At 45.9% G+C, this 144,179-nt stretch overlaps 1 protein-coding gene and 2 long non-coding RNA genes across 6 annotated transcripts; 2 read left to right on the plus strand and 1 right to left on the minus strand.

Moving 5' to 3' along the window:
- Nucleotides 1–9,702: 9,702 nt before the first annotated feature.
- Nucleotides 9,703–13,477, plus strand: LOC119374326 (uncharacterized). The gene is made up of 3 exons (XR_005180136.2): nucleotides 9,703–9,829; nucleotides 12,570–12,719; nucleotides 13,387–13,477. It is a non-coding gene; the product is annotated as an uncharacterized LOC119374326 (long non-coding RNA).
- A 7,140-nt stretch (nucleotides 13,478–20,617) lies between these two features.
- Nucleotides 20,618–85,568, minus strand: LOC119373315 (uncharacterized). Of its 3 annotated transcripts, XM_037643340.2 has the most exons (7): nucleotides 84,460–85,430; nucleotides 49,924–50,047; nucleotides 48,699–48,751; nucleotides 42,444–42,528; nucleotides 34,086–34,199; nucleotides 28,129–28,227; nucleotides 20,618–20,759 (listed from the first exon to the last, which is right to left on the minus strand). In XM_037643340.2, exons 1-7 carry the CDS (start codon nucleotides 84,742–84,744, stop codon nucleotides 20,680–20,682), a joined length of 840 nt encoding a protein of 279 aa, XP_037499268.1. In that variant the 5' UTR covers nucleotides 84,745–85,430; the 3' UTR covers nucleotides 20,618–20,679. The 3 variants fall into 3 exon arrangements, with proteins under 3 accessions (XP_037499268.1, XP_037499269.1, XP_037499270.1); XM_037643341.2 differs by lacking the exon at nucleotides 28,129–28,227 and having other exon boundaries at nucleotides 84,460–85,568; XM_037643342.2 differs by lacking the exons at nucleotides 20,618–20,759; nucleotides 28,129–28,227 and adding an exon at nucleotides 28,505–28,824 and having other exon boundaries at nucleotides 84,460–85,568.
- LOC119373316 (uncharacterized) lies at nucleotides 80,232–89,805 on the plus strand. 2 transcript variants are annotated; one of them, XR_007417947.1, is made up of 4 exons: nucleotides 80,232–80,479; nucleotides 82,854–82,992; nucleotides 87,373–87,493; nucleotides 89,560–89,805. It is a non-coding gene; the product is annotated as an uncharacterized LOC119373316 (long non-coding RNA). The 2 variants fall into 2 exon arrangements; XR_005179811.2 differs by having other exon boundaries at nucleotides 80,238–80,446; nucleotides 82,895–82,992.
- The last annotated feature ends 54,374 nt before the right edge of the window (nucleotides 89,806–144,179 follow it).

Consider the following 144,179-nt stretch of genomic DNA (forward strand, 5'->3'; position numbering starts at 1 on the left):
GGGCTGTGCGTCCCCTGTATGTAGCCACCGTATAGTGGAATGTACCCACTACACGTGATAACGATGGCGATGGCGCTGACTTTCTGCCATGAATGAAAACGATCGTGAAAGCGCTCTCGCCCTCGAAGGCAAATCGGCAACGCCGAAAACAAACATTCCCCTGAGCTTAACGTCATATATGACGAAAACAAAATCGAACCCTGATTCTGTTTATCCCTTTATCGTACAATAGAGGGCGCTGTCCCTTAGAGATGCATGCAAACTGCAGTTGGGTCACGATATACTAGGTGGCGCTGGACACATTCCATTTCTCGTCTCGTTTCCGAGAGGGCGCTGTCTCATAGTCATGCGTACAATATGGCGGTTTGGTGAAGGCACGCTAGATGGCGTTGGCGGTGCAGCTGCTCTCCGATTTTAGGGGCGCCCTCACCCTCTGCTCTCCTAAGTTTCCCCCTCTCTCCTACGCCCCCCCCCCCTCTCTCTCGCTTCGCGACGCTGACGCATGCAGCGTCTGCTAGCGAGTTTCTTGATTGAAAAAAAAAACCGACTGCTCGCGCTGCACAACCGTTCACTGACCACCCCGTATATATAGGCACTGGATTTTGACCTTCAAGGTAGCGCCTGTGTGAGATTTCTCCTGTGCGTGATTAAACAATAAAAATTCACAGCGTACATGTGAAATTAAAGTGAGCTGCATGTCGCCATGACTCTCATCGACCCTTTAGTATAAACGCGCCCGATCTCACGTCGTTGATGATGTATTGGGCAGAATTCACGGAGGATTCCTGGTTTACCGATGAACCTCCGGAGCTTCGCCCACTCATCATCATTCACTCCGTAGATATGCTGTGATTTTTTCGTTGGTCCCGGCCAAGGCCCATTGGCCTGCAGTGTAATGGAGTATGGTTGTTTCGAACAGATTTTCACCCCGCGACGTTTGATACGAACGAACGCCCTCGTGCATGTACGAAGAGGTGCTGTCCGCGCTGTCGCGGAAGACGCGCCAAGCACGTGATGACCCAGAAACTCGAGCGCGGGCTAAAGTTACTGTATATGCTACCTTTAGGTAGCAGAGTTGCGCATCTGTCTTCCAAACGCCGCTAGCAACCATGCATTGCGGGGAAGTTTACGCTCAGGCCAATTTCTGTATTTTTCGATGCCACCGCTCAGCGAACTGAATTAACACTAGTCATCGACAGTCAGTGTTTATTGCCGGTATTCGATACACCAGACATGTTAATCGGCGACACGGTAAGCGTGTCGCTAGGAAAAACGGACTGCGACTTCACCGCATAGCTGTGGTTGCTAGCCAGACCTATGCGCAACTCTGCTACCTAAAGGTAGCATATACAGTAACTCTAGCGCGGGCGTGCGTGCCGCGCCGCCAATTGGTCACGGTGTAAGAAAAATACGTTTCTTACACAGTGATCAGAATAAACCTTCAGCGACACGTCGTAGCCTCCGAGATTGCGTGCGCGAACCTTGGGGGCCTTAATGCGCCTCCGCGTGCCTTCGCGTTTAGATTACTAGCCAAGGCCTCTATGCAAGCGATGGCGTCGTGCATCAGACACCCCATCAAAGGTGAACGATGGACCGAAAGAAGACAAGGACGGTCTTGGAGAAGGAGCTAAGCCTCACAACGTCAACATGCACGACTCTTGAGGACGCACTTGTGCGGGCACGGCCGTAAATCTCTCGAAAAACATCCCCAACAACTGCGATAAGAAAATAATAATGTAGGACCGCGGTTGTGAAATTTCTGGCCTTCATCTATCGCTTCAAAGCGCTCGTTATGTCACTTTCGCCGCAGTACTTTTTTGTCATGCGGAAAAGCATATTAAGATTTGGAAGGAGTTACTAGCTTGTCCGGGTCACAACACACCTGGTTCAGTAATTACACACGCGCACGGGCCCGATATTTACGAGTGCAGGTATGATCGCTGACGGCTAAAAACTTCACTGGCAATCATTTAGACCTGTTTGTGACTTTTCTGCGGCCCTGAAAAATAATAAATGAAAATGTACGCCAGCATTCTTTTGTCGCATGCTAATTTTTCATAGTTTCTGGTGATACGAATTTCGGATGATACCAATATTTTTTATAAGAGATTTTCGTATAATAAGTAGTAATACAAGTATACCTCGTGCTGTAATCCCCACTTTAAAATTTTAGTAAAATATATAATGTATAACAAATAATGTATAAAAGCAAGCAGTACTCTCGAAGAACATTTCAAAGCCTTCTTTACAGGAAACATGTGCAGTTCTTCAGATGCAGTTATCACGACTTACGTAAGTGATGAGGCTTTATCACAGACGTCAAGCATACCCTAATAAAAGCAGATCGTCTGCATTTATTCCATCTTGGTTTTCTTCACATAGAGAAGAATTGTGGTTAGAAGCCACTATGTTATTCGACATGCATATGCAGATAAAATGACTCAGAACGGTAAATGGGGGTCGGTGGCGGCTGTACTGCGAGTAAATGAGAAGTCCATCACGTAAAAAGTCTCTGCTCTTTATAACCTGCGTTCCAACGTGTCCCAATCCGTTAAACGTAAACAAAGCAGGTGAAAGTTGACGGCCTAGCCAGAATTAGTCAGGTAGAGGCATTTCGACGCACTTATGCTTAGCTTCAAAAAACTATGCGCGTTGCCAAAAAATACCAGCGAGGTGCGGATACGAACAATTGGTGCACTCTGATCAAAAAGAATGCGATCGCGTCTAGAATAAAACTACCCAAAAAGTCCTCGCTTTCAGGGAAACGTAATGGAAAACGTAGAAAAAAAATGAAACGCAAGCATACAACCAGGAAGCTGTGTGATGTGTGTTGACAATTGGCTTCCGCTGACATAGTCCTCGGCACGTCACCCGCCGCAGTAGTCTAGTGGTTTTGGGGCTCGACTGCTGACCCGCAGGTCGCGGGAACGGATCGTGGCCGCGGCGGCCTCATTTTCGATGGAGGCGAGAATGCTTAAACCCCGTGTACTTAGAATTAGGTGAACGTGAAAGAAACCCAAGTGGTCGATATTGTCGGGGCCCTCTGTTGCGGCGTCTCTAACCCGAACAGTTATTATTATTGCGATAGCAATTACATGGACAGTCTCGACGGGTTTTTGCCATCGCTATTGCCGTCGCCGTCATGTCCTTCTGGTATGAAGTCCAATTTGATAAGATGCCCTCGCGCATTGTTGTTCTACCGCTGGTAAAAGCGCGCGGGCGCGGGCGAGAATGCGACCGAAGCAGAGATCAAACTAGCCGGCCCGTTTCCGTCGCTCGGAAGGTGCATGCGATAACATCACCCGCTCGGGAGGCCTGCCGTCGAAGCAGGCAGGAAACGCCCCGCCTGTCTTTAACGACCATGAAAAAAGACGCGAGGTGGGTAGCGGGGGTGGGGTTGTCACGCGAGCAGCCACTACTTTGAAGGTTCGATCTGTGGGCGCGGTTGCGATCGCTGGCGCGCGCGCTATCTCGAAAGCCATCAGAGCGGGCGGCTCGTATACCCTTATACGTGCTGCGCTCTGAACGCGAAGCGACCATGCGGAGAGCATCTCTCCCTGGAGCGGCCGTATTCTCTTACACCAGCGTTTTCTACAAAACAGTTAACTGCCATCCTCACTTCGTGTAACACTACAATTTGTTGTAATCGCAATCATTGCTGCGCCCTTGCGGTGAAACTGCGACTTTTTTATATCCCCGGCACGTCCTCGCAAATTGCGCTTAACACAGAGACACTACCATTTGCCAACGGTAAAAAAAAGCACATGAGTGTATCAACACCTCAAGGCTAAATATCTGGGCTTACTTATAAGCGTGGTAGAACGCCAAAGTGGAGGCGAAGAATGATTATAAACTACAATGAAGCATTGATGGTGGCTTTGAACCCGCGGTAGCTGGCCAATGTGACAATTTCAGGAGTACTGTTGCGCCGTTGTTCGGATAAAGTGAGCGAAATAAAGAACGCTACAGGAAGCGCAAACCGAGCGGCACAACCACGAAAGGACAAATTGTTCAAGATGGCGAAACACCTACTTGCATGAAGCGTTACGAAGAATCGATGTTTAGACAGTAAATGCACTCGTATGCGTAAGGTGCGCTTGATAACGGACCATATGAAATATTTATGCCCAAGAAACAATCTTATACACGACGAGTGTTCGCAAATGCGTCGCCTGAGGGTGTCTAGTGTTTCTATATGTTTAGCTGAGTAAAACCATTCTTGCTTCATGATGACCACAGTGCCATATTTTGTCCTCAATGATCAGTGTCAAAAGAAATAAAATAGCATTACGGTGACTCTAAGACACTGCATCAGTGCAGTGAGAACACACCAAGCGTCTCGCCGCTCTGGCTTGCCGAGGAACCACCACCACTGCGTAAAATATTAAAAAAGCGTGTGCCCTTTCCGCAGCAAGTGGAGCATTCTAAGAGGCGTTCTATTCAACCCGATGAGGCACGGGCATATAGGGCGTGGAAGTTAAGGCGTCGGTAATTGGCACCGCAGGTGCAGAGTTCAAGTCAAAGGATGTTGTACTTACTACGTGTGCAGTGCTTGACGTCAATCGCGCTCGCGAACGTGTCTGCAGCGTCACCGCCGATGTGCATCGCACATTTGAAATGCGTCAGGCTAGCTTAGAGGGACACTAAAGAGCAAAACGATTTTTCTCATGTTAGTAAAGTACCATTTTACGATCCCAAAAACACCACGCTTGCTGCGAGAAGACGCTTAGTAAGCGAGAAAACCCGCATAAGGAAATAAAAGTGAAGTGAAGTGAAAAACAAAATGTGGGTGGCGACGCCACCTTGAAGTTTCCACACCATTCGCCGTGACGTCACATGTTTCGACGGCGCCTACTAGGGACTACGTAGTTCCTAATCGGTAAAAATGAAGTATCTACATTGTCTTCTGAGGGTGCCATAGACTTAACATACCAAGTTTGTGGTAATCTTGGTAAGCCACCGGCGCCAATATACGATAAATACACTTTGAAAGCCGTGACGTCACGCGGGGAGATTTTTGGCTCAAAATTTTACAATGAAACTTTGAACTTGATTTACTCCTCTATAATATACCTATGATAGCAAAATTCACGACATTAGAGTTGTCAGAGCACAATTTATCGATAGAAACCGATTCATTGTTTCCCTTTGGTGTCCGTTTAAGAAATATTCAACTGGTGTTGGACTAGAACAAAGAAGAAACACAAACAAAGAGCCAACCATGAACTGACGACTTGATGGGAACAACGTATATTCATATAAATGGCGAGGTTATCACGTGCTGGACACGTAGTCATGAATATACAAAGATTACCTCAGTGACGCGCAGTGACCGGGGGTCAGGGGGCGTCGCTCGAGCAGAAACTGTGAACATTGATTCTAAGGGCGTGGTCGTGATCGCTGTCGCGCGCTATCTTGGCAGGGACCAGCGTACGACTGGTATACCCTTCTACGTGCTCAGATCTCAACACGAGCAGACTGCGCGATCTGCATCTCTCCCTGAAGCGGCCGTATTCTCTAACACCATAGCCTTGCAGAGCTACCCGAGACTAGATCGAAAAGAGTTTGCTGCCCGCCTTACTTTGTATAACATTACAATTTGTCTTTGGCAATTGCAATGGTTTTCGCTGTTGATGTGCAGCGTGGTAATCATACACGAACTCTGAGTGCCTGGCCCTGGGCGTTTTCGATTGTGCGTATACTGCTTTTGCGAGCGTTCGTCAGAACCGGCAAGCAATTGGTGCTGGAAATAAGACGACTGTGCCATCAACTAATAGACGAAGGGTATGCTGTAACTTTTTATTGTTTGCCAGGCCACTGCGGCATCATCGGTAACGAGCATGCCGACGATGCAGCTAAGAATGCTCACGAAAATGGCGCTATGGAACCTATTCCACTATCAAGAAGCAACGCAGCAGCAAAGATTAATACACTCGCGCATGATGTCGCAATGTCTATGTGGAACACGCCCGGTTTTCTCGACACCCGTTTTCCCCGCCTGGATCCGCGCCTACGACTCACTATTCCATCTGACCTACCTCGATCCGAGACGACCCTTCTCTGCCGCATGTGGCTTGAGGTGTCTTTTACGAACGTCTTTGCTTGCCGCGTCGGAATGACAGACAGCGCTGCATGTGACCATTGCGGCAATGACGAAACCATTTAACATATGTTATGTCAATGCTCTCAGTACAGCTCGAAGCAGTATTTGCTCGCCTCGACGACCAGCCGCTTTCTGAGCAGTCAAGTGTGTGTGTGTGTGTGTGTGTGTGTGTGTGTGTGTGTGTGTGTGTGTGTGTGTGTGTGTGTGTGTGTGTGTGCTTCCCTCCCTCCCTATTCCATTCCTCTCTTCCTTACTTCTCTGTCTCCCATTACCCCTTCCCCAGTGCAGGGTAGCAAACCAGATATGTTTTCTTGTTAACTTCCCTCCCTGTTCGCAATACAATTCTCTCTCTCTCTACAATTTGTAGCTATCGCATTCACTGCTTCGCCATCTCGGCGAAACTGTGATTTTTACTATGTGCAGATTAAGCAAATCACACTAAGTATAAAACTCGCGTTCATATTTCGATCAAAAGATTCCTCTCCATAACAGCAATCACTATATGCGATATGTCGCAATATTTATTATCTTTCTAACATTCCTGGAACTTCCTTATGAAGTGATAAGACTTACATCGCGATGTAATCTGATGCTCCATTCGCTTATCGCGGTCGATAATAAGTTACATTTCTGTATCGCAATTTCTCTTGCAAAACACACTGTGTAATCTATTGACCCCATAACGATTATACTTCTGTGTTATATACATGAAAGTGTTCATCACGGCACCCACCACTTCTCAATAAATGATTACGACACCACTAGCTGCAAAGAACCCCAGGTGGTCGAAATTTCCGGAGCTCTCCACTACGGCGTCTCATAATCATATCGTGGTTTCGGGACGTTAAACCCCAATAAGTATTATTTTTATATTCTTTCTTTCTTTCTTTCTTTCTTTCTTTCTTTCTTTCTTTCTTTCTTTCTTTCTTTCTTTCTTTCTTTCTTTCTTTCTTTCTTTCTTTCTTTTCATCATATTGCGCAACGCCCTCTCCTAACTGTTTCCTTCCTCTATGTCGGGAATTGGACCCTAATTCAGGTGTTTTGCAGAGTGTTGCCACTTAGTTGCTACAGACAACAACGGCCATGCATTCACATAGAGGCAACAACGAAATGTAGAAACGGAAAATGCCAAGACGCCGCGATAAAAGATCAGGCTGCGATATCAGACACGGCAGATTGCTGACATTTGAAAACGGCGCATTCAAGTACGCGTGTGATCGGCGTATCTTCGATGACCGCATGCTCGCCGGCGCAAGATTTCTCGCGAACAACGTCACCGAAATCTGTGCTTTTTGAACAACTTAGCTTGAAAAAGGAAGAAACACGTAAAAAAAGAAAGACATCACATATTTATTCGCAGTTATCGTTAGCTTGAAAAGAAAATGTAGAAGGCCTCAAAAGACGAAAAAAATAGGATTAAAACAGTATCACGCGGAAAATTCCTACGTTTCAATTCTCGTTCTTACTAAGTGTATAGTTACTAGTTTATGCCACTAGAAATTTTATTTAGGAGAAAGATCACATATATAAAATTTAAACATATCTGTTTCGTAAAATCTGACATTAAATATGCCAGTTTTAAAAACAATGTACTTTCAAGCGATGTTCACTTTAAAGTCACTAAATAGTGTCTCGTGTTCACCACGTTTGCAGTTACCGAAGCCCGGCACTCCAATAAGACTCACCTGATACTATACAATGATTTGCTGAACTAGAGCCTGGATCAGGGCTTGTTGGTGGGGTAACAGAGCAAGACAGGTCAAACGCAAAATACGCGGACGATGAAGAGACTGAGACAAAGAAAGCGCTACATCTAAGTGGCTTTGATATGCAAGCAAACCTTCCTATAAGCATCCCCCCTCATTGCCACTGCGCTATCTAAATGGCTGACTAATGCCATGGCCTTTCGAGGGCAAGACATAGCCGTATTCCTGATACAAACACCCCTACCTAAGAAGCAACAGAAGCAACAACATAACAGCGAGCAGGCAAGCGTAGGGGAAGGGCGTACAGGACGGCCAAAGGCAAGGGCATCCTTGATAAATGACGCCGTTCACGAAGGGCGAAGATGTCGCCTGCTGCTTAGGTTAATAAAGGGCACCGTAACTGCTATTTTTATGTCCATCTTTTTCAGAACCTCCTAATAAAATAGGTATGCGCAAAAGCCCTGTGTTCCTTCACCTCATCTGCGACGCTACTAACGGTTTCACACGAATAGTAAACTCATCAAGATAATGCGTGCGGTATTATTGTATGTAAAATACTGTCGTATTCAAAGCTATCCCTGTATTTCGACTCATGATATAGATATAACTAAGCTTTTAGACAAAAACACTTCACTCGTTGCGGTGAGTTTAAGGGACCAGCAAACAATCCTACTGTCGGAAACTTGTGACGATGAGGTAACTGCGCACTTGTACAATGTGAACATGCTGCCGCAAGAATTTAGCGAATAAGTCCTGTAATAAGGAAGTTACAGAGCAGAGTTGTACGTAACACGTTACAAGCAATCGATTACTTGTAATCAATTAGATGGTCTTGTAATTTTGTAAAACAATGAAATACATTTTCGAAACTGTAACCTTCTGGGTAAATAATTTGCGTTTTCTTCTAAATGATTACTGGTAACCAATTGCTTCTTTTTTTTCCAAAATCTAATTTGGGTTTAGAGTGAACAGTCGTGTCCGTGTCCTCAGGTCAGTATTCTGAATCACCCCCAACAATGCGGCGTATGTGGCCCAGGAGAGTTCTTCAGTGAGAGGTCTTTTCATAAGTTGGATCAGTTGAGGTGTGCCGTGTGAGCACCTTCGAAAGTGAGCGGATCTGAGGTGTATGGACTATGGCTCACTTGGCAATGAGGCGAATAGATGAAGCTGGTTGAATTTTGTGTAGCGCATTTCATGTGGTTAGCATTTAGAATACACCAAACTAACCGACATTTCCTGAATTCCTTAAATTTTAATAACAATTATTGCACTATATTAATATCGTGCAAACATATTCTCAATATCCAATGACGATACTCGAGTACCGGGGCAGTTTAACATATTTGAGAGGATCTTCTAAGAACACGTTCCTGTGGAACATATTTTTATAGCTACCAGAAGGCTGAAGAACAGGTGTTGTCGACGCGAGGGTTTCCAGAACGTCACATAGGTTAAAGATGGCTTTAATGTCACTAACCGAGCCATCCAGCTATGACTAAATACACAAAGAATTCCAAATGCTCCAGTCATCAACGTCATAAACGTTTCTGCACTAAGCTTTCGGTTATCCTTTCTTGATACACCTCCCCCCGTATATATATATATATATATATATATATATATATATATATATATATATATATATATATATATATATATATATATATATATATATATTTGTATATCCGCCCAAACCCCGTGGATGTCTATACATACATACATACATACATACATACATACATACATACATACATACATACACCAGGTCCATAGTCATGCTCATGACGCCACGAGCCTAGCCAGACGTTCATAGCCCCGCCTCTACCCCTGGCGCCATGAATGACGACGTTAACCTTCAAAGCGTTTTCAAAACCACCAATGAACTTGTGACATTCAATCTTCATACTAATGGAACGGTATAAAAACGTGTAGCCTTCAGTCAAGATCTGTAGCAGCAGTATCCTACTTACGGAAAGCACGATGAAATATTTGCTGGTTCTAATGCTTTTTGCAACTGTTCGTAAGTAATACGTTTATACAATAATCGTGTAGGTTTCCGAATATGCCTAACCCACTGTTGAGGCTTGGTGGCCAAAGTATTGTGCAGCCTACTTTGAGGACGCGGGTTGCATTCCACTCCACAGCTGTCGCATTTCGATTCGTGCGAATGTGATCACACCTAAGTGTTCTCGTTACACACTTCGAGTTTGAATGGCAAGCTCATGCTATGAACTTAAGCTACACTTTTTATTGAATGACCCGCTATAGGTATCACTCCTAAATTGCCGTGTGGTGCACCAAATCTTGGAGATGTGATCATATGAAAGCTTTCATATTTGGTCCAGACGAAGCCGACCCCGCTCATTGTAGGTTCAAACACTGTTAGTTTCCCGATAGCTTACTTTTTAATAGAAGTACCGAGCAAGCATACAGCCACTTGTGTGCAATTCTAACAGTTTAGGGGTAGCCAATTGCGCGTTGGCATGGAGAAACTGGTCCGATTATATGAGAACGTAATGCTGAGAAAAAATAGTACTTTACTCCTAAATGGCTGTCTTGAGTTATGAGTACTTTTCTGCGCAATATAATAACGTAGTTTTAACGATAAGAGTACACATACAAGCATACATGCTCTGTTATGGCTCTCAATATGCAAATAGCCTCTTGCTAAGCAACATGTCAATATGCAAATAGCCTCTTGCTAAGCAACGGTGGAGAGTTGTCTTTTCGTCCACTTTGCTTTATTCGCAACTATCTCACAATCGCTACAATGCACTTAAAACAGTCCAATTAATGTCTTCTTTTCTTTCCTTAGCTAATTTATCACCTGGTTTTATTACTTTTGTGTCGAACAAAGAAAGAAGCCCTTGAAATTTTCCTACTTCGTTCATTTGAATATTCATGTTCTATATCAGATCTGGTGGCCTACTATCTGCTTCAAATAGTTCAAGTTGACATTTAGGAGTCGTGGCTGATTCATATATGTTTGTGACTTAGAGTGAAGCGCTGACGTCCAAACCGAATATTTTAGGCGATGCGGCTACGAACGCAAAAGCTGTTAAGTGCATTGATACGGCCCTCCCTCCCCCGCTAACAAAAATACTCGCATCAATTCAATCAATTAAAATATGAATAATTAGAGCTTTACAACATCAGTATTTATGGTGTAGTAGACATCTGCGAACTGAAGTATTTTCTGGAATAAAAGCGATTCCTGTAGCGACTGAAAAGTCAATAATTAGAAAAAAAAGGGAAGAAACCCACATGTAATACTATAACCTCAGTCCTTAGGAAAATGCGCGCTGTTTTGAAATGAAGAATTTCAAAATTATGTGCACGCGAACTCGCACATGTAATACCACACCAGAAAACGGATTAACTGATTGTCTATGTACAGGTACAAGCATTCCCGCCCGACCCACAGGTCGCGGGATCGAATCCTGGCTGCCGCGGTTGCGTTTTCGATGGAGGCGAAAATTCTTGAGACCCGTATACTTCGATTTAGGTGCACGCACGTTAAAAATCCCCGGGTGGTTGAAATTTCCGAAGCCCTTCACTACAGCATCTTTCATAATCATATCGTCGTTTTGGGACGTTAAACCCCAGCAATTATTATTGCTAGGCAATACAGTAAAAAGCAGAGTAGACAGGTAGTGTTTTATGTGGATATAAATCTTACTGCAATCACTGCATATCCTAATTTAGGTTTTTTCAATCAATACTTTTAAAAAGTAAAATCACTTAGCTTTACATTTGTATATCATATTACACCGTATCTATAATATTATTCATAACGAAAAATAATTATTAAAACTTCCAAAATGTGATCAATTTTCCCACTGTAACGAAAGAGTTAACCTAATGCCAAATTATAAAAGGTACCCAGAAAACAACAAGCAAATATCTGTTACATGAATACACTTTCATTTTCTTGATGAAGACATAAATCCTGAACTTCTTTTGCATAACAGCAGTGTAAAAAAAACCACAATTTCTTGATCCTGCCACTTCATTCTCAATGCGACGATTGTGCCAGACTGCCGTGTTTAATTAGTCCGAAATGGGCTCTGTAGCCCTAGCTTATTACGTACCGCCACCACCATCACGCTCACGTGACGATAGTATTTTCGCAGGTAAAGTGACCGGCACCGATGTCCATCCCGATGTAGCAATCGAGTTTCATGCCAGCATATCGACCGCGGCTGAGAGCTCTTTATCTTCAACAGCTTCCGCATAGTTTGGGTTTTGTGACATTGGGCGCGCATTGCATGAAGCTGTAACGAAGCTGCACAATGCCGGATCTGCATGTGGACAAAACCCTGGTCCCTAACTGATGAAGATGGCGATGCTGACCGCGCCTCATCGTTCCGGTTGTCTGCGAACGCTGTTGTCGCTCTTTTGCGCCGCATATTTGCGGCACATTGCGCTCGGCGCGCTCCGGTGACCGTCGGGATCAATTAAACGGGTTGCGGCCAAATGTGTCCGAATTAACGAGCGTTTGACGTCAATAAACAATGCATATGGTGGCCGGGACCAGCGAACACGACCGAATTATCGGATTTTCTGTTGACAAGGGTCGAATTAACGAGATTTTGCTCTATAGTATACATAGTATACGCACAGTGCGAAATAAAATAATTCGGATCCCTTATATTGGGAATTGCATACAACCATACTGATTATGAAAATCAGATTGACAAGTTCCCTTTGCCAGAGCGGAATTCTTATTGTAGAAAATATTTCCTGTTTCGTATTGGCAGTTCAAGCACGGAGTGAAGCTGTGTATGATGACGACTCTGGTGAGAATAGCACCAGCACAGAGCCAAGCAACCACACCGTGTATACAGCGGCCCCGAAGCTTATCAAGTCTCCCTCAAACGGGACCGGTGAATTTGAGAAGATCGAATATGGTAAGCACTTTTTACACATACGTAAAATAAACGCAACTGGATTGATATAAGAATCTCTGTGGGCAAATGCATTAATAGTATAACAGATCACAGCGCAAGAAAAAATTCACAATTTGAAATCAGCCCCATCGTATCTTTCTTGGTTATGGTGCTCGACTGCTGACCAGGAAGTCGTGGGATTGAATCCCGGCGGCGGTGGCCTCATTTCGATGGTGGCGAATGCTTGAGGCCCGTGTACTTAGATTTAGGTGCACGTTAAATAACCCCTGATAGTCGAAATTTCAGGAGCCGTGCAGTGCGAATCGACTTGAGCACTTGGGTTTCAAATTTGTTCCAACGAACGCATACAGTAAATTGCTCTGTTTTGCTTTGTTCACAAATATGTTATAGCGGAGAACCTCTGCTTCGAGGATGACTTTTGAAGCAACAGATATATGACGCTGCGTGCAATTCAAATAATTCGTTCAAATAAATATACGCGGTCAACACAGGTTATTTCCGGCACAGATGCGTGAAACCGCTTACTATAGACGTGTTCAATTTTGTTGAGTTTTATGCAAGATAGGATAAAAACATTAGTGTCATCAGCATTTTGAACACACAAGTTATCGTGTACAAGACAATAACAGGAATTTAATTTCTCCTCTATGTTTTCTTTTTTTTGCAGAGTGATGTACAGGGAAGGAAGACGTCCGTTTTTTATTATATCTTCATGAATTGAAGCGAAATAAAACATAGGTAGACTCCATGTAACACAAGTGCATCTTTATATATTATGAAATCAGAAAAACGCGTATACTGCATTTCCCTGAAACCTTTCTAGAAGATCTTTTGCCAACTACACGATCTCCTGTTGTTCTAAATTTTCATTGCACAGAATTTTCCCGCGACTTGTTCACTAGGTAATGACGGGTGAACATTCAGGAGCGTGTTTGGTCAGCAGGGCCATAATTTAAAATGAATGAAGGCGAATGTTATCCGCTCTTCGTGCATATTGAGAGCAGCTGCTCCTAATACAGAACATAAACAAACGCTCCAAAACAGCGCATTGTCACGTCACACTGGATGATCAGGTGATGCTACAGTGCAGGGTTTTAAAAACGCAACAAACGTTGGAGGGCTTGTAAGTGAGGTAAAAAGCAGGGGATGCGGCACAACGTTCTGTGCTGTACAGTCATTTACGTCGGAACTTCGCTCGAGGTGCATACGCGGCTTCAGAGCCTTTGCAGGCACAGATTAGTCGCTACTTGAGTTTAATTAGTGCTCCAAACCAGTAATTCTAGATCTCAGTGAAGAGAACACCAAAGGGCACGTACAGTTGCTCTGGCGGACGTATAGCATAAATTAGCACAATATCTTATAAATATGTATGGAATGCATATAACTGAAAATTTTATTCAACTGTTTTACTTGGCATATTCCAAATGAAATCTGTAATACAAATCGTGAGAGATTTCACTGTGAAGTAAATAATTTTTCATAATAATGACATGCGCGTGCTTTATGCTTGCTATGACCGCAACAATCGCGGTATTACGACTGCCTTGACACCGTGAATGTGTCTGGCACAGTTCGGAAATAATCATTGTTATTGAAACCTCATGAAAAATACGGACACATGTACGTATATGCGTTCTCTTTGGTCACTATTTTATTTTTCACCGTCCAAGAAACGTTACGCCGTTTTAGCTCAGCGAAATACGTGGCTTGATGTGGTGGAAACTCCTCGAATGTTCTCAAAAATTCGCAAGGTCACTTAGGCGTTCGCCTGACGACTCGTAGGAGAAGGCTATCTTCTTATTTTTCTTCTCAGTTGATGTTTTGATCCTGCCTGGCCTCTTAAAAAACCTTTCTTCACCTGGCATGGTTTATCACTGTCACCAGAATCGGAGCCATGCCATGCTCCCGACACCTCACCAGGTTTTGTACTGCCTCCGTGATCGGTCCACCTTTGAGAAAGCGACAAAATCATGTGATGACGTCTTCATGTGGCGTCACGTTATGCGCCATCATATAACGCCCCAAATTTTGTGAAGGAATGATGACGTCACATGATGAGGCCATCGCGTAATTATGATGTTTGCGTGTAGACGCTGACGTCCGGGGACGCCGACGGTCAATTTTGGTGTTTCATGAGGCAGGTGTTTCAAGGCGTTCGCCTTGAAATTCGGTGCACTGTCTGCTCTGTGATGGTGGGTGACTAGCGGAGCTGACGGGCGCAAAATCTCCTTTGGGAGTTGTCTAATGGGTGCTTAAATGTATAGTTTTATCGAATACGTCAGAACTAAGCGAAGTGCAAAGGATGCTGTTCCAGATGCTATATACGACAATAATTACGCCGATTACTTTAAAGGAAATGATGAACAGCTGAGTCACTATTTAGAATTTGCATTTTTATACAGTGAAATATCCAAGCAAGTGGCAGGCAAACTCTTAAGAATTTTTCAAAAAGAGGGAAATATCCTTTTCCGAACAGGGAATAAAAACACTACAGCATAAAGAGAATGTGAAATCAGCCCCCAGTCCCGATTACACATCAAATTTAGGAGAATAGGGATTTGGGCAAGTTGGTTGGTATTCATCTGGAAAATAGCGCAGCAACACGAGGACGAAGAAAGAAATAACGGGACAGCACCCGTACCGTTGTTTCTTTCTTCGTCCTTGTGTTGCTGCGCTGTTTTCACGAGGAGTACATTTCAAATTATGCAATAAAGAACTGTGCTACGTCATTGGCCCCTTTCCTGATAATTTTCAAAAGTAATTTGTTTCCGGTAATGTGGTTAACCATTGCAGTGTAAAGAAAAAGTCTGGTCAATTGCCTTTGTCTGCGATCGCTGATCTGAGTTTGAGGGCTATGCCTAACTTGTCGTTTCCATGGCCGCAAGGCCTAACCTTTCAGGTAGCAGTGGCGTCGGCGACCTTTTTTTGTGCTCCTGCCGCTAGCTAAAGATTATAGGATCCTAATGAAATGCTTGGCAAAGGTTCAACTGGCTCTCGCTAATCGATCACCGCAAAAGTTGTACTAAAGCAGCTCAATAGAATTGATTCTGCTCGACGCCTTCACATTCCGATGTATGTTTGCTGGCCGGCGCACCCTCTCCCCAAACTTCGCCACCGAAGTAAAGCATGGTGCTGCATGTTTGGAAAAAGGTTCGTTGAAAGTTAAGGCGCGAAAGATAAGAAAAAAAAAGAATTCTGTCACTGTAAACCTCCGTTTGGCCGCACAGAAACTACCAGTTAAATGAGAGTTAAAGGCCGCAGTAAGTTCATCATGTCCCACCTTTACACAGCAAGCCCGCTCCGTGAGTGAATTCATGTGCCCGGCGCTTCTACACGATTTAAAAAAAAAAGGCAACACGTCGTAGGTAAAACGTCGTACATAACACGCACACGTATAGTGGAGACCGGTGCCGTGGAGGGGCGTGACGGCGCCGGGCGCTGTCGCTTAATGTAGAGTAGAAAAAAATCCCGCCATATCCACGAAGTGAACGATGATGAGTGGGCGAATTTCCGGACGATGACTCCATGTCGCTTCGGCTGCGCGAGCCCTCGCCGTCTCTGGATCGGTGGTGGCTCGTTGTTGCTGACGGCGAGCCCGTGCCGCTTCAGCTTCGCGAGATCTCACCTCCGGGTCTTGACGGCGAGCCCGCGCTCCAGCCGCTTTGCGAGCCCTCCGCTCCGCTGTTAACCAAGCATGCTACGAATTTATAGGCACTAATTGTCCTAGCGCTCTATACCTTCAAGGACCGCGAGACAATTCAGGGACTGCGACAGCCGGGAGGCCACAGAAACTCAAATCCAACCGAGTAATGAAATAGAGACTGTATTTATTACAAAGACACACATTCTGTATGCTACTATGCTTGTCAATAATCAAAGAGTGTCAGTAATTATTGATACGGGAGCATCTCTAAGCATGATAAATGAAAGAATTGTGTGTCACCTTGATATCCTCACGGGAAAGTCCATTCAGGTGCACGGCTACGACGGCACACGCAGGGATTTCTCCAGATGGACAAACGCTAAACTTCAGTTCAGCAGCCAAGAGGTCTCAGTCAAATGTTTGGTACTATCCGCAGTTGACTTGGACTTTCTCTCTCGCCCGGATATGAAGGACCTAAAGATGAACATACTGTGGGACGATGTAATAACAACGGATGAAGGCAAAATTATGAACTATGTGATAGAACCCAAGAATAATGCTTTGACCAAGACAAGTTGAATAGCTATGTGCCCTGACGACATCGAAGCCAAGTTCCCAGAACTAATATGCGTTGGAACATATCCACCACCGACAACAGCAATTGAGGTACCGTTTGAGCTGAACGATACAATAGTCCGGAGAAAGCCTTACGCCTTGAGTCATGAAAAGAAAGTTTGGCTGAAATAAGAACTCCAAGGTATGCTCGACTACGGCATCATCACGCCGTCTACATCGGCATTCACGTCACCAATTACTATTGTACCCAAGGAAGGTGGTTCCCTTCGATTGCGCACGGATTATCGACTAATGAACAGTTAGACTGAATTGTTCCTTTTCCCAAAGCGCCGGATAGATGAAATCATCGATGAAACTGGCGGATGTCAATGGTTTTCAAGAATTGATTTGTGCAAGGGATACGGCAAGTGCCACTAAAAGAAGAAACAAAGAAATTTACAGCATTTGTCACACCATTTGATATCTATGAGTATAAGCGTCTCCCGTTCAGATGGAAGAACTCCGGGGCGTGGTTTCAAAAGCTGATGAATAGTGTCCTGAAAGATTACATAGGCAAATTGTGCAACGTGTATGTCAATGACATTATTGTTTACTCAGGGACGAAGGAGGACCACAGTCAGCTTATCTGATGTACTAGAGGCCTTGAGCCGAGCAAGACTCAAGATAAACGTGAAGAAAAGTGAATGTTTTTGTCAAACTGTGGTGTTCCTCGGTAGACTCTTCAATAAGAAAACGAAAAGCACAAAAGAAGAAAGTGTGCAGAGAATTTCAAGCCTTGTCAAGCCATATCATCTGCATTCCTTGCGAGTTTTCGGCGGTCTGGCGGGTCATTTCAGGATATTTATCAAGAATTACGCAAGGAAAACGAGGTGCTTAACCGCACTGACACGAAAAGAAGTTCCGTTTATATGGACCGAACAGTGGGAACGGTGCTACTTGGAACTTGTCAAGATTATTTTGTCTTACCCTGTGCTGACATTACTGGGTTTTTCACTACCTTTCGAACTATGTACCGATGCTTCTCACTACGGAACAGGAGCCGTACTCTATCAACACGACGTTCGGAAGCCCACTGGAAGGCAACAACAAGTAATTAGATATTACTCATACACATTTTCCAAGGCAGGTGTTAACTATGCAAATACTGAAAACGAGGTACTTGGTGATGTGATGGCATTAAAGGAGTCCTGACACAAAAATGTTCGCCTCGCGTTTTTTGCTGCAATGTGTTGCTGGGGGCATGTTAGTCGTAACACGGCACATCGTTTGCTGCAGCGCGCGACAGATAATTAATTACAAGCTCCTCATTACCGATACAGCCCCAGTTTCGGTTTGACAGAGCTCCAAAATCGACAAGCCGCCGGGTACAACTATCACCACCTAGCGAGTGAAACGCTCGGTCACTTGAGCACACAGAACAGTGACGCATTTCCGCGCGGTCTGTCGTCGTCGGGCTATTCGTCGTCTGATGGCGACGATTTTCTTGTGGCGGGGATGGAAGGAATTTTCGACGTGGCGAATCACTTCAGGTTTGACCCGCTGGCGAGGAGCGATTCGTCGGGAAGGGCGTCAAAACAGAAATGGCGGCTACGACGTTATCATAACTTGTACCGGCGGCAACGGTTACGTGGGGGAAGTAGGGGGGTCACCTCGGGTCCCCTCCGAGGGTGTCAATGCACCAGGTGCGGCCTATAATGCTGGATCGCGCTCGCGAACTTCAAAATTCATATAAAATACCTTCCAAGCTTTATTCGCTGTCTATATTTTGCAGATGGTACACGCACGTACACGGAAATCGATCCAGCAGGCTATCTCGGCCGCGAAGTTTTGTGTCCGTACCCCTTTAAGATACAAGAGTTACCTAAAAGGCCGAAATTTCAAGCTTTTCGCTGATAATCAAGCTCTTACGCACCTCCTTAAGCTGGCGCAGCCTAAAGGAAGGCTGGCTCGGTGGATAAGTGAAATCCAGTAGTACATTTTCGAAGTTTCGCATCGCCCAGGACTCAAGCATCGAGACGCTGATGCGCTTTCCAGATTGCACGTGCCAAGGGAACCCAACTGCGAGAGCGTAAACATGGCAACGCTTTGGGGAGGCACGCATGACTTACAATTTAAGAATGGTCGCATACACGTACGTGAAACAAGTGTGCCAGTAATTCTTAGACTGTATCACGATAGCCCGGAATCAGATCGTCATTATGGTTTTTGGAGGACATTCCGGAAGCTTACGCAAAGATTCACATGGAAAAACGTGAAAGCGGATGTTGCACGCTACATCAAAACATGCCACGAATGTCAGATGCACAAAGCCAATTGGTTCAAGCCAAGAGGGAATCAGATGGTCATACTCAGACGTTCTATTGGAAGTGTTGCGCCTCGACTTCATCGAGATAAAAAAGGAGGGTGAGGGCGTCAAAAAAACTCAAGCTTTTCTTGTAGCAGTGAATGAATGTACGCGGTTCGTTGCTGCCAAGCCCGGAAAAGTGGACGTGAACTCCATTATTTAGCTTCTTGAAAGAGGCATCTTCAAAAACGTGAAGGTTGTCGTGGCTGACAACGGACCAGCTTTCTGAAGTGACAAGTTCCTAGTTTGGGCACAGCAAAAAGGTGTCGAGCTTCGTTTCCCTGCTCCTCATCACCCCGAAGCCAATTCTATCGCTGAAAGGGTAATTCGTGACCAGAAGACATTCATCGCACTCTACCCACAATTTAAGGCAAGTTGGAAATGCTCACTGACGGCAGCAGTCTCACATCGCAATCGCTTCTACACAGCGGGAATAGGATGCAGTCCACATTTTGCGGCTTTTGGAACAAGCGCATGGCTTTCGGCTGATAAAGAGCTGGACATCGTTTGTAAAGTGTCACTCCGAGAAACACCATTGTCAGCACAACCGCGGAAGAAGTACCGGTGTAACATGAAGAAAAACTTTGATAAACAACACATGGCAAAGATGCCGGATATTATGCCTGGAGACATGATTCTGGTGCGCAAAGGTCTCGATGCAAAATTTCCGTTCATTGGCCTTTCACTGTGCTTAAAACGGTGAAACAAGAAACAGTATTGAAGGCTGTTTACTACCAAGGCTTGAGAGGAAACATTTCACAGTCTCCCACTGAAGGGAACGATGTGCGGATGCGAAGCAGCGCATGGTTTGACTTAAAGTTCCCTTCATCACGGGCACCTTGCCCGATGTTAACGCGTCCTTGCAAGTGGAGCAGACCATGAATTCAGTGTAGTTGCTGTTGCTGTTACTCGTCCCGAACTCTTGTTGGAGCACACCACGCGGGTTCATCGCACGTCTGCAGAATCTCGTTCCCCGACGCCATCACGTGATTGCTGAGAGAGTTTAAGGGGGAGAGGCCACAACGTCTTACCCAGTCCCTTACACAGGCCCGAACGGGCTAGCGCGTGCCAGCACACATGGTTTTGTCTGCGTTACGCCAAGCTAGGACATAAACAAGATTTACATAAACAAGCGCTTTCTTTGATTGAAGAATCGGTAGGGTCGTTCTTTTTGAGTTTATTAATTTGTGCACCTGCCTGTCACTTTGCCTTACCGTTTGTGAACTTCATGCGGTCACGTTACTTCCGCTGTTTAAACAGGTGGTGCCAAGGCGATTTGATTGCTGCATAAGTTTGTTCGTATGATTTTAGGCAGCTCAAACAATAATCCAATAATTTACTAAGAAACGAGCACACTCAATCTCTTTATTGTGTTAATTGGCAGCTGTGACAAGGTATTACTGGAATCTTGGAAGCTTTTGTGTGATTTCTCCCAACTTCGCCTTCAGTCTGTCAAGTAAGCTTTGTTCTGTTCCTCCTAAAATGGAAATAAAACGTGTATCAGAAGGGCTTCATGCTATACCATAATGCTTGTAAAATTCTACGTTGGTTCACAGTTCATTCTAATCATAACAAACCTCCTCTACAGCAAGTTAAAAATATTTCTTGTGAAAAACTGCTTACTTCTGGAAACATCTAGGCGAAAGAAGACAAAGACTTGGATGGGTGCCGCCTACCAACTAGTTTTATTCGCTTCCAAACAGGACCACATATACAAAACCACACCTCATATCAGGCAACCGCGCCAGAAATGTACCGTCAAGCACTTATAAGATTACTAGATAAAGAAGGGTATTTTTCGGCAGGCCATTATTTTCTATAGACATAGTAAATTGGTTTATACTGGCTTACAGAAGATCCTGCCTATGCACAAGTACGAGCTTTTGCTGTTTTTTTATAAAGTACTCGTGCGCATGTCTCGATAGTGTGAATGTATATATGCGCCTGCTCGGAAAGGAATGAAATGCTGGTAGTTGGCGCGCATCCCATCTAAAGGTGATGATGATAATTTCTCTCTTGTATGGCTCGCACTCACACTGGGAGATTGACCAACAATTTTTCATATAAAATTTGACAGAATATTTGGAATAATAAATAATGATTAAAAAGAAAACAAAACAAAAGAAAGCATATGAAGGAGAGAATGCAATAATTATGTACTTATACAATCAGTCCAGACCGCTTAATGGTTAGACTGAACAGAAATTAAAATAGTGATATTAAAGTGTAAGCTAATGTTTTTTTTTTCTTTTCAATTATCTTTTCATTATTATTGTAAAAATGCTTATAAAATTGGGAATGAAACACCGTATTTGTCTTGTTGAGTGAAAGAAACCACGAATACAATTAAAGAGATCCGTGTGGCTATAGCCCAGAACTGACGAGGGTTGTCCGTAAAATAAGGTGCCCAAAGAGCTGCAGACACGAGGGGCCCTGTTACGCGGGACCCGGGGACAATGCTGTGTCTCTCGTTTCCCCCTCTTCCAGTCCCCGTCCCAGCAAGCTGTCTGCGATGCTTAGTCTTGGCTTAGTAGCCGCTACAGACGGAGGTCCCAATTCTGTTGCCAGGTGCGAATTACGCCGGTGAACATTCATTCGCAGCAACGGGATGTCTACGAAGAAACGTTATGAGCGTTGAACACGCGCGCAAATGTTGCAGATCATTCAAAATCGGACGTACAGGCGTCCATTACGACATCGTTCTGGAAGCCCATCGGTTTTGGGCGAAACGACTGCAAATGTGGAAGAAACAGTGCTGAAAGATCAAAGGATGGTAGTTCGGGAGTTCTACGACATGATCTCTGGTGTCAGCAAGACTTGCTGTGACAAAGTTTTGACTAGCCATTTAGAGTATGCCAAGGATTGTGCAAGGTTGGTCACAGAATGCTTACGGAAGACCGCAAACGGCAGCCTGCGAATTTGTTTACGCCTCCGAAACCGATGACGAGGGATCATTGGGCTCTAATATAGTAGCTGGATACGAGGCTCGGATCCACTACATGACACGGCAACGAAACAACAATCCCGTCCGTGGAAACATAGACGTCACACTCTGCCCAGGCGGCGCTGTGAAAAACACCGCCACCAGCGCCCTCATGGCAGCCCTGGCTCAAACTGGGTAGAAAAAATAGAGCCGTCGGCAAGCGAATGTCCATATGCCACAATCGAACTTCCCTCTTTCATTAGTGTCGACGCGCAGTTTCCTGAAAACGAAGGATCTGGAAAGCTTCTTCCGCAATCTACGCTTCAAAAAAGTAGGAACCTTATGAATGCGAACTGCGGGTACAATGCAAAGGAAGCTTCACTTATTCCGGTGAGCTGCAACTCGCAAGTACAAGCGGGCATCGCATGACATGGAGTTCGAGGCAAGCCCTCCGACGTCCGTTCTGTAGCGCCTAAATGCGTTAAAATCGGGTATATGCGCAATGCCAAAGTGGTGAAGTACTATCGGCGTCAAATGAAACCCGAACAGAGGCAAACATTCGCAGTGTAATAGTGCACGCCCTCCAGTCATCACCACTGACATTCGCACGCATCTGGTTCGGCAGCACTGTGCATATATGCACGCCTGTTCATGGTGATAAATGAATGGCGCGCACTACACCACTGCGAATGCTTTCCACAGTTCGGGTTTCATTTGACGCCGATAGTACATACACGACCGATTCGAATAGCTATATATCTTAGGATCAGTGGTACAAAGCTCGCTATTTCAGGGACAAATGACCCCGGTGATTTTCGCCTTTTCTGTTGCATTCTCCCTTTATATCTCGCTTCCTGTGCATTGCACTGCTCTATTACTCATCCTCAAATGGTATCTTGATGGATATCTTCTGTTTGTATATACAGCAAATGGGGACACGTGCGTGTCCACTTTCGCGGGGTACAACCAAAGGGAAAACCGGGACCTCTAAGATAGCTACGGCAATCGTGGAATCCACGGGCAAAACAAACCTGAAGGTGGTTACCACGAACACTTTGCTAGTTACTTGTATGACGCACGTGTTAGCTAGATATAACCGGAACTCTGAGTCTTCAAAACGTATGTGCGCAATGCTTTGTGGTGACGGCCAACTCGGATTATAGGATGTCGCGGCGTGCGTACCACGCGTCTTCAGTCTGCCTCAAGCTGCTCACTCCGTGCTACACGACACGCACCACGGTCAGAGCCTCTGTTGAGCTTCATAATCAAGGTTACCATGGTTCTCCGTCAGGGTTCCGCAAAACAACAGCAGAGCCACATTATCACACTTTCTCGTGCGACCAGCTGTGAAGAACGCGGGTACTTCGCTTACCCCACACGCTCGCAACGGCCCGTATCCAGCGCTCTCGCCTTTCTGCGTCGTACAACCATGGAAATCGGTAAAACTAAACGTTGTTATTCAGTCCTTTACGTCCGTGACAATTCAGAACACAATAGTAGTGTCTAGTGCGGCGTTCTTTCGTAGCGTACGGAGCGGTCTCGTCTGCTGCTGTTCACACCGTCGTTGGTGGCGAGTGATCCAGCAAGCACCTCATGGCGGTACGATGGCCAGTCCGACTAGCGGAGAAAAATTCACAGCTCTCGTTCTGAGTGTAAATTCGCCAACACACGCAATATTAAGCTCAATCGTTGTTTGCACTCGCTAGTTGGACATGGTCCCACAGTCAACTGTGCGAAGGAGTCGGTCTTTGTTCTACCCAACACTGATCCGACAGGTGACGCCACCCGTCTTGCGAAACTCCAGATTCTGAAGTCTATCCAGAGTCGCCGAAGCCGCGGAAGTTTAAACAAGCACTGTCTGCCTGCAAAGGGATGGCGAGTGGGTTCTGGGACAGGAAGGGGATATTTTTGTGCTATTTCTTGCCCGTCGGTACAGCAAACAATGCGAACCGCTGCTGTAAGACATTGAAGAACCTTCGCCTCGCGATGGGAATCAAAACGAGAGGAGCAGCATGCTCACGAAGGGAATGCGTTTCGATCAGGACAATGCTTGTGCGCACATTCTCCAAGCAGCAAGCGACCTCATAAACCAATTTGCATAGAATACTGTCAGACACGCGCCCTGCAGCCCAGAAATAGCACCAAGGGACTGCCATCTCTTCCCTGAATTGAACAAACACATAGGTGGGACGCATTTCAGAACCGGATAGGAGCTGAAAAAAGAAGATTTAGGCTACCTTCGTGGTTCGGCAAAGGAGTCCACCCAATCTTGCATAAAACGATGCTATACGGCAAGCAAAAATGCAGTCATCTGTTCTGCTAAAATGCAGTGATTATGTCGCAAAATATGAGAAGCCTAAGCTTTGGAAAAGTGTATTACTGAATGCCAACAATCATGCTGTGGATTATGAACAATACTTAAAAACTTCGTAGCTATTTTGGGAATGATTTGTGTCATCTACATGTTTGTAGTCGTCGACTAAAATTAGGGTGTTATGCAGTTCTATTACTGTATAGCTTATCGATAACGTGATGCACCCTAGGTAGCGTGCAACAAAATAAATTATTGTGCAGTACTCGACAGTTAGCACACGATAATCGGAGCCCGTGGCTGCCGATGATGAGGGTGACTACGTTCATGACACATCGTGACTTCATCCGGCAGACAGCAGTTCAGTCTGTGTTTGTTGGTGGTGCCGACGGAGCGCTGCTTGCCATGGCTTCAAAACACTGCTCCTACGCGCCACGCCGCGCGAAACAGCTGGACCTGGCGGGTGTGCGTTACGAAGAATTTCAGCGCCCCGCCCGATCCACCAAGAACCACTGGCTGAGCGACTCTTTACACAACGCTACCACGCGTGACGAGCGCTCTCGTTGTTACCTGCTATTACCGTATCGTATCTCGTATAACACACCCGTCTGATATTTGACGTGCTTGTTTTTATGATTCACGATGCAGGGCGAAGCTTTTCGGGGATAAGCGTTAATCATCCTGCCGAGCACGGAAAGCTTTAACTGGGCAGAGAAGACCACCTTTACATCAGCATATTTAGCATAAGCATGCTTAGTGCGTGGTGCATATATACTGTGGTCCTTTCCTAATAAACATTGTCGGAAATGGCGCTGCTTGTTTGTGTGCTCTCCCTTCTGTCCGTTGTCATCGTCGCGCCTTTTACTTCAAGATATACTCAGCCAACACTCCCAGTCTGCCATTCTTACACAGAGTATCGCGTTTCAATTGCCCAGCACTGTACATTCACCTCGATGTATTGCTCCTATTCAACGACACCCGCCAGGACGGTCTAGTGGTTATGGTGGTTGTCTGCTGACCCGAAGACCGCGGGATCGAATCCCGGCAGTGGTGGTCGCATTTTTATGAAGGCCAGAAAGGTAGTATCCGGCTTATTTAAGTCTAGCTGCGCGGTAAGGACCCCGAAATGGTCAAATTTTCCGAAGGTATCCACTGTGGCGTCCCTCATCGTTTTATCGTGGTTTTTGGACGTAAAGCCCCAATAATTACTTACTATAAATGCTCCAGAGAGCTTAATTATCTCTGCTTGAATCTTCCTGGGCTCTGCGGCCAACTTCCGTGTGCATATTTACGAGACTCCGGAGAGCGTTCAAGAAAAACATTAAGGAAGCTTCGCACTATAGTTGTGCGAAATCTGAAGGAAGTGCAAAGCTGGGTGGCCTCCCGTGTTTCTATTTCTTTCTTCTTCTGTTTCTTTCCCATTCTCTCCGTTTTTTCTTTCTTTTTGTTACTCTATTTCTGCTTCTTTCTTTCTACCAATATTTCTTTGATTTTCTTTTATTTCTCTCTTTTGCGCTATTTCTCGCTACCTCTGTTTTCTCTATCTTTATCGCATTCTATCTTTCTTTATCCTCTTTCTCTCTTTTGTCTTGCTCTCTGTTGTTTCTACCTCATTTCTGTGTCTATTTCTTTCTCTGCCTGTGTGTATTTCTATCTATTTTTCCATTCTTTCACTCTATTTCTGCGTTTCTTTCTTTTTAGCTCTTTCTATCTGGTTCTTTCTCTCTCTCTCCGCTTCGGAGGGCGCTTCGGGGAACCCTGCGCGCGCCTATGGCGGCTGAGCGAGCGAGCGAGGAACTTTATTGAAAAAATTCGGCAGATACCACGTACCGTGGGAATCGGTGTTATGCGAATCATGCACGGGATGGTGGATGTGGCGTAATTTTTCACATTGAATGAAACGCTACGGAATGACGCTAGAGAAACGGTGAAATGGTACACGCACACTCATATGTAGAAGAGTTGCCTGTATTATATAACCAGTTGTTTACAGCTGCGTAACGATGCCAACAGCAACATGGGTGTTACTAACACCAGACGCAGTAAGCTGATATATAGTGCTCATATTCTTCAATACTGGATAGCGCGAATCCGAACAAGACAAAGAAGGAACACATATGGGCAGGACAGGCGTCACTCGCAACTAAGCTGCATTCAGGAAACGTTCCCTAGATATATACATAGCCGAGTGGTACACGCAAGCGCACTGCACGTACGTTACAGTCACAGTTGCAGTTGTTACATTTGTTATGCCTATACTCTTCCGTTATGGACGGAGGACGCACGCACGCACGGAAAACGAACGCACGCACGAACCCGTGTTCATGTGTGGAAGGGGTTCTTGACAGTTCTTGAACAAAGTCATCATCACCGGGATCAGTGAGCCCCAGCAGCTGGCCGGACTTTTTATTCGGATCCGTTCATGATCGCGGCTACGAGGGGTCTAAGTGCAGTAAAGTGCGAGGTATAGTACAGCTGGTGGAAATCCTGGATGTCTCTTACGATGAAATGATTTATGATGCCTCCTGTCCTGGACGTGGAAGCGAGGTCTTTTGATGCCCTGTCCACATCCAAGCCCTCTTTCACACAGGGACTAGGCATAGTTGCGTCTTGATAAACCAATGTTGAAGTCACCGGTAATGATGAGGCACCTGGTTCTCTCGGCAGATTTATTGTAGGAAGCATTGATCCCGGTTTTTGCGTAATCCACGCGCTCCACGTTGCGGACCACGTGGACGAGTGGATGGTTGTTGAGCGTCTTCTGGGGATGTTCTGTCTTCAGCTTCCTCACTTTCCTTGCGTCCGCCGCGGTGGTGTAGCGGTTACGGTACTCGGCTGCTGACCCGAAGGTCACGGGTTCGATCCCGGCCGCGGCGGTCGAATTTCAATCGAGGCAAAATGCTAGATGCCCGTGTACTGTGCGATCTCGGTACACGTTAAAGAATACCAGATGGTCAAAATTTCCGGAGCCCTTTGCTACGGCGTCTCTCATAATCATATGGTGGTTTTGGGACATAAAACCCCAACAATGTTGATTATCACTTTCCTTGCGTGTCAATGTGCGTGTATTCGCGATTACTGTGTTCGTTGAGAGACTATCACCTCTGGCACATACCCGCAAAATATGAATTCTGCTACGCGGGTATGTGCCACACGTGACTGAGAGAAAGGGTTTCGTGACGTACGCGACAGGTATTTTGCGTTATTCATGTCATGACCAGTGGATCGTGTTCGTCATACACTGATCCCCTGCTATGCTAATTTTGGTATGCTACAAATTATGGAGACGACTTGGAGAGCGCCCAGACGTAGGCGGCTAGATAGATAGATACGTAGATAGAAACGGCCAAAGTGCCTGAGGTTCGCTAAGAAATGCCTCGCATTTAAAAGACCAAAGGGATCAGGATCCCCCTATGGCGGCTGAAACCTCAATTTTTCACACTCTCGCAAAATACTAGCACGTATTTGTACGGTACCCTTTGAAACTTTCATATACAAACAAAATCGAAGCAATCTGTGAGGCGCAAGTAATGTTATGAACTTCCTCGTCTGGTATTGCGTTCCAGACAGTTGCTTCTGCTGCTCGTTCATCAGGATAGTAACAACACTCACCGCAGACGCATATGCACTCAAGAACCTCATCCAGGCACTTTACCGCTTTTTTTCCGCACTTGTCCTTCCATCGCGACCGACAGTCAGTTCCGGCTGGTACTGGAAGTACAGAAATGAAAGGCTGGTTCACTTGCTCTGGGTCTCTGCTGTAAGTCGGTTCCTGGCATTACCATATTGAATAACATGCGTATACCTAAGAATTTCGACGATTATCTCGAACACTTTTTACGATGCATGTCTGCAGTACGGTGAACTTCCACAACGATCGCTAAACGTGCATGGAAATTTCATGTATGGATATGTAAATTTTAGAACATAGGTGCTGCTTTCAAGCGTTTAGGCCTTTCTTTTTTATTATGTCTTACCGTGTCGCAAGTTCTTTGTGTTTCCTATGAAGTCTAAGGAATGTGACGACCATCAAAGTTTACGCTGATAGGCTTTATTGATTGCAAAAATGTCGCTGCTGACCACAGTTTATCCACAAGTCTGTTTCTCAAACAATAAAAAGACACAATGAATCTCCTGATGGCCCCTCGGTATAATGATGTAAAAACATGTTTCTAGACTGGATAGCGAAACAGAGAAAGATTCTCTCATGCCTGGATTCTGATGACGACTTCAGCGATGACCCGTGCCCACCGAATTAGTGCTCGTAGACTTCCGAGGCCCCGTCACGATGGTCTTCTTCCCATTGCTCTAAAGGCGGCGGTTATGAATGTGGAAGAATGACAAGATATATTGCCTACCGGAAAGCCGTCGCAATGGTTAGAAAATGTTATTCACAAAAAATATTTAGGAACTTTTATGAACAATCATATAAAACCGTGCTTCATAATTAGAAACGTTGTTTTAAACCCTGCGCTCTTCACACTTCTTGAGCGACTACAGTTTTAGTGGAGATTGGAATGGTATTAAACAGTTGTGAAAGCAACACTAAAGAGAAAAGCTATTTTTCTCGTTTTTAGTAAATTAGAAGCTCACTATACCAAAAGCACCACTTGTGCCGCGAGAACACGCTCCGTAAGTCAGAACACACGAAAAAAATAAAATACAGGTGCCTACTGTGCCTTGATATTTCCGCGCGAGCTCTCCATGACGTCATTGATTTTGAGGGTGCCTGCTAATACAGACGTAATCGTTTATCTGTACAAATTCTTTACATCGTGTTTTAAGGCACCCAGAGTCTTACCAAACGAAGATTCAAAAATTTTCATTGAACTGATGTGGCCAAAATACGCAAAAGGAAGTTGAAATTGGCGACGTCTAGGTGACATTCACGTGTTTAAAAAAAAATAAGCTCTGACCTCCATTTTCTCTTCTCGGAAGAAACGTATGATGGCGAAACTTATGGCCATAGAGATATGAATGAATAACTTAGCTGTCTAAACTAATTTAATGTGTCCGTTTATTGTCCCTTTATGTTTGATGTTACGTCATGAGAAGTAGTTTCGTTTTACTATGTGCCTCTTGGGGCACACTAATTATTATCACTTAGCACAAATGCTGCTGTAATAAGTAATGTTTCGTGACGACCGAATCGACAACCAAATTCATTATCTCAAAGCCTCATTAGAACTTCCTTGAGTTATTTTTTCCTGCAAGTATGCTCTGCAAGTGTTCGCTATAAGAGTACTAGTGCTTCGTGCTTGACATCTCGACCGCTAACAAAAGACGAAGAAAGTAAAAGGAGCGACAACACGGACGGGAAACTTTCAACTCATTCAATCACAACTTTTTAAATCGTTTGTTAGCGGTCAGGATGTCAAGCAGTAAACACAACTGGGTAAGACTCTAGTGATTCAGTAGTCCTTCGTGACTCTTGCTCGAATTAACCGTATTGTACAAAGAATCTCTCTAGCTTAGGAATTTTTCACTCCGTTTGTTGCCTTTGGGTATCGTGCTTTTTTATACGCTCAGACAAGTTATAAAAATACTGTATTCATTCGAGAAATATTTACTACCGTCCGATTCCAATTGTTCGCTCCTTCAAAGCGAGTTGTTAGCTCCTCAGTCAATTGCTACTAGAAGGTTTATTTACGAAGATAGAACATCAAAGTAAATCATAAAACGACTTAAAGACGCAAGATACAGACGCCGCAGCACTTCATTTTTACGCTTTTATGCGAACTAGAAGGGTGATCTAGATACATTTATGCAATTAATCGCCATGTTTAATTTGACACTGCAACAATACAGATAAAACTATTCCCTAAAAATAATTTTTTATTTATGCATGTACTACGAAAAACAACCAGTATTCGACAATCTTCAGCACGTTTATTGAGTATTTTCGCCAGGGAGATCCATTCTAGTATTCATATTTCGCTTGCGCAGGAGCGCATTCGCGGAAATGAATATACGTAATATAATTATGTTGAAAATAAAAATGTAACTAAAAAGACTTCTGGGAATCGCACCTTTGTTAATGAAAAATAAAAGCGGCTTGCATGCACCAGGGCAGCGTGTGGTGCGACGCGGTTTACGTCGTGCTTTTTTTAAAGAAAATTACACCATCTCCCGCTAAAGGGGACCATGAGGCGATGCGAAGCCGGAGCACTTGCACGATCGCGTTCCGTTGGCGTTCGTTGGGCATGCTACCGACCTCGCGTCGTGGAACGCGAAGAGGGACGCTACGCGCGTCGTATCTTCCATCTAGCCTGGCCGTTAATTCTCACAGGGCGAGCGGGGAACGCGGTCGACAGGCGGGCGAGAGGGGGGCAGCGTAGGAGAGGAGAGAGAAGGGGAGGGGACGCGCATGCGCTCGAGTTCATCGCGGCGTTGCGCAGGAGAGAATTTCGGCATGTCTAGCCCGCGTTTCAGAGGAAGAGTGGAAAGGGGAGGGGAGAGGGGTATGGGAGAGGGGGAGGGGAGAAGGAAAGGGGAGAGGGGTAGTGGAGAGGGAAAGTGGAGGGGGGAAGGGGTGAGGGGAAGGGGAGAGTGAAAGTGGACAGGGAAGGTGGAGAGGGGAAGGGGAGATGGTGAGTGGAGAGGGGAAGGGGAGAGGGTGAGTGGAGAGGAGGTGTGTGGAGAGGGTATGCGCATGCGCAGTAAGGGTGGTCACGCCGCACACCACCGGATTGAGCTCGGCCTTAAGATACTTCGCATCTAAAAGAAAGTAATACTTAAACCGATATTTTAACAGCGAAAGTGTTAAGCACGACATACAAACGGCTTTCGCGGAACAAACTTTGCCGCGCCGTTGCCTAGCAAGTACTGTTGCCCCACCTGCGCACCACTTGGGTTTAACCTCGCCTAGCCGCTCATGCGCCGAGGATCAGCCACCGGCAAGCCACGCCTTCCGACGTAGACAGTCCGCCCACCCGCCGCGTCGAGGTTGCCCGGCGTGGCGCTCGCCGAGTACAAGCGATGAAAGGCCCGCGCTTCTACCAGAGGTGTCACAGCCAGGTTTGCAAGTGAGTTTCAGGCGCTGGCGTTTCGGCATTCTTGCAAGGTACAGACAGACTGTGGTTCGGTTCTACTCTGTCTACGCCAAGTAATGACCTAGCATCAGCCAAGAAGGCCGCGTTGAGCCCCTAAGATCGATCAGCTTCGCTGATTCTTAAGCTTTACACTGCTAGTGTAGCCCTCAATTTTCAAAACAGCGGAGCTGTTTACGCTTGAGGAATTTCGGCGTGGGACGCAGGAGCTCGGGTAGCTATCCGGCACTGAAAGCGTATATGCGCTAAGCAGCTCCTAGCATAGCATAGTCATGCATAGCAAGGGGGTGCAAAAGGCAAGGGAGGGTGACGAGGAGTGCGCTCTTTTTTGTCTCGTCAATCCACGCAACATCAGGTTTACTAATGTGTTAACTCAAATGGCGCCCATGTTTGTAATTCCGTGTCTTCCCATTGCCCCTGTTCTTTTTGCGCCATACCTATTTTTCTCAAGACGGGAGTGGTGTTAGAGTAAGGAGGAAAGAAAGTAGAGAAGAAGAGGGTAAGTCATGGCATAACCTTGCATAGTATTGACACGCGTGTTTTATTTTAGAGAATTCGGGTTTCACTCGCGAAAATTGCTAACAAATAACGCTTTGCGCAGACCACGCAGCAGCGTTTGAGAAGCTTCGCGACGTCTTGAGGTCAATCTGCTAAGATTGCGCGCAGAACGCGAATAGTGTAGTTTATTCGAGAGCTTATTCGAGCACCAGCGATAACACTGGGAGGCTCTAGACTGATTTGTTATAGGTGTGTTTATTAGACGACACTCGATGACAATGCGAAGTGGCGACAGGTATTACGGAGCACGGACTCCCAGCACGAGTGGTGTTCTTTCAGAAACGCGCCGAAGAGAACTAAGTATAGGCGCTGGAGAGGACAATCCATTAATGCGTTCAAATGATTCGCTACAATTACCCTAGGTAAGAAAAGCGAGCCTCCGGGCGACCTAACAGCATGTCACTATGAGCGGGTCTTGGTGCTCCACGTTGACATTTCACGCCCTCGAGAGCGCATGTCAAAAGATGGTTCTATGGGTTCAATCGCGTAGTTAACCGGCGATATGCGTTCGACGACATGGTAGGCGCCTTCTTATGATGGCAGTAGTTTTAGGGGCGAAGCTCCTTAAGCCGTGGATCTGTCCTTCCTCTGTGACCGGTTTGTAACCACTCGTCAACGTCATCTTCTTCTACTGCATACCAGAACGCGCGCTTCTCACGAGCTAGTATACAGTTCTGGTATGCAGTATCAGAAGACGACGTTGACGAGTGACTCTCGTGCGTGTTCGCCTGTGTGACATTCTTTCTTCTTTACTGCGCGCGTTCTGGTATGCAGTAGAAGAAGAAGAAGACGACGTTGACGAGTGACACTCTCGTGCGTGTACGAATGTGTGGTGTTCTTTCTTCTTTACTACGTCGTGGGTCTGTCCTTCCTCTGTGACCGGTTCGTAACCACCTACTTGTATGACTCACTCAGCAGGTGGCGCTAGTGTGAGTGACGTTATGATGACGTCACTAGCACGTGACTGACGCAATAAAAGGCAATCGCTCTTGACGCGCTTCCTCTTTCGCAGCGAGTCACCGGATGGAGCAGGTGGCTGTAGACAGTAGACGAACAAAATAAAAGAACAAAATAAAAGTTAATTTGTATATACGCACACAGTCTCACGTCTTTCTTAATGATGTAATGGGCAAACTTTCACGGGAGGGTTACGGTTTTACCGATGATCTCCCCCTCTCGAGCTTCGCCCACTTATCATCATTCATTCCGTGGATATGGCGTGATTTTTTAGGAGAGGCCAGTAGGGACCAAGAGCCCTGCGAGCGCTCCTGGGAGAAACGTGTGCTGAGAAGTGGTGGTGTCAACCCGATTGTTCTTCTCTCGCTCTTGGTCATGCGTAGTAATGGTCTTGGGAAGCTCGCGACACTCTCCAGCAAGTCTGGCTGTGGCAGAAATAGGTGCACACTCAGCTCGATCCGGCTTGTAGGGAATGATTGTGTGCTACGAATGCATACCGTACAATAGAAAGAAGGGTGAAAATCCAGTAGTGCTCTGAGGGGTGGTATTGCAGGTCCAGGTGACGAAGGGCACAATGGCGTTGCAATTGGTGTGATTGGTGTGAAAGGATGTCACCGAGCATACGGTTAAAGCGTTCGGTGAGGTCATTCGTGGGCGGGTGGTAAGCCGTAGTTCTTCGCTGAACAACGTGCACTCTTCCCGAATACCTTCGATGGCCCCGACAAGATGACATGGACTCGATCGCTGAGCAGCTGGATCGGTGAACAATTCTATCAGCGAGGTGATTCATTGATCCTACCGCTGTTCGGCAGTGATGGTGTGAATGTCGATGGGAAAACGGTAGGCTGAGACACTGAGCAGTGGGAATTTTTGTCAAAGAAGGAGGAGCGCGAGAGGGCGTCGGCATCAGCATGCTGGCTTACTAGTGGTACAGCAGCACCTTGTTTATTGATGTACGGCCGAGTCGCCCAGCAACACGCATTATTGAAATACGTATATGCTTACCGCACACCGCAGGGGTTTGTTCACCATTTCCGAAAAAGCAAGTCTGCTTGCTTCCAAAGTTGCAGCCAAAGCTATCGCTGCAGAAATATGTTTTGGTACTCTTCTGTCTTGATGCTAAAAAAAATTTAGAGCCGAAAAAATATTTTCAGCGACATGTAAAATATTCGCAACAAAAAATGCCAACACCCTAATGGTTCTTAGTAAAACGTTTTCTTGGGCTAGTTGGTTCATGGCTTCTAAACAAAAAATATTTGCGCAAAACGACACAAGTCTCGCGTACCTGTCTGTCCTTGTTTAGTCTTGCGCTAGATCTTTTGTTCTTCAGGACGAAACGTTCTGTTCTCTTGTACACGTTCTAGTTAATCGCGCATCAACGGTCGCTATTGTACGGGGACATTTCATGGCTTTTGTTGCGTCTCGTATCGCACAAACGCTGTGAGCATGACCCAGAAGATTTCAACCAATCATGAAGACCTAGCAGAGGATGCTGAATCAAAACAGTACAGTGTAGTTACTAGTACAGGTTGCCGGGGTCTTTGTTCCAAATAGATAATAATGGGAAACAGATGTTTTTTTATAAATTCATTGATACGTGTTCTAACACCAGGTTCTACTGTGAATAGGAATGTACAACTGCGAGTTTAATTTACACTTGTGTTGCTAAGGAGCTCTAAAGCACTGCTTCGTGTCTGTGCTAAGCACGTTTTCTAGAGAAAGAGCGCTCTGTTACTTCAGACGAATTTTGTTGAACGAGCCCTGCAACACTTTTTCAGGTAACCATCAAATGGCTTCACTAAAGGCCATTATTGCCTCACGAATCGACTGCCACAGAAACTTATTGAACCTATCGAGTACGAGCGCAGTTACAGAGATTTGTCGCACGCTGTAATTGGTTTCTTTCTTCTTTCGCCCCGACGAATGCACTAGAAGGTAAGCAGGAAGAGGTGGCACGAGGAACAGACGCGGGCCTCATGACCTTGAGCACCCTTTCTTTTTTTTTCTTCGAACGCGCGGCTTACATTCATTGTGATCACGCGCATGGATACATGGCGGCCTCCCCGGCAACATCGTTAACTATACAGCCCGCGATGCTGAAATCAGCTATTGGCTGTGAATTTGGATATATGACGCGGTCGTTTGGGTATAAGGCATCATTTGTAGAATGAACAGGGAATTATTTCTGGCTGACTTTGAGAATTAATTGTAAATTCCAGGCCGTGTGCTGCGCTTCAACGTTTCTCTCCAGTGTTCTCAGGAGCCTCGAGTACTGATCGGCAGTGTTTTCTGCCCATGCTGAAAAAGTGTTTTAGGGCCTCTTTAAGGTAGTAGCGTGCGATTCAGTATGCTGGAATTACAAAATACCTCAATACAATCTCTTATCAAGAACTGCAACGCTTCTTTAACTTCTTCAAATTATACGGCACTTCCCAAACGTGCATTTTACTCGTCACGGCATTATTAACGGTCATGCAAAAATACCACGGTTCGGCCATTCAGCTTGGCTCATAGTAACAGCAATATGACATGTTACGGTCACCGACCGGCTCTACCTACTTATTTGATACTCTCTTAGGTACAGAAATGAGCTGATAAGTACGCCTCCGGCTAAAGCGAACAGACAAAGAGGTAAAACTTCTTGAACACAACTGCGTTGAAAAAGAAATGGGCTACACAAAGCGCTCGTACGTTCCGCCGGCGTCTTCGATTGACCCATTATGCATGAAGAGCATTCAGCGTTTAATCCAGCTGATCAATCGCAGCAGCAGCTAGCACGACCAAGATAATTTTTATCTCAACCCCATATTAAACGACCCTCAACTTTGTCGTTGACTCGACCGAGTTGATCACAGCGTCACTGTCGGAATAAGATGACGCCGAGATTATGAAGCACAGCTGCCTATTATATCTAATAAGCTGTGACTATTTCTGCTCAGGGATGGCGTTGCCGTCGATATTTTCGAGTCAAGGTGGAGGGTTGAGTACAGGGACGTTCTCGAATACGGGGGTAAGGAATTGCAAAGGTTTCGAGGTAGAATGACAAATTTAATAATTAAATAATTAATTTGGTCATTAACCTTACAGACTCCAGATAGAGTATTGCGGGATGGAGACGGTGCAGAGAAAGACAGTTGGGGAGCAGTAAGCATGATATACAGTTGCATAAATAGCAACGCAACGAGAATGAAATAGTGAAAAAAGAACGTGAAATAAATAAAACGAAGGAAGTTGCACTAACACTTGTGTCCCTACCTGTAAATACAAAAGGAACACACTTTGCAGAAATGCTTATATAAAAACAAAATTAAAAATTTGAAAATTATAGAACAAAACAAATGCTACGTTTTAGCTGAGTAAGCATTATATGCCACTGCTTTTCGCTAAGGTTACTGGATCTTTAGCCTGTGTTATTAGCCTAGGTTAATACTGCAGGACTATCGGGAAGTGAATGCAACTTAGTGCGTCTTGGAGACGGCAGGCTTCTGCGTCAGCGCATTAACTGCTTATTGGTATCTCTGAAGTTTTGAACATGACGCTGCGCATCTCTGATGGTGCCGAACGCGGAAAGTGCCAACACGCAAGTAGACCATAACTCTCAGTTAGGTCTGGTGATCTAGGGATGACGCGACAAGGAATCAGCATTCTCATGTTGGCGGCGGGACTTGTACACAACTGTGTATGAGTACTCCTGTAGTTGTAGACCCCCCGGCCGTGATGTCTACTTGGATCTTTTAAGGATGACATCCAGGATATGGCGTGATGGTCGGTGATAACTGTTAATGGCCGTCCTTACAAATATGGCTACAATATGTGCACTGCCCACGTGAGCGCGACGCATTCGCGTTCGGTCATTGAGTAATTGCGTCGCGCTAGTGACAAAAGACGGCTAGCGTATGAAATGACACGCTCGCAACCATGATGTGTTTGTGCCAAAACAGCTCGAATGCCCTTCGGTGCGCACTTCTGTTAGAGCGGACATATCAATGTGGCCGAGAATTGGTGGCGTCGTAACTCTGGTGGTTTACTTGAGCGAACGCACTGGCTCGTTCGGGTCCTCAGACACAAGTGACATCCGTCTTGAGTAGTTCCGTGAAGGGGCGTGGAAGCGTCAGCGAAGTTCCTCACAAACCTGCGAAAGTAGGAGCAGATGCCCACAAAGCTTCGAACATCGTTCGCACAGGTGCGCACAGGGAAGTCCTTGACGAACTTTCTCTGTATCTGGACGAAGACCAGAGCATCCGCAAGGTGCCAGAGGACAGTGAGTTGCCGGTGACATAAATTGCATTTCGACGAGAAAGAATGGTCGAGAGAAGCTCGAGGTGGGTTTCGAAGGTCGGCAAAAAGACAATTACGTCATCGAGGTAGCACAAGCAGATTGACCACTCAAACCCGTGATAGAGAGCGTCCACCATTCGTTCGAATGTAGCTGGAGCATTGCATAACTTGAACGGCATTACTTTGAACTGATATAGCCCGTCAGGTGTTATAAATGCCTTCTTTTCGGGATCCATGCCGTCAACTGCTATATGTCAGCACACGGAACGAAGGTCAACGGAAATATTTGCTCCTCTACTGAAGTCAAGGGCGTCATCTATCCGGGGTAGGGGACGCACATCCTTTTTCGTTACCTTGATAAGAGTTCGGTAGTAGACCCAGAAGCGCCAGCTGTTATACTTCCTGACGAGCACGACAGGCGAAGCCCAAGGACTTGAAGAAGGCTCACTGATGTCCCGGGCAAGCATCTTGTCGACTTCTTTCTGGATGACGTGGCGCTCGGTGGAGGAAACACGATAGGGCCGCCGGTTTAACGGATTGGCATCGCCTGTGTTGATGCGATGCTTAAGGACGGTTGTTTGGCCCAGTGGTTGGTCATGGAGATCAAAGATTTCTTGGTACGATGCAAGAAGGCCAGGTAGCGCGTGTACATGCTAGGCTGGGAGGTCAGAGACGTAATTTTCGTCATGCATTCTTTGTAGTGCCCAGCTCAAGACTGGTAGGCGACGGCGTATCCCCAGTTAAGGGGGAGATGTGAGAGTCGCAGGCGGGGGCAAGGGTTGCAAGGAATATGCCTCTGGGCAGCATTTTAGAGCAAAGTCAAAAATTCGCAATAGGGACATATGCCGCGTTGTCCTTCGTACTGATCACATCTCGCCACTGATCGTACTGATCACATCTCGGAGCAAAAGCGTTTGCGAATATATATACACCGTATGTACATCACAACGCAACATTCCGCGATGAGAGGACACTGCATAATCTCCGACGGCCGCAGGCGGATCGGAAGGGACGTGTACATAGGTCACGGCTCGATAGGGTAGGCGAATATAGTCGGCTGAGCAAGCCTTTCCGGCGCAGGATCAGGAGGCTGAACGTCATATTGTAGGGCAAATTGAACAACCCCCGCAGAAGTCAATGAGGGCCGATTGTTCCCACAGAAAATCAGGTCCCATGATGATTTCATGTGGGCAGTGCTCCAAGATGTAAAACAAAACAAAAGTGTGGCGTCTGGCAACAGTAACACGATAGACACACATCCCTGTTACAGCCGGTGTTGCACCGTGGCCACGCGGACTATAGCGATCCGAGCAGGAGTGAGCCCTTTCTTTAGCCGAGCACTGGGACTCGAGTTCAAGACCGAGATGTGAGTGCCAGTTTCAACGAATGCTATTATCGGTTTACCGTCTGGATTTACATTGATCAGATTGTTGTGTCCACGTAGCGTAGGCAGGGAATTTCGGGTCGAGTCATCAAGGCAGGCTCTAGGAACTGCGCCCGTTAGTTATCGGGGTACTAGCGGGAGTATGAGGGCGAAGGAGAGCGACGACTGATAGGCGAGCGGGACAGGTGTCGGGATGGCGACGGGGAGTGTTGTGGTCGTGCAGGCAAGGACGGCCTAGCGGCGTCGTCTTCAACGTGTACCGACATGCGGGAACCATTAGGCGTGCGCCGGGTGCTTGCATAGTACGGCCATGGCTGCGAGTTCCAGCAACTGCGGCAATGACGTGAAATATGGCGGACGCGTCGACAGCAGAGGCAGATAGGCGTGTCATTGGAGATTCGCCAATCCGCCGAGCTCCGGTAACGAGGACGGGTGTACTACGTTCGGTACAGATCAGCTTCACTAGTTACGCGGCAGTCGGGTCTGTTAACTGGGGAAAGCGTTTGTTGCCCGGCGTTGGCCTGTTCTCTGCGCAAAAGTGTCTTGATTAGAGAAATCGTTGCGTGAGGATCTTCTGGGGCACTGCCTTGAGCAGGAATTGGAGATACTGCTTCGAGTTCGCGGGGAACAATGCGCACAATACAGTAGGATTCAGCAGGTAATGGTGGCAAAGTGGCGTCCTCGCAGGTACATATTGCAGCCGTGCTGGAAGGCGCGAATAGTGTGGAGTAATGCGACGACTTTTCGCGTCTTTAAAGCGTCGGCCTTCATTAATGACGTCGTCCACTGTTTATAAGTTTCTAAGCACCACGAGTGTGAACACATAATTTGGAATTCCTTTGAGGATGTGCGCGACCTTTTCAGCTTCTGGCATCCTTCCACCAACGTTGCAGCAGAGCGCCAGCACATCTTGAATGTTGGTCACGTATGACTCGGTCCAGCTCTGGAGACGGCACACGAGTTCTTTCTGTATAGCACGTCGGCGCCCAATAGACTTGCCGAACAGATTGATGAGTTTTTGCTTGAACACGTCCGAACTCGCGATCTCTTGCTTGTGCTTGGAAAACCACGCTTTTGCCGTGCCTTCAAGATCAAATAGGATATTGGCGAACATAAGCGTCGGGTCCCAGATGTACAGTGCGCTCACCCGTTCTTAGAGCTGAAGCAAATCCTCGATGTCAGCGTTGTCGGTGCCAGGAAACGTGCCCGGGTCGCATGGCTGTGTCATGACGACGGTGCGGTTTGTGTTGGTTGTTTGCGGCGCGGTCGGTTGAGGCTCGGTTGGTGCAGTTTCCGATGCAACGTCGTTCCCGTCTTGAGTGAAATGGCAGATGTGCCAAGGAGCGTCCGCTGCATAGAATCGTCGTGAATGTTGAATCTGGGAGGACCCGTCCTCTTCGGCAAAATGTTACGGGGAGCAAAAGCGTTTGCGAATATATATACACCGTATGTACATCACTCGGAGGCAGGCATACAAAATGGAGCCATGTGATGTTGATGATGATGATGGCCTATTGTTTAGGGCGCTCACCCACAAATGCGGATGGGCCAAGTACCGGGCGGCAGGATCTTGGAGTTAAATACTTATGAAGCCAAAGACAAGCGCTGTAACTTCAGACAAGTCTGCACGAGAGATCAACATACGTCGTTTTCTTCCGTACTGTGTTCATATCTGGCGCCCCATGGTAATAATCGAAGGATATTGCGCTACCTTTAAATTAAGGACTTGTTTTTCTTCACTGAAGAAGCTTTAAGAAGTGTCGGGAACAAATGGATACATAAGCTGTCTAATATACAGGGTGTCCCAACTATCACTAAGCAGCATTTAAAAATGAGGAATGGCGTCACGGGAACCAAACATAATGCAAATTGCTCCTAGCACATTGGAGTAGCTGCTACTATTTTTTGTTATTGAGGTCTAATTATTTGTCATAGTTATATATGGAACTGCACAAGTGCTCACCAGATTATGAAAATGTCGATGGGGCATATGTATGCACGTTCAAATGATATCTAACTGTGCTATATCCAACAGCGGTCTTATGGCAGGTTAATTTTTTTGTGAAAAATAACACGTGGCTAAATGTGAAAAATAACACGTGGCCACGCTCGCACCTGCAAAAGAAAGCAGCTATCTGAAACAAGCTTAGGCAACCAACCACTTTGCTTGTTGTCCGCTGCCCGAGACAGCCTGCTAAACTTTGTCAAGGGTAGAGGACGAGTACCAACAACATGCGTCGAAATTTTAAGAGGGATTCATCTCGTCGATTGTGCGCCAATATCAATATCCATATCTCACGGCTGACTGTTCTCACTAGTAACGCGGCCGGAGCACTGTTCTGATGATGGTGCAGATAGTGCGATCCATATTTTTTGTCTTTTTCTGCATTTTTTTCTTGATACTGCCTTCCTCGCAATGAGCCTGCTTGAGGGCACTGCTTTCTGAAGCGCACTGCAGTCTAGTTGCTGCAAAATATTGGAGAACAGAGCAACTTGGAGCATGCCAGTCTCTCGAAGAAGAGGAAACCGAGGCGGCACCGAGGGCACGCGCACGTGGCCGGTGCAGCAGATCACCTTTAGTATTTCCATAAAACGGACGTATCTCTTTCACGTCTGAGGAAGCAGTCATTTCATATCACTAGTTACGTTTCATTCTTTTTTTCATATTCCACGGACTTTCTGTAATCAACCGGGCAACATATCAGGCGAAGCTTGCACTAAGCCGCACAAGGCTTAAAACAGCGAAACTGTATGATTCTGAACATTATCAAATTGTTTCTACGTTGTTTCTAGCCCTTAGAAAGGTGATGAAGGTTGTTTCTAGGTTGCTTCTAGGTTGTAGCTAGGCTCTAGCTAGGTGATGCTAGGTTGTTTCTAAGTTGATTCTCAGCGCAGTCCTGGTTCAAGGTAAACCACAGACAGTCACAGACACGACAGGGATATCCAAACTCCAGCGACAGAACCTCGCGCTGAAAGCAAGCGCTCACGCCTCTCATAGATCTACAGCCACGTCGTCGTTGGTGTAGGCCTTCCATCGCTTGGGTATCATCTCGCAGGCGCCGTTGCTTTTCCCGTTCCCAAGTATCCTCTCCGTGTACGTACTTGGACTCCGGCTCTCCGCCGTCGCTTCGCAGCCATTTGTTGGCTAACTTTTGCGTTCTTAAATTTTAGTGGACCAGTGGTGAGTAGTGGGATTTACCCTTGTGTGGCACATGCCCGTTTATTATGACGACCGTTTTTCAGTACGGGGTGGACAAGGAACGATTCGCTAAACAGCTTCGCTGTTCAAATGAAGACGCAATTAGTACGCTGCTGACAGTAGCACAGTAAGATGTCATTTGAACATGCCTACATATGCGTCACTGACATTTTGATAATTATACGAGTATTTGTCGAATTAAGAGGATAATTATGAATATTTAATTGAAACTCCTAAACTAAGAATAACAGTTGTTAATCCAGCGTACAATATGTACTAGATACGCTTCGCGTAACGCCGTTTCTCTGTTTTAAAATCTTGCTCCGTGATAGTTGGTACACCTTGTAGTTATGACAACATTTGACCACTGCTCATTCTATGCAACATTCAGTAAACAAAACGGATGGTGAAGTCACCATTACGAATATATTCACACTTTGCAGTTTTACAGTAGTACCAACGACTTCGTATCTTTAACCATAGACATAAACGATGTACTTGCCTGAGCTCACATTAGCCATATTGTGAAATAGCAGGAAGCCCAAGCATACGTATGTGCAAATACTCATTGTGCCTGTGAACACCAACTGCATACAAGAGGAAAAAATGCCATAGAAAAGGTACAGCACTTGACCATAAACATCTTATACTGTCCATGAAAAGAACATGCAAAACGTGATTCAACAGGCATCGTTTGACCGTATATTAGATACTTGTGTTCTGAGATATTGAATGTATTACGCTCCTAATTTCTTTTGTTAATATAGGTTTCGTAATTTTCATTCAGTGCTTCATGACCTAATGACGTTGCAACTTCAGGTAGATTTTATACATTGGGTATAAATAGATTATGATGCACAGGTCACCCGTAATAATCTTATTGCTGTGTGGCAAATCCAGAGATCGCAAATTTCCTGCTAGAAAATACTTCGCTTACATCAATAACTCCTTTTTTGCAATCTGAAAATGTAGTTAAACTACATTGCTAGGTAAATCTGGCCGAAAGCAGTGACATTGCACTAGTATATCTTTTACAAAGTAATGAAATTACCTTAAAAATCTAATCATTCGTGCACTAACTCATTAACGTTTTCTTGAGGCCCTAACTACGATTGTACATGTACTAGCCTCTTTGAATTTTCTTCATTCTTATTTTTAGTCGCTGACCATTCCATAAGTACCAGCCAGTGGTAAATTTGCTGATAGTTGTTTTTGCTCCCTGTTTGTCCCATCAGCAGAAACTTGTTGCCATCCTTCTTTATGGGGCTACCATCGAAAGTGCCGCAAGGACAACTTGTCACTGTTTTGACGATGCTTCTATCTAACCTGTCTCTAAGCATGCTTGACCTTGCCTAAATAAATCAAATTTGGGCGGGGGCTGTACCTGTGACCACAGAACCTAAAAGAATTATCGTGTTGTTACACCAGGACTGTTAGGTGCAACTCCGGCAATTTTCTCACATACAGTGGCATTATCCGAATTGTACATGCAAGGTGTCCCTACACTTCCAAATAAATTTCCGCATATTCGAAGTGCACATGTTTGAAGGAATCTGTTTGGGGCACGCGAAACGTAGTCTAACAATCACTGTCAAAATTATAGAAACAAAAACAAAATCGGCAGATCCCACGCGTTGTGAGAATCGCTTCATGCGAAGCAGTAGCGAGTGATCGTCTATGCTGCATCCTTTTTTTTTTTTGCTGTGAGTCAAGCGTTACGAAGTGGATCGACGTTCATTCTCATTCTCCCGGAGACATAATGGCGCTGGACGGTCAAGACCAGCCGTTGTAGGTCAAACGGTTCGAACGTCCCGTACAGTTCCAATGCCAGGAAAACCCTCCGCAGCGTCCACAGCTCCTCGTAGGCGACATCATCCGGTAGTGGGCCGAAGTCAGGAGCCGGTGGGAGCCGTCGGGCGGGCATCGTGCAGGTACCTCGGGGCGGGGTTGTTGACATTGGGCGCCAAATGTGGAGGTTTAGGGCTGCGGCTGCCCCAGAAACCCCTTAGGGACGAGACCAAGAAAGACCAGCAACCATCTTTACTCCGCCGAGCCTCGGCCGCAACTGCCCGCCGCCAGTGGCTGCCTAGCGCGAGCTGTGAGCGCGCCCCGTCGTCATTGTTCTGTTGTACGAGTGCTCCCACAAACTTTATTGCATTTCTTTCAGCCCGAGGGCACATTAATGCCAGATGGTATCTCAAAGCACTAGCTGCCAGAAGGTTAAAGCTATGACGATAGCATCGTTGATGGAGTCGCTATTGACTTCCGTATATTGTCAAGATTGTAAATATCACCAGAAGGCACAGAGAGCAGTTGTTTTATTACCTTTGCGATACGGCGTGACACGAAAGTGTCACTGGTAGCTTTGTTTAGTGCTCATGAATTACTCGTGATTTGAAATCGGCGTTCTAAACATTGTTTCACAGCTACAACCAAAATGTACTCATCCGATGTGGGCGACATTCTAAAACTTCACTGTTTTAGGTTCCTTCAAAAGCACATTGGAACACTCTGCGAGGAAGTCTTGATTACAATAGCTGAAACACACACAGCGCTTCTTCTTTTAAATCTCAAGGGGGTGAGAGGAACCCGCAAGTGACTGGTTTACAGCATGGTCCGTGTAATGGTGGCAATGCGCTCATGAAACAATGCGACACTGAGTGTATGGAGAGTGGAAGATGCCGTGTTTGGCGTACCAGTAGGGATTTGTAATATCCAAAGATCACACTCATTGTGGAAATGAATTTTATGCGAAGTTGTGAGCGAGTAGCAGCAGCCTATATCGGATATTTCGCTTTAAGCCATGCGTTTCTTAAGACACCCCGCGCTTTGATTAGGTTCATATTCGAGTCATTACAAAATAAGCCGAAATAATAGAAGCTGTTCCTATATAAAATTACTTTTTCCGAGGACTTCGCTGCTGACACTTTAAAGCACTTATCCTTGCCATGTGCTACAAATGTGGTTTCAGGTGGCTGATGAACATAAGTGATGCTTTAATTTCACTTAGCAACTCGTCATATTCAGTCTTATTTGGCCCGGTATTATGCTGGGCATTTTCCAGCGTAAGCTATTATGAACTCGCAACAACAGCCGATTTTTGTGGCGTTGTCCGCCGCCGGTGTCTATCGAAGCTTTCGCGCACACTGGATAAAAAAAAATAAAAATTGGCCGTGCATCTGCGTGTTTCGCTGCAAATGTCGTCTAAAGACGATAGAAGAGGCGCTGCGTGAGATATGGACGCCATCTGGCAATACGTCGGGAAACATGAGTGCTGTGTTGCGGGCTGGTAGTCCCGGCGCAGCAGCAGGCGAAGACCGGCGGTGACCAACGCGACCGGCGGAGACGCCGGCCAGCCCGAACACGCGGTTTTGCGCGAAGCGCTGAAGCAGAAGAAACGTCCGCACTCAACGAGTACTCTCCACACACTCTTTTATTTACACGTCGCCTGGGTAAAACAGGAATGCCAGAGCGGCGCCCCATGGTATTCGTACAGTGCAATACTGAACCGAAACCGAAACGCAACAATGAGCTCGTGCAGAGGGCACGAAGGAAGCAAGTTTCAGCGCAGTCGCATTTTCAGCGCAGCTTAAGAAACTAGGGTCTCTAGAATTACATATCTATGTATTTCCTATTAAAGGAACACACCACCTAATACTTGCCTAGTGATGTTGCGCCTCAGATATGCGTAATGTTTGCTTTTTGATCAACAATGTACACAAGTATGAACCTAGTCAGCCGTTCAAGATGGCTGGCCCTTGGGCAAGTGGTTCAACTTTGGCCGGGTGGCTGAATCGAGTGACGTGCCGACAAGCAGAAAGACAGACAGGCAGACCAAAATTTCTGCGTTTAAGTTTCCCAAGAAAGACTATCGTCTTTAAAAAAACACGGTTCGAGGCGGATTCGAACCCAACCTTTATGCGTGGCAAGCAAGCGCTCCACCACAAAGCCTCGCCACTGCTTGAACCTTCATCAGAAAGACAGCCTACGCGAGAGCCATGTATGGGGAGGAACGAAAGAAGGGAAATTTATCAAGGGAGTTTCCTTTGTTAGACACAGCCTCACCTGAAAGCGAGATAATGAAACCAAGGACAGTATAGGGGACGCTAGTTGCATTCTTTTAACTGAACTGCACTGATTATAATATAAATGCGAAGAACTTAAAGTGGACGAAAAAACAACTTGCTGCTAGTAGCGACCGAACCTACAACCTTCGGATATCGCGTTCAATGTTTTACTAATCGAGCTACAGAAGCGGTCGTCCTGCTGTCCACTTTATCAGGTATTTAGGTTAGTGCAAGGCTGAATGTTAGCTAGCGGCGCTCATAACCATGACGACGAATGTGCAACACTTTTTTGCAACCTGGTCAATCGTTGCACTTGTTCTTTTTATGAGTTCTCAGCAGCCCGATGAGCCCCCGCATACTACCTCCCTTATTCCACTTCCTAGTTCTACTTTCTATTTCAAACTGCGAATCGCAGCTTCCCTCATGGTAAAGGGCTCATTGTATACTTTTTAACACGAAAGTGTTTTATGCCGGGGTCCACCAGGACTTGAGTGACGTATTTCCGTCACGGAAATGACGTCAAAAAATTTACACGATCAGATGGCAAAGAAAAAAAGTTTTGTCAACAGGCGTCGAGCCCACGACCGCTTGGTCCGCAACAACACATGCCAGGCACGCCATCCACTGCGCCGCGGTCACAGACTCTGGAGGCTTTACAAACGCGCCTTTTATATCTACCACTCTCCCAGTCGGCGGGGTGGTGTTGCCCTCTGGGAGCGGTAAAGTAAAGTAATTCGTCATTACTGTGGCCTCCGCGATTAGCACCTGCAACGCGTTACACGTCCGTCCCATTCGGCGCATTCTCAATAGAAGTTCAATTTTGTCAATTTCTTAACATACCGCGAGGTGGCGACCTTAGCTCAAGCGTCGTAAAAGCGTCGGCCTCGCTCATAGCATCACGCTAATCCAAAGCAAAAATAGCTCTTCGACGCGCGCCTGCCTCACATGGCTGTAACACCGCGTTCCCCGCTCACGCGCTTGCCCCGAGAAAAATCGCGGCCGTGCTACCGGGGCGGCACGACGCGCTTTGCGTTTCCCTCAAGCCCGACGCTTGGTGTTCAATCACATTTTAACAGGCCGCGCGATGGCGACCAAGTTCTGCATCCAATATGCGACGCTCTTGTGGCTATCACACCTCGTTCTCTTATTACGCTTTCACCGTTAACTACTAGCTGCCACAAGGGTTTGTTTAATCATTTAACATGGCGTTAGTCGTCGGGATGAAGATGTACGCCCAATCATCAAAGTGGGTGCATCCACGTTAAACTCAATATACATTGTGCAAACTCTCTTATATCAATGTACAGTAAACATTCAGTTACTTCTGTAAGGGCACGCTTTACTTTCGTGTTATTTCGATTCCTATGTTGGAGGGATCAACCAATTTTTTGTTTACCTCCTCAAACTTTCCCGGATTAACTTCCAATCGCCAGGGGTACACATCGGCTTTATCATTAGGTAGGAGTCTTCTAGCAGGGCAGTGCGATGGGTTGGGTGGTTATGTAGCAGACCAGAGCGTGCTAGCTCAGGACGACGGCTCCGCGTTCTTCTAACAAATTCATTCTCTTTATATAGTGCGAAAGAACAATTATCATCAATTTACAGCTACGACAGTAGCACGTCGTTTTCTGGGACAATTATGCACCTAGTGTGTGAGACATCTACTTGAAAAGGTTGACTAGAAATTTCGAGCAGCTCTTCATCAAGACCTCCGTGCTATTGCCCATAACTAATAAACATACCAAATTATTATGACGGAAGCTGCGCAAAAAAAAAAAAAAAAAAAAACGTCGACAAATGCAGAACAGAAAAGCACAAGCGAATACTAACTGAAATTTTTATTCAAAACTCGAAAAATATATAGGGAAACCCACGTGTGCCTGATTAAACAAAAAGCTGATTGAAGCTTATCTTATTCTCAAAGCAGGAGACGGTTATGTCGCCATGCCCTCCGTAGCATTACGCAAAGCAGATATTGGGTACCTTCATTGATGCGCACATGTAGTTCTTTTAGATGCGTAGCAGCTTTTGCTCGCGGCTGTGTCCGTCCTTCAATCATGTGTGCTGGCGCGCGCTAGAGCGTTCGGGCCTGTGTAAGGGGATGGGTAAGACGCTGTGGCCTCTCCCCCTCACACTCTCTCAGCAATCATGTGATGGCATCGGGGAACGAGATTCTGCAGACGCGCAATGAACGCACGTGCTCCCGCGTGGCGTGGCCAAGGTCTTGCGTGGCGATGAACCCGCGTGGCGTGCTCCAACAAGAGTTCGGGACGAGTAACAGCAACAGCAACTAAAGTGAATTGATGGTGTCCTCCACTTGCAAGGACGCGTTAACATCGGGCAATGGGCCCGCTATGAACGGAACTTGAAGTCGACCCATGCGCTGTTTCGTATCCCCGCATGGTTCCCTTTAGTGGGAGGTGGTGTAATTTTTTTTGTTTAATCACGCACACGTGCGTTTGGCCTATATGTTTTTCGTGTTTTCATTAAAAATTTCAGTTGTTAGTATGCGCTTGTGCTGTTCTGTTCTACCTATGTCGACGTTTTTTTCCGCAGTTTCTCTCATAATGAATTACCTACTCGCCAAACCTGCCTAACTACTTGGTGTTGCTCATTCCTTGCTCTTGGTGATCGCATTGTATCATCGCTCTGATCAATAAGCAATAATATGACTACAAACGTGCACTTACCGAATATGTTGAGCATCGGTTGAATACTCCGCGAGGCACTTCCATTTGATTGTCTGCACATGGGTGCACATCAAATGACATTTAATGAAAGGTCTCAACGTTCAAGCATAAGCGTTTCGCTCCTTCATATGCCGCGGTTGCTTCTAGATTGATGCCTGAGTTTGTGTCACTTCTATTGCCTTGACAATGTTTGCAGTTGTGAAATAAAGAATTTAGTACACCTTTATCCTAAAGGATCTGTTGAACTTATGGGGAAAAATGTTATCGTGCTTATGGCAGCAAAAAAATGCATGCACTTTCTTCCGTGGCACGCGATCAAGATGTTTTTGTTTGACGTACATATGTCATTGTGAATACTTGGAATTACACGCAGATTTCTCTTACGAAATACAGCTGATGTGGACAAATCTGTCTTGAAAACGTCGAAACAATGAGAGGGCATCCAGTCGTCTGTCAAATATTTTAACGTTCTTCAAGCCCGGTAATGATGTGCGTCGGTAGCGTGGTGCGTAGAGAGTCCGGTAATGAACCAACCACTTTATACTAAAGGTTCTTTTGAACTTATGCGAAAAAATATCATCGTGATTATAGCAGCAAAAAAATGCATGCACTTTCTTCCGTGGCACGTGCTCAATATGTTTTTGTTTGACGTACATGTAAGTCATTGTGAATACTTGTAATTACACGCCGATTGTTCTTACGAAATGCAGCTGATGGGGAGAAATCTGTGTTCGAAACATCGAAATAGTCAGAAGGCATCTAGTTGTTTTTGAAATATTTTAACGTTCTTCAAGTCCGGTAATTATGGGCGTCTGTAGCGTGGTGCGTAGAAAGTCCGGTAATGAACCGACCACATGAATTCAAGTAGCCACTGCAGCAGATGCATGCAAATTTTGCTTTCTTTTTTTTACTGTTCTGCAAGTACTGGGATCGACTATAACAGGAGCGATATGCATAGTTTATAGCAGCGAAGCTGTTTAAGCTAGTCGTAATGAGCCTGAGCTTACCTCGAAAAATAAACAGGCATGAAAAGTTTCGCAGCCGGGAACCGAACCTACGACCTCTCGGTCCGCGAACATAAGCGCCCAGCGCACTACCGACTAAGCCATCGAAGCACATGCACAACACTCTGTCACACAGCTATGTCGCCGGGGATATATAGGCGTGACCGGACGGTGCCGCCGTCTTTCAGCGGTGGTGTTAAGTAATGCGCCATGACACTTACTAGTGCCGATGGGGAACGATTCGGCGACGACGCATTTAAAGCATGGGCGTCGAGATTGCCCGTAGTCTCGTAAGTCCTGGTTAAAGCGTCTTGATACCAGCGAGAAACGCTGGCTACGTTGCCACTGAAAAGGAAGAAAGCAACAGTTAGCCCAATACTAGGGAATGGGAAAGGCAAAGGTGCCTACGAGAAGACCCCGAAGCGATGGAAGGTCTACGCCAACGACGACGTGCCCGTATCCGCGATGCGCAGCGCCTATAGGGGCGCCACTGAAAGCCGCGTAGCGGCGGCCGTTGGAACCGCTGGTGGGTCGCGTAGCAGACGCTTCATTTGCGCGCGTGCGATTTGCCGCTTGTGCGCGTCCCAGATAATTACTTTTGCGGCAGTAGTGTGCGCAAAGGAGCCGCACTTTATAATAGTGGACATGTGTCCGATGTCAAAGCTGTGTTGGACGACAATGTACGTCACCATGCGCGCCGAGTGTTTGCCACAGACAAGCGTCAACAAGCTTCCCTACGAAGTGGAGCTCATCGTAAGTACACCGCCTTCGTTATAACGTCGCGATCAATAATGCCTGCATGCGTTGACGCGTGAACCAACGTTTTTTCTCGACACAGTAGCTTCGTTTACGCGCCATGTGTTTATATAGTATATTTTGAGGGAGCGCTGTCGCACCGCAATTGTCTGTTCACAGGTGCGGCCACGCGAAAGGTCAGCGTTGGTAAAACTTTGAAACCCGCACGATAAACTTGTGAAAAAATACACGATACACTTGTCATCATCGGTGCAGAAGCGCACAGCGAACATTCTGCACCGATGATCGCATTCCAGTGCCATCAATAGGTAGAATGCAGCCGATTTCGTCCAGCACACGTGTGATTCCACGGCGCTTTTGTAAAGGAGCCGTCACCTTCCCCACATTCTCTGGCATTGCGCTTCGCGCCATTCGTTTTTCAAGAGAGCCTAGGCATCGCGTCTCATCACTAATAACAACCTCATGTGCATTGTAGCGTCTACAATGCAGGCGAGGCGACCATGTGTAAACGTAGTAGCGTTCGCTGAAGACGTCGCGACATAAATGGAGAAATAAAAACACTGTAATCGTTCTAACACTGCCGTAAACAAAGCACGATTGCTTACTTTCTACGTCGTACAGCCGCAATCCACCGCCGCCGTCGCTCTCGCTCATGAAATAGCCCCGGAAACCTGTAGAAGTGCGTTCCTGCGATTTTTTGTGTGTGTTTGAGCAGCCGACAACGCAGCAGTTATTTTTCGACATCGCTGAGGCCCGACAGAGTCGTTAAATCACGACGAAAACACATCCATCCGTGCACTCGCGTAGACGCTCGCGGGAACACTGCTCGCCGGGACCCGTCAGCGCTTCCGAGCCGTGGCGGCAGATGGCGTCGTCGGCGCTTTGCGCATCGCCTATATCTACGAGAAGCGCGAACGCTTGGTATCAGCACGAGTTCGTCTCTGGTTGGACACCCATGTCGAGTCTGTGACTGCATGAGAGGTGCGAATGCTTGGTTTCAGCGCGAGTGTATGTCTCTAGAGTTTAGACATCCGTGTCCTGTCTGGGACTGAGTGTGGTTTAACTCGAACCTCTCTGCGCTGTGAATAAACGTAGAAATAACCTAGAATCACCTAGCTAAAGCCTAGCAACGCCCTAGAAGCAACCTAGGAGCAAGTCCTATGTTCTAAGGCCAAGACACAACTTATAGGCGCAACCAGATTAATCTTCAGAATCGCCCAGTTTCGATGTTTCAATGCTTGCGCAGCTTAGCGCTCAGTGCAAGCTTCGCCAATGTTTCTTTTTTTTACTCAGAAAGTGCACATTTCGATTAAAAACAAAGCAATATATGAAGGCTCCGGTCGCTATGCAAGTCTTGTTCTTGTGTATAGGTAGTTCTTGCTTATTCACTGTGTTTCATAGAAGAATTAGGAATTGGCGCAGCTTCTTTATGAGGTGTTAGTATTTCGTACAACGCGAGTGCTTTTGTAATGTCTACATCAAAACAACGACGACAATATATAGCGAGATGTAGCAACACGGTGTATAATTTGTTGTTCTTCAGCAAAGATGCGTTATAATATATCTAATTGGGCTACTCTTTAATACTGGAGTAAATCTGATAGCACACATAGTCTCAGACCACCCGCCGGGAAGAGACCGAAGCTTCAGAAAATGGTTTGGTGGTGGAGGATCCACGTTTTGTCATCAATGATCGGGCGCTTGAATGTCAGTTGAAAGTCACGTGGACCAAACTGCCACAATGTAAAGATGACGGATAACCACTTGTGTCGGGTGACCCGGAAGGTGAGAGGTGAAGTTAAAGTTTACTGGTGAGGTTGATAATTGTGTTGGATACTTGAGAACGTCGTTTAACATTCTGAAGTAATTTCATCAAATGGTATCAGACGTACATTTTGTGTTTTGGCGCTAGCAGGATTTCGTAGGATCTTTAAGTATTCTGCTGGTAAACCCTAATTAAAGGTCACGATCGCAAGCCGTTTCGTGTAGTTTTCTGTAACCAAGTGCTGCGTGGAGCCTGCATCGAAAGATCGTGTGCAAAATGCTTATTAAAATGGCTACAAGTTGCCTCACCAGGGTTTTAACAATCTGAAGACACCACATCAATTTGGCAGAGACCGACAATACGTTGACGACGTCAACATCTGTCGCTTGAACAAGAACATACATGCGCGCTACTGCACTATTCGACGGTAGCAAAGGCAGTTTTTAGTACACACTGGAGGAGACCAGTCGATAATAAGTAAAATACTAGCCAAGATTTCGAAAAATTTGGAGCCGCTCGACTATGTGAGAGACGGAAGACCAGCAAAGTTGTCTGTTTTGTTTATTATACTTACAATTTTTCCTCTTGACATAGCCATTTTTCTAGCAACGTCGTTGGCTTGATCTTCGTCAGTTAGTTTATCCTGATGGCACCGATTGAGCTCACGTTTCTCTGGCTGCTGGTACTGTAGATGGGCGCGCGGCGTGGTCCCGCCTTCTCTCTGAGGTGGCGTGAAATCCGCGCCGCACCATCTGCGTGCTGCCTTCGCGCCTTGTCTGAGAGATCAGGGGAATAGGCCGCGTGGGTGGTGTGTTTTTGTCAAAATGTCGGAGTTATCCAGATCCTTTACATGGACAGCTTTTGCTGTAGAAACGTGACGACGCCTGGCTTTCGAATACAAGTTTACGCAGCTGGCGGGAGTGTCGTCCGACCATTCAGTGCATGCTCGACCCGCATTCGGGGTCGCATTTTTACGTTTGCTTCCAGGTTGGGCCCATTTTCGCGAAAATGTTTTAAGCTGAAATTTTCGCAAGAGAATATAACAGCCGATCACGATGCCGGATATATCACTAGGAAAGCCAGCTGACCCATGAGAAAACACACTTACGAAAGAGAAGTTTTGTGAATTCGGCCCCCGATTTCTCGCCGTCATTCTCCACAAAGCGTAATCAGCCGCACCATCATTTATACTCTCGTGATATTAAGCGGCGAATTACCAGACCTTCTCCGTTTATTGAAGCCAACGAGCACGGACCATTTAAGTACGGCATCCGTGTAAAAGTGTTACGTAGAGCCACAACGAGGAGGCCATGACAGATGGAAACTTCTACAAATGCTCGAAATGAATGCGCGTGACGAATAAGAAATACCCATTACGAAAATAAGAAATACACGTTGCATTAGTTTTAGCACGTATTTTTGTATTCATATTGCTCTAAAGGCGCTATCTACCAGTGGAAGAGGTGAAGTGAAGAACCATGTGTGATTTCCTAGCTATGTTGCACCAAAAGATCTCGGAGGCCATAGATGGGCGAGAAGGAGGGGGGGGGGGGGTAGAGTTCGTGTCGTGTATCGCTGTGTTCGCTCTTGTCATCTCCCTTTCCCTGTGTATTGACTGCAGAAACCTTTAACAGCGGGGCTGCTTATGCCGACCGTTGGTCCGTGATGCGCGAACAGGAATGACCATCATCATGAATCGGCACGCTCTCTTAATCATCTTCTTCATCTTCGTCCTCTTCTCCTTCGCTCCCAGAACACGTGTGCCGATTTCTCCGGCGGGGCCTGTAATAACTGTTATGAGTGAGAGAGCGAGCACAGAAGAGAGCAAGACAGGCAACGGTAGAAAGAGGGAGAACGCAGAAATACTTGGCAAAAAAAGAAATTCACGAGGCGGACTTTGAACCCGCTTTCCCACAATCTGAAGGCGAGCATGCTAACCGCTCGGCTATCCAGGCTTGCTAGGAGAGCATAGTAGAGCCTTGTATACTATAGCATAGCATGGGGTGATAAAAGGAACTGAGGGTTAGGAGGAAAATGCAGAGGCAGAAATACAGAGAAATAGAGAGAATCAAACAGATAGAGAGGGAAATATATAGATAGACAGAAAAAAGAAAGAATGAAAGAGGAAGCAAGCAAGAAATAGAGAAAGAGAGATAAATGGAGCAAAGATAGAAAGATAAAGAAAGAGATAAAAAGAGAAAAAGGAAGAAATAAATAGAAATGAACAGATAAAAAGAACAGAAAAAACAGAGAGCGGAGTGAAAATAAAAAAAAGAGAGGAAGAATGAACGAGAAATCAAGACAACAAAGAAGGCCGCCCAGCACCGCACTTCCTTCAGGCTTGGCACTACTAGTGCGGAGCTACCCCAATTTTTCGTTTCTCCGCAACCAATGTGAAAAATGACGGCCATGTCTCTCGGTGTGTGATTAATCGTTGTGAACACAGTGCCTCAGTGTTTGTACTGTATTTCGTCGGGAAATGACTTGTGTTGCCTGCAATGTGCCCTTGAAAATTGGCTAGGGTTAGTTTGCTTTTATTTCTAGTCATGAATTATTAAGGTGCAGTGCGGCATATCGCACAGCGCTTTTGAACAGGCTACTGCAAACGCAGATGAACTCTTCAATCGTGCCATTTATTGAGTTTTTGCTTGAAAGTTGCCCCAATTTGCTGATGAGTAGCAGAGGAAGATGCTACATTTGGGCGACGAGTGATCATGTTAAAGCAACATTCTTTTTTTTTGCCGCTGGCAGTATTGCTTTCTCATCGCAGATTCTTGAGACTAGCGAAAAAGATTTGGTCAAACGACTGAAAATTCAGCGTTAGATATAAGTGGCAACCTACGGGCTTTAATCTACGGGTTGGCTCGTTTATGCAGCTACGAATATTGGGGTGATAGGTAGGAAGAGATCTATTTTGAGTTGTGCTCAGCCCATTAATATTCTTCCTGCGTGTAATAACATATTGGGAACAAGCCTAGTGGTTGAAACCGGAAGTTACTCACTGATGTAGTGTGCTATAAATGCGGTTCCCATCCTAGCCAGACATGTCTCTTCACCGGTGACAGCACAATGTGCTATCTCAAAGCAATCGCGCATGTTCGCTAGTTTTCCCTTTGGCAAGTTTTAGTTTTAGCGTGTGGATGCTTTCACAGGGCGTCCTGCGCCAGCCCCCGCACTGGTAGAGGCACATCGATCAGTCATTTCGAAGTATGTGGTCGCTTTCTCTCCTTGTCCGTATTGTTTTTAAGTATTCTTAAGCATCATGTTTTAGAGAGAGCGTCTCCTGACGCTTTGCTCAACACTGGCACCTTGACAACGCCGCAGGAGTATTTCACGCATTCCACGTAGAGGTGTTATAGGTGATGCATGAATTAAGCTTCCAGTTTACAGTTGCAAAAAGCTTGCTGTGGCCTAGACTCCGTTTTCTTTATCAGATGCAGCGCTGTGGAAGCTATGCAAGAAGTTCGGTCAGCAAAATCTTCATTGAAAACGCTCATGCGAGCCGAGCTAGAGCCTTCACGTGAGGCATCGTGAGGGGCTGGAAATTAGAAAACAAGAAAAACGAAAGTTTCCGCAGATCACACGTATTGTGGGAATCGACTTTATGCGCAGCAGCTGAGGGGGATTTTTTGCTTTGAGTCAAGAGTTACGAGATGGATTGCGTAAATTGTGTAGTTGTGCGCACATCGTGGGCTTGCCAGGCACATCGACTACACTGGTGTGTAAAGGGCCCGACCTAACATCATCACTCATATACTGGCAATGGCATGCTTATTGGCTTGCGTTCATCGTGTTCCATGTTTTGCAAAGATCAAGTCAATGCACGTGCCCCACGTAGGGAGCCACGTGGGTCACGCGCGACGATATACTTAGGCAGCTTTAGAATGATGTATGCAAAGCTTTGCGTAATCGTTTGTCAGCACTGCGCATGCCTCTAACGCTATCCTTTCCGGGTTCCCGCTAAGTGGCCTAAATAGCGTGCATACGCAACGAACGCTATCTTTGCGTACGATATTCTAAAACTGCCTATTCATGACCGCCCTGTAACGCTTCGGTAGCCTTCCAGGGAGGCCGTGGCCTATACCACCTGCACGAAACGCGCATTACTAACACAGCTGCGCTGGAACGCAGGCAGCGCAGCTAGCACTGCTGCTGTGCCTTATGACGGCTTGCGGCGAAGGGCCAACTAAGAGCAGCTTTGCTATTAAAACGACTGCAGTTCCGACTGAGCCACCGCAGCTGCACACGCCGCCACCCTAACCCAAGATAGTTTGTCGACTGATGAAACCGCGGAAATGAAAGCGGTGGCACCCACCGCAGCATAATCACTGTATGTGACTCTGTTGTCACGAACAGTTGAGAAATTACCGATATCCGAGGTTGCGCTTATGGTAGCGCAGAACTGACACGTAAAGGGCTTTGCGCGTGCCTGTTGTAAACACGCCGTTCTTATGGTAAATGATGGTGTGTCTTGTTCTAATTTTCCCGCTACTCAAAACGTATGGGTGTGTCGTATATTGAAAGTTTTTTTTTATTTCGCGTAGAATATAATATATAAAGGTAGACGTATATATTCGTGCTTGATCTATTATCAAGTAAAATACACTAATATACGTCAAGAGCACCCCTTCTTCACGATGCACGTTGGCATAAAAGTTAAGCTAGGCGGGTAAAGAGCGTGTTTTCTTAGCAATCTTCCAATCCAGAAGTTGACGTACGAGGTAACCTATTGTAAACGCAAAAAAGGTGGATAAAGCCGGAAGCAGCTCGATAGCTTGAATTCAAAATTTCTCAAAACAAAGAGAAGCCTATTTACAATTTAGGCGCACATTTTCGCCAACGCAGAGCACATATTGAGGAACAATGTTTGCTTTCGGACATTCTTCTAAACCAGATTGCGTTAGGAAAACTATCATGGCATGTTGATGAATGCCTTGTTTTGAAACTAGAGGCAGAAACATTTTAAGTACAACACAGCCTACTCAAGCAATGCCTAAAATGACCAAGTAATGAGCACAAAACGTGGCGTCGATGTTGTATACGAATATTATACGGTAGATCGTAGATGTCATAATTTTCGAGCCTTTGCACGAAACACAACTTAACAGAAGTTGCGCCTCACGCCATCTGTTACACTTAAGCGCGATAGAATTGTACCATTGAAAAAGTGGTACTAACATTGGTTGTGTTTCTGCTTCCCTGGAGTTAATGCACTTCCATATGTTTAAAATTTCTTCGCAGAAGGAGCGATATATAAGAGCGATTTGTTCGAACACGTGATGATCGACCAAACCCCTAGCATTTCAGTCTGGTTGACTTAAATAAGAGAAGCCTGCGTTCGTATTGCCATGGCCAAGTTGTCGGATTTTATGATAGGTGGAGAGGGGCCATGCTAATTTGATACGTGTACGACAAGTAGATACCCTCAAAGGCTGTGTTAAGTGTACAAACTAAACGGGTCTGAAAATCTAAAAAAAATTACGAGTGGAGTGCCTTGGTCGAATCCTCGACCACTTCTGAGCTTACGACGCCGTTTTGATTCACATGCGCAATGGTCGTAATAATGCTCAACAAAGCGGCATCACAGCAACATCTTTTCTTAAGTAGACATACGCCTGGCAACGGTTAAACGAAAGCGCAATCAGATGAGTAGTCCCAAAGTTACTCAGGAAAGGAACCATTGTCTTGCATCAATGATACAGCGTGGAAAGATATAATGTGCATTTGCACCTGTCAGTTGAGTCGGTTTTAATGAGAGGGGCAATTCTATGCACCATGAGTCATGTTTCCGTCCCTGCATGATGCAGCAGCTTTCGCCGCTTGTTAACTGGAAGGACAAGCGTGCTTTTACCGAATCTGTTCGCACGCGCTCGATCATTTGCAGCGTCCGTCACCCCATCCTTCGTCACCTGCCATCGTGTTCCCTCATTCGCAGTCAAAATGACTGTAAGCTACAAAAGAGCTTTCGAAGTCATCCATGGAATGGAATCAACTTCCCGCCTCCACTCGTCCGAACTCGAAGGCCTGCGGCATCTAAATCTGTTGTCGTCGATGGTTATTGTACGTTACAGGCGCTAACGATAACGTACATTTTATTCACTCCCCACTGACTTCGGTAACGCCTACGGTCATTTAAGGAACTGAAATAAATAAATAACCAAATAAATAAACAACACACCAGTATAAAGTTCTTAAGCTTTGCTTTAGCATAATGCGCAGAATTTCAATCTATCATTAAATATTTTTTATAGAAATTATTGTTACGGGAACGACGAAGCGCTTGTAACCTCAGACAGTCAAGGCATTAGGCCAGAGAGACCGATAGAGGTATAGTATGAGAGAAAAGCTGAGACGTCGGCCTGAATCAGTTTTCTGACCTGCTACTCAGCGTTAAAGGAACACTAAAGAGCAGAACGATTTTTCTTGTATTAGTAAAGTACTCTTTCGCGATACCAAAAACACCACGCTTGCTGCGAGAAGACGCTCATTAAGCGAGACAACGCGCAAAAACAAAATGTGGGTGGCGACGCCACCTTGGAGTTTCCGCACCATTCGCCGTGACGTCACAGGTTTTGACGGCGCCTACTAGAACTACGCAGTTCCTATTCGGTAAAAATGAAGTACATTGTCCTCTGAGGGGGCCCTAGATTTAACATGCCAAGTTTGGGGTAATTTTGTTGAGCCAATCATGCCAAAATACAATAAATACACTTTGAAATTCGTGACGTCACGCGGGGAGATTTCGGCGCGAAATTTAAGAATGAAACTTTGAACTCTAGTTTCTCCTCTATTAATGAACCTATGATGGCGAGATTAACGACATTAAAGTTCTCAGAGCACAATTTATCGATCTAAACCTATTCATTGTTCCTCTTTAGTGTCCCTTTAAGAAAGGGGAGGGTGTGGGAAAGAGAGTAGAGCGAAGGTGATGCTGATAATGAGGAGGAGGAAGGTGCCAATGAAGCAAAACCTTGAATGTCCAAAAGCTATTCAGTCTTTCGTCGAGTTCTGTCTCGCGCGAAAATTTGTTCAAAGCTTTGGGAAATATTGCGCTGATGACGGCGTGTAGGTCCCAAAATACCTTTTTCCGATACTTGTTGCTTGACAGAATTCAACAAAGAGGCGGCCATCGATGTTTTTTTTTTGTATGCTACATTGCGGGCAGAGGCACAAGTGGTGTTCAGTATTGCCTCTGGAGTGCCACATACCTCGCAATTTGGACTGTCCGCACGGCCGATAAGGTGCAGATAGCGACGAGTGATTGCCACACCTAGGCGTAATCTGCGCAGCAAGCTTGAAGTGCACCTTTCTATGGTTGACGATATTTCAACTTGCATGTCCGTGTCTAGTTCGCGAAGACGGACTTGGTAAAGTCGAATATGCTACAGCAGTTTCGCGGAAGAGAGCTTTGAGCCAACCGTTACGAGGTTGTCTCAAAGGCGTGCGCAGGGTTCCCCTGCGCACGCCTATGCCAATTGTAAGGCCTCTTTTGCCTTGTGAAACACCGACCTCAGACAAAGATTTTTTTTAGATCTTAGAGTTTCAGACATGGTTCCACCTATTTTGAAAGTGTCAGACATTGAAATGTGAAGAATTCTTTGAAGCTTACATGTTTCGAATGTCTTCACGTCTGCGTTGAAGCTATACGTTAAGATGTTTTAGCGCCATGTTCAGTCCTCACTTTTGATATCTGAATTTTTTGTGGGCTGCTATTTAGAATATTAGGTCAAATTCCTATGGATCAACAGAACATTTATTCTTCTTCTTAACTATATTTCTTGCATTACTTTGGCTAGAAAATTGGACAAGGGAAATGCAGTTTGAAAAGCATTTTGAAAATGGAAAAGCATAAAGCAATGCAGTTGTCATTGGGCAGACAAACAAAAATGTTACTCATAAAACTTTCCTCTAATATATAAAAGTGCCGAGCAAACATTTTGTATATTTCAGGTTATTATTCATTTTTTCTCTTGTATAGAGCACTACACCATAAATTTTCTATGTAATGTTCAATAAATCTTCCGTTACATAAATAATATTACATGTTATACTACAATAATAATTTTTTATATAATAACATTAAAAAGTACCGCCATGTACCTTTACATTTATATAGGATATTACACTGTGTTTATTATATTATCCACAATAAGAGTCATTGCTAAAGCATACAAAATGTTTCCCACGGTCACAAAACTGCTAAACCTGCGTCGGCCGTTTAATTAAGTTTGTTAGAAGGCAATGCAACAAGGGATCACCGAAGTGATCGGTTCCAAACAACTGCGGAGACGTATGGGACAAAGAAAATCGACTTTGCGACCGCACTCAACGTGTTCTGAATCAGCATTACGCCCGTGGTTCAATGCGCTTTGCACCCTATACAGTCGACTTGCCGCAAATAGAGTCATGTTAAGAAATATAATCTCGTGGAACAAAAGCGTATAATCGCACCAAACGTCGTACCATGTGAGTTGCAAAACGAGTGAGTAGTTCGAAGTTCAGCACCCATTGCGATGTGCCGAGATAATATTCATCAGGATCAGCGCGACCAGCCACACCGTCACCTCACAAATTTCGGAAGGGTCCGGAAATTTCGACCATGTGATGGGTTTTCGCACGCGCTTGTATCGCGCAATACACCGGACTCTAGCATTTCGCCTTCATCCACATGCGACCACTGTTGACGGAGTCAACCCCGCGACCTTCGGGTCAGAAGCCGAGCACCGTAACTGTTGTTCCATAGTAGCGGCCATATGTCAACATTCGCACTTTGGTTTTAACAGCGAAGCTATTCAGCAAATCGTTCCTTGGCAGGCAAACGAAAAATTTACCGTCACCATAAACGGGCATGTGCCACAGAAATTGGGGAAATCCCACGACGCACCACTGGTCCACTAAAAATCAAGCAGGTAATAGTTAGCCCAAGATATGGCTGCGAAACGAAGGCGGCGGGCCGAAGACCCCGAGCACGTACAACGAGAGAATACTAGGGAACGGGAAAGGCAACGGCGGCTGCGAGAAGACTCCGAAGCGATGGAAGGCCTGCGCCAAGTAGGACGTGCGTGGAAATCTAAAAGAGGTGCGAGTGCTTAATTTAGCCCTGGAAACAACGTAGAAGCAACTAGATTAGTCTTAATAATCGTCCACTTTCGCTGTTTCAAGCCTCGCGCGGCTTAGTGCAAGCTTCGCCAATGTTTTTTCTGATGCAGCTCTAGCACGCTCTAAATTAATAATTATATTATCTGGGGTTTAACGTACCAAAATAACCATATGATTATGAGGGACGCCGTAGTGGAGGGCTCCGAAAATCTCGACCACTTTGGGTTCCTTGACGTGCACCTAAATTTAGGTACACGGGCCTCAAACATTTCGCCTTCATCGGAAATGCAGCCGCCGCGGCCGGGATTCGATCCCGCATGCTTACGCTCTAAGTTATTTAGTTTGCGGCGAGGTATTGCCAGACGCATTCATCGTAGCGAGTTTCACCTAGGGATATTGGTAACGTGTAGAACGCGAATGTCTTTCATATCCGCACTCGATGCTACAGCCACTACGACTACGAAGGAAAGAAAAAAATGAAAACAAAACAACAAACATTTAGCGAAAGCTTCGCGCGCGGTTGTTATCGCTGACAGACATCTCGACCTGCACAGGCGAGCTGCATGGCACAGCTTGTCTACAAATCTTGCTGACTCATTCCTAATGCCTGTGGATTGCTCCCACCTTTGCTATTCCAAAAGAGTTTTTCTTCCTCGATTGTGGCCTCCAACTAAATCTCGAAGGCCACTCTCTATTGCCTTGCTTTTAAATCGTGCGTTGCGATTTACTGTATAATAAAAATTTTCTGACGATTAGAGAATTATGTCTTGTTATTAACTCTTTCTAACATTTGAATTCGACGGTGATTGCTCTCAACGGATGAAGAAGAAAACACGAGGGCGCAGGCTGACTGCGAATTGATTGATACGGCTAAGGCCTTAGATACCCCATCAAACGCGAAAATAGACCGGCGTCCCCCGCCTGCTGCGCAAAGACGAGTAATGCAAGAAATCATGATCACGTGATGGCGTCACCATAAGACGTCACAGATCGACAAAATTTCTGACGACATCAAGACGTCACATGGTGACGTCTTCACATGATATCGTTACCTGGTGAAACGTCGGACGATCCCGAAGGCAGTGCAAAACAAGGTGAGGAGCAAAAAGCTTACTCTGCCTCCAATTCTTAAGGCACTGCAAAACAACGTTAGTTGCCGAACGCTTTCGGAGAAAGGGGGGGGGGTGTTCAATACCTTAACTTGGAAGAAAACGAACATGGCTTTCGCATTCGCTCGACTGAGGCGGCTGCAACCAAGTCTTGGAAGATACCAAGGCTTTATAAATACACCTGAAAAAAATAATAAAAAATATCAACAAAGAAAACGTGGCATAACCATCAAGTAAGAGACGTCAGGAAGTGGACCGTCTTATCTACTAGTTCCAGAGGCTCGCCCTTTTTCCTGATAACCAAAGTATACATTCATCTATTGGTAAGTATTTATTCCCGGTTTCTTCTTATAAATACTGAGTCGGCAGTCGGCACCCATCCTCGTTTTCCTTTTCTTCGTCCCGTGTTTCAGCTGACAATTGCTTCTTTGAGACATCAACCAAATTGCCCGCCTTTGGTCACCTGTTCAGTGGAATGCCACTATGGAGTGTTCGGTTCGTTGAGTCTACACTGTCAGCACTTGCTGCGTGCAGTGTGTCCGAATCCTGGCAGCAGCCCGATACGCACTCAAATTATGTCTTCGTGAACGTCATTCTGCACGTACCGCACGCTTCCAACGGCTCCATCGACCTGCCCATCAAGCGCGTACGGATATTTAATGCAAAACATTTGTTTGCCGAGCAGGTTCCCCATGTCTACCGTCTCAGACCTTCTAAAATAGACGAGTTGCATAAATGCGAACAACACTGTAAAAATCCCCGAAAAGTTCAAGCAACACTGGACTGTGCCGCCATTGTGCATTAGAACAAATACGAAAGAACACGCAAGAACATGGCACTCGTGCGAGCGAAAAGAAGTATGGAGGTGAGGTAGACGTTTCATTTCGATGTGAACGGTATGCATGTCCGGCAAAGAGCACGGAGCTGCTCATGCACAATGGCGGCCGTTGGTTGCTTCCTGCCCATGAGTACAGATGGCGCTGCAACGGATTCTTAGCATACACGTTTCCATTCAGGCTTGTCCCCTGACTCCTCCTGGGCAAGGAAGCGCTTCACCGACGAGTCTTGTGCCGATGCCCGAACCAGGCTCACAGCATCTATGCATTTGCACCCTGGTTTAACACTCCCTCCACATAGGTTGAGGGCCAACTGATACGGCGTACGAAGGCATTCTCCTCTCGAGTCGGGACATCCCCTTCAACCGGGATCTCCCATACGCATACAGTTGCAAGTTGCAGTGGCCGACGGCATTGATAAGTTCCGGTTGGAGAGGTCACCTGTTTCCCGGGTACGAATTTTGCGGACGCTCGGTGCGGACGCGTTTTCATAATTCTAGCGAAATAACTCTTTCGCGTTAATACATGGCAAGAGTAAAGAAAAGGGCGTTGGCCTATACTGCGCCAAGTAATACTTCAATATTAACGCTTTGTTTGTTTATTTACCTTTGTCGTAAGGTAATAGAAGAAGCAATTGGCTATGTTCTCGTTTCGAACGAACTGCGGGGACGTATACGACAAAAACATGTGCTCTGTGCCTGCACTCAACGCATTAAAGAGGATATATGGGGAATTCGGACAGACAGAGTTTAGTGCGAAATCTCGCAGCCACGCCTACGTAGAACAAAAGAAAAGCCGAAAAAAAAGAATATTACGCGGACGCATAGCGCGCAGCAGTTATCGCTTGCGTACATCTTGCCCGGAATGCGGCCACTTGAATTGCGCAGCACGACTAGAAACAGTGTCGATTCGTTGGCACCAACGCAGGTAGCTCGCTGTCTGCCAGATAACGCTCTTCCTCATTTGTTCAAGCATAATTGCCCGATGAGTGCTGCCATCTTCCGTCGGTTTATTATGCGCGTCGGTTAGGGCCTCCAAGACGAGGCGCGAGCGGCTTCTTTAATATCAAAGGCCACGCTTCTGCGCTTTGCATTGTAGGGTTGCTCTGTAAGTCACGATAGAGTGGCTTTGTCGCAAATAGAAGCGAGGTTAACTAGCGTAACTATGCATGATAAAATGCACAGGTGCCACCAGATTTACAAGCCGCATATTTCAAGTGGCCTCCATGCTCTTGTCACAGGTCAAGCCGACTCGGAGGTCTCACGATGCGTGCACTTCCTGTTGTCGCCACAGGTTTTGGCAACTGTAGATGTTTGGTGGTCAATGCTTTGCATTTTCAAACTACATCCACACCGACAAGCCTAAAAAAAATTCGGCAGATCCCACGTACCGTGGGAGTCGATGCTATGCGAAGCATGCTGCGGGTAGGGGACTGCGGCGTAACTTTTTTTTTTACTGAGCGGCACGTTACAAAATGACGCTAATGATTTGTATAAATTTTATACGCACACATATATATACATGTTGAAGAGCCGCATATGTGTTATATAACCAGTTGTTTACGGTTGGGTATGCAACGTGGGTATTACCAACAAGCGGTAACCTGTTATGTAGTGCTTATACGTGTCCCGATAACGCACGCACGTTTCACGAACCCGTGTACATGTGTGCAAGAAGTTTTTGACAGTTCTTGAACAAGCCCATCACCGTGATAAGTGAGCACCAGCAACTGGTCATGACTTGTTATAGGATCCGGTCGTGATCGTGGTGACGAGGGCTCCATGTGTAGTGATGTATGTGGTATGGTAGAGCTGTTGGAATTCGTGGATGCCTCGGTCATTTCGTCGACAAATTGTCTGTCGACAGAGCCGGCGACATGTCGGAACCTGAAGCCACCCATCGCGTTGGTGAGGTATAGGCCGTCGAGGCTGGTAGGCCTGGATAGTGCTACGCGGACCAAAATCAGTTGATGGTGTTTGTCGTATTCGTAGACTACCTGGTCGTATGTGGCCTACGTAGCCTAGTCTACAAAGCGGCTGACAATCAATCTGGCATCATCCTCGGTCAGCATGAGGCCATCGCCCAGCCTCGTAAGAAATGAAGAGGACACTGCGCCGTTCTGGTGGACGAAGTGCACTTTACTGTGCGGTGATGTGGATATCATATGTAACTTTCGTTAATGTATTCCTCCAGGGTCGAGCAATGCTTCAATATAGCTTGCTGAATCATAGGAATACAAACGTAATCTTTATTAGACTGCTATAAAAGCGGAGTCAACACTGGAGCTACAGACGTTAATCTGATATGACGCCTCTATCGTAGGAGTAGTAGATATCGTAGGAGTGTCATGTAGTGTTTATTGCTTTCTTGTAAAATTAGATAGCCAGCACCATAACCACAATTCACGTTGCACCGATATTACGCCTGCGTAGGCTGTTTTTCCAAACCAGTTTATAGACCTGGCTTGGGTCAGTGGTAGAATACCTGATTGCCACGCAGAATGCTTGGGTTCGATTCCTGCTGGGATCCTAATTTTCATCATTTCCATTCGTTGAGTCAACGCTGCCGATGTTGGTTTTCCTTAGCGTTTTAGTATTTAAGTAACCAATGTCTGTTCTCGCCGTTCCTGTGTAGATATAAACTGTCAATCACCTGTGGCACATACCCGTACACCGCGGGCCATGGTAAACGGGTATGTGCCACACGTGTCTAATGGAAAGTGTTTGACGACGTACGCGACAGGATTTTAACATTATTCATGTCATGACCCGGCAGTCATATTCGTCAAATTCTCTTACCCTCCCTTGCAAAGTTTGGTCTACACCAAGTTAAGGAGGCGATCATGAGAGCACCCAGACGTAGGCGGCTAGATAGATAGATATATATATAGATAGATAGATAGATAGATAGATAGATAGATAGATAGATAGATACGTAGATAGAAACGCTCAAAGTGCCAGAGGTTCACTAAGAAATGCTTCGCATTTAAAACTGTCAGTCAGTCGGTCGGTCAGTCAGTCAGTCAGTCAGTCGGTAGGTCAGTCAGTCAGTCAGTCAGTCAGTTCAGTCAGTCAAATAGAGGCGGCTAAGAGTGTAGCTGTCGTCGATGTCGCTACCGCTACCATGTGTATATCTTCGAACCTGAGTATTATGCCTTTGTTCCCAGGCCACCGGTACCTGGGTCGCGGGAATCCACAGCGCAAGGGAGATCCCGTGGACGAGGACGACGGCATAGCCAAGTCGCACGACGAAGCCTACGAGCGGGCCAGGAGCACCGAGGACGTCTTTGCTGCTGGTCAGACATCTGCGGCTCTCTTCTTCAACGACTTTAGACGCACGGGTAACTGTCACTCCGCATAAGGGGCAGTTGGCCTGGTATCGAAGAATATTGTGGAAAAATATGTCTTGGGTGGTAGTCTCTATGGAACGCCAGGAGATAGACGGAAACGTGCACATCGCGCGGAATCAGATACAGCAGACGCAAAGCGATACCAGCCTGTCTCAACTACCGGCGACGCCGAAAGTACGCAGATGTCACAGCAGATGCCCTGAGACGCCCCCATTCGTCCAGGCGGAGCAGAAGTTGGAGGTAACGGCGAAATTTCGACAGAGGTCGTTCAGCAGATTTTGCGCCTACCTCGCGACCACGGAGTGGACCGCAGTCTTCCATGACAGAAAAATACTGTCCACATGGGCCTACCCAATGTTGAAGACCAATTTATTTTATGACACCGCGAAAACGTTTCCAGGAGTTATGACTAGCCTGTTACGCCTGCTAGTCGACCGGCCGTATCTTTACATTCCTTACGGCACCTACTTTAACCTACCAGCTCACACAAGAGCTGTGAGTTGCTTTCTCAAGGTAACACCTCATGGTTTACGCACGCCTTGGAAGACTGGCTGTTCGGTTCTCCAAACCGTTAACTCTGACATGCTAGTTTATGGTCCTAGTTCCGTCGGATTGAACAACTAGTTGGATACCGGCATGTGCAGCGTGGAGAAAGGCGAGACAAACAGCCCGATGAAGCCACAGCCTTACTTACCATTTCAGCACAAGGACCACTACGATCTGGCTGAGAGCTACTGGGGTCTTAATTTACACCCGTAAACGAGGATCACGATGGCCGTGACGAAAAGAGAATACCTGCGTGCCTGAGTGTACCACGTCACAACTTTGCCTATGACTTTATTCCAATTGAGAAGGCTAGTCCTCGCTTGACCAAGTTCGTAAACCAGTTTCCGTTCCAAGGTCTCGTGGGCACACCTATAGTCAACTATGAGTACCAGTTTGCAGATCACGCATGACTAAAGGGGGGTGCCACTTATAACGTGGGCAACGAGTCGCTAACTCGCACAGATCTTGGCCTGCCTGCCAACGTTTTATCCTAGACCACTAGAAACATGTCAAACTACTAATCGTACGCGCAAAAGCCAGATACAAGCATGACCATGCGACTTCTAACCAACGATATGCATATGTGAGGTGTTTGGACCCCGTGGAAAATACCTAATTCAGCCGCGGTTTAAAAACGATGACGCACTCAACTATTCAACCGAGCTTGAGTTTTGGGGTATTGGCGGTGAGGAAGTCTAACAAGGACGACCCAGGCAGTGCCTAAATTTTTCAACACATGGCCGCCTTTTTTGAAATTGACACAGACCTCGTGGTTCACTCTGACGTAGACACCATAGTTGCCGGTAGCGTTACTTTACCCTGGAACGTGGGGCCTTACTCGCGTCACTCCAACAAGAACACCAAAACAAGTTAAAACAGCCTCCCGGTCACGGACGTCCAGTCAACCTTGTTCGCACGGAGTCAGAAGTTACTGAACACAAGGGAGAGCTGCAAAAAATTGCGTAAGCGCAAATCAATGCATCAAAACAAGCTATCTAACGAACCCAACGCTCGGTGCCATTTTTCCCACAATTGATTGTTCTATTTCTTACATCATTATGCGGCGCCGTTGTCGTTGTCATCGAAACCTGTATAGCATATGTTTTAATATATATATATATATATATATATATATATATATATATATATATATATATATATATATATATATATATATATATATATATATATATATATATATATATATATATATCTGAGTGGAACTACAACGACAACGACAAACAAGGAAAATACATGTTTAAAAAGCGCCTTTGTTGTAAAATAGAAAAAAAAAACTTTATATTATACTGAGCGGCATGCAGGGGATGGAGAATAACTAACTAGTTGTCGCGGAATCGTAACGAGTTCTTGACAGGTATTTACAGCAATTATGAAATGCTTTCAAGGCTGCCACGCCCCGCCATGGTGGTCTAGTGGTTATGGCACTCGATTACTGACCCGGAGGTCGCGGGATCGAATCCCGGCCGCGGCGGCTGCATTTTCGGTAGAGGCGAAACTGTTTGAGGCCCGTGTACTTAGATTTAGGTGCACGTTAAAGAACCCCGGGTGGTCGAAATTTCCGGAGCCCTCTACTACGGCGTCTCTCATAATCATATCGTGGTTTTGGGACGTTAAACTCCAGATATTATTATTATTTCAAGGCTTCCACGAGGGGTATATAAAGAGGTCTGCGGCAGTTCAGAACTCACAGTTTTCAACAGGCTGTACACTCAGGAGGACTTTAAGCGGACACTCAAGACGCCTTTGGTAAGACTCCGCACTTATTTTTCGGTTAGCTAGGCTATACTCTGAATTCCTGCGTTTTCTGGCTTTTTAATAGAGACTGCGGCAGAATCACGCAAACGTCAGCTTGGCGATGAAAAGACAGAAGACCAGGTACCCCTACAATACCATTTGTAATTATTTTTTGGTGACGCCATCTATATATATCCAGGAACAAACTACAAAGTCTATCGGTTCGAGCGACGCGAACGGTACCTGTGACGTTAACGAAACACTGGCGGCATTTGTGCAACCTGATCGATGCGTGGGCGAAGTATCAGATCCAAACGTGTCCTAACCAGGAACAGGGATTTGAGGAGATGGAAAAAGTTTGCAATCCCTGGAAGTAAGCAGCGCGAAAAGCAAGACGACGCACAAAGGGAGGAATGACAAGAACAAGCGCGGACTTTCAACTAAGCTTCTTTAACCAGAAGTAGAACATATATACATCACCCCGAACGGTGCATACGCAAAGAAAACTGTCGAAAGCATGTGTCAGTCAGGCGTCCGTGACGCTACATGACAAGGAAATTTCATATCTTGGAATAACATGGCACTTGTGCCATGTGTGTGCTTTAGTTTTTAAGCGAGGGAAGAGGAAAAAAGGGTCTAAAAATTTTCTTTGCGCATGCGCCTTTCGGCGGTGTGATGTATAGATGTTTTACTGCTGATTAAAGAAGCTTAGTTGAAAGTCAGCGCTTGTTCTTGTCATTCCTGCCTTTGTGCGTCGTCTTGCTTTTCGCGTTGCTTACTTCCATGGATTCATAGCAACTGGCCCAGCTATCTACACGTGTTCAATTTACAATCCCCTCGACGCTGGGCATTGCAGGTACAGTCAGTTCCAAAACAAAGAAAGCTTGTGCACGATGTGTTTCCCACTCGACACGACAAAGAGACTGATACAATTGGTCACGACATTATCAGAGGATTCGAGCAGGGGCCCCAGTACGGAATCGCTGCCATCGCACTACACACACGAGGAACTACACTCCCACACGTCTACGTCTTACACGACTGCAGCTGGAGCAACGGCACATGCCAATGTATTATCTTCGCTGGCTTCGTCAGACGACAAATCGCTCGTAAATTTCGTCTACAAACGCCAGTGCATGGGACCTCCCCCGTCAGATCAAATATTTCAATAGTGAGCCCCGAGTATTGCAATACATTAAAATGCGAGGAAATGATTGTGGTCGCGACCTTAAAGATGGAGTTTTGGGACAACTGGAAGGTTCTAGACACGAGCCCGGGCGAGTTTTCGAAATACTTTTGGAGAAGGAGCACCAGGGCCATCGGGTGGATCTTCTTGTCGTATTTCTTTAGTGAAGACATGATCGCCACTTGTAGCGCCACATGCGGTGGTTGAAGGCGTCGTCATCTGGAAACACCTCGTTCTTTGAGAGCACAATGACGGGTGTCATGGAAATGGTTTGGTCAGCAGAGTACTTGACCGCCACTGATTCTACGTCACCACAAAATTTTGTTTTAACAAAATCAAAAGCAGACGACTCACAGTTTGGCTCGTTTCATACTAGGATGCGACGGCCCACAATGTCCTGTAGTAGAAAACTAGTGTAGCGGTTAAAGTTACGGATCGTACCACGGTTACTGTAAAAGGAAAGAATGGGGTCAAAAAAGTTTTTTTTTCCTGCACTCGGAGGGGACACAGTCTCCACAGTTTTTCTTGGGGACCGAATTCTCGACCAGGCTCTATAGGTTGTTTACATAGGCCGTCACTTCCTCATGGATGACATTAAACTTAAAGTTTAATAGTTCCATCACGGCATCAAACGACGCGGGCACATTCACGTAAATGGTAGCGAGGTCACCGTGTGGGGCATCAAAGAGACGCTCGGTGTTCTGGTACATTTCAATAAAGTCTAAGGTAGTGTACGAGTATATTTCGTTATTAAACACCTGGATAACTTTTTGGAGGCGCTTGTCGCCCAGGAATGAGCCGAAACACCGGGTCTGCCAGCCACTTGGAGCTGCGCACATTGTTTGTCAATGGCGATACAGGATTTTCGCGTAGCCACTCGTAGATAGATTCTTCCGACGCTCCATTTGAACGTTTTCTGAACTTTGCACCCGCTCGTGCGCGTACCTCGTCAGTGTCTCCACTGCTCGTCTGAACTCCATGGGCGTCGTCACAAGCCACTGAATGCGGAAGTTTCGGGTGCAGTATTCGAAAACTCGCCCGAACTGGTGTTCAGAACTTTCGAGTTGTCCCAATACTTCATCTCTAACGTCGCGGCCCAATCATTTCCTCCCATTTTAATGTATTCCAACCCTAAAGGCTCACTATTGAAATACTTGATGAGATGGTAGAGGTCCCATGCACTGGCGTTCACAGACCAAATTGGCGAGCGATTTGGTCGTCTTACTAATCCAGCGAAGATAATACCTCGGCATGTGCCATTGCTCCCGCTGCAGTCGTGTAAGACACGGAAGTGTGGGAGTGTAGATCCTCGTGTGTGAAGTGCGACGGCAGCGATTCTGTACTGGGTGGGCCCTTGCTCGAACCCTCTGATAATGTCATGATAAATTGTCTCAGCCTCTTCGTCGTCTCGAGCGGGAAACACATGGTGCACAAGCTTTCTTCGTTTTGGAATTGACTGTAGCTGCGATGCCCAGCGTGGAGGGGATTGTAAACTTTTTTCACCTTCTCCAATCCCTGTTCCTAGTTAGGGCACGTTTGGATGTGATGCTTCTCCCACGCCTCGATCAGTTTCCGCAAAGTCCGCCAGGGTTTCATTAATGTCATAGACCGTTCTCGTCGCTCCAACCAATAAACATTGTGCTTTGTCCCTGTTGAAAAAATAATTCCAAATGGTAATATAGGGGCACCTCATCTTCTGTTTCTTGATCGTCAAGCTGACGTTTGCGTGCTTCTGCCATGGTCTCTATTAAAATACAGAAAAATGTAAGAATTCAGAGTACAGCCTAGCTAATAGAAAAAGAGTATGCAGACTTACCGAAGGCGTTTCGGGTGTCCACTTGAGGTCCTCCTGAGTGGACAGCCTGTTGAATACTGTGAATTCTGAGCTGCTGCAGACCTCTTTATATACCCCTCGTGGCAGCCTTGGAAGCCTTTCATAATTGGTGTAAATACCTGTCAAGAACTGGTTACGGTTGCGGGACAACTAGTTAGTCTCCATGACCTGCATGCCGCTCAGTAGAATATAAACGTGTTTTTTTTTCTTGTATTGTACAACAAAGGCGCTTTGTTAACACATATTTTCCTTTTATTTGGTTGTAGTTCCACTCATATATATATATATACATATATATATATATATATATATATATATATATATATATATATATATATATATATATATATATATATATATGTATATATCCTTCGCAGGTTTCCATGACAACGGCATGGTTTTACATTTTTCTGTATGGCGTTCTCGTAGTTTCGCTCAGAAAAAGTATATGTATATATATTTAAATATTGTCACGGGGTCGTGACGTCGACGAAGACAGCAGTCGGCGTGTTCAAGATGAAACTTTTTATTTGGCCGAACTTGTGTCCGAAATGATCACTCAAGCGACAGCAATACACGCTGTACACTGATAGCGGTGAACAGGGCGTCGGCTCTTGATAAACTGCTCATGGCTGGGACGCGCCGTCTTTTACACATCACGCATCGAACTTTCCAGTCTTATCACTGGTGGTCGCGCAAGCTCTGGAATAATCTCGATTATTCGCGTCCAGCGCGCAACTTTAACAAATTGACCTACTACAACAACGAAGCTTCTCGAGCACTGCGGCGCGGTCAGCGTCAAGCGTTGCTAACCGTCCTTGCTGTTCAAACCCGAACACATCAAAATGAACAAGAAGCGGACATGGCATTACCCCCCTCTGAAAGACCATCGTACCGATGTGTGTGACAGAACATAGAAGGGAAAAAAACAAGTGACAAATAAATGCCGTTTTTGAATGAGATGCACGTGAAAGCTTGCTTTAGATACGCGGATGACTTCCTGCTTTGTCTACCATACAAAAGATCAGATTCAGTTAACGTGGAAAAAAATCTTGCAGAAGTTCACAGAGGTTTATCCAGGGCTAGAATTCACGTTTGAAATGCCAACTGAGTCTTCTTTAAAGTTTCTAGACGTTCAGATTTTTCTTAAATGTGATCATCCATGCTGGATGTACTTAACAAAAGGAACAAAGGCCATCATGAGATACAGTTCTGCGTATTCAAAGTTAATCAGAAGGGCCGTAGCATTTGCTAGTCTAAAGCAAAGTGTGCAGAAATTCTGTCCTCATAAAATAGCGCAGAGCGTCAACGTATAGGTGGAAAGGCTGAAGTGCAGTGAATTTCCTGATTGTGTGATTGCGTCGGTGGCTGAAAAGCTGTTAAAGACAATTAACGGAAAAAAGAATGGTAAAAGTGAGGAATCCGCTACCGAGAAAGCAAGACCAATAGTTCTGCAATACATACACACAGTCTCACATAAGCACATGTGAGAATGTGAGCACATAAGCACAAGCATAAGATTGCAAATGCACAGAATGTCGAACTGGTTTTCTCGGCTCCGGAAAAACTAATAGGAATGTGTCGAAGGGTTAATGGCTGCAAGGGAAGAAGCCAGAGTAACAATTGCGGTATAAACCACGTTAGAAATTTTGTGGAATGCAATAAGGAAGTGCTTTACGACATTCCCTTGACATGCGGTAGGAGATACGTCGGACAGACGGAAAGGTGTTTAAATACAAGAATAAGAGAATACCGAAATAACTAATCACGCATCTGGGAAATCTAGCAACACATGTTTCGCAGTGTAAATGTGAGCCGCGTTTCGAGAAAACCACAATATTGTCGCAGGTACACGATAAAATGGAACGAGTTATAACCGAATCTTACATGATGACACAGGCACATGCCGACGAATGTATAAGCGCATCATCCATTAATCTTTCTTCAAAAGAAATCCATTTCATAGGAACAAACTAACTCTTGTCATGCGCATGCCCATTTCAATATTTTATCTTGCTTCGGGTTTTTGCGATGCTTTCACTTGGGTATATATGTGAGGAAAATGCCTTGAAATAAAACAGTTGTTAGTCTGCGCTCTGTGTTTTTGTGAACTCAGTCCGTCTTCGTACGATAAAAAAAGCGCGAATTTCCAAGATGACACACCAACTAGCCCCTGTAGCTGCTCTTATTGAAGCTGCCTTAATTTGCTTTCTTCGCCTCGAATCTAAAGTAATCTTTTGGAACACTTGCTCCACCTTTTTTAGACACACATACACATATGCATGTATCGGTTTTCTTCAGCAACGCCATCAGAGACGCCCCTTGGGAGTCGCTCGAAGGCAGTACAGGAAAATGAAAATGCGGACTGCGCGGCCAAAAGTACATCACCGCAGCGCCAAGGCGCGTTTTCGTATGTTTCGTATTGCAGCGGACCAATCGACGAAGCCGGCGCTACACTGAAAGAAATTTCCTTAGAATCTACGAACAAAATGTTCGTAAAATTTAAGGATGGCTAACCTTTTATGCAAACACGGCATAAACTTATCTAAATGCCAACAGACACGTGTCAGTTTTTTCAAATAAGGAAAGAGTCTCCTTGTTTGATGTGCCGCTAAATAGTCGTAAAAGTTGGCTTCCATTTCTAATTAATGTTCTAATTAAGTTCTAATTAATGTTGTGGCTTCCTTTCAAGTTATTTTCCAACCAAAGAACCCTCGTCGTTACCAGGCTACTTTTTTAGGCAAAGTGCTTTGGCGGAAAGCACGGGGAACGTGTTATATATATATATATATATATATATATATATATATATATATATATATATATATATATATATATATATATATATATTCACCCTGTGCATGGTTTCTCTTCTTTAATGGCATTTTTAGTTGCGAAGCATCTTATGGCGGAGCTCAAACTGCGTGCGGCGTGACCACCCTTACTGCGCATGCGTAAATCCTCTCCTCCGACCACCTCCCCACTCTCCCTTTCCCCCTCTCTCCTCCCTCTGTCCACCCCCCTCTGAAACGCGGGCTCGAGATGCCGAAACGCTGCTTCGCATCGCCTCATGGGGCGCTGCTTCGCATCGCCTTCGCATCGCCTTTAGTGGGAGATGGTGTGCCCCTCTCCTGCGCAACGCCGCGATGAGCGCATGCGCGTCTCTTCCCCCTCTCCCTCCTCTCCTACGCTCCCCCCCCTCGCGCGCCTGACGACCGCGTTCCCCGCTCGCCCTGAGAGAATTAACGGCCAGGGTAGAGGGAAGACACGACGCGCGTAGCGTTCCTCTTCGGGTTCCACGACGCGAGGTCGGTAGCATGCCCAACGAACGCCAACGGAACGCGATCGTGCAAGTGCTCCGGCTTCGCATCGCCTCATGGTCCCCTTTAGCGGGAGATGTAATTTTTAAAGTGCACAGCGCTTTAGAGGCCAGGGCTGTCGTCATCGTATGCTGTCGTCGTCTCATGTCACTTGGCGTCACGTATAGGCGAGGCCATGTATAGCACAGCCATGTATATATAGCATAGCCATGTGTGGATGAGAAAACGAAGTGAAGTTGAGTGAGGTTTTCATGTTACCACCTGTCACTTATGTTCGTCATGCAGTCACATCATCATCATCATCATCATCATCAACAGTCACATCAGGCAATACCAATTTTGGTGTATGACAAGCTAGCGAAACGGCCGCGAATGCACCATGAGCGTGACATATAAATCATGACATACATGACATGCATATCATGGTTTTCATGTTACCACCTGTCATTCATGTTCGTCATACAGGCGTGTCGCGCAATACCAATTTTGGTGTATATCAGTCTAGCGAAACGGCCGCGAGGGCACCATGAGCGTGGTATGTAAATCATGTCGTACATGACTTGCATGTCATGATTTTCATGTTACCACCTCTCATTTACGTTCGTCATGCAGTCGCGTCGAGTAATACCAGTTTTGGTGTATATCAGTCTAGCGAAACGGCCACGAGTGCGCCATGAGCATGGCATGTAAATCATGCCATGCATGTCATTACTTTCATGTCACCACCTCTCATTTACGTTCGTCATGCAGTCGCGTCGCGCAATACCAGTTTTGGTGCATATCAATCTAGCGAAAAGGCCACGAGTGCGCCATGAGCAAGACATGTCAATCATGTCGTACATGTCATGCGTGTCATTATTTTCATGTTACCACCTCTCATTTACGTTCGTCATACAGTCGCGTCGCGCAATACCAGTTTTGGTGTATATCAGTCTAGCGAAACGGCCACGAGTGCGCCATGAGCATGGCATGTAAACCATGTCGTACATGCCACGCATGTCATAACTTTCATGTTACCACCTCTCATTTACGTTCATCATACAGTCGCGTCACGCAATACCAATTTTGGTGTATATCAAGCTAGCGAAGCGGCCGCGAATGCATCATGAGCATGGCATGTAAATCATGACATACATGTCATGATTTTCATAGTACCAACTATTATTCATGTTCTTCAGACAGTCACATCGTGCAATGCCAGTTTTGGTGTATATGAATCTAGCGAAACAACCGCGAGCGCACCATGAGCGTGGCATGTAAATCATGTCGTACATGACTTGCATGTCATGATTTTCATATTGGCTTCTCTCATTTACGTTCGTCATACAGTCGTGTCGCGCAATACAAATTTTGGTGTATATCAGTCTAGCGAAACGGCCACGAGTGAGCCATGAGCATGGCATGTATATCATGACATACATGACATGTATGTCGTGGTTTTCATGTTACCACCTGTTATTCATGTCCCTTATACAGTCGCATCGCACAACACTAAGTTTGGTGTATATCAATTTAGCGAAACGGCCGCGAGTGCGCCATGAGCGTAGCATGTAAACCATGTCGTACATGGCATGCATGTCATGATTTTCATGTTACCACGTGTCAGTTATGTTTGTCATACAGAAATGTCTCCTCATACCAGTTTTCGTATATATCCATTCATTTAAACGGCCGCGAGCGCCCCGAGACCATGTCACGTAAATCATGCTGCACATGACATGCGGGTCATGAGTTGCATGTTAGGACCTGTCATTATGTTTGTCATGGACTCTTGTCACGCGATACCAATTTTGGTATATATGAAACTAACGGTACGGCCGCAAGAGCCCCAAGGCCGTGGAATGTAAATCATGCTGTTCATGACATGCATGTCATGATATTCATGTTATGACCTGTCATTTGTGTTCGTAATAAGGTCATGTTATGCCACACCAATTTTGGTATACATCCGATTAACGAAACGGCCAGGAGAGCACAAAGTCGTAGGCGGCTACATAGATAGATAGATAGATAGATAGATAGATAGATAGATAGATAGATAGATAGATAGATAGATAGATAGATAGATAGATAGATAGATAGATAGATAGATAGATACGCTCAAAATCGCAAGAAATGCTTCGCATTTAAAAAAGTGGGGTTAGCGAATGACGCTTCGCGATGAGCCTGTACTGGTGTGCTTTTTGTTCTTTTCCATCGCTATTTATGATCCTTCCGATAACGGACCGTTTCGTGTGCATGTATGAGTGTGTTCTTGGTGCGTTTCAAAGCCACTAGACTAGGCTCGCGTCATGAAGGAAGCACAGTAACGAAAGCGTCGCACAGGACAGGCCGACAAAGGGTAGGGGCATGAAAGAGAGAGGTAGGAGGGTGAAGGGGAAAAAAAAAGAGGAGGATGGTCGCACTCTGCTCGCGCGTCCCTCGGCAGCAGAAACCCGCGGCGCGGGCCGCCCCCAAGGAGAGGAGTAGTCAAGCAGGTCGGCAGGGGAGAGGATGCCAGCAGCCTCACGTGACGGGCGCGGGAGAAGTCAGCGCCGCAGGAATGTAAACAGTCCGGAGACAGCTAAATACGGGCCTCAAAGGCGCGTAAACAGATCGGCGGCGCCGAAAAAATCCAGCAGAGCATAACACGCCTGCAAGTGCAAGAAGTGCAGTGCGCGAGTCACACAGGACGTTTTGTGTGTATGTGCGAGTGTGTTCTTGGCGCGTTTCAAAGCCGCTAGACTAGGCTCGCGTCATGAAGGAAGCAGAGTAACGTAGCGAGGGCAGAGCGGCGACGATCGTCACAGCCTGCGAGATGCAGCGCGTCCTGAAGTGAAAAATAAAAAAAAATCGCGTAAAGCATTTTAAATTTCCCGCCACTGCACCCACAATGCAACACACTACAAGAGGTTGGCTTCCCAACAACACAGACCGTGGGAAAATTTTTTAGCCCATTTCTGTCACCCTCGGATGAAAAATCAAAGAAATCCGCGTAAAGCATTTTAAATTTCCCGCCACTGCACCCACAATGCAACACACTACAAGAGGTTGGCTTCCCAACAACACAGACCGTGGGAAAATTTTTAGCCCATTTCTGTCACCCTCGGATGAAAAATCAAAGAAATCCGCGTAAAGCATTTTAAATTTCCCGCCACTGCCACAGGGCGGGCGGACAAGGTCAACAAGGTGGTGGTGGTAGTGGTTTTAAGAGGCAAAGGCGCCTAATTTCTGCAGCTCGGTCGGGAGCACGGCGCAGCGCCTCAACAAGGTACCGAAAGAGTAGGATAAAGTAGGGGGGAAGAGTGAGAACAGAAAACGCAAGAAGGAGTGTGCACTCCGTAACTCAGTTCAAATCACCCGCCTCGCTTGAGCCAATCACGTCAAGCCAAAGACGTGCGTGCGGGACCACACACAAAAAAAAACACAATTTTCGACAAAAAAAATTCTGCCACAACAAAATTGCTCTGTGCTTGTATACTTATAATGTTTGTTGATATCACGCGGGGTCATCATTGCTGTCAGTTGATAATTAGAGATATAACGCAACTAAATTCAAATCACCCGCCGCGCGAGAGCCAATCCCTTCAAACCAAAACCACGCGTGCGGGACCGCGTTCAGCGCGATAAAAAAAAATGTACCGGCGTGGGGAATCGAAGGTGGTGCCGTGATAAGTTCGTTCCGCGCTTGTATATTTGCGGTGTTTATTGATATTATGTGTGCCAATCATCGTTGTCAGTCGGCGACTGGAAGTGTATCGCGTGTGGGATGGAATGGGCGGCCAAAGTTGTGTCAAGATTTTGTGTTGGTGTTCTGTGGTGTGTCGTCGTAGCCTCAACGGGCTCGTCGCTTTGTCTGCGCGCTCAGCGCTGCGTGATCGGCGTGCTTTCCACGTTTCTTGATTACGCACGGTTATTGCGTGGTTCAATCGAGTGCATCTACTAAGACAGTCCACCGCCCAGTGCCTTGTCTGACGACGACGGCGACTGTAAAGCACAAGCGTGCGCCTCAGCGGATGCCTAGGTGAGTTCAACTCGCCAAATTGCGTAACTATGTGATCTTATTGTGCGACGACATTTATGCAGGTAAGGCAGCCCGGGTGGCGTGTTCGCACAGCGGTGATGATGTACGAGAAAAGTTGTCTGATAGGCAAGTATGGATTCTGCTACAGGTAGTATCTGCTTTTCTGTGATGTTTTGTTATACATTCCTAGTAGTTGCTCTATTTGTGTCATTTAAGCCTGGTGCTGTGCGATGTCAGTGCGCGTTAAAGAAAACCAGATCCCCAAAATTTCCGGAGCCCCTCCGCTACGGCGTGTCTCATAATCATATCGTGGTTTTGGCACGTAAAACCCCAATTAATATCGCGAGGTCATCGCTTGAACCGATTGTTCAATCGCCTGCCGCCATAAAAATTCGCCTGCTTTTAAACGCACTGGTCGCCTCGTGCATTTTCTGTGAATAAAATGCAACGGTAATAATGAACTAACGTGCAAATCAACTACAATGCAGTAGACGGGGCCGCAGATAGACACAAAACGCTTGTCAAGCTGCTCAGAAGCGTATGTATCGCTGGTTGCGTCACCATCTACTGTGCTGCGCTCGATTAATCCATGACAAATAGCATAATTCTTCTATGGTGAGGATTTCAACCTGGCTGCGCAAGGTTTTTATTTTTTTATTCGTATACCCTAAAGGCCCACTTGGGCATTACATAGGGGGTTTTGAGACAGTTATATGAACAAACTTGCAAATAAGACTATTGGTAATATACACTGAAAATAGTAAACAATATAAAACATACTACTATTAATACAGGTTGGGGCGCGTAGCATTTATTTCAGGGGTCTCGAACTCGCTTCAGCTGTGGGGCCGCAGTCGCGAAATTTTTTAGTCTCCCGCAAGGGCGGGGACAGTGAAAAACTGAGAGGGGAAAAGATGGGGAGGGGGAGGGGCATGAAAAAAATTGTCAACTAACGTTGCCATTTCAAAGACGGCCTTTCCCATATACCATATTGTTGACGATAGAACGCGTTTATGTACAGAATGGCCCACGAACCCAATTTCCGAGCGGCACGCCTACCGGCCGAACATCGGAGTGACCCGCCCGTGCGCAGCTTGATCTGCCTACCACGCGTCGGCCTCGGTCATCATCTCACTGGCCTCGCCTTTCATCTCTACCACCTGGAAAGCCGGCGTGGCCGACGGAGGTGAGGTCGCTGGACGTACGGCTTTTCACAAAAGTATACCCTGCACCTGCACCACAATTGTGACGATTGAACGCGTTTATTTACAGAATGGAAAATGAATGCAGATGTACAGCTCGGAGCGAAAAACAGTTCACCGAGCCGCTCGCGAGCAAGCCTCGTTCTCGTCCTCTTCATCTACTTTCTGATAGCGTGTTTAACTATATTTGTCATTTCTAAAGGAGATTTGATGTCAGGTTTTGAGAAACATATCGACACTGATACATAGACGGTTTTACATAAGACACATGGGCGCGGCCACAAATGCTGTTAAATTAGTTTTTTTTTATTTTTTATATAGCGACGTGAATTAACAAGGTCACTTAACGTCGAATGCACCAACCCAACCGTTTTCATGCGCACGCGTTGTACTGTAGCACTGTTTGTTTAGTTCAAGATACAAAACAGCAAAGTTAACAGCCCAATACGTGGGCACCAAAAACCATCAGTAAAATAGTCTATAGAAGGACCGAAATCGATACGCCGATAGTGAAGTATCGAGTTTATATTTCACCGTTATGTTTAAGTGTATGGTAACCACATGGGGTGCCTTATGAAAAAATGCTTAGATCAGTCTCGCCCGAGTTGCTCACGAGCGTATTTATTAAATAAATTAAAGGAAATATCGGACAAGGACAGCCATATGCAGGCTGGGCCGCTGGCTAGAGATATACGGGCCATATGTTTGAGAACATTGATTTAGTTCTGCAGAAAACTTACAAGAAGGCAATGCATTTGACTGAATCATATTATGTGCTGGTAGTAACAGTAAGTGTGCATATAACTGCAAGCTTAATTGGAAGTAGTACAGCATGTCTATATAAATTATAATTGACAGACGTGTGTGTCAGTTCAACTAAGCTTATTAAGGTAGCGTATGTTCTGCTTGTTGCTGTGTTTGCCTGGGAAGAAACGTGTCAATTATTAGTCCTGTCATTACATATATTTGTTTGATGAACCAAACATGTTCTCTCTAATACCAATTCTTTTAATAGTGGAGTAGCACCATTGCAAAAACTTCTTATCACAAGTGGCTTGGGATGTGATGGTGTATCAAGAACATTACTTGATTTTGTGGTACCGTAGTTTTCGCTTTCCTTTGTACTTTGCTAAAGAAGCATGAAGCCAGAAGTGGGGTCTTATTTGCAGTATTCACAACCAAGATGTATCAATCAGGGAAAGGGATGACAGTGCTGCTTTAGTTTATGCAGTTATAAATTGAAGAATGTCATTTCTGATATGTTTACATGTTTTCTGATCACAGAATTCTGGACAGTGTGGTTATACTGATTTTGTGGCGTGCCAAGCACTACGAAATTGAACAGACGAAACAAGGGGACTGGATCAAGGGCTACTTTTTCTTGTTAGACACAACCTACTAATGCAAACAGACAATGAAGCCAAGGAAGGCATAGGGGAGATTATTTTAGTTTTTAACTGTAGTGTGGTAATTTTTACATAAATTGAAAGGAATTAAAGTCAACAAAAGAGACACTTGCTCCTGCCAGGGACCGAATCTGTAACCTTTGGATAGTGCGTCTGATGCTCCAATGGAGCTGCAACAGTGGTCATTGTCCCATCCATCCCATTGAGCACCTCAGTGTGTAATCCCAACAGTACATGCTAGTGCTACTTTTGGCCATCCTGGCGTCTTGTAGAACTCTTTACGAGCTGGCAGCTGGCCAATGAACCCTTGCATGCTACCTGAAGCCATCAAGTCTACCGGGACGAGACCCTATAGCTATGAAAGGACAAAAGAAACATAGTGAATTAAGGGCTCATTGAATTGAACAGACACTTGTAGGGCACAGCACGAGCCCTGCATATGAATTGACTTTAGTGCAACAAGGTTTTTTTTTTGAAGAGTTCAAAACTGGGCTTGTTGGCAAAACATGCCCAAGATTTAAAACCATGCAAGAGCAGCAGAGGAGACAGAAAAGCCAACACAGTGCTCAATCTTTGCTGTAACCTCTGGTGTTCTTACACTTCTACTAAGTCTTCAGCTATCTTGAAATCTTCACATTCATGATGTCGTACAATAAGGGTGGCTCGTTACCATACATTGTGTACATAGAGCATACACTGATCTATTTAATATTGTGATGAGAGTGCTGATGGAGTTTTCTGTGCAAGTTGCTTATTCGGCAAACTGTATTCTTCATACTATTTTAGTACGCCAGTGTGGGAAAGCTTGACATGTAACGCATAATTAAAATTGTCTGCAAAAATCCATTACTCCACTAATATTTGCTCTTAATGCATCCTAAGCTCATCATTCATGGACAGTTTTGGTGTATCAACAGATACTTGTGTTAAGCCATCATGTTTTATATGTACTACTTGTGTACTGTAAGGCCTCTATTGTGTGCAGGTTATGGAATGTTTTGTGGCATCTGTAATGCATGTACCCAGCATAGACGACTGACTGTTCAAGGAACTGAAGCAGGGGACAGCTTGCTGTGAAAGATGGGAGCATTCTTCCTCTGGTCTGGACAAGCCCATATTAAGTGGTAGGCATTGGTTTCCTTCTCTACAAATGGGCAGTTCGAGAAGAGTAGCTTGGGCTTGTTGGTACTTAATGCGAGTAAAATAGCGCACACTTAGAGTAAGCAGCATGACACAAGCGCTATCAACAGATGAATATTTGAAATAGCAGAGAAAGACTTGTGTACAGAAATGTGTCAGGTGAGTGTGCAAGTCACACAGGCATGACTGCAAACGATCTGAAATCGGCACAAAGGATCGGTAGCTCCTTTACGGGCAAGCTAACAAAAGGCATGCTAACACACCGTGTGCCTAACTTCTCAATCATTTTGGCTTCTATTATCTCACGGACTGCATTTTCTTTACTGTTCACAATCACGTCAACTCCATCAAATTCAGGCTGACATTCACACGTGCTACAGTTGCATAGCTAGGTGACCGTTTTTGTGCTTTTGTACATTGCAACGGTGTTCTCTCAAACGATCGTTGAGGCATCTAGCGGACTGGCTAATGTAGAACTTTCCGTAATGCAGTGGGATCCGATACGCAGCATGATCAATGCATCTAACAAACGTACATCTATGTTTCTTTGAGCATGTCGCTAGTAGCTCCTTCCTAGGAACACTACTATTGCAAAGGCTGAAAGGTTTTTGAGGGGCACTAAACACAACAGATACATCAACGCGACCAGCAATCTTCTTGAGATTATGCACAATATCATGCATGTAAAGCGCTACACAACAATGCACTCGATGGTGCGGGCAGATAATTCGTGAAGTATAATTTCGACCACTGCTACCTGTTGCATTCTCGGATAACCAGCTTCCAGTAAGCGACCTGTTCTTCAGCGCAAAAACACAAAAGTGAATGCCCTCTGCGTGTTAATATATCTGAGAAAGCAGCATAGCAAAAATCTATTTCTAGCTCCTTGCTAGAAAAACTAAATCTGCTGCAGTGTAATGATCCTTTTCAAGTGAGATATTCTACCTTAATGATAATTTCAGAGAGCACCGTGGCAATCAAGAAAAGCACAAAGACGGTCTTCTAGCTATGCAGTGCGACATGTGGATGTCAGCAGGAATTCGATAAAGTTCATGTGATTGTCAAAAGTAAAAAGTTAGTCTGTGAGATGATTGAAGCCGAAATGACTCAGTGGTTAGGCACACGATGTGTTAGAACGCCTTATATTAGTTTGCCCGAAAAGGAACTTGTATTCCTTTGTACCGATTTCAGATGGCTTGCAGTCATGCCTGCGTGACACGTGCACTCACTTCACCTGTTTCTTTACATAAGACTTCCTCTGCTATTTCAAATAAACAATTGTTGTTAGCGCTTGTGTCATGTTGCTTACTCTGTCCCTGTCTAAGTGTGCGCTATTTTACTCATCCAACTGAGAAACTTATGACACTATATGTGAGGAACACCAAGACAGGAAAGAGTATGTAATAGCAAGTGCTTGTGATATTGTTCAAACACACAATGTTGCAACTTGCCTGCAGCATAGCTTGCACCTTCACAGCTCTTTGCAAACAGTCGTGCAGTTGGGCACACTTCACCCTGCTGTTCTGGGTCACAGAGAATGTGGCCGGTTGGACCAGCGTGATGTGACATGTACCCAAAAAATATATCGTCTGAAGGACACTCACCATTGATACCTTAAGCTCAAATAAAGAGCCAAGGCTTTTATGCTTCGTTACAGCCTCTACAATGGAAATCTCAGACTTCCAGTCACATGCTTTGTGCTGCTTACAAGTTGCTCCTGTGATCACTTGAACCATTCCTGTCACTCTCTTGTCATCTTTGAATGACACCAGCTTCTCTTCTGATGAGCTCGTGAACACAGCAACGTTGCTGATAGTGCATTTCAATTTTTTCTAAGGATATATGATATCAATAGCTGCATTCGTAAAGAGAAATGGGAAAAAGCATACCTGAAGCTATGTCTCGCTAATGGCTGCAGCCGACCTCACTTTCATGAGGAACAGGCACTCAAAGATGGGCAAAAAATGTCTCAATAGAATCTGATTTCTTGTGTCACTGTCTGTCATTGAGATGCCGTTTTCGCTTACTTTTTTATCATATTTTTCACACCTTCCTTGGTGAAGTAAGATGCTCAGAACGAATGAAACAAGTTAAAATGTTTTTTCCCATCAAGCCGTCCAACTAACTTCTTTTCAGCGTGCAGTTCTATTCTTTATAAAGCACTTCAAAAACTTTTCTACTGAACTATACATAATGCAAGCTCCCTCCTTCTGTGAAGCACAGTGTTTAAAGCAAAAGGGCATGTGAACTTCTGTGGATTTTTGTTCTTGGTAGTGCATAATTGCAAGCTTCAGTAGTTGCCAAGTCTTAAATATGTGCTGTTCATAACATTTTGACTGCAAATAACTTTTGTTCATTAGCCAACTTTATCACTGCATTGGTTCTATTCGTATTGTTGTGTTGTACAGAAACAGGGTGAAATATTTCCATGTTCTCTAAACCTTTCAGACGCCACCAATGAAAAACTGTCTGTAAATGCGTCAAATTGATACATCATTTCAAGGCACTCGATATTCTATTGCAACAAAAATAATGTCATAATGCATTAATTTATGTGTGTTATAGTAATTATAATTCAATTGTAATAAATATCTGTTTATTGTAAAGTCATTCATGCTACGTTCTTACATTAATAGAATGAAATCTTACGCCAAAAATATAGTGCAAATTTGTTTTTGTGTATGTTCATTTGGAGTGAAGAAAAATTATACTTTTGGCATGGCTCGCAGGAAGGAGCACTTCGAACGACTCGTTGAACAGTGTAGTGCCTTCAGCAAACTGATAATATACAACAGTACACTGCAAAATGAAGTTAAATGAACACAAATTTATTATGCAGCAGGTTCATTTGATCCAAAGCTCAACGTATCTTGTTCAACGTATCTTGATCAGCGCTTCTTGTCATTCCTCCCTGTGTGCGTTGTCTTGCTTTTCGCGCTGCTTACTTCTAAGGTATCTTGCTCTCTATTAGTCCTAGTCGTTACCAATGGCAAAAATAAGTGGTGCACACAATTGTGTACATAGCGTGTCAAAGGGTTAAAGGTTAATTTTCTGGAGAGTCCTTTGCTTTGTAGGTGGCCAAGTAAAGCCTCACTTTAGTTGTAATTATGAACCACATTAATTGAAAAGCTAACATTAGTGATAAGATTCAGTGAAACATAAATACTCCGTATCATCAGATCTTATTGCCAAGGGCCTCTATGCACTGTGTGATCTTTTCTGCATATGCAAGACGTAGAAGTGTCAAGGGTGAATGCAAAAGAGATCATCTTCAGTTTTCTCTGCTCTGAGGTGTCAATTTTATTTTGAAGGGCCTCACATAAGTAGTGCTTCAGATTTGACAAATGATTTTGTGTGCTTTTTTAAGATGTCAGGGAAACCAGGGTTTGCATTCATTAAGCACCATTGTCTTCATTAGCATACTGCAAAAACATTATTCCTAGAAGCCTGAGTGTTACTGTGTAATGACAGCATTCAGGCCTTCATTTTGTATCATAGCTAGGGTTAGCATGACACTACATTTCTTGTTTTACTTGGACATTTGTTCTGTGCTTTCCTTTTTGTTTTTCAGTCACATTTTAATGAGTCATTTGGTTTCAGAAGTACTTCAAAGGTACCACAGAATGTAAAGTGCATTCTGACTTATGCCCACATGGCAGTTAGATGTTTGTACATATGTGAACATCGTATATGTCTCTGCACAGGCATGAATGAACGGATTATGTTGCACATTAAGTAACATGTAATTGTTTAGAGCAAGACAAGGGACATAGAAATATTATGTTCATGTAAGACAAAGGCATGAGATGGATAGATTCAATGCCTGGAAATGAACAGTGTTCAGTACTGTGATATCAAGGGCAATTCATTGAATAGTATTAAAATTGCAAGATTACTAAGAAAGAGAAAAATATCTCTCGTGAGTGCATTTACTAATCCTGATGTGAAATAAACTTTGTGCTATCTTTGAATTTTCATGTTTATATGTTACCACACTGTGCATGCTGATGGCAGTGACGACAACTGCAAAGGGTAAATGTTGGAAAAGCTACAGACATGAGAGCTAGGTTAAAGGTACACACAAGTGAACTGTTGTATTTTAAAATTGCGTGGTGAATTCCTTGACGTAATATTCATATTGCTTACTTTTACTTTATTCAAGAATTCTGGTGGGTCAACCAAAAAACATTGAAGCCACATGGCAATTGGCTCTGTATTAATCACAGCTTAAGAGGATTAAAAAGTTCCTTATAAATAAAACATCCTTGTGATGTTTCGAAAGCAGGAACAAATGTGATAATGACTTCATAATTGTATTATGGAACAAACAGAATATCCAGACGACATATTTTTGTGCCTTCCAGGGAGATGTTCAATATCAACCCGATGCGAGGCAGCAAATGTGGAAATGGACGCAAGTCAAGGACAGCTGCAGACAGCAAGATAATGAAACTGATACAGCGATTGCACTGAATCACTGAAGATGTAAGTTAACTTTTTTGCTGGTGTTACTTGCTGATGAGCTTGTAATCCCTGCTATATTTTGGTTGCGTGTGTAGGGCCTGATATTCAATAAGGGTGTGCTGAATATATAGGTTAACAAGCCTGAAATGGTCAGTCTGAGGAGATCCATCATAAACATTTTTATTGAAGGAATGTTGAAGCACTTGTTTTCACACAGAACAAGACAACCTTTATGATAAGTGAAAGCAATTTTCAGATATACTAACAATATTTGCAGAATTGTGTTGTCAAATTTACATTCCTTATTCCTAATTCTTTTTTGCTTGCATGCTTCCTCGTATCTCGTATAAACAAGGGGCACCAGTGCCACCCCGTCTATTGTTCATAATATGAGGGGATGCTTTGCTTTGTGAAAAGGAACATAAGAGCCCTATGTTAGCTAGAGACTGTTCTACCAGCTGTAGGCGGTGGTCTGGCATGCATTCGCCTCCTGGCCATGCCTGCTTATTTTGACCCCCAGTAGCCGACAGCTTGAGCAGATGTGCTTTCTCATGCAGCAAACTGTGCATTCTAGTCAGCTGTCACTGAGCGTCGGCCACACTCTCGCATACCCTCTTTCATGAATGACTCTGTGTATGTCAGCAGACTGCAGGTTGTCATATTGACATCAGCAGGAAAGCACATACATGGTGCTATTTGCTGTGGCTATGTAACCAGACAATATACAAGAGGGCAGACAGTATTAGCAAAGAAAATTGCTTAAGTTGACCAAATCACTCTTCATTAATTTCTCTCATTGCTGCAACAGCATACTTTCCGCAGTGTAAGAGGCTGCCTCATTCTCGGTGCTAGGTGCTTTGCCACGTTTGCTGCATTACTAAGCATCCGAGCTCGGGGTCGCCAGGAACAGAAAAAAGCCGAGAGCGAGAACAAGCTGGAGGTGTAGTTTATTTTGTTAGCGGTCGTTTCGATCGAGTGCTCGGTTTGATCAAGTTACTCTGAATGAGACAAACTGTTGCTTGGAAGCAGGACAGAATGTCAACGTCAGTGCCACAAAATGCAAAATGCTCCTGAGAGGTTGTGTAGCTAGCTTTGCTGCATACTGCAACAATGCAAGGAATAAGCAAGTAGAGAGCAAAGCTACGTCCCCATTATGATAAACAGGAGCATCTGCGACCTCGATTCCATTGTCAGGTGTTGAGTTTCTGGATCCCGACGAGCAGGGACGTGCGTTACTTATGAACTCCAAATGGAAAGTGTTTAATATTGTGTAACACATTAAGCTGTGAGAGAAAGTTGGGCAGCATCGATGTGCCTGCGTTTGAGCGAATGCCTTGGGCTGTTGATGCTGCCTATGACACTCACTCATTTTACATTTCGAGTTAACTTGTGAAAACACCACAGCCAAGGACAATTCGCAACACTGTCCACCTGAAACTACTTGGCGTGATGTGGGAGCGGTAACTGACACTTTGTTTCACAAGCGCACCTTTGGAGTAGCTCATTGCGTACATTTTGATTTGCTTATTTCATGTTGCATGTGCCTCGTTTTACGCAGAAAGGCTAAATGTCACAAAACGTGTTTTTATCTCCTCTTTAGCTCTTTTAATTTGGCATTTTTGACAAAAACCGACACTCCTTCTCAGCCGGCCTCAGTTCGAATCTGTTCACGGCCATTGCACGTGTCCGACAGCTAGTGTGCAAAATCTGATTTTCACTTTTGCTTTGTTTTCTTGCTTTCAAGAGCACCCTTTGCTTGAACAGTTACACGTCTTATCTCAACATGGTAATCTAGCATTTCAACTGAACTTAACGTCTCCCCTCATGTCTTTAATGTCGTCTGCACAGAAGTTATTTGGATTTTTTACGGTGAACACTACATTTATTCAATCATGCAGGGGTTTAGGGTACACATGCCCTTTTCTTTTTTTATGAGTTTGGGCGGGCTGTGGATGCATCAAAATTAAAAACCTGCTGCTGTGTGGCTCATTTGTTTTTGCAAGGTAGATGCAAAATTCAGTTTCGGCACAGATTGCCTTCTTTTTTGGTTCAAGTGTCCTCATATATTTTTTTTCTTCTCTTTTCAGATGAGCCGGAATGCGAACAGTATACTCGTACAGTTTGGCAGAATAAACCCCATCTTTATGCGTTCAGAGCAGCTGGATGTTCACTGTTTACTTGGCAAGAAGTAGTATGTATGCATGCTTCCTGCCACAGCTATGTGCTGTCCCACACTTTGTGGGAAACACTGAATTCTGCATTTGCTGAGAAATATATGTGCCAAATAGTGCATTTTGTTGCTTTCCAGTCACCAATGCACAGAAGTTGACCCCACACTGTACTTAAAAAGTTGTAATAATGGGTGTTCTGTGGTGAAGAAAATTATGGTGCTTTACATGCAGCTACCGCAGTGATTATTGACTGATGCCAGTGGCAGCTTCTACTTTGCTGCGAAGAAGTTGTTAGAGAGAGGATACACAGGTTAAGCAGTAATAATGACAAAATTTCCACAGGATGTTATATGCAGCAGTCATGAGAAAGACATGCATGCACATGTTGCCCCTGTTGTAACATATATTAGGCTACAAGTGCCATTATATTTGCCCTGCCAAATTACTTGTTCAAGTTGAACAGCAATATCTGTTCTTGGGATTGCCAGACTTTTTGTGATTGGCGTCCAACAATGTTTTCACCAAAGTTTCATCCCGACCAGGCGAGCTGTTGTCAGACCCTAGACTTCAAACAGCCAAACTATGTACGATTAATTTGTATGTGGTGCCAGAACACTTCAATTTTCACTGAAGTAGCACTCTTGTAGCCTGGCATTTGTTTCAACAGGGGCAATATGTACATGCATCTCTTTGTGACTGTTGTGTTCAACATCCAGTGGAAATTTTCGTCTCCATCACTGCATAATGCATTTTTCCTCTCTCTAACAACTTCTTCGCAGCGAAGTAGCAGCTGCCACTTGCATCAGTTGATAACCATTGCGGTAAATGCATGTAAAGCACCGAAACTTTCTTCACCACACGGCACCCATTATTACAACTTTTTAAGTACAGTGTGGTGTCAAGTTGTGCACTTTGGTGACTGTAAAGCAACAAAGTGCGCTATTTGGCACATTTCATATTCCTCAATAGTGCGAAATTTCCAAGTCATTGCATGCAACATTTTCAGACATTACGTACATTTCCAGGACACATTACGTATGACAATCCTAAGGTGACATCACGTACAACGTACGTTTCTTCGAGACATAACGTACGACATTCCTAAGAGGACATTACGTACAATGTTTCTAGGAGACAATGACAATACGTACAACATTCCTAAAAAGACATTACGTACAATGTGTCTAGGAGACAATACGTACAACATTTCTAGGGAGACTCCGTTTGCGGAAATCGCCCTATTTGGGAATCGGAAAAGTGATCGGCAACTTTTTACCTTCAGCTTTTTACGTAAACAAGGGGCAAAATTTTTAACAGTGTACGTAAAGTTGCCCATGCGCAAAATACGTCACTTCGCGGGCGAAGAGGACTGCACAGAACCTGGAGAGGGGTAATTCTTTTTCAAAATGGAGCATCTGCGCGGCGTGCAGCGCTGTGATATTCGCGAAATCTGGTCCCTGCGGCTTTGTGCACGAAATAGCGAGCTTGTTCGAGAGGAGTAAAAAATGTTAAAGCCTGTTTACTAGCCCTTTAAGGTGAGAAGGCTACCTCCTGCAAGGTGCGAAAACGTTTTAAATAGATGAGAAACATCGGGTATGAATGGTTATATTGAAAGCTTTCTCAACGGTGGAGACACTTAGACCAAGGCCGCCTTTCTCACTGTCATGAGGAGGTATTATATACTTAAAAAGGGCCAGCACAACATTGCTGCACCTTATACGGTCTATAGCGCTCACGTCATCACCACTGTAAATAGGTACATTCCGTTGGAAAAACACTTTCTCGAAACCTTCCAAGACGTGCCTTTATATGGCATGATAGCCCGAGCTATCGGACTATTTAGATCATGCTTATGCTAAAACTGCGGCTGTTCAGCGTCGTTTGTAGGGTTCTGCAATTGAAAAGTTGATACCTGGAAGTTCAGACTTGTGCTTGGTCAGTTTTGATAATCATACACGCTCTTTTATATGAACAGCTGTATGAATCAGTACCTCGACGGCTTGGACAGTGTCTGAAGGCGCACGCACATGGCCTGCACATCTTAGTTTCGACTAAGTAACAAACTAGCTGAATAACTAAAAATAAGTGTGTAAATAAAACGAACGCTCCTGCACGTAAATGTCAGCGAACGATAACGAAACCATGCGGCCATGATTTTTTTAGAAGAAGGTCCCGGTGAAACCAGATCATTTGGTGGAACTGCTTTAAAAGTTACCGCATAACAAGACCTTCGTTTTGGCGCCTAAACATTTAAACCACTCTTAATGATAATTGCTGCCGCGACAAGAAATAAAAAAATTCTAAAGAAGGACTCGTTTATCAATATGCGCACACGATACCAGGTTTTTAAGGCTTAGCTAAGCCTCAAGACGTGCAATTATGCGACATGCAACAACGTATGGAAGTCCTTTCCTGCTACATCTGCTTACTCAAACATTAATTATTTGCCAAACTTTCGCTTGAATTGGTTCTAAACGCACGGAATTCGCTTCCGTACTACTACTGCCCATGACCATTCATTCAGAAAGCAGATGCTATTGCTTAGCACCAGAACATTTTTAAATGAGCAAAAAGTACAAAATTGCGTTTTCTGCGCAGTATGCAGTACAAGAAATTAAGCTCGCATACAGCAAAGTGCTAGGGATTTCTATTCTACGGTAATTTTCTGCGTGGCAAGTCGTGTACTGCAGAGTGTTCCAAAGCTTGCAGTTTAGTGGAAGGTCATTCGTCTGAAATTTCTGTCACACGTGTAATGTAACATTCAAATTCTGAAGAGGCCATCAACTCAGAACAGAGCGTGACTACCTCCTCGATGCACCATGCCTTGCATAAACAACATGGCATTGTGAAATATCAAATAAACAAGAACTAGACGTTAAGTAGGTTCATAGAAAAGCCAAAGTGTTGGCAGCAGTGCCAACGACGTCATGGAAGCAGGTCCTTTTTTATCATAATCTTCTAGCCGAAAAGGTTGATTCTAGCGTCAAGTATAAGAAAGCCAAATGCGAAAACCAAGAAAAAACAGTTATTTAGTCTTAAATGAACTACCTAAATAATTATCAGTATTAGAATCCCCATGAAGACGATTGTAATGTTGGAATAAAGTGGTGAAGAAGAGCAACAACACCACTTTATGTGTGCAAAGGACATTGTTGCCTCTAAAACAGGGCAACGCCGTTAGGCCGGGCCCCTATTCAAATTCACCGCTGGCCCTCGCCATCCTTTCAACCCTCCCGACGAACCTGAGCTGGTCCCCGAGGGCAGGGCTCGACAGGAATGCCTCTCACCTCAATATCATGTTATCCTCTTCTTGCTCTTTGGTGTGAGCCCTGCATTCTCATGTGATGTGGTAGAGCGTTGGTGTGCTTCCACACCATGGGCATATGTATATGCATGCTGTAAGGTAGTATCTATGTAATCTATGGATGTTTGTATATGTGTCCGTTTCGAGCCCACGTAACGTCGCAGAGTCCACGCCTGAAAGATTCTTGCGCGGTGCCGGGTAGAGTCTCCTCAACTCCACGTAATATTGCAGGGTCGCTTTGGAACTGCGATCGATGGGCGGCGGGTCCTACACGATGTTGCCATCGGGAGCTCGGTAATTAGTGAAACCTCGAGCCGCCTGATCTGCAGAGAGGTTCCCAGTAACACCCTCGTGTACTGGGGCCCATGTTATTGTTTGGGTATTGCTAATGTCTAGTTCTCCTCTGATTTCGGTAAGTATCCGGTTTTCCTTGGCGCCGACTTTTCCTTTCTGATAATTTTTTCATGTGGCATGAGAGTGTGTGATAATGGAGCGTTGCGCTCCATGCCTTCTCTTATAGCTGAGGGAATGGCGATCTCTTCTGCTTTTATATGGTTGCTCGAGAAACCGAAGCACAGGCCACGATTTTACCCCTTTTGCTCACGACAACCGCCACCCTATTCTTTGCGTTGGCCCAGTATGATGAAGCATCCGTGAATTTTTCAGTGCCCAATAACTTCATCGTTTTGTCTATGTATTCTGCTCTAGCATTTCTCCTCCTAGCGTGTAATGTCAGGTCCATATTTTGCGGTTATAGTGAGAGCCGATACAAATCTCTGGTCCGGTAGCTTAGCTCTTTGGTGCTTTGGCGTGTGCGTATGCATTCACCAATACCGACTTTCAGTCGTTTACTCCTAGGTATCCTGGTAAAACAAAGTCGAATATCAAACCACAATTAAGCTCTTGAACGAGGCTCTTAATTAACAATATACATTTATACTGTGTGCATTCACCCGTCTGCCTGGCTATTCCTTTCGTCACTATAAAGTTGACATCAGCAAACGCACACGCAATTAGTTCTAAGGCTTCGACAACAAATAGTTAAATAAATACAGCCTTCTGGGAACATCGCCAGATAATCTAGGTAAGCACGAAACAGAGTTTCACGTTGAAGGCGTTCAGCTGCCAAAATGCACACATAAGTGCAGTACCAGGAATTTCCATGGGTTTCACTGAAAGTGCTACGCTACAAAAGTGGTCTACAGAGTTGAACAGTTGATATGAGCCTAAACCCTATTTGTTGAAGGGTAGCCTATAGGGCCGAAAATAGACATGAAGCAGGAGAAAAGAAGATTGAGATAGAGGGCTTTACATCGCGTATTGGTGCCTTGTGGCATTCCTAAGAACTTGGACCTCGGGCAGTCGCTTAAGCTTTCGGCTCCATCTGATCTGGACTACTCGCATTGTTCTTGCCATTGTAACTTCACTCGTACTCTTCCTCGTCGCGTCCTGAAGTGCACTTGCTATTGGCCTGCCACCACACGTCATGCTTTTTTTTTCTTTGTCTTGAAGCGAAAAGCATCCTCCTTCGATCACATCGTGTTCCACGTTTTTTATATGCACATACACATATGCATCTATAGGTTTATTCAGCGCCGTCATCGCTGACGCCTCTCGAGGGTAATTTGATTGTTTTTGTCAACACTGAGTTTTTTCTAAACTATCATTTCCCATTGACTGCACAGTATGCAAAAAAATCGCAAAGTTCGAGAACTTTGGTTCCCAAATTTTATTGGGCTGCAGCGGCTCTGTGATTTTCCTGCGCCACTTTGTTTTTTCGTTTTTGTTCGTTCGTTCGTGTGTGTGCGTGTGTGTGTGTGTGTGTGTGTGTGTGTGTGTGTTTAAGCGTGGCTGTTGCATTCGTGCCGGTAATACTTTCTTGCCTGACGAATTAATTAAGCCTAGTTGCATAATTTCTTCTCGAGGATTTCTATTCCCGAAACTAGACGTTCCACACTACGCACGACTACCATTTTGATTTTGTATTAAGGCGATCCAACAGCGACGGCCTCTTGCTATTTTTTGGTTTTTGCAGATATGTAACACGTAATCATTCACCCGAGTTAACAGACCAATACATCTATTTACGACAAATTTCCGCTTAAAATAAAGTTTGCAACCTGCAACAATGCGCGCAGCTGTGAGTGTGCAGAATGTAACTTGCAAGCTAGTCTTGCCCACTCAGACGTTGAACACTGCTACAACTTCCTAACCATTTAATAGATTACTTAGCGTATAGAAAAAAGTGTTCAATAAGAAGGGCTGCTATTCTAAACAGCAAATATATTTTAGTTCCCTGCATCTTACACTTCATAGAAGTGCAAACTAGCAAACCCCTTTACGTTACTAATATTATACATTATCCTTAATTATTTACGAAGAGCGTATTTGAAGCTATGAGCTTTAAGCTGTGATAACTTATTTCGGTGTTATTCAACCCAAATTAAAAAAAAATATGTATAGCTTTCTGTATAAGAGGTAAAAAAGTATACCTCGCACAGTAATGTCCATAATTAAGGTTCGGTAAAATATCTAGCATATAATAAACGATTATCAGAAACAAAACGTCACGCTCGAAGAACCTTTACATACCCTTCCCTACAAGAAACACTTCAAGTTCCTTGAGATGTATTTATCACTGCATACGTAGGTGCTCAGGCATTATTACAGAGGTCAAGCATAAACAAAGCAAAGCAGATCCCATGCACTTCGTTTATAATGTCTTCTGTCAAACAGAAGACTATTTGTTAGAAGCCCATATGTGCTCGGACATGCAGGCACAATGACATCGGACGAGGAAGAGGGACTCGTGGCAGCTTTTGTGTGAACAAATGAGACGTATAACTTATAAACAAACTCTGGTCCCCCTAGCTTCCTAATTTACATGTCCCGATTCGCGAGAAGGCGATGCAACAGACAAAAGTTCACCATCTTGCCAGAATCCCTATGGACTTGAAGCACTTAGACACATTTAGGCTTAGACTTGGAAAAATAGAAGTAATGCCAGCAGATGACAGCAAGGCACGTATACGAACAACTGACGGGCTCTAAATAGGAAGGATGGGGTCGTGTCTATAATAAAGCAACGTAGACAGCCCTTACAGGTGAAGAAGACACAGAAAAGTAGATAAAAAGCAATCAAAACAAACGAAAGCCTGAGTGATGCATTTTGGCAATTGCCTTCTGTTGAATCCAGCACTCGAAGCGTCCTCGCCAATTGCGCGTGAGAGAGAGAAACATGAGCCAATGGCAAAATAAAGGTACACCAACGCCCTAAGCGATAAATATCTCGGCGTGATCAGCGTAGTACGGGTGAAAAGTTGCAGTAAATTATGAATATTAGCGATTGCAAAGAAACGATGGTTCTCTCTGAACACGCAGTACCCGGGTAATGGACATATTCAGGACTATTGCACCGTTCTATGGATAAAGTATGCTTAATAAATAACGATAAAAGGAACGCAAATTACTGGCCCAGACGACAAGCGCTTGAATACTGAAGATAGCGGCAAGATGAGGCATAAAGAATATTCGATGCGCAGACGGTATATGCACTCAAGTATGCGTAAGATAGTCTTGAAAATGTAATATATAAATTACATTCAATATGTTTATTCATGTTTATTTGGTGTAATTATGGGCTGCGCTAACAACACTCAAGCGCGCACTCGCGCGCGGGTGTGCAGTGTGATCGGCAATATTCGTTGTCCGTTTAAAGTGATTCGCACTAAGAAAACCAAAGTTATTCTCATTTTAAATATTCACTCTTACCAAAGCGACTATAAACTCTTGGCTGCAGTAGTTGGTACGCTAGGCTTGCAGAATCTTGGACTAATGTGCTCGAGTGAAGTCAGTCAAATATACACCGGAGAACTAACTCTTAACGAATCATCTAAGGCGATTGCATGAGTGGCCCTGTGAGTTTCTTTTGTTTTCTCTTCGGGTACATTATTTCATTCTCGGGGCTTCGTTCACGACTCAACGTGCTGTTCGGCACACGCACGTAGAAGCATTCACGCGAGATGTCACGTTGTTTTCACGGGGAAGAATCCAACAGCTAAGGTATCAAGTAGTGATTGTAGATTTATTGGGCGTACATGTGCCCTGAAGAGCAAACAACAATAAAATCAGTGACCGCGGCGAGCGCAGCGTTGATCATGAAAATGTATACTATGTACGGGCTGCACACGGAGACTTGTCAGACGCGCATAATTGTACATTCCCCCGTTGTGGCTAACGCTCGCATAGATTCCAGGAACTACAGTCATGAACAATATGAGCGAGAACAAAAAATACGAAGGAAAAAAAAAAGGTTTCGCATTGATAACTGCATAGCATCATCTGAGAGAGCTAACTACGCGGTTGTCCTAAGATAAGATAGGCTTCAAATTAACCGTGTAAGACTAAGTCATGCTTATGTTAGGCATACTGGCGGAAACACGGAAAATCAGTCCACCGGAATCCCGAAAGGTGACAGAAGGCTGTTCTTTCTGAGAAATCCTTACAGATGTGATTGTGCTTTCATTCTACAAACATATGGTTATTAATTTCCATTTCCTAATTGGCAGAAGCAATACCGAAACAACAAATTTCAGTTAACTTCTTCAGAATAGTTTTTTTATGACTGCACGTACACCTGCCAATCCGACGAGCACGCACTATGATTCAAGTCGGCGATAACATTCGTGAAGATTTCCGTACGCGAACGCTCGGACATAAAAGCGAGACTCGCGTATACCAACGGTGACCTGGGAACCACGCCCACCGGCTCTCTTGAGATAGCGCCACGTGCTGCGCAGAGGTGGTGCGCGTGGCCCACCTGAGTGGGTTATTAGGGGCAGCCCGCGCGCGGCACGAGTAGAGGTGCCTTGGCTGTCAGGAGGGACGGATGCTGCCACCCGCGCTGGCCGATTGCTGCTACCGGAGACCATGGTCGCCGCCTCGCTGTCTCGTGTCCCTGGAACGAACCCGCCGTATGCAGAGTAGCGTTAAATAAATCGTTGTTGTTTGTTGTGAGTGGAAGCCTCCGTCGTCCTTGCTTTAACTACGGACGGGACGCAGCAAGCTCAGTGCCCACAACCTCTACAGCGGTACCATTTAGTTACCGTTTAAAAGAAGCGAATAAACATTTGTGAATACATCGGTACTTTAAATATAGTCGAAGAACCAGCAACACACGAAAATGATGCTGAAACGAATAGAAACAACGAGCAATGTGTTGGTACATGGCGTATGTCCTCAGTGCTATTCGTGCCGCATTAAAGTTTGTGTTGACTTCAACTGTTATTTCGTTCCAACGGCATATCCTGGTTCTATACCAGACGGTATGTGGACATGGAAATGGCCTTGCTTGAAGACAACTCGCGTGGTACATGATACAAATAACATATCCATGACGATTATGTCTTGCTCACTGCTACGATCTTTCGCTGATCGGATTTACCAACATGAGTTATTTACTCAATCCATTCAGGTCAAGCATTACTTTTCGTCTATTTGTATGGACTGCGTCGTAAGCGCTCATTCTGTGAGGCCGCACCAAACGCAAGAGCGGCTACCATATTTATGTATAGAGGCCCATAGTACCTAAAGTGCGTTAAGATAAAATATCTAGCGATGCTATTTCGAATCGTGCGAGAGGCACCAATGTTTAGCGCAATCTGATATGAAAGATGGAAAGGGAGAAGAGACACAAATGACAAATATTTGTGTTCAGTTTGAACAGTCGTATCCGTGTCCTCAGGTCAGTATTCTGAATCACCCCCAACAACGGTGTGTATTGGGCCCAGGACAGTTCAGTAAGATGTCGTTTTATAAATTGGATCAGTTGAGATTTCCCGTGTGAGCATCTTCGAAAGTGAGCGGATCCGAGGGGCATGGACTATGGCTCACTTGGCAATGAGGCTCATAGATGAGGCTGGCTGAATTCTGTTAGCGCATTTGATGTGGTTAGTATTTACAATACACCAAAATAACAGACATGTCTTGATGTCCTTAAAATGTGATAACAATTATTGCACTATATTAATATCGTGCATATTCAGATTTTTTAATGACGATACCCGAGTACTGGAGCAGTTTAACATTTTGAGAGGAACTTCTAAGAACGCGTTACTGTGGAACAGATTTTTACTGCCGCCTGAAGGCTGAAGAACAATCGTTGTCAACATGAGGGTTCCAAGAACGTTAGAAAATTTTAAGATGGCTTTAATGACCCTAACCGCGCCGTTCTGCTATTACTAAATACACAAACAATTCCAAGTGCTTGAGTCATCAGCGTCATAAATGTTTCTGCAATAACCTTTCGGTTATCCTTTCTTAAAACACCTCCCGCACTCGTGTATATATAGATATATATATATATATATATATATATATATATATATATATATATATATATATATATCCGACAACACCCCGTCGATGTCTGTGCAATACATACATACATACATAAATGCATACACCAGGTCCATTGTCATGCTCATGATGCTATGAGCCTGGCCAGATGTTCATAGCACTGCCTTTAGCTCCGGCGCCATGAATGACAACGTTAAACTTTGAGGCGTTTTGAAAACCACCAATGAACTTGTGACCTTCAATCTTCATACTAAGCGAACGGTATAAAAACGTATAGTCTTCATTCAAGATGTCTAGCAGCGGTGTCCTACCGACGGAAAGAACGATGAAATATTTGGTCCTTCTAATGCTCTCTGCAGCTGTTCGTAAGTAATACGTTAATACAATAATCGTGTGGTTTACGAATATGCCTGACCCGCAGTTGAGGCTTGGGGGCCAAAGTATTGCGCCGCCTACACTCTAAGAAAAAAAAAACAGTCAAGAGGGTCATGGCACCATGGCTCTCTTCGGTTGTTCATTTGACCCCTTTTAAAACGTAGAGGCAGAGAAAGAGAGTTATCATTTCGGCAGTAGTCGAAACGCGCTTCTGAAGCGCGTTTCGATTGGCTTCCCTGATAAAGGCGCCGCCGTATACGCCATACATAGCGCGCTTGCCCTTTGGCGCCGTTGTGGCGCGTTGGCTCGCCTCGCTCGCTGACGGAGCCGAGGTCTCCTCGTCCTATTGGAATGTCTTGCGTGGCTGAGTTGGTTGCGCGGGTTGCGTGTCTTGAAGTGTTGTGTTCAAGCAAACATGCGCTCCTTCGGTGGTGTTGACGCCAGGCTCCGTGCATGAAGTGAAGCTTGGAGGGTGGAATACTCATGGAGCTGAGGACACGGACTACGCGCGCCTGTTAACGGTGAGTGTACTGCTTTCGTAGGTATTTATTATACAGCTTTAGTTCGGCGTCGGCAGCAGCTCTGCGGAAGTTATCTGCTAGCCATTTCCAGCAGCAGCCTGCCCGTGTCCGCGGGGCTGCTGCGGATGCCCAAACAAAGCTGTCAGTTAACTAGTTGCCACTATTATGCGTGTTGCTATACAAGCTCCCATAAAGTGAGCGATGCAAACAATTATCAAGGGTCATTTTTTGCTGATCGCACGTTGTGTCCGCACTGCTGAAGGTGCAAGATGTCGTTTTGAGATGCGTTTTAGTCTACTTCATAATAACATTTCCATCGACCTTGAGTGTGCAGCGTGCTTCCGCGCTTGGGAACGTGAAAAAAAGTCTGTGTACGGAACTCTGAGACGCACTACATATAATGGTTTTTGTTGGCTTAAAGACGGTAGTTTGAGGTGCAGATATAGTACGATGCTTCGAGCACGTACGCGGTAGTCGCTTAAGTTGGACACGCCTCGCCGGTAAAGTGAAAAACCTCGAGGCTTTCGATGGCGCGCGTTGTTGCGGCCGCCGCCGTGCACTCTTCCCTCGTTTCTGTTTGCTGTTTTCGTGGTCTGCATACACTGCGATTACGTTCGGCGTTTTAACAAAATCGAGTGAGTGTACGTGATTGTTAGAGCTGTGTGCGGTAATTCTAGCATATGACATGTCTGTTGTCGACCTAGACGGCGTACACACGCGCTGGGTGTCGTTCGGGCCCTTGTACTCGCATGGGTTTATCTGCGTATTTAAGGATGGGTTACGTTTGTAAAACATGCGGTTAGTAACCGCTCACGGATATGCCGGCACAAAGCAGCATTTACTCTCGGATCAGGCCTTGGGAAGCCAACTGGCAACCCTGGACCAGGCCCGGCGAGCTGCAATAGCCAGTGGAGCACTGGACGAAGGGCCCCACCCACTTTAGGTGCTAATAGGAATAGTTATTAATAAACGTTTATTCTCTCTCTCTCTCTGAAAACAATTTTTGAAGCGATTTGTCAGAAAAGAAGTGCTTTCATTCGTGTATAGCCCGTGCCTATTGCGAGACGAGGTTCCCGCTGCCTTTTACGTGAAAATTTTTTTTCGTTCCGAACTTTTTTGAACGATACACTCGTGGCAGATGTATGTGCAGTAACGGTGTGTTGAACAAAGGGTGGTTTTAAATACAAATAATCAATCTGTATGTTTTGGTTATTCCCAGAATCCCGAATCACTTCTCTCTCCTCTTCACTCCAGTTGAAAGCCACAGACAGGGAAATGAAGGTGCCTCTCTGGTCTGTCACCTCACCGCTCGTGATGGGAAAATCAAAAGTGGCGCTCACCCTGTCAACGAGGCAGTCGGTCCTGCATTTCCTTTGGTTGGACAATACGGCGTAGGAAAGGAGTTGAGTGGCATCCACGCAAAGGAGCCTAAACGAATTTCGTTTGTTGTTTTAAAGAGGCTCACATCATCTTGTGCTGCAAGTTTGTCGTCAAGTGACGTGTTACAAAAGCTGCTATTTGCAAGTTGTGTGTGACACGATAACGGCAAAAAACTTGGTTCCTTACCATGCCTGTTTGAATTTGTTGTTTTCTTCTGAGCCGTCATTATGTCTGTGTGAACCACTTATTGTGTAGGTTTTGCAAACCTTTACTGCAAGTTCATTTTCTCATCTTAATATCACGTTCTGCTTTTCAGATACCGTTTTTCATGGTGCTCACCCTGAACAGGAGTGACAACCTAGCAAGTCACAAGCCTGATGCCTCCAGCTGTCAACACTTTTTTTTATTTATTCTTAATCATAAGGAATAAATATGAAAACATGATGCCGATTCCTGCAGCTTATTTAGCACCGTATGACACTATGTGCATCACAGTGACACATTTTAGTGGCTATACTCATACAAGCATGTAAATGAGGAATACTTTATAATAATAGTAATAATAATAATAATAATACTTGGGGTTTAACGTCCCAAAACCACGATATGATTATGAGAGACGCCGTAGTGGAGGGCTCCGGAAATTTCGACCTTAACTTCTTAATTGGAAATCACTGACCATCTTTTCGCGCTTTCTGTATTTCTTTCCTGAAAATGTGGGTTGTTTTGACGAGTTTTATTAAAGTAATGCTAAAATTGAACTATTCTTTTTTTTTGCAGGTGCTGGGCAAAACGGCAAGTACTATTGGACTTGCTTAAAATAAATACATCACTATTTTCAACGTTAGTCGTGCAAAAATGGAGCAAGGGCCAAATGAGTAGCTTAAAATAGTTGTGGAGTCGCTTGACGCTTCGTTCTGGGTCATTTGACCCACGTATGAGTGTTACCGGCAAGAGTCGTCTGACTCTCTCACAAGTGGTAGCGTGATCCTTCGGATAAGAGTTCTTCAACTCTTTCTAGAGGGTCAGGGGACTCTCCTAGAGTGCGCCGACTCTGACCCACCAAGAGAGTCACCGTGCCTCTTTAAAGAGAGTCGTATACGTGGCAAGTCAGAACTCTCCGAAAAGAGTCACGCTTACTCTTTTTTATTCCTAGAGTGTAGCTTGAGGACGCGGGTTGCGTTCCACGCCACATCTATCGCATTTCGATTCGTGCGAATGTGATCACACCAAAGTTTTCTCGTAATTGGCCCATCAAACATAATCCCCGAAAATTGGTTTGCATCGTAATAATAACGTAACGTCGCACGCGAAACCACAGAGTTTCTTTTAGACTGCTAGCAGCCTGTTAGTTATGTCTTTTTATACATTTCTATTGTTTGTGCATTCAAGATCTTCATTTATTTATTTACAAGTTCCTTACAGGCCTCGCAGATGCATTGTGTAAGGGGGGTCGATACAAAGTTAGAACAACTTAGGTTAACATCAAAGCCAGCAAGAACAATGCAGAACAACATCAACAACAACAGCAAAATTTTGTCCAAGTACAAAACTAGTCATATGTATGTCACATGAATAGACAATTTTGAAACACATAAAATAAGTGCCATAGCGTGTAGGACAGACCGAATGAAACGTAGTGAAGCAGACTACGCAGTTTACCGGTACTAGTTGGGATAATGAACAAAACTTAATACAACAGCATCGCTTTGATGATGAAATAAAAGAAAAAAGATGGCTGATCCCTCCGTCATAGGAATCGGTATAACACGAAAGTGAAACGCGTCGTCACAGAAGTAGTTTATTGTTTATAGTGCATTGGTATATCAGAGCTTGTACAATGTCTACTGTTGTTTGCCAGATAATAGCACCGCTTGATGTGGACGCATCGCGCTCACGCTGACGCCTTGTGGCACATCTCCGTACCGACGACTAACGCCCATGGTCATGATTTAACACTTGCAGTAGCTGAAGTTCTTAATATATACGTGGACACCGCAAATGGTGAATCCCAGGCAAAGATGGCATCAACAAGCATATAATAAACACTGATACTCGATATGCACTCCTTCAAAGCGTCGTGAAAAGCGAAGAGAAACGCTACTCGCGTCGTGTCTTCCCTTTAGCCTGGCTGTTACATTTCACAAGGCAAACGGGGAATGCGGTGCGACAGCTAGGAGAGCGTCGGAGAGCTATTTTTTGATATGGATTGATGCTGTGAGCGAGACTTGGGCTAAAGCCGCCACCTCACGGTGCGTTAAAGCGTTGACGAAATTAAACTTGTATTAGAAACCCGCCGAATGACACTGTCGTAGCAACGGTGTATTTGTTGTTTTTTTCGAGCCTCGTGACACATATATCACCGACCCGTTATAAAGGGGACGCTCATAGCATCCATCAAGCCATGCAAGAGCACTCTGAGAGGAAACTGTGAAAGATAAAAGGCGCCTTCGTGTAGCTGCCGTTATGTGTGTAGCTGCATGCTCGGTAATAAAAAAAAGTATAGCTGCAGCTCAGTGGGCTAAGCGCCCGCCAGCCATCGTCGCGGCCCGAGAGGTCATGGGTTCGACTCCAATGAACGGAAGATTTTCTTATACATTTTTTTGCCATCTGTTGGCGTTCATTTTGCTGACGTACTTCCGTGACGGAAGTACGTCATGAAAGTCTTGGTGGAGCCCGGCATAAAACACTGTCGTGTTAAAAAGGAGATGCATGAATCATGAGAGCAAATGGACCAGCTAAGCATTATCAGTGAAATGGTTGATAGGATGCTCGCGAAATTTATCGTGATTACGCTGAAGGGCGATGCTAATTGGTAGATCATTCCACAGTCGTATGGCACGCGGGAGTGACGAGTAGTTAAACCCATTAGTGGTGCTGTAGAGACGGGTGTAGCTAAAATCATTGTGTAATCTGAACGATAATTGAGAGGAACGTTCTAATTGTGCTAGCGGTGATCGAGTGGCAGTGGCATAATTATGAAAGAGAAACAAAAGCGTAATATCACGACGTATTGTTAAAGGATGGAGTGAATGTTCGAGCTTTAGCTGGGTTACACTGGACAAGTTGTTATAATTCCGCGTGATAAAACAACAAGCCCTGTTCTGAATAGCCTCTAACTTTATTAAAATTTTCAGTTGCGAAGAAGCTTTTGCACTGGATTCTGTCCGTAGTTCCATTGATGACCGTCCGCTTTCTCGCACCTAGCATAGCCATCTGAGCGCGCGCTCGCGCCAAGAAGTCTTCTTGCTATTGTTCTTCGACCACCTTGATGATGATAAGTGCAGAGCACTTTGGGGGCCCGGGCTGCCGTATGCCGTCCTAGCTTGGTGTAACGCAGACAAAGCGATGTGTGCTGGCACGCGCTAGCGCGTTCGGGCCTGTGTAAGGGGCTGGGTAAGACGCTGTGGCCTCTACCCTTTACACTCTGTCAGCAATCACGTGAAGGCGTCGGGGAACGACATTCTGCAGACGCGCGATGAACCCACGTGGCGTGCTCCAACAAGAGTTCGGGACGAGTAACAGCAACAGCAACTAATGTGAATTCATGGTGTGCTCCACATGCAAGGACGCGTTAACATCGGGTAAGGTGCCCGTGATGAACAGAACTTTAAGTCGACCCATGCGCTGCTTCGCATCACCACATGGTTCCCTTTAGTGGGAGATGGTGTCATTTTTTGATGAGGTGACGAAATGCATGATGCGTACTCTAAATGGGATCGGACAAATCTTTAGTAGACCTGTTTACGTACGTGAGGAGTAGTGGATTGTAGGTTGCGACGAAGATACCCCGATGATCTAGAAGCATTAGCCGAAATGGTAGCTATATGGTCGACCCAGGAACGATTTTGTGTGAGGTGAACGCCTAGATACTTATACCATGTGGTTTTAGCCAATATGTAGTTATTGATGTTGTAAGGAAAGAGCGAATGAACTTATTTACGGGTAAATAAGATAATTTTACATTTTGAAGTGTTAAGAGTCATTAGCCATTTTTACACAAGTTGCTTATGTGTATCTTGTTCACCTTGGAGGAATTGGTCATCATCAGCACTTTTAATGGAACGATAAACAATGCAGTCGTCAAAAAAATTCCGTATACAAGATAATATGCTATTTGGCAGGCTGCTTGTTAGAAAGAAAGTTACAGACCCATGACAGGGTTGGCGAATCGAATTTAAGTGCAAAAAGATTTGATATTAGTATGTAATGTGCTACTCCATCGAATGATTTAGAAAAGTCTAGGAAAATGCAATTTGTTTGTAAGTTAATGTTCATGTTGTAATGAAGGTCAGTAGTGAATTAAATAACTGTGACTCACAGCAGAAGCCTTCTCGAAATCCATGCTGATGTGGGAAGAAGGAATGATTTGATTCTAGGGGATCGTAAACATGCGATGCGAGAATGTGTTCGAGCATGTTGCAGCAAATGCATGTTAATGAGATGGGGCGATAATTTTCGTACGAATGTTTATTACCACATTTAAAACCGGTACTACATTCCTATTTTCAAATCAGCGGGTAAACAAGATGATCAGGTGATGCCACAGTGGAGGTTCTTAAAAATGCAATAAAAGTTGGGGGGCCTGGAACTGAAGTGGAAAGCAGGGGATGCGGCGCAACGTCCTTTGCTGTACAGTCATTTACGTCAAAACTTGGCTCGAGGGGCATACGCCACTTTAAAACCAATCTTACGCTGATTGCCCTCCTTGAGCGCCTGCGAAGTACAGTTAGGCGATCAATGTACGCGGATGATATCAGCATTTAGACGCCCGCCGAGACACGCCTACGGTCGCGAGCGAGGATTCAAAGAGCTGATACTCAAACTGCCCATTACCTCCGTAACAGAGGCTTGGAATTTTTTCCCGAGAAGTGCGCCTTCGCGGCGTCTACACGCAAGCCTATGAATAACTACCGCGTAATAATCAATGGTCAATCTATAGCATATATTCGATCACACAAGCTTCTGGGTGTCATAATTGACAGAGACATGTGATGGAGCCATCACGTATCGTACCTGGAAAAGCGGTTCATCAGTATCTGTCATATGTTGAGGTTTTTCGAAGGGAAGACTTGGGGATTGTCTCAAGTGCCATGCTACAGCTGTACAGGGTACTTTTTCTCGGCTTCCTGCGGTACAGCTTGCCTGCATTAACCAACGCAAGCAAAACAAGCCTACGAACGTTACAATGTGTTCGGGCCCAGGCACTCCGGATTTGCCTAGACTTGCCTCTTAGTGTATCGACTGCGGGATCTATAGCAATCACCGGAGACCATCTTATCAAGAAACACACTGACGTTGAAACACTCAAGACAAATATAAGTCATCTGGCTCGTACTCTCTGGCACCACATAGCCTCTTTACCAGCAGACAGATCACGCACGTCATTTTGCCAAGCGGTAACCGCGTATCGCGAGTCTTTACCAAAACGCTTCATGCCCGCCGCGACGCCTTTGATTCCTTCGTGGTGCCTGACTCAGCCCAACATCAGCCTAACAATACCTGGCATCCGGGAAAAAAGCCGGCATATCCCACGCATTGTGGGAATCGATGTAATGCGAAGCAGCCAGCAAAGAGCTGGATACATTGTCTTGTATGTCATTGAGGAAAATGCGTGTCATGGTTTCCATGTTAACTCCTATTATTTAAGTTCGTTACACAGAAACGTCGCGCAATACCAACTTCAGGGTAGATCAAGCTAGCGCAACGGCCGCCAGCGCACCATGAGCGTGGCACGTAAGTCATGCTGTACATGACATGCGTGTCATGATTTTTATGTTAACTCGTCCTATTTATGTTCGGCACACAGTCACATCGCAGGATACCAATTTCGGTGTATATCAAGCTAGCGAAAAGGCCGCCAGCGCACCATGACCGTCGCACGTAAGTCATGCTGTACATGACATGCATGTCATAATTTTCATGTTAACTCCTGTTATTTATATTCGTCACACAGTCACGTTGGAAGATACCAATTTCAGGGTAGATCAAGCTAGCGAAACGGCCGACAGCGCACCATGACCGTGGCACGTAAGTCATGCTGTACATGACATGTGTGTCATCAATTTCATGTTAACTCGTGTTTTGATGTTCGTCACACAGTCATGTCGCGCAATACCAATTTCGGGGTAGATCAAGCTAGCAAAACGGCTGCCAGCGCCCCATGAGCGTGGCACGTAAGTCTTGCTGTACATGACATGCCTGTCATGATTTTCATGTTAACTCGCGTGTTATTTATGTTCGTCACAGTCACGTCACGCAATACCAATTTCGGGGTAGATCAAGCTAGCGAAACGGCCTCCGGCGCACCATGAGCGTGGCACGTAAGTCATGCTGTACATGACATGCGCTGACCGAGAGGTCGTGGATTCGGTTCCAAAGTCATCCATATTAGTAAAATGTTTCCTCTTTTTGTCATCTCTTTATGTACATTTTGCCGACGTATTTCTGTGACGGAAATTATGTCAGTAAAGTTTTGGTGTACCCCAGCATGAAACACCTTTGTGTTAAAAAAAAAACTTCGATATTCCAAACTTTCGGCAACTACATACACTTCACATGCATGTACACTTCGGTTAGTTACATTACGACAAAGACCAGTTGGGTTCCAACAATGTTCGGGAGCAATTATCGACAAGCACTAAAGTTTCGAGAACTTGTTGCATAGCATACCCAAATGCGCTAAGTGTACTTCGAGTTAAGCGGGTTTGTTCATCAGCCAGAAGTTCTCGGTGTAATTTCAAGCCTGCCACGAAGAAGGAACTGCTTACAGGATGGTGTGGACGAGAGGTTCATCTCCTATGAAAGAGATGAATAGGCCTGTTATTGTTTTCCTTCCTCAGACGGTCAGTCTATATTTCACTTGTGCCCGCCGCCGCAACCTCCATTCCTCGCATGTGCAACACTTGTACAGGTGTCCGCCTGGTTTCTATATATTTCGCTCTCAGTCACTCACTCTGTACACATTCTCGCTGTACACACTTCTGCTACTTTCGCTGGCACCCGCGAAACGTCAACCATGACATTGGCGGTCATGACGGCCCGCTCTCTAAAGAGATACTTAAGTTACACAGGAAGCTCTCGAATGTCTGACACGCTTCTCGTTTGTTCCGTGACACTGGCGCGCGTTGGTTGTGGTTTTGGTGTGGTTTAACTTACACGCTAGGTCGAAGGGGCCGCGGAGCTTCACTCAGTCTCGCGCTTTCTTGCTGTATGCGCTCTTTCTTGTTACATAGGGAAGAAAGTAGCAGCGCAGGAGGACGAAAAGTGCTAGAGCAAACAATAAATACGAAACTGAACATTGTGAGTCAGAAACCGCACAGCGTTACAGGTGCGACCTGTAAGCCCACGTCAAGACGCCGCACAGCCGTAGTACCGTCGCCAGACGCCGCCGCCGCCACCACCGACGCCATACCGATCGCCTATCAGCCAGCAATACACCCCGAGGAAGACTGACGTTTGGCGCGCCCCCGATTACCGCCCACTCTGCTACCATTGCGGAGAAGCTGGCCACACCTACCGCCACGGCCAGTATCGCCAGATGGGACAACGTGGCTTCGCCGTCAACGCACCGCCTCCACAGCGTGGTGAGCTACCTCGCGACATCGCCGACTACTTGGTCACAAATAAATGGGCACCTCGGCGTTCGTCGCGTTCGCCGTCGCCTGGACGCTAGCGGTCCGCTCAGCGACGACAGCAGTACAGCGGGCCTAATCGGGGCCATTCCGCAAGCCCATATCCGGAAAACTAAAGGCAGCATCCGATGGAGATGCGGTGGCTGTACGACGAACGGCCGATGATCCTCTGCCGACGACGACGACGCCGCGACGAAACCTTCAGAACACGACGAAAACCAGACAGACTAATGGCGACGAAACCTCGCGCATTGAAAAAGGTCTGACGACGCGACATAAAAGAAGCGGAACAAACCGACGCAGCCGTGATCCGACGCCACGACCTAACCGCAACGCAAAACGACGAAATTGCGACCTCGACGTTCTTATCGACGGCCAGAGTCACAGCTCTCGTCAATACTGGGGCCGACTATTCTGCCGTCAGTGGGCCCTTCGCCGCGAAGTTGAAGAAAGTTAAGACAGCTTGGGAAGGCGCCGAAATCCGTACCACTGGAGGCCATCTAATAACGCCGTCTGGAGTATGCACAGCAAGAGTCACAATCAATAATCACACGTGTCCTGCTAGTTTCGTAATGTTACAACGCTGCTCCAGGGATGCCATAGTAGGCATAGCCTTCTTAAACCATCACGCCGCCGTCATCGACTTAAGAAACAAGTCGATAACGCTATCGTCGGACAAATTGACACCGGCAGACACAAATCCATGTCAACATGCCCTAAACGTGCTCGAGGATCAAGTCGCCACTGCGCCTCACTCCAGCGTCATAATTCCCGTCAGCACCGAAAAAGCTGAAGACATCGAATGTGTCATCGAGAGCGATCAGCGTTTGCTGCTAGACATTGCTCGGTTGCGTGAAGGAAAAGAAAGCGTGATGCTAACGAACTTCAGTGAAGAATACAGACACCTGAGCAGGGGCACGACGATTGCATACATCGAAGAAAGCTTGGCCGTCAGCGATGCGTTTGCCTTTTCCGATTCTGACGAAGCTACGACAACGACCTCAATACCTGAGCCACCCTTCGACGTAAACCCAAGTCTCCCCGCTCGCCAACAGCAACAGATTCGATGCCTTCTGCAGGAATACAAGGACCGTTTCTCGTCGTCATCGCGGGCCCGACAAACGCCCCGTGCTAAGCACCACATCATAAAAGAAGAAAACGTTCGACCTCTCCGCCAGAGTCCCTACAGGGTTTCGACGCGGGAACGGGACGCCGTTAAGAAACAACTTGAAATCCTACGCGACGACATCATCCAGCCGCCCCCCGCGGTGGTATAGCGGTTACGGTGCTCGGCTGCTGACCCGAAGGTCGCGGGTTCGATCCCGGCCGCGGCGGTCGCATTTCGATGGAGGCGAAATGGTAGAGGCCCGTGTACTTAGATTTAGGTGCACGTTAAAGAACACCAGATGGTCGAAATTTCCGGAGCCCTCCACTACGGCGTCTCTCATAATCATATCGTGGTTTTGGGACGTAAAACCCCATATATTATTATTACATCATCCAGCCGTCCAAGAGTCCATGGGCGTCTCCCGTGGTGTTAGTGATGAAGAAGGTTGGGACTCTACGTTTCTACATCGATTATCATCGCCTGAACAAAATCATAAAGAAGGACGTGTACCCCCTCCTACAGATAGACAAGGCCCTGGATCGACTCTACAACGCGAAGTACTTTGCCCCGATGGACCTCAAGACAGGCTACTGGCAAATCGAAGTCGACGAAAGAGACCGAGAAAAGACTGCTTTTATAACACCTGATGGCCTGTTCCAGTTGAAGGTCATGCCTTTTGGTCTTTGCTCGGCACCTGCGACTTTCCAACGCGTAATGGATACAGTGCTGGCTGGGTTGAAGTTGCAGATATGCCTTGTGTGCTTGGACGACGTCATCGTGTTTGCCTCAAACTTCGAAGAAGTCCTCCGGCACCTTGAAGCTGTACTTCAAGCAATCAAGACCTCCGGACTCAGCCTGAACCCAGAAAAGTGCCGTTTCGCGTGCGAGGAGCTACTATTTTTGGGCCACGTCATTAGCCAATCTGGAGTTCGCCGACCCGCGGAAAACAGCTGCCATCGCTGCCTTCCCGCCACCCACCGAAAAGAAGGCCGTACATCGATTTCTCGGCCTTGTGCACCTATTTCAGACGCTTCGTCAAGGAATTTTCATGGAACATATCGCTGCCACAACATGCGTGCGTCTCGAGGCTCCCAAATGCACTTGTAGTGAAAAGCAAGGCTCGTCATCGACAGCGCCTAAAAACGGAACTGTGGAACAGTCGCAAGCGAACTATTACTATTGCTGCGGTCACCTTATTCCCGCTCAAACTGCGCCCTCGCCGCGTACGATTCGCACTGCCCCCCTTCCCCTGGGAGGATGTAAAAAATAGTGCGTAACGGAGGCACCTGGAGCGCGCCAGACTATCAAAGCGGAAACTGAGGCGGCATCTCAGGCACCCAGGCAGGCGCACGTGGGCGGCGCACATTGCTGTATTTTCAGGGATGAAGCCAATACATCTAGTCTTTTCTGTCATGCTCCTTAATTTGAAAGCTGCCGTTGCTTCAGGTAAATGAGAGTCTCGGATCAATAACAAGCAGGCCTGCTGTGGTATTCTTTCGTAAAGCAATATATATATATATATATATATATATATATATATATATATATATATATATATATATATATATATATTTGATTAGAAGGAGGAGGGGAGGTTGGCCAGAGCTAGTGCGTCCTGGCCTGCTACTCTGCACAGAAGACAACGAAAGGAAAAAAGATTGATGAGCTATGATGATGGGGACAGGAAGAGGTCCTGTGTATGTACAATAGCCCGGTAGCACAGCTGTTTCCCACGGCTTAGTGTCCAGTCTAGTGCTCTTGGACAGCACTTCCAACAGTTTTTGGTACTGCCTGTACGCACATTGCGGACAAAATACAACTAGTGCTAAAGACAACATTACTACATTTTATATTATTGAAACGGCGCTCATCTTCACTAGAGGCTTCCATAATTAATCCCTATGGTGAGCGAGATCTTATAGGTAATTCGCTTGCACGTAAACATGCCTTGCCAAATAGCTTTGTAAAATATTGTAGTAGGAGAAACCTGTCCAAGGTATTCTTTAATGCGATAGTTTGCATTACTTGACGCTTCACGTAGGTGAATAAATATTCAGGCGAAAGCATTAGATGCCACATAGAACACGAAAGGTGACCATCGGCGTCAGCACGACGGTCACTTCGACGGGCACAACGGGCACGACTGCCAAAAATCACCACCATATCACGACATCACCCTATAAGAACGCCACAGTGACATCACCTGCAGTGATGTCACATGATGATAACATGACATGATGATGACACATGATGAAATCGTCGCTCGCGCAAAGCTAATTCGACCTCGGAGGCACTGTGAAACAACGTGAGGTACATATGCCTTCGATCCCGAGGCAGTGCAAAATAAGGATTGGTGCAGAACTCTGTCGATGGGGCAGGAATTCAACTGAATGAGAAGAAAATGAACGCAAAAAATTTTTTTCGTCTCCCAGTCGTCTTAGGCAAATGCGTAAGAGACCATGTGATTTCTGACATCATGCACCATACATTTGTTCAAATACACAGGCAGACGCCCTCTAGCGCGTGATATGCCCAATTCTTATTGGTAGATTTTGTTGCGTGTCCGACGCACAGAGAAAACGAATTGGCCTTCGTGCAGTGCCGTTGATGTTCGCAGTGCACTTGTAGTGATATTCTAGATGCATGTCCAGAAGGCTGACGAAAAAAAATTACACCATCTCCCACTAAAGGGAACCATGTGGGGATGCGAAGCAGCGCTGGATGTTCACTTGTGTTTCCATTGTTGTTTCATTTGTATGTTTCCGTGTATGTTTCATTTGTGTGTGTGGACTTGTGTATAAGTTGTGTACCGCTTATGTTACTCCCCAGCTCGATGTTTCCGTTGCGCTTCGGCTTCGCGTTGACTCGCAGCTTCGAGATTCGCTTGCCGGCGTTGCCGTTTACGTTCAGCTTCGCGACAGTCCATAGCGCCGTTGCGAAGGAGAGTGCAACGCTTGCCGGCATTGCCGTTTACGTTCAGCTTCGCGAGCGTCCACATCGCCGTTGCGAAGGAGAGTACAACGGGAAAGAGCGCGAGCCGCATTATATACGAGCGCACAGCGGTGGTGGAGAGGGAGAAACGGGAGAGGAGAAACGAAGCGGAGGCAGCGCTCCCGCCAGCTCCTCCACCCCATCTCCTCGCGCTCACACGAAGAGAGGGGGGAGAGTTCACGCATGCGCAGTGGGGAGCGGACGCGTGAGGGAACGACGGACACAGCTCCGAGCAAAAGCTTCTTCGCATCTCAAATAGATCAGAGGGCCTCCTTCTGCACTATGAGTGCGTCAGAGTGATTGAGCGGAACCGTCAATGTAAAAGGCAGAGGTTGCGGGTGCCCTCTTGAAGACACACGAGATGGCGTTTGTGGCGTCCATTGCCCGTTGTACAAGCTTACGCTGGCCCTCTAAGGAAAGGATAGAAGAGGGAACGTGAGCGACTTCAGGGTTGTCTGCCGTTGCTTCGTGGAATGTAAAATGAGTCAGCGCTGTGTCGTTTATAGCCACGTAATACGACAGACAGTTCAGCCCTGATATTGTGTAGTGTTTCGATGAAAGAGAGTGGGGGTTGAAGAAAGTATCGATGCACAGGTAAGGGTGAGCCATAGACTGTGCCGACTTAAAGTGAGCAGGAATACTTCACTGGTGGCAAATTATGCCGTGAAATTTTTCTTGAGTTTCGGTTGCAGCATCAGCAGCAGGACAGCCCATCTCAATATTTCACTTTAGTGCGTGTTGCGACTTACAGAGCAATATCAAAGGTGGCAGTATGAATGTGTTGCAACAGTGCATTGGGCAAGAACGGAGCGTTATATTAGTGGTAGAAACTGGTTGAACTTGAGCTAGATCTCTTCAATGATGAATGCAGTGCGGCTTCTTGCACGTGTTGAGAAAACCAGCATAAACATAGCATTTGTTTGCGCTTGTCACCTATCCCCTTCAGGCGCAACGTCCACATATGTGGACGCAGCTTGTTTTTGCCAGTTTTTCGGTGTAGTCGGAAAGAAAGCGCCAGATACATTGCGCATAGCATCAATTGAACCTTATACATAGTCAACGTGTCTTGACTTAACCTCAATGTGCTAAGTATGACCATAGCCGATCACTTTGGTGAAGGCACTAAAGTGATCGACGAGTTGTCAAACACGCCCCGTTGCAGGACCAACGTCATAAGTATTATTTTTCTTTGCATGAAATGGAAAAAAACCAAAAACAACTTGCGCATGCATTTTGAGCCTACAATTTCCTTATTCTTACAAAAACGGAACATCACTGACTGCAGAGTAATTAAATATTCAATTATCATCTAATTAAGATTAATTAGCAAAACTCACGCAAAACAAAATATTACTTTATTTTCTTTCTTGGAATGTAATATTGAGTGCCTTCCAGTTACGTTGTGCGAATTTGAGGCATTTGCAGACACTGCATCATAATTTGCGCCTGAAGGGGCTATGCACCGTGCTCCGCTTCATTCGGGGTTTCAAAATCTCGTGAGCCGGCGTTTCACAGGCGCTGTTGTGCGCCTGTGCCGACAACGGAGCCAGCCATTATTGCCTACCGATGGCGAAAATGACATCGACAACACGGAGCTACTCGTGTTTAGTGCTCGATCGATCGCTGGCTCTTTGGCAACAATTAAAGCGTGACCGCCTGCTTACTCTGGGCGAATTCTCGCTGGTGTTTTCCCACAGATGTGTAGGTAAGGTGGTTTGCTCGTCCCAGCACTGTGCCCCAGTCAACGTAGCCGAGAGTAATGAGTCATGCACCCACAGTAGCAAAACGGGTCACACACTTACCAATATTTTATTGCAGCGCCTGAAGAGTGCACAAAGGAGAGTGACAATAGTTGTGAGAAAGGGCAGGTTCAATTCTGCCTTTTTGGCATCGGAACGCATTATCTCATAATCTGTAGTGAGTACTTTCTCTTTTTATACTGAAACAAGTGAAACCTTTTTTCTTTCAGCGTTATGATAAATGCATGTCGCTTCAAGACAGTCCATAGTCAGTATAGGCACTTTCATATTGCTGATATTCTGCGGGCTACCTTCCCACAGGCCCGATGAGCGAATGCTGATTGTGATTATAGCGCTCTGCATTGTAAAGTTTCATTGCATGTGGCTTATGACCTGTCTCAAAGCCACGCTTTGCAGAGCTGTGCGAAACTTCGATTTAAAATCAGGGTAAACTTATTGGGCTAAGATGAAAAAGAAATAGGCTCTGTTTCAGAAGTCCCGTCCCGCAGAGCCAAGATATTGAAAAAAAAATCACAGTTTCACCGCAAGGGCGAAGCAACGAATGCTATAACAAAAAATTGTATTGTTACACGGCGTGAGCCTGGCAGTTACCTCTTCTGGACCCGATCTCGCGTAACTCCACAATACGCTCGCGTAAGATAATATGGCCTGTCAAGGAATATAAGCGGTTTCGACAATTCGTCTCTTGTCGTTGAGAGAACAGCACGTAGAAGGCCATGCGAGCCGCTTGCTAATGCCTGCGTAGGTAGCATGCGACCCACCCTTATCACCAAAGTTGACGTTTATTCCTCGAGCAACACAGCCCCCCCCCCCCGGCATCCGTTCATGTTCCTTCAAGACGGGCGGGTCATTTCTTCTCTGCCTGAGCACCAAGTGGCGGCAGCACTCGCATCTGCCCTCCGTGCGTTGGAGATGGGCCGCCTAGATTCATCTCTGCTTCAGCCGCGTTTGTCGATCCCGCTCGCGCTCTTTTTGTAGCGTTAGCTGCACTTGCCTAGCAGGAGCCGATTTCACGTGAATCCTCATGAGCCGTGCTGCGCATGCGCGAGGATCAGTGATGTCACACAGCTGGCTCACCGGAGCCGGCATCTCACGCGCTCTCCCCCACCATTGCGCGCGACTCGCCGCTGCTGGTCTTTGCGTTAGGGATGAGTGGCGTTGTAGCCGCGGCAGACACATTGGCGCCGGCGCGCGCGCAGACTCCGCCACCGCCGCGCGCCACTCTCCGCTGCTGGTCTGCGCATTCGAGAGGAGTGACGTCATAGTCATGGCAGACACACTGGCGCCGGCACGCGCGCAGCTATTCGCCTTCGCTATGCAGTCGCCTTCTGACACTGCGCTGGGGCCACTTGATAGCGCCTCTGACTGGCGTTTGCAGGTGGGTAACGCCATGAAGAAGGAGAGCACAAATGCTGCTGGACGGCGCAGAAGAGCCGAGAAGCTTATCTCATCGGATCCCGAAGTAGCTGCCTGACAATTAGCGGTTCAGCGTACGAAGAATGGACAGAAGAAGGCTAATAATCCTAGACAATCTGGAAACGTAAAAATATTCAGCTGAACCTATGCTAACGCTACGTATATCCTGGCATAGCCGAGCTAAGCCACTGCAAATTTTTTAGAACATATGAGGCGCGTGGAGATGCTTTCGATTTGGACTTTGTTCGCATGATGGCGGCAACGGCGTCGGGAAAAACACGCCAAAAGTATTAATCTAATTTCTATGGCAATAAAACCGCGCCGATCTTGTGACAGTGACAAAAGAATGAGAAGAAAGAGTGAATAACACTGGACAGGTGCTGAAATTTGCCACGCCCGCTTCTTGCTTTATTTTGATGTATTCGGGTATCACCCGGAAGGACGGTAAGCAATGCTCGACGCTGACCGCGCTGCAGTGTTCGAGAAGCTTCGCGATTGTAGTAGATCATTTTGTTAACATTGCGCCCAGGACGCGAATAGTCAATATTATCCAGAGCTTGCGCTACCACCAGTGATAAGGCTGGAAAGTTCGATGTGTGATGTATAAAACCCGGCACGTCCCAGCGATTATCAGTTTTCCGACGGCCGACGCTCTGTCGACCGCTATCAGTGTAGAGTGTGTATTGCTGTAGTTTGACTTTCAGTTTCCCGGCCACAAGTTCAGCGAAATAAAGAGTTTTATCTTGGACATGCCGACTGCTGCCTTCGTCGACGTCACGACCACGTGACATCTGGTGGAGGTGCTGTTCGTTCATGTTCCGGACGCCCCCGTCAAGCCGTGAACCGAGCCAAAATCGCAAAGAAGACATCGATGCCAACGCCGAGCAGTGAGCGAGCCGCAGGCAACAAGGTGTACCACGAGATTACGGTCCTTTGTAATAATAACGCGCCCAACAAAGTATTTTATTAAGTTACAGGCCTCTACCTAAAAGACCCGGCAAACCAAGACCCTGACCTCGACCACATCGACGATGACAGGCACTGTGCCGCCTGCACCAATCCTTCTCCGGCAGCCCAGGAAGCCGCCAACCTTCCGCGGATCGTCATTCGAAGACCCGGAAAGCTGGCTCAAAGGCTACGATCGAGTCGACATTTTCAATGCCGGGACCAGCGAAGACATGCTACGGCATCTTTATTTCGGATTAGAAGACAACGCTCGGACCTGCTTCGAGAACCAAGAGCGAAGCCTGACAACGTGGGACATTTTTCGCGCCAGGTTCCTCGCCACATTTACGAGCGTCGTCCGCAAAGAGAGGGCTGAGGCTCTGCTCGAGACCAGCGTGCAGGTGCCGAACGAAAACTTGGCGCTCCTCACGGAAGAGACGACCAGGCAGTTCCGCCGCGCAGACACTACCATGCCCGAAGAGAAGAAAGTTCGCATTGTCCTACGAGGAGTCAAGCAGGAGCTCTTCAATGTACTGATGCGGAACCCACCCAATACCATCCAGGAATTCCTGTCGGAGGCAACGGCGATCTAGAAGGCTCTGGAAATGCGCACCGGGCAGTACAATCGCCGCTAAATCGAACAGAGCACAGCTGTTCACGCACTCCGCTCTGACGATCTGCACGAATTGATCCAATCAATCGTGCGAAAAGAGCTGCGAAACGTTACACCTTCCGTAGACTCAAGCGACTTCTATCGCTGACGTTGTGAGGGAGGAAATTCAACAGCCACTCTGTGTTCCTCAGCAAGCACCGCCTAAGGCGCAAGCCTGGAGCAACGCTGCTGCAGCCAGACGCACAGCCCCTCTTTCACGCCCACGTCAAGACGCCGCACAGCCGCAGTACCGTCACCAGACGCCGCCGCCACCACCGACGCCATACCACCCGCCTGTCGGCTAGCGCTACACCCCGAGGAAGACCGACGTTTGGCGCGCCCCCCACCACCACCCACACTGCTACCATTGCAGAGAAGCCGACCACACCTACCGCCGCTGCCAGTACCAACAGACGGGACTGCGTGCGTTCGCCATTGACGCGCCGTGTCCACAGCAGGGTGAACGATCACGCGATATCGCTGACTACCTAGCAGGAGCGCCGTGGAGACCTCGACAACCTTGCCGTTCGGCGTCGCCAGACCGCTGCGCCTCACCGAAGCGCCGCCGGTACACTGGGCCAACGCGGGGCTGCTCGCCTAGCCCCTATCCGGAAAACTAAGGGCAGCAACCGATGGAGGTGCGGTTGCTGTATTGCGAAACATCGAAGATCCATCGCCGCCGACAACGACGCCGCGATGAAAGCTAAAGAACACGCCGCAGGTTTAACGGATCCCTGACGTCGAAACTTCGCAGCCCGAAGAATACCTGTCGACGTGACGTAGAAGCAGCGGGACAAGCCGACCGAGCCTTGACGCGACGCCGCCACATAATAAAATTACACCATCTCCCGCTAAAGGGGACCATGAGGCGATGCGAAGCGGAGCACTTGCACGATCGCGTTCCGTTGGCGTTCGTTGGGCATGCTACCGACCTCGCGTCGTGGAACGCGAAGAGGGACGCTACGCGCATCGTATCTTCCATCTAGCCTGGCCGTTAATTCTCACAGGGCGAGCGGGGAACGCGGTCGACAGGCGGGCGAGAGGGGGGCAGCGTAGAAGAGGAGAGGGAAGGGGAGGGGACGCGCATGCGCTAGAGCTCGTCGCGGCGTTGCGCAGGAGAGAATTTCGGCATGTCTAGCCCGCGCTTCAGAGGAAGAGTGGAAAGGGGGAGGGGAGAGGGGAGGGAGAGGGAAAGTGGAGAGGGGAAGGGGAGAGGGGCAGGGGAGAGGGGAAGGGGAGAGGGAAAGTGGAGAGGGAAGGGGAGAGGGAAAGTGGAGAGGGGAAAGGGAGAGAGTGAGTGGATAGGAGGTGTGTGGAGAGGGTATGCGCATGCGCAGTAAGGGTGGTCACGCCGCACACCACCACCACCACCACCACCACCGGATTGAGCTCCGCCTTAAGATACTTCGCATCTAATAACGCAAGACGAGGGACCACCGACTTTGACGGGCTTATTGATGGCCACGACGTCACTGGACTGATCGACACCGGAGCCGACTACTCCGTCGTCAGTGGCCCGTTCGCCGCCAAGCTGAAAAAAGTAAAGACCGCTTGGGAAGGACCTGAAACCCGGTCAGCTGGAGGCCACCTAATAACACCAACTAGAATCTGCACACCAAGAATCATGATTGACGGCCAGATTTATCCGGCGAGCTTCGTAGTCCTGCAGCATTGCTCAAGAGATTTCATCCTTGGTATGGGCTTCTTAAATTTAGACGGTGCAGTCATCGACGTCAGATCAGATTCGATAACACTATCCGCAGACAAAGCACTACCACCGCACACGCCACCAGGAAAGCACGCCTTGTATGCGCTGGATTACCAGTCCCCCGCCCCCCTCGCACCAGCGTCATCATTTCTGTCGGCACTCAAAAAAAAAAACGCCAGGCCTGCGCTGAAACTGCAGCACAGTCACAGCGACAGCTGGAAGAGCGCTGTTTCTTAAGCCCGTTGTAAGCTCTCTTGGGGCTACAATACAAGTACACTAGAAAGGTACCCACTACGCCATAAATCACAATTTTTGTGAAGTTGGGAAGCACCTACAAAGCCATTATTCGTCATTCTTCGGAGAAGCGAGGCACCGGTTGCACGTCTGTAAGCATTATGTGCACTTTGTTGACGCGACGACTGATGACGATGAAGAATTATGGCTCAGCCCTTTGTAATGGGTTGGAAGCTTTAAACGGCCCACCAGGTATGTAATTTGCACTGGGTGACGCCCGGTCGCTATTTCCCTCTCCCGTCATGCTGTATAACATACGTTGACGTGGGAGAGAGACGGGGGGGGGCGAAGAACTTTACTGAGACCCCGAGGAAATGGATCATGCGCTTATGGGCTTCCTTGGCAACCAATACATGTGCACTTGCGAGGAACCTACTACGCTATAAATCATTGTAATTTTTGAGAAGTAGGGAAGCAGGCATTGTGGCATTTTTGTCATTCTACGGAGAGCCGTGGTACCTGCTAAACGCACGTAAGGCATTATGCGCACTTTATGGGTGCTGTGCCTGATGACGATGAAGAATTATGGCAGAGCCCTTTGTAATGGGTTGGAAGCATTCAACAACCTACTCGTTGCGCCCTTCGCATTGTGTGATGCCTGGTTACAGAATTCGCGTTGTGCGACGCTTGGTGCTTACTTTACTCTTCTACCACGCTATATTGCATATGGTAATGTGGTTCCTTCCTGACATGAAGTCTGTATAGCACCTTTTTGCAAAGCAGCTTGAATCACCGGCATGGCTCAGAGGTTGAATACTAGGCTCCCACGCAGAGGGCCCAAGTTAGAACCTCGTTCCATCCTGCAAATTTTTTCTTATTTCGGTTTACTTCCAGCGATAGTGGTTACGGACACCGGCGGCGGCGGCGGACAAGTACGGCGCCAAAAACGGCCGCTAAAATGATCTCATAACAGCTTTCACTGCAAAATCAGCAAAACTGGAAGGTGTCGTTGAAGGAGACCAGCACTTTTTGATGCACCGCGAGATTTTCGTCGCAACAGGAATAGCCGAGCTGCGTGGAGGGAAAGCAACAGTGGTGCTCACAAATTCCAGCAATGAGTGCAAGCACGAGGACGAAGGCACGATGGCTGCATGCATCGAAGAAATTCTGCAAGCCACGAGTGCTATCGCCCTCACCGATTCTACCGAATCTTCCCCGACGAACCAAGCTCCTCAACAAGCTTTCGACGTCAAACCCAGCCTTCCGAAGCATAAGCAAGAACAGCTCAAAACCCTGCTCTTGCAATACAAAGACCGTTTTTTGTCATCATCGTCGTCGGCAGACCCCTGTCGGAAAACATCGCATCATTACAGAGAAGAGTGCCAGACCACTCCGCCAGAGCCTGTACAGAGTTTCGATGCGAGAACACGAGGCCGTAAAGATTCAATTCGACGAAATGCTACGCGACGACATCGTCCAGCCATCCAAGAGTCCATGTTGATCACCTGTGGTGTTAGTGAAGACGAAGGACGGAACCCTACCCTTCTGCGTCGATTATCGCCGCCTGAAGAAGATCACAAAAAAGGACGTGGACCCTCTCCGACGGATAGACGACACCCTGGATTGACTCCACAATACGCGATACTTTTCGTCGATGGACCTCAAGACCAGCTACTGCCGAATAGAAGTCCACCAGAGAGAGCGAGAAAAGACTACATTTATAACACCAGACGGCCTGTTAAAGTTCAAGGTTATGCCCTTTGGTCTTTGCTCGGCACCTGCTACATTTCAAGGCGTTATGGATACAGTACTAGCCGGCTTGAAGCGGCAGACATGCCTCATATACATAAACGATGTCGTTGTGTTTTCCACAAACTTCGACGAACACCGCCCGCGCCTTCAATTGTACTTCAAGCAATCAAGACCTCCAGACCTAAACGTGCCCCTTCGCGTACGAGGAGCTCTTGTTTTTGGGTCACGTGATCTGCAAGGATGGTGTTCGCCCAGACCCACGGAAAACAGCCGCCATCACTGCCTTCCCCCTCCCTCTGACAAGAAGGCTGTACGCCGATTTTTCGGCTTGTGCACCTACTACAGACGCTTCGTCAAGAAAATTTCACGCATCGCGGACCCTCTAACGCGCCACACGAAGACCGACGTGCCATTCAAGTGGGAAACGGCGCAAATCGAAGCATTTCAAGAACTGAAATGACGCCTTCAGATGCCTTCGATACTAGCGCATTTCGCCGAATACGCCGATACGGAAATCCGCACCGGGACAAGCAGCGTAGATCTCGGCGCCGTCCTTGTGCAGAAGGCTGGGCTGTAGTGATGCAGAACTATCGGTAAATCGACTATCGATAGTATCGATAGTTTTTTTTAAACTATCGAAAGTGTAAAGACACTATCGATTGTGCTACAATCGATAAACTATCGATAGTGCTATCAGTAGTACCATCGTTAATATTACTATAGCGATATTACTATATTACTGCCACGCGTGTTTATTGCTTTGTTTTGACGTATTCGGGTTTCACCCACAAAGACTGTTAGCAACGTTTGACACAGACCGTGCCGTAATGTGTGAGAAGCTTCAGAATTGTTTGAGATCATTCTGTTAAGATTACGCCCGGACGCGAATAGTCAAGTTTATACGAGAGCTTACGCCGGCACCAGCGATAACGCTGAAAGGTTTGATGACTAATGTATAAAGGAAGACGCGTTCCACCGATTATCAGATTACTCAACGGCTGACGACTGCTCAGGACGTCTTGAGGGGCTAGTTGGTTCATACTATGCAGGAAAATTTGCGCTAAACTAGAAAAGGACAACACAAAGAAGGAACACTTCAACACCGCAACACTGCACTGACGACTGCTCCCGCGGCTATCAGTGCGCAGCATGTATCGCTTGTATTTTGAGTTTTGATTTTCTGGACACAAGTTCGCCCAAATAAAGAGCTCCGTATTTCCCAGTCTTGCTGCAGCATTCTTCACCGTCACAACCACGGGAGAATACTATCGATAGTGGTGTGAATATAGAATGCGGTTACTGGCCGGCCATATTGCCAAAATATTTGCGATAGCCTACTACCGGCATCGCCTAATTTGTGAGCAATTTTTGGCAGAAAAATTAATTGTTTGCGCAGTCAAAATGGCGGTATATGTCCATCAATAAATTCGTATCCAAAAGCAACCAGTTACACCTTACAATTCACTTCTTGGTATCTTTTTTAATTTGAAATCATAAAATGCAATATCAATATCCTACCACATGTAAAGGCTTCCTTTCCGCTACAGCTGAACAGTTTGACTTTATGATCATGTGTCAGCAAAGCACTCTGGTGAAGAAAGCAATGATGTCAACTTTCTTGCCCTTGAGCCTGCTCCGCCGCCTCCACTATGTACCACGCGCGCGGAAAACCAAGTTTATTCTGCAGTGAGTCCGCGCTCTTGATTTTATACTATCGACAGTACCATCGAACTTTTTACTATCGATAGCGCTATCGATCGTATTTTTCACCATCGATAGTTCGATAGTGACTCGGCTATCGATAGTATCTATAGTACCATCGATAGTTCTGCATCACTACTGGGCTGGAAAGGGTGATCAGTTATGCCAGCCGGTCGCTATCAAAAGCAGAAAGCAACTGTACCATAATGGAAAATGAGTGCCTGGCCATCATCTGGACTACATCGATGTTTCGTCCCTACCTCTCCGGCCGGTCCTTCAAAATTGTGAGCGACCACCACGCCATGTGTTGGCTAGCTAACTTGGGGAATCCTTCAAGTCGCGTCGCGCGGTGGAGCCTAAGACGTCAAGAATTCGACATTACCGTCGTTTACAAGTCCGGAAGAAAACACTCCGACGCTGACTGCCTGTCTCAAGCTCCCCTCGACACACCGCCGCAGGACGACCACGAGGATTACTGCTTCTTGAGAACCATAGTGCCGACGGCTTCGCCGAACGACAGCGAGCGGATCCAGAACTCAGGGGCCTTGTGGAATACCTCCAGGGCAGGACCGCCGTAGTTCCGAAGGTATTCAAGCAAGGACTGTCGTCGTTTTTTTGCGGAATGGCGTTCCCCTCAAGAAGAACTTCTGGCCCCTTCGAACCAGCCACCTTCTCCTGGTGCCTACAGCATTGATACCAGAAGTCCGCCAGGCCCGACCCGATGACCCGACGGTTTGACACCTCGGTGTTTCCCGCACGCTCGCAAGAACGCAGGAAAAGTACTGCTGGCCACGCCCTGCCGCCGACGTCGCTCGATACGTAAGGACATGGCGAGACTGCCAGCGGCGCAAGACACCGCCGACAAGACCAGCAGGCTTTCTTCATCCGATCGAGCTACCTCACCGACCATTCCAGCAAATCAGTATGAACCTACTGGGGCCGTTCCTTAGGTCGACTTGCGGAAACAAATCGACCGTCGCCGCTTCCAAATACCTCACCTGCTACGCCGAGACAAGGGCCTTACCTAGAGGCAGTGCCACCGAGGTAGCGAAGTTGTTCGCGTAGGACATCGTCCAGAGTCATGGCACCCCAGAGGTACCCATCACCGGTAGAGGTATGGCCTTTACTGCGGAGCTAGATCTGGTGATCTTGAGATACAGCCAGACAAGACACCGCCGGACCACCGCCGGACCACCGCCTACCCCCCTCAGACCAATGGCCTCACCAAGCGTCTAAACGAGACCAGCGCGGACATACTGGCCATATACGTCGACGTCGAGCACAAGGCGTGGGATGCCATTTTTCCGTATGTGACCTTCACATACAACATGACAGTATAAGAAACGCCGCTGCTGTCGCCGTACAAGTTGGTCTACGTAAGGAGCCCGGCAATGACGTTTGACACAATGCTGCCAGCTCCCACCTACGAAGACCATGTCGACGTCGCCACTTATTTGCAACGCACCGAAGAAGCTCGACAGCTCGCCCGTCTGCGTATCAAGAACCAGCCGAGGATCGACAGCTGTCACTATAATCTTCGGCGACGCCACATGGAATACCAGCCCGGTGACCGTGTGTGGGTCTGGACACCGATACAGCGACGTGAACTCAGTGAAAAGCTTCTTCGGCGACATTTCGGGCCATACAAATTTCTACGATGTCTCGGTGCAATGGACTACGAGGTTGTTCCGGGCGGCATCACAAACTCTCAGCGGCGCAGCGCACGACCTGAAGTCGTTGACGTCGTGCGCCTCAAGCCATTTTATGTGCGTTGAAAAACATGAGGACTCTGCTTTGCTTGCTTCATCGTTGTTCTTTGGAGTTGCATGCATATTTTGTAGCGCTAGCTACACTTGCCTAGCCGGAGCCAATTTCGCGTGGAGCGTCATGAGCCGTGCTGCGCATGGGCAAGGATCAGTGATGTCACACAGCTGGGTCACCGGAGCTGGCATCTCACGCACTCTCCGACACCTCTGCGCGCTACTCGCCGCTGCTGGTCTGCACGTTCGGGAGGAGTGGCGTCGTAGGCGCAGTAGACAGGCTGCCGCCGGCGCGCGCGCAGCTGTTCGCCTTTGCTGTGCAGTCGCCGTCTGACGCTGCGCTGGGGCCGCTTGATAGCGCCTCTGACTGGCGTTGGCAGGTGGGTAACGGCATGGAGAAGGCGAGCGCAAATGCTGCTCGACGGGGCAGAAGAGCCGAGAAGCTTATCTCATCGGATCCCGAAGTAGTTGTCTGGCAATTAGCTGTTCAGCCTACGAGAATGAACAGAAGAAGGCTAATAATCTTAGACAATCTGGAAAGCTAAGAATAATCAGCTGAATCTTTGCTAACGCTACGTATATCCTGGCATAGCCGAGACAAGCCACTGCAATTTTTTTACTTCTATGCTTCTATTGTTTTACTTCTTGTTTTATTTTGATGTATTCGGCTTTGACCCGTAAGGACGGTTAGCAACGCTCGACGCTGACGGCGCCGCAGTTTGCGAGAAGGTTCGCGATTGCAGTAGATCATTTTGTTAACTTCGCGCGCAGGACGCGTATAGTCAAGTTTATTCCAGAGCTTGCGCGATCACCAGTGATAAGGCTGGAAAGGTCGATGTGTTAGTATAAAAGCCGGTGTGCCCTAGCGATGACGACTTTTTCGATGGCCGACGCTCTGTTCGCCGCTATCAATGTAGTGTGGATTGCTGTAGTTTGACTTTCAATTTCCCAGCCACAAGTTCGGCCAAATAAAAGGTTTCATCTTGGACAGCTGCATTCTTCGATATCACGACGCCGTGACTATATCAACGAGCGGTTTAATGAAGAAACAGGATCATTTATACAGAAGTTGTATTAAACTGCGCATACACATGTACTATCATGCACGCACGTACAATCTATCATGCACGCACGTATCATGCACGCACGCACGTACACATGCACTATCATGCACGCACGTGCCACCGTACAAATTGTACGCTGGCAATTTCGCTCGCGTACAAATTCGGACTTCATGGCCGTGAATCGAACCCGCGTCCTGTAGGTGTGCTGCCCGGCGCCTTCTTTTCTCAGCTGCTAACGATGGTACAACACAGTATTAGTGTCTGCCCATAGTGAAATTGATATGTCTCTCTTTGTTTGGTGGGTGGGCGACACGCGCATCAATATTCTTTCATGCGTCGATTCTTCATACTGCCCTCTGCATCCCACAGAAGAGCTCGGAACTACATGCCAGGGAAGCCATTGGGTACCCTATGACCAGTGCAACACAACAACTAGCGATATTACTTGCAGGCGTTTTGGAAATTACATCTGCAAATGCTATTGCGGTAAGTGCAACTTTTTGTATACTACACACATCAATTTATTGGGTTTTATACTCATTTGCCTAGCACTCCGTACCGCCACCTTTTAGCACACAAATATTCACAGGGGCGAAACTGCCATGTAGCATTTATGGGCTATAGTTTTAGTCCTTGTGAGATGTCCATGAACGGTGCTCGTGAACAGCGCTTGGGCACTCTGTTCCTTTCGCTGTCGTTGAACTGTTCGTTCTGGGATGGCTTCGTGCACAGGTTGACAAAATAAATGGTCTTTATTTTAGTGCCGTCATGCTCTGCCGATCTCTCCGTCTGTGTGCCTGCCAACTCGCTGTCACATGCGTGGCAATACATAAAACTCACGAAGTGAAATAGTGCTTCAAAGGGCTATCCGAAGCGCATGACCGGGAATTGAACCTGCGCCGTTTTGCTCCGCGGGGCGACGCGTTAAACGAGTCGGGCCCGAATGCATACATCCTCCAGCACGCTGACGGTGATATATACACCATTCACCGTTGGCGGTACGCAGATCTCTGAAGTGCTTCAGCTTGGCAGATGCCTGTTCATTATCACCCGCGAGATGGCACGGATGGCGAAGGGCGTGCAGTAAAGCGCGTCACCCGCTCGTCCTTTATCGGAGTTGGGCTTCGCGTCTCTGGCCTTCTATTTTGAATAACAGGGCGATGTTACCCGCGCCCACGCCTAACTCTTTGAGGGGTAGAATAAATGGCTCCCACCTTCGCACGTGCTGCGCTTTAATCGTAAGCCCAGGATTGTCACTTTTAACTATTAAACAGCAAAATATTTGTACGCATACCAGAGGACACTATACCAAAGTTGGCCAGAAATTTGGTCCTGTTTTTTTGTATATGTAAAATATGTCATCAGCGTGACCACAGCCACCCTCACGACACGTGTTTTGTAGATAAGTAAATTTTTGTTAGCGAAATATCATTAACGAAGATGTTTAACCTAGGCGTAATATGGGCGGCCTACCAAAAAACTGTCGTCATCATGAACTGGTATGTGCCACAGAAATTGGGCAAATCCTACTGCTCACTACTTGGTCACTAAAATGAAGAAGGCAACAAGAAATGTCTAACATCACGAGTATGGGGCACAGAAATTGGGCACATTCAAGTAGTCACCACTGGTTCACTAAGAGAGAGAGAAAGTCATACAAACAAAGAGATATCGAGAGAAAATTGAGAGAAATAATGGCAATAAAGCCACAAAAAATACAGGCAGAGAAAAATAGAGGAAGAGCAAAAAAAGAAAGAAAAAGAAACACAGAAAGAGAGAAAAAAAGAAAAGATAAAGAAACGGAAGCAGAGAAAAAAAAAAGATAAAAACGACCAAGCAAAAGAAAGAAATGGAAAGAAACTGATACAAAATAGAGATACAAGAAACAAATAGATGCTGGGAACGCTTGGTTCTGGAGTCGTCACTAACCTAGCTAAAGCCTAGCAACAACCTAGAAGAAACCATGTTAGACTTCAGAATTGTCCAGTTTCACTGTTTCAAGCCTTGCGCGACTTAGTGCAAGCTGCGCCAATTTTCTTAAGTGGATGAGTTGGTGCGCATTGCTTAGCAGGAACGACTACATCAGTATTTCGTCTTCTCACCTTTGGGCAACCAAATATACAGCCCGATAATTACTTTGCCGCAGTGACGTAGCCAGATATCGTTTGCGGGTGAGGTGGAGGTGGGTGGAGAGGGGGTGTTTCGACCATACTTTGTGCACGTTCGTGCGTGGGTGTGTATACACACATAGAAAATTGAAAAATTTAGAGGGTAAGTTCAAACTCCCACCCTCCCCCCTTGGCTACGCCAGTGCTTTGCTGTTATTTCGGAGTTTACGATATTGAAAATTTCAGACCTGCATTGTGTTGCGTTTGTCTGATGAAGGTAGACTATGCGAAGAAAATCATTGAATTGAGACTTCCTTTACAAGCGCTCGCGAAATAGGATAAGCCGTCCAGACGCTCACGTCAGTTGTCGCAATAGTGCAGGATGTTGCATTGTTAACTGCATAGCCGATTTGTAGCATGCAGCACGAGGTGATTGTGTATCGCCCTTACTATATTTACTCTTCTAAGTTAGTTCACATGTGACAGAAGATTTTAATTGCAGTTTGCTGTACTGATTTTACATGATAGCAAGCAAATGTTTACTCTCATATACATAAATAAGAAGCACCTCGATTAGGTTAATTGTTTCAATCGTCAGTAGCTACAGCAGCAGGCTATCTTATAAGACTGTGTATAGAAACGCTGTTTAACGTAACGGCAGAGTTGCGTGGTCCTACTGCGACGTATCAATCTATTACGCTGTGACTGCACCGACAGTGGTTGGTTCAAGGGTACTAGTTAACATTTTACGGGCACCAAGTGATGGCATCAGTGCACCCAATCATCTGAGAGCATGATGTGTTTGAGCAATGCCAGCAAGAACGCAGCCCTGACTTCCATGCAACGATGATTGTACGGAGGTTCTTAGCGCATTCAATTTTCTCTGCGTCTATTCGAGGTTGCGCATCTCTGGAGTCTGCTTCACGCACGACATGTGGAGTGCGCCTGGGCTGTCAGTACCGGAGCTGCATGAAGGTACCACTAAAGCCAGCGCTGGCGGCAATAGTGGCGCCAACATGATGTACTTGTCTAGCGTGTCCGCCCGGATCGTAGTGAAATTATTAAGCTAATTGGTTAAAAAAATACTTGTAGTCCTTGGCCAAACGTCGCCTCCCCCGTAACCTTCAGTTCGTAGAGCTGCAAATTGCACCACCATACAACTTTATTTGCCAAAACCGTGCGTAAGAAATTACAGAGAAGAATGATTGCATTATGCGAACGGTAAAAGGGGGCGGAGAGGATATAAGAAGGCCGCCCAACTCCGCACTTCGTTCAGGCTAGGCACCACTCGCGCGAAGCTGTCTTAATTTTGTGGTTCTCTTACAGCTTAGCCTAAACCGCAAACACACATGGCAGATCCACTACTGTGAAACCCGAGGAAGTGCATAGCACGGGCACCCAACGATTCCCGTTCGTAGAGGCACCATTGGTCCGTTTACCAAAGCGTCGGTGACTCCAATGTTCGAGATAAATCTGTAGGGTTTCCCCGGCATGAGTACAATTTTGTTAAGGAGATTCGAAAACTCGGTGTGCAACATGTGCGCTAGTTTTCGCTGCGATTCATCGACTTCCTGCTTGTTACGGCAGTTGAGATGCGCGTCATCTGCAGCGAGTTCAGTCAGGTTGTTTTCCCCATCAGATGTCGCGACACAGCGCCGGAAGAGCTTAGAAGGAGGGGCATTCGCTTGCTCTTGCGAGGCGGTGGCGCCCCCTCTTGCACGGCTCCGTAGTCAGCCGCAGGTTTCCGAAACGTTTTAGCGATTATTAGTAAATTATTGCGATTACTTCTTGCTTATTTCTGTTCATTATAATATTTTACATTTCGTTCGTTCATTTTGACCCGGTTTTGAGCACTGGTAGCCTTGTTATGGCCTGTACTGAGCGCTTTTCTGTGGGCGTGATCACGCCACATGAGATGTATGAATGGACGACAAGCCGGGACCCCAAAGTGCTCCGCACTTTTTCAGTTCGATTCTATTCAATGCAGTTTATTGAGGCAATTTTGTTAAGCAAAAGGAAGGTGTTTAGGCGGTGACGGGACATCACACCTAATTTTGCGAGATTTTACGGGTACCGATGCCATAATGCACAAGCTTAGTGGTTCTTACGGTCTCGCCCAACAACTCACTTTACTTAGTGGTTCAACTCATCAGTTCGATATCGCCCATAAAGTGTCTAGACCTCCCAAATTTGAACCTGAAAGTTATTCGGGCTCGACGTTAGAGACACAATGCCTATTCTTACCGATTATGTGAAGACAACTTAAGCGTAGGAGTTAAATTTCGCCAATTTTTGAGGTATCGCCCATGTGGCCCTTTAAATAGTTACACTGAAACCAAAGCATAAATAAACTTGTTTTTTATGCTTTTATGCTTTGGTTTCCTTCAGCAAGAGCGCGTTGACAGATGTAGCTCGGAAAACCAGAAAGCCAAGCATAATAGATCTGTTTTATTTTTGCGCTGGCCTCCATGTAAAATTACGGCGAATATTTGTTGTTTTGGCATGCCTTTACACAGCGCGTTGTCAACCTCGTTCAGCATGTTCAATCGCCTTCACTTTCTCATGCCTTGTGGAGCACTTTTATTCGCATATCATACTCTAGGATGTGTGCTGGATGAATTCTGGACTAGGATATGTCTCTTTTTTTACTTGCTGGCATTGGAGCACTCGCCAATGCAATACTGCAGAGTACGCGAATCCGCAACAGACATAATACTCACTGAGAATTTTTGCATGTCACGGGAAAACACTTTAGGGCACTGATTTTGATTGTCTCGCTAAAATGACCTAATCATTTTTTGTTCTTTCAGAAAAGCAAGTAGCGAAGCTGAAAAAGCTAGGGTAATAGCCGACATAGTGTAACAATGTACTATGAAGCAAGGCTGAAAAAGAGGATGCTGAGACTGGACGTTTTATATATGTGAAGCGTAAATTATAAAAAAAAATATCAGCCAATTCTTTTGAAGGTCATATGTACAGCGTGCAGACACACGTGCTACATGACTGCCCATCGGCATGGAATGATTTGATTATCTGACACCCGTTTCAATTGATGAAATAAATGGCAGGCGAATAAATATCGGGCAATGGCCGCGAAGTGTTCATGCAACGGTGAAACCTCCGACATGACCGACTCACAGTAGCCTCTAAAGCTACAGCGATACTACTAAAGTTCAGCCGTGTCCAGTAAAACTGCTTTCGACTCACTTGCCGAAGAAAATAGCTTATTGCAAAGCGAAGTTTGTTACTTGTTTGTAACATGTTGTCTTTAGCCTCATAAGGAATGTATCTTATACAAATCGCCTAAGAAAAGCCAACACTTGGTACAATACTAATATTGTCCATAAATTCCATAATCTTCTAAATCTTAGTAAACGTATACGTAGGATCACTGAGACCGAGTATACAGGGCCATGCCTAACTAGCCCAACTGTGAAAACTCCCGAGTCAGCTAAGGGTGAGGAGGGTTTTCTTTATCTCGTTACGCGTTCCAAAAACTATCGTGATCATAAATGACATCTTCCTTCCTAGCGCGTGCCACGCTATAATTCGGCCGGAGCGTACTCTTTGCGTCCTCTGTTATATATATGTGAAGCTCTTTTTTATCTTCACCTTCACTCACCGAGCATGTGCGCATTGTGCGCGCTTTCCCGCTGCGCCGATTTCGCCGGTGTGGGATGCAATAGCTCGCATGAGTGAGAGAACGAGTACATTGATAGAGAAAGAGAGAGAAACAAAGATAGAAATGAAGAAAAAGTCCCATCAGTTTGCGAAAAGCTGTTTTAAAAAGTAAAAAAAAAGCCGGAGTGAAATAAATCAGTAAGGGAAAAACAAAAGAACGGACAGCTATATTATTCTTTATTTGCACACCCTATCGGAAAACCCAGTGGCAGTGTCCCAGTGCCATACATGATTACTGGACCAGTGTGGCGATGTGTACTGGGACGCTGGCACGCCGCATGAGGCACGCTGTGCGCTGCACACTGGGACACCCGTTACGGGCCGAAATCGGGCTTTTAAATTGTTTTTAAAAGCTGTGGTCATCCCCAGATCGTAATTAGAGCTGAAACACGAGCACTGCGACAAAAAAAATGAAGAAAAAAAAAGAACGAGCGACCGAGTCGAACCCACCACCTCGACGCACCGTACATCCTGAGATCAACTCGTTACCGCTAGACCACATCTGGAAGACGAGATTCGATCCCTATTTTCTTCATGTAACTACATCCCGTAGCCAGTATTTTCATTTTTCTCGTTTAGACATGCGGGTTGGGGTCTCCTCGTGCTCGCGACAACCTAATAGAAGATGGTTAAATTGTTTATGTGCTGCGTAGGATCAAAACGTATATCTGGCACGTTTTGCCGCTAAACATATTAGCGTAACCGATGATGTGTTGCGGCAATCGCACAGACTCGCTAACAGTTAGGCATACCTATACAGAAAACAATGTGCACCTGAACTGCACACTGAACACTGTAGTTTTAGTCACCCGTTTGGACATGGTTTCTGTGGTTTTCGTTTACGTTCCGCGCACTATACAGCCGCAGTAGTTCACTCTAGCCGAACCGACCATTAGGCTTAGAGCTGTACTACGTGCGCCACGATCGCTGTGAAGAACGTGGATATTCAGTTACGAAGAATCTAATAACCGTACAAATGTGGTTTCGATCATACCTGACTCAAGCGTGGCCATATTTCCACATTCGACTATACAAATCGGAAGCTAAAACGCCGAGATTGAGCGTTGCACTGGCTCCCTGTTGCCGGCGACGTGCGGGCTTTAGCGGTACGAACCAATATGAAAGGACTGACAGCTAGAGTAGGTTGATGTTGATTATCAGGCTAATACTAATGTCATTAACGACACTCGATCACACACTCCACAGAAAGGCACGCGCGCGCGCTCGACAGATGATTGCTGTAGCGTATATATACGTACGTCCATCGCTTAACTAAAACTGAAGCTAGATATGTGCAGAACGCACAATAGAATAATATTTTGAAAATACTCGATAAGTTTTTCTTTCGACTTCTCGCGATCCAATACCAAATCTTATACGAATTCCACCCAACGCACCCAGTATTTTTCCAATGTGCCGCCAGCGTTCCCAGTGCGCGGGTAGACACTGTACAGCGTGGCCAGTGCCTCCCAGTGCGCTGTAAGAAAGTGGGCCACACTTTACAGTATTAAGCACTAAGGCACAGTTTCGAAGCGAATAAATATATATTCTAAACATTTGCTCATTTCAACACTTCGTGAAGAGTGTTCTTGCATACAGAGGAAGCAGGCTTTTTAAAACAGCAATTCGTGTCTCCACCTCAAACTGTACTCGCGGACAACATTTCTTGGCAATGTAGCAAAATGCGACGGGGGCAGAGCTACTGCACATGTACTGCTCCGCGAAGTAGTCCGGTTCATCGCGCTTTTCGAATTTAGTTTGGTTTGTGAACTGTCCGTACCTCGTGTGCAAGCAGTTTGAATACGCGAGCGGCCATCACAGGCTTAGACAGCCATTTGTCAGTAAAATTCGTCGCAAGCTCCTTCGGCAAGTCGTCGGAAAAGCTGGAGGGCAACGATCGCTCACCTGAGGACGAAGTCGCCATTGCGACTGTGAGGTGCACGTAAAAGGTGCGACGTTATCACATGCCCAAAGATGCGAATTGAAACTGTATAAAGTAAAACAAACACTCGTTTCAAACAGCCTCCCATAGAAAGTGAAGTGATGTTGTTTTTTATTCTCAGGCAGAAAACATGGACGCGATTGTGGGACTATATTCTTCAGCGGCAGCACACGCGTAGTTCGGCTCTCTAGCCTTTTCGTCATTGCCAAGAAAAGTTGTCCGCGAGTATAGTAAACACCATAAGGAGAAATGTGTTGGCAGCTGATGCGTTAAATTTGGAACAACAGAGAAGTACTATCTGTTTTTCATTGCGCAACGCAATCCCTATTCGCTGTACTAGGGTGTACAAGAGATTTGTGAATAGCAGTCGTAACAGTGCGAATATTGGCAAATGCATATCGTTGCTTACAATAAGAAGGCTTAAGGTTGAAAGAGGACCACATGAGAGAATAGATTGGTTTTGAGAGAAATTGGGAAAAAGCAGAAAAGATGCATTGCTTATAGTTAAGGCTTGGGCTCATATGCACTATGAAAATGGCAGAGCCCCGCCACGGTAGTCTAGTGGTTACGGCCCTCGACTGCAGACCCGAAATTCGCGGGATCGAATCCCGGTCGCGGAGGCTGCATTTTCGATGAAGGCGAAAATGTTTGAGGCCCGTGTACTTAGATTTACCTGCACGTTAAAGAACCCAAGGTGGTCGAAATTTCCAGAGCCCTCCACTACAGCGCCTCTCATAATCATGTCATGGTTTTGGGACGTTAAACGCCAAATATTATTAATTATATAAAAATGACAGAGCAAATTACTTATAACCATCGAGGTGTGTTGATAAAAGGATATGGGCGACCTATATGCAGAAATATTTGCAGCTCAAAGCCGATGATGTTGCAGGGAAAAAGAGCTCAAGTATGAAAGCAGTCAAATACATGATATATTATACGGAAAATAAAAAATAACCTTAAAAAGTGTGAGCTAAAGAGAGACAGTAAATTGTAGTTTTAGGATGGAAACCGAGAAGGTAATGAGTATTTATAACTATAAATTAGGCACAGCGCCAGAGTGTTATAATATACACGGAATGGTTTATTTTTTAAGTCTGATTCAGATACCTGAGTGCAAAACACCTCTCAATAAATAATTCCGAACGAGATGAACTGCGGCAGCCGCAAGAAAACTAAGCGATTCGGAAAGTATTAATGAAATCACGCTATTTCATTTTTAACAGCCATCTCGTCACACCACTACTATTATCTTCTGAATTTTGGTGAAATCTTTCAATGTTTAGAACCCGTAATTTTGAACGCGTTTTGGAACTTATATTTTGGAATGTCTTTGTCGCAATAATTTAAGTTGTCGCTAAGAGGACCTGTGGATTTCAACATATTCCGTGGCGAATACAAAACTGCGAAGCACCGCTTGGCTTCTGAGGAATCAACTGCATGAAGAGTTCGTCGAGAAATTACATCTGTTAGCGTTACTAGAGTGAGCATGCTTTCCGCCTGTTCATTAAATGCAAAGTATTTCTTAGCAAAACACATGCAATCCGATCGTTTCTATCTACATATCCACTATCCACCTATCTAGCCGCGTACGTCTGGGTGCTCTCGTGGTCGTCTCCTTAATTTGACACGTAGCGAAATTACGGTGGGAGGGCATTAGTGTATGACGAACACAATGAAGAGGTCATTACATGACTGGCGTGAGATACTTGTCGCGTACGTCATGAAACCCTACCTGCAGTCATTAGTGGCACATACCCGTACACCACGGCCCATGGAATGCGGGTATAAGCCACAGGTGATCCAGTTTGTATCAACCCAGGAACGTCAATAGCAGACTTTCAAAAATTTTCGCGTGTTCGCCTTATGGAGCTTGTGCCACAGAAAATGCGGGACAGTGTTGTCCGTGAGGGAAATATCAGAGGGACAGAAAGACAAAATCATGGTTAGAGCCGCAATCGAACCCAGGCTTTCAGCGTGGCAGTCAAGTATTTCCCCACAAAGCAACGCCAATGCTTCAAACTGCTAACGAAAAAGAACCTATCGCGATATTGCGCCAACGTCAACTCTGGTTGCAGTGTTCGATATCGGCTTTAGTTACAAGGTAATAAACATTACATGATAACTCATATGACTCGCCAAGCTATGATTAGCCATTGCTCAAGCCGGAGGAATACAGCAAAAACAGCTTGCTATGATGGCCACATAATCCCAACGTAGCGTGCAATTTGCTTCGATAAAATATACATCTGCGTTCCAAGGTGAGTAGAAATGTCACGTCGGACCATAAGATACATCTGGCGCGTAAGCGTAGTCGACGTGCCTGATAAGCCAACACTGAATCCCTTAGCCAATGGGGAAGAGAAAACCCTGGGATCCCGCCTCCCCCCCCCCCCCCCCCCTCCACCAATTGTGGCTTGCTCAAATAAGTACGTTCCTTAAAGGAGGTGTTTTCCGCAAGTAGTCAAGGTCTTCAGTAAGTGCTCCCCCCATTCCGCCTTCAATGCCCCGACAAAAATTCCTCGCTATGGGCCTTTCCACGAAATACCCATACCTACTCAAATTGCACAAAGTCGCAGCAGCTCGCAACGCTTGATTCAAAGGAAAAAAATTGGTATAGTGATCTAATCGCCGACTGCTTCGCATACCATCGACTCCCAGAATGACTGGGATCTGCTGAATTTTACTTTTCGAGAAAAAAATATTTGACACCAATGCTGGCAAGCGACGCAATCTCCTTGGCTAAGTAAAAGTCACGATTTTCTCAAAGACTGACACGTCTATGCATCAACATATTATGATCGCAAAATGGGATTTTATAGCAAGCGTAGTGTTTATAGCAAGTATAACAAGCATGGCACATGCGTTAACTTGAGCGGTCATGTCGACTTATCGCTTGTTGCACAAATTTCCTGAAAGCTTTCTGCCAGTGCTTGTTTTAGCCTGAAGCAAGCCCATTTTACGAAACACGTGGTGATATCGGGAGTTGGTTTCTATCAACCAATTTGAAGAAAGAATGCTGCGCTTGCAATTCAATTGCAATGGGCACTTGTCGTGCCCGTGCATAGGCACCATTCACTGGCATTTCTCCCCGCGTAAATGGGCCAATGTCTTGCCTGACACGTTTTTTCCGGGCGCAAGTTTTCGAATATAAAACTGAGGACAGGTAAAAAACAGAGGAGCGCCAACGACTAACTCTTTATTAGCGCTCAAATGTACATCTCGATGTCAACTTTCTAGTATGCCAGGCTGAGTCATCGGGATACATGTCATCACGAAGGACATCCACAAAAAAACCTCATTCCAATGTAAACAACAATATAGCGGTTTACGTATCAAAACCACTACGTGATTATGAAGCACGCCATGACGCAGGGCTCCTGAAGTTTCGACCACCTGATGTTCTCTAATGTGCAAATATATATAAATACGCGGGTTCTAGCATTTTGCCTCTGTCGAAATGCGACGACTGTGGCCGGGATCGAACGCATGACCTTCGGACCCGCAGGCGAGCACTGTAACTCCACCTCACCATCCGTTCAATGTGCCTGTGGCGAAAGCGGACCCTTTTTTGTTTACGGAATGATTAAAAAGCACAATGACCGCGGCGAGCACGGCGTTGATCATGAAAATGTATTCTATGTACGGGCGGAACACGCACGCTTGTCAGACGCGCGTCAGCGTATATTCCCCCGTAGTCGTTAGCACTCACATAGATTCCAGGATCTAGAGTGATGAAGAATATGAACGTGAACAAAAAATACAAAGAAACAAAAACATGGCTGATCCCGCCTTCATAGTAATCTGTATAACAAGAAAGTGAAACGTGTCTTCACAGAAGTGTTGCTCTAGTGATATATGAGAGCTTGTGCAACGTCTCTTGGTGTTTGGCAGCTGTATCACCGTTTGACGTGGATGCACCCGCGTTGACTCCTCATGGCACATTTACATCGCGACGACTAACGCCCACGATCATGACTTAACCGCTGTGGTAGCTGAAGTTGTTAACGTATACCCGAACATAGCGTATCGTCAATCCCGTACAATGATGACATCAACAAGCACATACGTAATAAGCACTGGTACTCGATACGCACTTCTTCAAAGCGTCGTCAATAAAGGAGTGAAACTGCACGGTGTGCGCTCCCATGTAATAGGGTAACCTTCTCCTGTGCTCATGCATACGCTACCACACTGCGCTTCAGCGACACGGAATACAAAGATTCGTAGCTTGAGCCGCGAACGCGCACAGGCGTTCCACGTTCCGCTGTCATCTGTCTAGCTCCACCAAGGCACGACATTCGCCCGTCCACATCGTCGAATTTCTGCAGCGCTTATTGCAGCAGTTTAATTAGTCGGTGCTATCGCACTCGAAGCAGTTACTGGCGGAGAAACACCGTTGGTGCATGTGGAAGCTGCACTACTCCGACTACGAGCCGTGACGCATTACACGCAGCGAAAGGCGAAGAACGTAACTCCGTCTATGGTGGATCCCGGATGCCAGCGTGGCCACTGTTTCTCGCTGGAATCGTACCGCTTTAACCATGACATACGACATTGCGCGCAATCTCGCAGGCTATGCTTTAACTGCGTCGTCGCCGAAGCATTCCCTATCGGCACTAGTAAGTTTCATGACGCATTACTTCACGTCACCACTCAAAGAAGGCGGCATGGCATCGCCCTCCTAGCCCTGGCAACCAAGAGCGCTGTGCGAGAGAGAATGTGTGAGAGATATCAGCCGCGTTTGTGTAGTGGTGTGCATGTGCCTCCGGGGCTTAGTCGGTAGTGAGTCGGGTGCTTATCCTCGCGGACCGAGAGGTCGTAGCTTCGATTGCCAGCGGCTGAAGTATTTCTTATGCTCTTTGTCTTTCTCGTTAGTTAGCGTCCATTCTATCAACGTCATATCCGTGACAAAAATACGCCACTGAAGTCTTGGTGGACCCCGGCATAAAACACTTTCGTGTTCAAAGAGGTTTCGCGTTCATAACTGCGTAGCATTATCTCAGAGCCCTAACTAGGCGCGTGGCGAAGGCAGTATAGGCTTCAAATTAAGCGCGTAGATTAGGTCATGTTTATATTAGGCATACTGGCGGAATCAGTGCAAATCGGTTCAGCATAATCCTGAAAAGTGACAGAAGGGCGTTTTTTCTGAGAAACCTTATGGATTTTCTTGTGCCTTATTTCTACGAAGAGATGGTTCTCAACGTCAATTTCTTCATTGGGGAAAACAATAACGAAATAACACATTGAGTTAACCGTAGCTGGTTCGGACTTCAGTTTTCTGTGACAGCACGTGCAGCTCCCGTTCCGACGATGACTCGCTATCAATAAAGTTGGCGGTAACATTCGAGGAGGTTTCAGTACACGAAGGGTCGGACGTGAAGGCGTGACTCGAGCAAAGTAAGCGGTGACCGTTACAGCGATATCATTTAGTTACCGTTGAAAAGGACACTAGGAAAAAGAAAGCAAATGAACATTTGTGAGTACATCGCTTCTTGAAATATAGTCGACGAATCACACACCAAAATAAAAAAGCCGGCAGATCCCACGCATTGTGGGAATCGATGTAATGCGAAGCAGCCAGCAAAGAGCTGCATACATCGTCTTGTATGTCATTGAGGAAAATGCGTGTCATGGTTTTCATGTTAACTCCTATTATTTATGTTCGTCACACAGTAACGTCGCGCACTACCAACTTCGGGGTCGATCAAGCTAGAGAAACGGCCGCCAGCGCCCCATGAGCGTGGCACGCAAGTCATGCTGTACATGACATACGTGTCATGACTTTCATGTTAACTCGTGTTATTTATGTTCCTCACACAGTCACGTCGCAAGATACCAATTTCGGGGTAGATCAAGCTAGCGAAACGGCCGCCAGCACCCCATGAGCGTGGCACTTAAGTCATGCTGTACATGACATGCGTGTCATGATTTTCATGTTAACTCGTGTTTTTATGTTCGCCACACAGTCACGTCGCGCAATACCGATTTCGGGGTAGAGCAAGCTAGCGAAATGGCCGCCAGCGCTCCATGAGCGTGGCACGTAAGTCATGCTGTACATGACATGCGTGTCATGATTTTCATGTTAACTCGTGTTATTTATGTTCGTTACACAGTCACGTCGCGCAATACCAATTTCGGGGTAGATCGAGCTAGCGAAGCCGCCGCCAGCGCCCCATGAGTGTGGCACGTAAGTCATGCTGTACATGACATGCGAGTCGTGATTGTCATGTTAACTCGTGTTTTTATGTTCGTCACACAGTCACGTCATAAGATACCAATTTTGGTGTATATAAATCTAGCGAAACCGCCGCCAGCGCCCCATGAGCGTGGCACGTAAGTCATGCTGTACATGACATGCGTGTCATGATTTTCATGTTAACTCGTGTTATTTATGTTCGTTACACAGTGACGTCATAAGATACCACTTTTGGTGTATATAAATCCAGCGAAACCGCCGCCAGCGCCCCATGAGCGTGGCACGTAAGTCATGCTGTACATGACATGCGTGTCATGATTTTCATGTTAACTCGTGTTATTTGTGTTCGTTACACAGTCACGTCACGCAATACCAATTTCGGGGTAGATCAAGCTAGCGAAACCGCCGCCAGCGCCCCATGAGCGTGGCACGTAAGTCATGCTGTACATGACATGCGTGTCATGATTTTCATGTTAACTCGTGTTATTTATGTTCGTTACACAGTCACGTCACAAGATACCAATTTTGGTGTATATAAATCTAGCGAAACCGCCGCCAGCGCCCCATGAGCGTGGCACGTAAGTCATGCTGTACATGACATGCGTGTCATGATTGTCATGTTAACTCGTGTTTTTATGTTCGTCACACAGTCACGTCGCGCAATACCCATTTCGGGGTAGATCACGCTAGCGAAACGGCCGCCAGCGCCCCATGAGCGTGCCACGTAAGTCATGCTGTACATGACATGCGTGTCATGATTTTCATGTTAACTCGTGTTATTTATGTTCGTCACACAGTCACGTCGCAAGATACCAATTTTGGTGTATATCAAACTAGCGAAACGGCCGCCAGCGCACCATGAGCGTAGCATGTAAATCATGCTGCACATGACATGCCTGTCATGATTTTCATGTTATGACTTGTCATTTATGTTTGTCATACAGTCATGTTACGCCATACCAATTTTGGTGCACATTCGATGAACCAAGCGACCAGGAGAGCACAAAGTCGTAGGCGGCTAGATAGATAGATAGATAGATAGATAGATAGATAGATAGATAGATAGATAGATAGATAGATAGATAGATAGATAGATAGATAGATAGATAGATAGATAGATAGATAGATACGCTCAAAGTCGCAGAAGTTCGCTAAGAAATGCTTCGCATTTAAAATAAAACCAACAGAAACAACGCGCGATGTGTTGGTACACGGCGTATGTCCTCAGTGCTACTGGTTCCGCATTTCGTGCAGGACTTCAACTGTTATTTCGTTCCAACAGCATGTCCTTGTTTTATACCTGACGGTATGTGGACATGAAAATAACCATGCTTCAAGATAACTCGCGTGGTACATGATAGAGCATAATAACATTTCCATGATGATTATGTGCTGCTCACAGCTACGAGTTTTCGCTGATCGGATTAACCAGCATGAGTTATTTACTCGATTCATTCAGGTGAAGCATTACTTCCCGTCTACTTGTATTGACTGCGTCGTAAGAGCTGATGTTGTGACGCGACGCCGACTGCCAGAGCTGATACCATATTTAGGTATAGACGCCCATACGCTCCTACTCAGGTCCTGGTTAAATGGTGGCTATATCATGGACACAAGACGGAAAACGTTCGGTTTCCTTGCTATATCTAGCATTTCAAGCGGCACCTGATTAAGAGTGTAGTGCCTTGAGTGCTTTCAGATAAATTCTCATGCGATGCTATTGTGAATCGTGTGAGATGTACCGATGTTTATCGCCCTCTAATATGAAAGAAGAAAGTAAGAAGAGAGAGAAAGGACAAATATTTCTTTGTTTAGTTTGAACAGTCAATCATGCCCGTATCCTCAAGTCAGTATTCTTAATCACTTCCAATAAAGGAGAGTATGTGTTCCAGGGCAGTTGCTCAGGAAGAGGTCGTTTTGCAAGTTGAACCAGTTCCGATTTCCCGTGTGAGCTTCTTTGAAAGTGAGCGGATCTGAGGCGTATGGGCTATGACACACTTGGCACGCAATGAGGCGGGTAATTAAGCTTGTTGAATTTTGTGTAGGGCATTATTTTGATGTAATTAAAAGTTATAGTACACTAAACTAACAGACAGTTCCCGAATTCCTTAAAATATATTAAAATTATACACACACACACACACACATTTATATATATATATATATATATATATATATATATATATATATATATATATATATATATATATCTAGCCAGCGTATTCTCATTTTTAATGATGATACCCGAGTACCGGAGCAGTTTACCATGTTGAGAAGAACTGCTATGTATGCGTTGCTGAGGAACAATTTTTTAATGTTGCCAGAAGCCTGAAGAACAAATGTTGTGAGCGTGAGGGTTCCAAGAACTTTACAAACCTTTAGGATGGCTTTAATGTCACTAACGGAGCCGTTCTGCTATGACTAAATACACAAGCAATTCCAAGTACCACAAACAATTCCAAGAAACCCCTCCATCACCCCGTATATATTTATACATACATACATACATACATACGTACATACATACGTACATACATACATACATACATACATACATACATACATACATACATACATACATACATACATACATACATACATACATACATACATACATACATACATACATACATACATACATGCATGCATACATACATACATGCATGCATACATACATACATACATACATACATACATACATACATACATACATACATACATACATACATACATCAGGTTCATTGTCCGGCTCATGACGTGATGAGCTTAGCATAACCCTGTCTTTATCTCCGGCGCTATGAACGAATACGTTAACCTTTAAAGCATTTCGATACCAACAATGAACTTGTGACCCTCAAACTTTATACTAAGCGAACCGTATAAAAATGCACAGTCTTGATTCAAGATCTGTAGCAGCAGTATCCTACTGACGGAAAGAAATATTTGCTGGTTCTAATGCTCTGTGCAGCTGTTCGTAAGTAATACGTCAATACAATAATCGTGTGGTTTTCGAATATGGCTGACCCAGGTTTGAAGCTTGGTGGCTAAAGTGTTGTGCAGCTTCGCTTGAGGACGCGGGTTGCGTTCCACGCCACAGCTGTCGCATTCCGATTCGAGCGAAAGTGGTTGCACCGCAGTATTCTTGTAATTGGCCCCTGAAAAAATAAGCCCCGAACATTAGTGTGCATCGTAATAGTATCGTAATTTCGCACGCCAAATCACATAGTTCCTTTAAAGCGCTGACAGTCTATTATTTATATCTTTTTAAACATTTTTTTCTTTTTTCTCGTATTTGTGCATTCAAGCTCTTAATACCTTATGTTTAATAAGGGCAATAGCATTAATCGTATAAATATCAATGGTAATGGCCGTAATAATTAGAGAAAGGAATTTCGGATATGGAAAATCAAGCAGAGAGCAAACAGGTTACACACTTCGAGCTTTAACGGCGAGCTCATGCTATGACCTTAAGCTACACTTCTGAATGAATGACCCCCTATAAGTTTCACTCCTAAATCCCTCATGTGGTGTAGCAAACCTTGGAGACGTGGTCATATGAAAGTTTTCATATTTAGTCGAGACGAAGCCGAGACATGCTCATTGTAGGTTCAAACAGAGTTGGTTTGCCGACAGTTTAGCTTCGAATAGAACGACCCAGCGAGCGATGTGGCCTCTTGAGCTCAATTCTTACAGTTTTCGGGCTGTCAATTGCGCGTTGACTTGGAGAAACTTGTCCGATTATATAAGAACGTAATGCTGAGAAAAAATAGTACCTTGCTCCTAAATGGCTGTCTTGAATTATGAGTATTTTTCGGCCGCATACATTAACGTTGTTTTAATGATAAGAATACACATACAAGCGTACGTGCGCTGTTATGGCTATCAATATGCAAATTACTTCTTAACTCGCTATCATATGGTGCTGCTACGCTGAAGGACAGGGG

This window comes from Rhipicephalus sanguineus, chromosome 11 (assembly GCF_013339695.2).
Source record: "Rhipicephalus sanguineus isolate Rsan-2018 chromosome 11, BIME_Rsan_1.4, whole genome shotgun sequence".
NCBI classification, from domain to species: Eukaryota; Metazoa; Arthropoda; class Arachnida; order Ixodida; family Ixodidae; genus Rhipicephalus; species Rhipicephalus sanguineus.

Coding starts and splice junctions, on each gene's coding strand:
- LOC119373315 (XM_037643340.2), bottom strand. CDS start 84,744: ATGGTTCAAGTGATCACAGGAGCAACTTGTAAGCAGCACAAAGCATGT. Junction 50,048..84,459: donor AGGTGCAAGCTATGCTGCAG/GCAAGTTGCAAC, acceptor CTTCCTTTTCAG/TGGCAACGTAGCCAGCGTTT. Junction 28,228..34,085: donor ACAAACCCCTGCGGTGTGCG/GTAAGCATATAC, acceptor CTGTACTTCCAG/TACCAGCCGGAACTGACTGT.